This window comes from Mobula birostris, chromosome 8, assembly GCF_030028105.1.
Source record: "Mobula birostris isolate sMobBir1 chromosome 8, sMobBir1.hap1, whole genome shotgun sequence".
Classification (NCBI taxonomy): domain Eukaryota; kingdom Metazoa; phylum Chordata; class Chondrichthyes; order Myliobatiformes; family Myliobatidae; genus Mobula; species Mobula birostris.
The window spans coordinates 156705448-156827343 of record NC_092377.1 but is presented as its reverse complement, the minus strand read 5'-3'; the positions used below and the strand labels follow the sequence as shown (position 1 = coordinate 156827343).

The 121896-nt window shown below is 44.6% G+C and overlaps 1 protein-coding gene across 1 annotated transcript; it reads left to right on the top strand.

Moving 5' to 3' along the window:
* The first annotated feature begins 6111 nt into the window (after positions 1 to 6111).
* On the top strand, positions 6112 to 65324 carry LOC140202338 (dihydropyrimidinase-related protein 2). The gene is made up of 14 exons (XM_072267249.1): positions 6112 to 6369; positions 7164 to 7252; positions 7361 to 7545; positions 28701 to 28865; positions 31841 to 31902; positions 32003 to 32083; positions 36680 to 36748; positions 40277 to 40397; positions 47340 to 47496; positions 50323 to 50464; positions 56030 to 56200; positions 57309 to 57488; positions 60391 to 60556; positions 63134 to 65324. The coding sequence occupies exons 1-14, from the start codon at positions 6331 to 6333 to the stop codon at positions 63223 to 63225; spliced, it is 1719 nt and encodes a 572-aa protein (XP_072123350.1). The 5' UTR covers positions 6112 to 6330; the 3' UTR covers positions 63226 to 65324.
* Positions 65325 to 121896: the final 56572 nt, after the last annotated feature.

Below are 121896 nucleotides of genomic sequence, written 5' to 3'. Positions count from 1 at the left end.
AAGAGCTTCCGAGGAGGTTTTCAGTCAATACGTGCAATCATACACCCAGTGGCCATTTTATTAGGTACACCTGTTTATCTACTCAACAATGCAAATAGCAAACCAGCCAATCACAAGGCAGCAATTCAATGCATTAAAGCATGCAGACATGGTCAAGAGGTTCAGTCGTTGTTCAGACCAAACATCAGAATGGGGAAGATTTAACTGAAGTGACTTTGACCATGAAATAATTGTTAGTGACAGACAATTTGAGTATCTCAGAAACTGCTGATTTCCTGGGATTTTCACTCCCGCCAAACTCCAGATTTTACAGAGAATGGTGCCAAAAAAAATTAATTCAGTGAGCAGCACTTCTGTGGGTAAAATGACTTATTAATGAGAGAGGTAACTCAAATAACCACGCATTACAATAGTAGTGTGCACTTCTTGGACCTCTTGATAGCTTAGGATGGGCCAAATGGTTTTCTCCTGTACAGTGCTGTTGCAATAATTCTGCAACACGGGCTATTTAAAATTCTGATTTCGTAGCTCTGGCTTAGAGCTTTACATTCCTCTCCCATTCTGTCTAGCATTAATTCCCAATTAATTTCCTTTCATAGTGCAGGCTGCTTCACTAAATGGTTTAGTTGGCAAAGATTTTTTTTAATGGAGGGCCATTAAAGACTTTCCCTGGGCACATTAGCAGCATCCATTAGTCGTTAGGGTAATACAACATGGAATCAGGGATTCTGGCTCAATTTGTCCATGCGGACCAAAGAGCCTTTGTGAGCCAGTCCCACTTGCTTCCATTTGACCCATATCCCCCTAAACCAGGGGTTCCCAACCTGGGTCCACGGACCCCTCAGTTAATGATAGGGGTCCATGGCATAAAAAAAAGATGGGAACTCCTGTTCTAAACCTTACCTAAACGTACTTACTCAAATGTTTTTTGAACATTATAATTATACCCTCCACAGGAAACAGCCCCAGTCTATCCAGCCTCTCCTTAGAACTCAAGCAGTCCGATCCCGACAACGTCCTCGTGAATCTTTTCTACGCCACCTCTGCTCAACTATATCCACAGTATGCTAACCCAGAATTGGCTGCCTTATCCAAATGCAGTCTCAAAAAAACATCTTGTACAATTGTATCATGAAGTTCCAACTTGTGTACTTACTGAGTGCCCCGTCTGATAAAGACGAGTGTGGTATATGCTTTCTTCAACACCTTGTCTACTTGTGTTGGTGCTTTTGGGGAACTATGTGTGAGTTGTGGCCAAGGCAAGCATTTATTGACTGTCCTTGACATGCATTTTTACAGTCTCTGCAATCCTACGATGGGTCCAAATAAGCACACCACAGGGTCATCCAACATGTAAACTGGTCCTTTGGCCCAACAAATCTGTGCTAGCCATCAACTACCATTTATCCCAATGGTGTTTCAGAGCGCATTTAAAAGGACCTCAGGTTCCTAGGAGCGAACATCACAAATAGCTTGTTCTAGGTGTCAAGAAAGCTGGCCAACACCTCTTCAGGCGGCTGAAGAAATTTGGCATTTCCCCTTAGATCTCAGATTGATTTACTTATCACACGTACTTTGAAACATACAGTGGAAAGTATTGTTAATGTTAATTATCAACATAACTTAGTGATGTGCTGAGGGCAGCCCGCAAGTGCAAAAATTGACCACCATCAGTTTTTATGGAAAGAAATTAAGCATTCTTCTTAGATATCAGATTTAGATCTCACATTTGTATATGTATGTATCTATTTATTTATTTATTGAGATACAGCATGGAATAGGCCCTTCCAGTCACGCCGTCCAGCAATCCCCCAATTTAATCCTAGCCTAACCATAGGCCAATTTACAATGACCAACTGGTACATCTTTGGACTGTGAGAGGAAACCAGAGCACTCGGAGGAAACCAACGCAGTCACGGGTAGAATGTACAAAGTCCTTATAAGCACTGACAAGAGGGGCCGATAAAGATGGAACTACTCTGCTCCATCTGTAAAGGAAGAACATTAAGTTTACTTTCTTTGGATCTCTTGCCAGCTACAGCATTCTGTTGAATGTGGTTTCACTCCCAGAGGGAATGTTGTCAATCGTCAACACCACACAGTGAGCTTTCTGAGTAACACAGCCCAACAAGGATCTGATTAATGAGTCATCTTTGTTGAGACACACTGACCTAATGAATCAAGGATCAAGGATCTATTTAACTCACCATACACATTTCTATGTATTAGGAATTTGCTGTGGTGTATTGGCAGAACAAGCAAGAAAAACAATATTCAATTGAACAAAGAATAAAGAATTATATAAAAATTAAGTTAGAGGCTAAAGTACAGCTATGGAATAAAATGTGCATAATACATACACTTAGTGACCACTTTATTGGGTACACCTGTACATCTGCTCATTGATGCAAATATCAAATCGGCCAATTATGTGGCAGCCACTCAATGCATAAAAGCAAGCAGGCCTGGTCAAGAGGTTCAGTTGTTGCTCAGACCAAACATCAGAATGGGGAAGAAATGTGACCTAATTGACTCAGACTGTAAAATGATTGTTGGTGACAGATGGGGTGGTTTGAGTATCTCAGAAATTGCTGATCTCCTGAGATATTCATGGACAACAGTATTCTGAGTTTATAGATAATGGTGCAAAAAAAAAAATCCAGTGAGCAGCAGTTCTGTGGACAAAAATGCCTTGTTAATGAGAGAGGTCAGAGGAGAATGGCCAGACTGGTTCAAGCTGACAGGAAGGTGACAGTAACTGAAATAACAATGTGTTACAACAGTGGTGTGCAGAAGAGCATCTCTGAATGCACAACACATTGAACCTTAAAGTGGATGGGCTACAGCAGCAGAAGACCATGAACATACATTAAGTGGCCACTTTGTTAGGTGCAAGAGATACCTAATATATTGGTCACTGAGTGTAAATACCAGCATGACCTGTACTTGCAATGTGATAGCATTATAATAAATGGTTTAAACTGTTTGCTCGGCTAATAGATAGAGGGGTGTGGGGTGGGTGGCTAACTAGAATGGTTGATCAGATTAACTGCCTGGGGTGGAAACTTTTAAGTGAGCATGGTTTTAGTTTAGGTAACCCTACTTTGGTCTTCATAAATCAAAGTAATGAGTACAGGAGATGGGATGTCATATTGAAGTTGTATAAGACATTGGTGAGGCCTAACCTGGAGTACTGTGTGCAGTTTTAGTCACCTAACTACAGGAAAGATGTAAATAAGGTTGAAAGAGTACAGAGAAAATTTACAAGGATATTGCCAGGTCTAAACGATCTGAGTTATAGGGAAAGATTGAACAGGTTAGGACTGTTTTCCTTAGAACATAGAAATTTGAGAGGAGATTTGTTAGAGGTCTACAAAATTATGAGGCGCATAGATTGGGCAAGAAGCAAACAGGCCTTTCCCACTGAGGTTGTGTAGGACTACAACTAGAGGTCAAGGGTTAATGGTGAAAGGTGAAAAATTGAAGGGGAATATTGGGGGAAATGTCTTCATTCTGAGGGCCGTGAGGGTGTGGAACAAGTTGCCAGCATGGGTGGTGCATGTGAGCTCGATTTCAATGTTTAAGAGAAGTTTGGACAGGTACGGCACATGGATGGTAGGGGGCATGGAGGGCTACGTTACCAGTGCAGGTTGATGGGAACAGGCATTTTAAATGGTTTGGCACAGACTAGATGGTCCAAAGGGCCTATTTCTTTGCAGTACTTTTCTATGACTTTATAATTCTATATGACTCTGGTGCTTTCCAGAAGGGAATAGATGATAAGGTCCACCAATTGCTACAGGTGTCCAGATTGGCCAGATGCTGGTCAAACATTGATGTCAGGTTTGATCCCAGCCAGTGGTAGTTTGGAGTAACTCTTCCTCTACAGTACACAAGGGGGCCAGTTGTAAGATCAGCTTCTGCCCCTCTTCCAGTTACTCCTGATTTAAAGTGACCCCATGAAGAGCAGGAGCTGTCCATGGTGATACCCATTAATATTCACCACCAAAGCAGGAACGAGCACTGTTTTTAACCCTCTTTTACCCAGGGAGCCTGGGCCAAATTCCACCATCTTGGCTGGCAATATCTTTTTACATAACGACAGTGGTGGTTCAAGAGCAGCTTGCAGCCATTATCTCGAGGGCATTCACTAATGAGCAATACATTCCTGAGACACCAATTATGGCTGGTGCTGATGGAGCTTTATGCTGTCTGAAATGAATTCAGAGTCACGATCCAGAATCCCGACATAGTAGCCAAGGCCACTAAATTCAGATTTCTCCCCCATCCTGATGTCTGGTCTGAACAACAAATGAACCTCTTGACCATGTCTGCATGCTTTTATGCATTGAGTTGCCGCCACATGATTGGCTGGTTAGATACTTGCATTAATGAACATGCGTACCGGTGTACCCAATTAAGTGACCACTGAGTGTACATTTACCATGTATTAGGAACTTGTTGTGTTGGCGCGGCCTGCAAGAAAACAAAGGGCATTCAACAACTATAAACAATAAAGAATTATATAAAAATAAAGTTAGAAGTTGAAGTATCGATATGGAAATAAAATTTGCTAAAATGTATTGTCAGTGCTTGTGTGCAGCTCTGTCCCTTTAAGACTCTCTCTGAGATCTACCACTTGATTACATCTCCCATTCTATCACCTCGAGGGGGCATGGCAATTCTGTCACGGTGAGACTACCAATGTGGACCGAGGAGAAAATGGGGAAAACCTTGTTGAAAATGTGCATGATTCTTGGGAATCCCAGCTCACGGCTGCCGGGAATGGAGGGCCCTTGGGTCCAGGATCCATGATCAGGTTCACTCCTAACCTCAGCTACTATTTGTGCTGAGTTTGCTTGCTCTCCCAGTGACTACATAAGCATCCCATGTAAACAGTACAAGGGGCTCATCACCTACTTAAGGCACCCATCTGCTCTGTATTCAAAAGCTTCTAAGGGTCCTACACTGGCTTTCAAAGTTCAAAGAAAATTTTATTATCAAAGTACATATATATCACTATGTAAAACCCTGAGATTCATTTTCCTGAGGGCAGAACTATAGAATAATAACTATACAGGATCAATGAAAGATCAACCATAGTGCAGAAGACAACACACTGTGCAAATGCAAATGTAAATAAATAATGAGAACATGAGATAATGAGATATAGAGTCCTTCAAGGAAGATCATTGGTTGTAGGAACATTTCAATGATGGGGCAAGTGAGTGTTATTATTGTCTTCTACTCAAGAGCCTGATGGTTGAGGGGTAGGAACTGTCCTTGAACCTACTGGTGTGAGTCTTGAGGCTTCCTGCACTTCCTATCTGATGGCAGCAGTGAGAAGAGAGCATGGTCTGGGAGGTGGGGGTCTCTGATGATAGATGCCGCTTTTCTCTGATTGTGCTTCATATAGGTGTGCTCAATGGTTGGGAGGGCTGTACCCATGATGTACTGGGCCAAACCCTCTACCTTTTGTAGGATTTCCCATTCAAAGGCACTGGTGTGTCCACATCAGGCTGTGGTTCAGCTAAGCTTTCAGTGGTCACCTCTGGACACGGAAAACCAGAGTGGAAGCAAATCGTCTTCCATCTCTTGGAACTGCTTCAGAAGAAGGGGTGTGGTGCTGGACTAACTGTGGACACCACACCGAGTTATGGGTGCTAGGTAATGTTGGTTGCTTAGATGCCATTTGCACATAGGTCCCAAGGTTGGAGATCTGGTGAAAGAGGACCATATTGACAAGGGTTAAACAGTCAAAGGTCAGACCCTGTACTCTGCTCCCACTGTGTCTGCAGTTTTCAATTTGCCTGTCATTTAGAGTGATGCTGTCATTGTTATTTCTCTGAGAGGAAAGTCGATGTGTGCAACAGAAGGATGCAAGAAAACTACCCGGATAAAAGGAACCCCACCCTTGTCCCGTTGGGGGGCAGCGATCTGTCTGCGCCTTTGTGGGCTGGAAGATCTCGCTTCCACACAAAGCTGGGGGGGAAGCATGTACTCGGTCTCACGTCCCGGTGATTGAAACCAATCGCAGTGGCGGGGAGGCTGGGCTTGCGTTGGTGCTGGGTGCGGCAGGGCGCATGCTTGCAGCCGCAGCCTGGTCTAATTGCATTATTGCTGTTGCCTCTCCCAGCTGGAAGCGGCTCGGCATTAAAAAGGGGGAGGCTGCAGAGGGGGAAAAAAAGAAAGGAGAACTGGAATAAAGGCGTGCAATTTTAGAAATATATATCTAAGCAAAAAAAAATTGTGGAAACGTGGTGAAGCTGCGGCGACAATCGGAGCTTGCAACACAGGAAAACCTGCATTGAATTGCGAGTAATCACAGCCATGTCTTACCAAGGGAAGAAAAATATACCGCGCATCACGGTAAGGAATCGGGGGGCTTTTGTGAAATCTGTTGTCTCGCTTCCTTTTTTTTTTGTATTTTTTTTTTCCACGCTGAAACTCTTAAGTGCTTGCAGAGCCTGGGGGTGGTTTAAAGGGACGGTCCGACTCGCACAGTTTCAGCGCAGTTAATTTTTTTTTCACGTCCTGGAACCAAGGACAGCGACTGTGTAATGCTTTGAAGCGATAATGGCGGTGTCTGGAAGTTTTTTTTCCCTCCCCCCCCCCCTCCTGTCTCCCCTTCCTTACAGTTGTGAATTCATAATTGGAGAAAAATATTCCCTGGGCTCCGTTAAATCGCAAACAATCCTTCTGAGAGAAATAATTGAAAAGGTCTATTGTGCAAAATTATATATTTTGAGTCATTCTCCCGTTCTCCTCAAATGCATTGCAACAAAGGTATTGAATGGGACCTACGTATTTATATTGGAAATTTTATTTTTTAAATTAGTGCGGCTGTATTTTGAATTTTAAGAGCGCTAGATCATTTGTTATGTCTGTTGTAAATATGAAGGTGTGGAATATTCTGGATTGGGACTATATGCCAATTTTTCTGCATTGAATTCCTCTCATTCAATACAAATGCATGCTAGGCTTGAATGCTCTTAATATAATAGAAACTGGTGAACATAGGCAATTTGCTAGATCTTTTCTTAATATGGAAATATTTTGGCTTATTTTTAAGTGAATTCAAATCTGTTCCATTATTATGTCAGGGGCCAGAACCAATATTGAAATTTGTTTCAAATGGATGGTTATTAATTGATCTCTTTCAGAGTGAACGTATGCTGGTGAAGGGTGGAAAAATCGTAAATGACGACCAGTCATTCTTTGCTGACATTTATGTAGAAGATGGATTGATCAAGTAAGCTGGCTTTATTCTGCTCCAGTAGGAATTCAGTGTGATAAATCAGTCCTTTATTAGAAAATTGATTATATTTAAAAAAAAGAACTTTCTTCTTGTGTGCCTTAGGCAAATTGGTGAGAATCTGATAGTGCCTGGTGGGGTGAAAGTTGTCGATGCCCACGGAAGGATGGTTATACCAGGGGGGATTGATGTCCACACCCGCCTACAGATGCCCAGCAAAGGGATGACGGCTGCTGATGACTTTGCCCAGGGAACAAAAGCAGCCCTGGCTGGAGGCACGACCATGATTTGTAAGCTTTGATTTCTATTTTCTTCCAAAATTTGCTATTTTTAAGAAAAAGCGCGATGCCTTTAATGAGATAAGTGCACTTTGAGCAAATCTTTAAAAATCATTACCCAATTGCATTAAATAGATTAGCAAACAGCCTGGCGAGGGTAACAATGGATCAAATATGGTGTAAGTGGGAAGTGTGCACTGTGTAAATATATGGTTTGTAAAATGCACCTGTGCTCAGCTCCTGCAGATCACCACTCACTGTGCCCCGCATGATAATTGCATTCAGAAAAATAAAGTCTAGATTGACTAATGTTTCTCTTCCAGAGATTTTATATCTACATTTTAAAAATAAAGTCGTTCCTCTGTGTTGCATCCTTTCCCATCGGTCTGGAAGTTGAATGTGAGATGGGAACAATCAGTTGGAGCTGCCAGACTTCTTGATTGTATAATTTGGAGTTCAGATGATTTGGGGGAGACTTATTGGAGCTTAAGAAATTGGGAGGGGATTTCAGTATGAATGGAGCAAAACTATTTCTGTTGGTTCATGAGTCTGGGACTTGGGGATGGGACGGGTTCACCATCATTATGTGCTGTGTCGTATGACGTGGGCGATCATGGTCCCGTGAGCATGATGGTACTTGCCAATTTTTTTCTTCAGAATTGGTTTGCCATTACCTTCTGGGCATTGTCTTTACAAGATGGGTGACCCCGGCCATCTTCAGAGATTGCCTGGCGTCAGTGGATGCAGAACAAGGACTTGTGATCTGCACCAACTGTTCATACGACCATCCACCACCTGCTCCTGTGGCTTCACTTGAACCTGATCAGGGGTGGGGTGGGGGGAGGTTGCTAAGCGGGTGCTACACCTTGCCCAAGGGTGACCTGCAGGCTAGTGGAGGGAAGGAGCGCCTCACACCTCCTCTGGTAGGGAAGTATCTCCACCCCCTCCACCCAAGATCCATAGGTTAGGACCAGTCATTCTGGAATGGAATGAGAAGAACGTACACGCAGGTAGGAATTTGGAACTCCTCTCCTGCTGAAGACCGGCAACGTAACACTATCAAAGTGCCTGTGATCCAGGTTCAATTCCCACCGCTGTCTGTAAGGAATTTGCACATTCTCCCTGTCTCAGCTTGGGCTTTCTGTAGGTGCTCTGGTTTCCTCCCTCATTCCAAAGAAGTATGGGTTAGAAGGTTAATTGATCACAAGGGTGTAATTTGGTGGTGTGGGCTCACTGGTACTATGATTCCGCGCTGTATCTCTAAATAAACAAAATACTTTGCAATTGCTAATTTAGAATTTGGGACAAATTATTGTTGACCAAAGATACTTCAGTAAATCAGGAAGAGCAGGGTAGAGTTAGATTTTAAGAACAGCTTGAATAATTGAATAGTCTCCAGTTCCTAGATTCCAATCCAGCTGATGTGCAAATATAGGGAGAGTTAAGTGCACCAGATTCCTGGGAGTTCACATCATGGACGACCTCGCGTGGCCCCTCAATATCACCTCCCTGAATAAGAATGCATAACAGCGACTCCCGTTTCTTGAGGAGATTGAGGCAAACGAGCCTTTATACAAACACCCCCCCCACCCCACCTTAACTGAATTTTACAAGAGCACCATTGAGAGCATTACCTTAGTATTATCAAGGACTCCCCCCTCCCCCCCCCCCCCATTCTATTTCGTATCCTCTTTGACTTTCTACTATCAGGCAGGAGATTTGATGCGTAAAGACAAGAATGGTCAGGGACGCGAACCAGTTTCTTTCCTCAGGCCATTAGGCTTTTGAGCTTCCTGCTGCATAGCATTTGAAATGTCACTGGATGATTTGCACTGTGCCCTACAATATTTAATTCATGCACTATACTTTGTTTATCTATGAGTAATTCTTACGTGCCTAAGTTATTGTTTGTTATGTATACTACTGTGCCTTACACCCTGGTCTGAAGAATCGTTGTTTCATTTGGCAGTATACTTGTATATAGTTAAGTGACAATAAACTTGACTTAACTAAATATTGAATGGTTAGCAAACCATGTTGGATCTTGTAATCAAATGTAATCCTGACTTGTGTGTATGAATGTCACGTCTACTGGTGATAGCACTGGCGTTCAGTTCCTGAACAGGATGCTCCACAATAAAATAAGCTTAAAATACTGGAAGTGCTCAGCAGCTTGAGCCACAAATTTGGAAAAGAGAAACACTTAATGTTTCAGGTTGAAGACCCTGTGTCAAGTGGGGGAAGGGGATTCAGGATGAGGGGAGTGTGGTTTTATTTTCCTGGTTGTCAATAGAAGACACCAAATTACGCACTCTGTGCAAGAGGTTAACTTTGTGGACTGTGAGAAGGTGGAATTGATGTCAGAGACGTGCATAGCCTTGTGAGCACGGACTAGATGGGCCGAAGGACTTGCTTCTGTGCTGTAGTCTTCTATGACTCTTGAAAGAGCAGCTGATCTGAAAGTCCTGTTCAAAATGGGCTCTTTGGTATCCTCGGAATCCCTTCTCATTGAATTTACTTTATTGATGGAGGGGACATGGGAGGCTGTTGAAAAGCCTGTGTTTAGTATAAATGTCTCTGAGAAAATGGTGACTGTTCACCTTCTTCAGTTGCTGCAGTCCACTTGGTGAAGAAGATGCAGTGGTGCACATTCTTTTGGTACTTGGCACAACTGACTTATTATGCTGAACCATTTGAGTGCAGTTACAGTTCATCCACATTACTCCATGGCTGTCATGATGCATAGACTAGATGGGGAGGGAAGGCCAGAAGAACTTGGCAAGCCAGGCAGAGTCTATGGAGGGGAATAAACAGTTGATGCCTTGGGCTGAGATCCTTCAACAAGGCTTGCTCATCAGGCCCTGATGAAGCATCTTGGCCTCAAACATCGACTGTTTATTCCACTCCATGCTGAAGGGTTCCTCCAGCATTTTGTGTATATATGGGTTGTTTTGGATTTCCAGCATCTGCAGGGTCTTTTTTGTGTTTATGGGAAGGAAGGTGGTCCAAAAACCCAGCAGATTCACAGATTCACCAATCTGCCTGAGGGTTTTGGGCCACCATTAGGAGCAGGGATCTCTTCATCTCAGATTCATTCAGCTAGCTGAACTTACTCCAGCTAGTCAACGAGTTGTTTTCCTTTTTTTTTCCCAGTACAGTAGTATAATGACTAGGCGAGCATAGCCCTCGACTAACTGTGCTAGTAATCATCTGGGAGCATGGCCCCAGGTGGTAGGGTCTGTCGGAGTTGTCACTTAGGTTCAGAATCTGAGACCTGAACACTGATGAAAAGCTGAGCCAGGGAATTGGATGCAGGGATGGGAGCCGAGATTTTTTTCAAAAAAAAATGCTCAATTACTTTTTGACGCTGAGACTGTTATTGACAATAAGTAGCCTAAAGCTCACTGAATTCAGTCAAGAATTGCTTTCCCCCAATGGAATCAAAACTTTGGAAACTGGACAATATATCACCAGTGGTGTGGTGGCATCGCAGCATATTTCTTTTCCTCATTGGCTCCGAGGGTTTTGCCAGGGATAACATAGAACTCTGATGGACCGAATGGCCTTTTTTCTCATGGAAATGTGGACGCTGCAGGGTCACCTTGGCCATCTGCGGTTGGGCAGCAAGGGGCTTGAGCTAAAGATTTTGGATGGTCAGTTGGGTATGAGAGTTAGCTTCTGGTGTATGTGTCAGCTTTGACCCTAAGCCTGAGTTATCTTTCAACTAGACAGGATACTCTACAAGCAGCTGGAGGAGCGCAGCCGCTCAGGCAACACCTATGGAGAGAGATGGACATTTGATGTTTCAGGTCAAGATTCTTCATCTGGAAAAGCAGTTCAAAGAAAGGGTCATGGCCCGAAACCTCAACCGTCCGTTCCCCTCCATAGATGCTGCTTGACCTCCTGAATTCCTCTGGCTCTTTGTGTGTTGTCCCAGATCCGAGCATCTGCAGTCTGTTCTGTATCCAAGCAGTCAGGCAGTAGTTGGTTCTAATGTCTCTTGTGTTTAAGAGAGGGGAATAATAGAAGTCAATACTCCCTCTAGTTCTTGTTACAGTTGTGGAGGCCAACCATTGCTCTGAGCAGGAAGTTTTTTTTTATCATGGCCTGAAAACTGCTCGGCATTTAATATTAACATTACATAAAAGAAAACTCCAGCTGTGTGGCAACAAAGGCTATGTGCGTGGGAACATTTCAGTTATTGTGTAGCTGTGTTCCTGCATAGCTGAGAGGGAACAGTGTTGGATGTAACTGCAGGTGTGTCGCAAGGTTGGGTGAACTAGGGCTTCCCCTTTGAAGAAGGATGAGGGGTGACCTGATAGAGGTGTATGGGATAATGAAAGGCATAGATGCCAGTGCCTTTTCCCCAGAAATGGTTAATATGAAAGGGATGATTTTTAAGGTGATTGGAGGAAAGTATAGGAGGAATGTCAGTTGTGGGTTTTGTATATATGTCATGGTTAGGGAAAGGGAGAGGGGAGGAGTGGGAAGCACCAGAGAGATATTCTGTAATGATCAATAAACTAATTATTTGGAATCAAAGGACCTTGCCTGGTGTCTGCACCCATGCCACACCTTGCCCCTGGCACTCCTTCTCTGCCACCTGTCCCACACCCCTCCCAGGGCTTCCCACCCTCATCATTCCTATCATCCTTTGCTCCCGCCAGACTTTGCCCAGCGGATTATCAGCACCCAATTGCCCACCATTGAGAACATCTACCATAAACGCTGCCTGGGCAGGGCGAAAAGCATTATCAGGGATGCATCTCACCCTAACCATGGACTTTTTACTCTCCTCCCATCTGGTAGGCGCTACAGGAGCCTCCGCTCCTGCACCAGCAGGCACAGGAAGAGCTTCTTCCCTGAGGCTGTGACACTGCTGAACCTCACATCACAGCGCTAAGCAGTATTGCATCCGTATTGTACTGTCTCAGTACTTTTATATTTGTGTGCTGTAGCACTTTTTAAATTCCCAGTTATTTTGTAAATAACACTATTCTTTGCATTTCTGGTCAGATGCTAAACGCATTTCATTGGCTTTGTATCTGTACTCTGCACAATGACAATAAAGTTGAATCTAATCTAATTTACAAGTTCAATCTCTGCCTCACGTTGACAAATGCGGTACTGTGTAAGAATCTTGGGCACTTGAGCGATTATATATTTCCGCAGGACTTTTGCACAGTACTGTAGATTAGGAGCACAAGCACATAGGTGACAGAAAAATGGGGGCTGTGTGGGGTGAAGTGTCCATTTGATCTTGGCATAGGTTAAAACGTTGGCACAATGTGGGCAGAAGGGCCTGTACAGCCTCTCAACTTCTTGCAGTGGGTGACAATGTACAGCTACTTGTGCACATGGATGAACCTCAGCAACAGTAAATGCCTTTGTCAAAGAGTGGGAGAAAAGATTCTGGTCCAGAATTAATTTCAGTTAGTATGAGTAAAGATCATCCATTGGCCATTTCCAGTTGTCTGATTGGTGGGTTGCTATCAAGGGCGGGAGTACTTAGGGTGGTGGTCACCTGTGTGTTTGACTACCCTCTGGTTTGAGCCATTCCAGTGGCTTTAGAGAGTAAGCACATTGCAAGTTCCAGTTTATTGTCACTTTATTATTGAAGTATGCACGCAGAATAGAACTCTGAGATTCGTCTTCTCCAGATAGCCATGAAATACAGAAAAAACATGGAAGTCATTGAAAGAAGACATCACCCCTCCCGCACAAAAAAGATAAAGGAACAAAACTCTCAAACCCCAAACGCCACGACACCTCCCTCGTAGAAAAATTAATAGATCGCCCACCTGGAAAACGGCAGCTAGGACATCAAACCCTTAACCCCAACCCCTTACCATGCCAAAAAAACCCAGCGACAATAACATCAAATCCGCAAACCCCACTCTCTCACACAAAAAAACTGACAGGTCACCCACATGGAAAAACACTGACAAGAACATTAGCCCCTAAATGCTCAATCCATCACTCGCACAAAAACTAACATAACACTCGCTCAGAAAATTGCAACAAGAAAAAAAATCACAGAAAATATGGTCACTCAACCGTATAAATGTGTATTGCCAAATGAAACAACATTTCTCTGGACCAAGGTACACAATATAGTGCATGTAACTTGTATGCAACCTCAGATACCTCAAAGTTTGTTTGGGGAGCCATTAACCTTCTTCCCTTTGTTCCTAGTTCAACTGTCCTCTCCTATAAGATTCCTTCAGATCTTTACCCCTTCCACCTATCACCTCCCAGCTTCTTACTTCATTCCTCCCTCCCTCACCCACAACACCTTCCCCCTCATCTGGTTTCACCTATCATGTGCCAGCTCATACTCCTGCTCCTTGTCCCACCTTCTGTAAATGAAAATTATTTTGAAGTTTGTTATGTGTCCTTTCCTGGTTCAGCTCAGGATATTCGCAACAGCTCAGGATATTCGCAAACAAAGACAACACGTGCTTAAGGCCCCAGAGAAACACTTTATTAGATCTGGCACTAATGTAAGATAGAAAGGAAAAAAAAACCAAATCTCTATCGTAGTAGTAGTACAGAAATCAAAATAATTCTTACCATTCACTAAGTAAGCCGATCTGGAGGGAGCCACAGATCTGACAACCTCATATAGAGTTTGTCTCTGTCTCTGTCTCTCTCTCTCGACATACATTCCCAATCTTCACACTAACCGCTAGCCATGACTCTTCTAGCACCAAGCAGGTGCCCTTTTATGTCGCGCAAAACCCCTTACACTGGTACTTTTCCATGCATTTGGTATCTGCGTCATAACCTTGCCTTACTGTGGAAAAACATGTTTTTAGCCATTTTCCACTGATATGGCTGTAGACCTGTCCTCCCTTGACTTTCTCAAAACACTGCTGTGGACTTATTCTCTTGTACTTTGTCAAAACAATTCCTCGCAAAGGTTACAGCGCTTTGTTGTGCAGGCTTCTATTTTACCTTGGCATATACCAAGGAGGAATCACATTTAGCTTTTCCCTTAATTTATCATTGGTCCATAGACAAAAACTGCAGTAGGTACAAATCAGCTAGAGTTATTATAATATAATTAAGCAGTGGGATTATAATACGAATTCTGAATAACCAATATCCCAAAATAAACTGCATTTAAAGTACAACTAATATTATGTTTAGTTCATATCCACTATTCACCAGTCCCCAGACTTTATTTTGAATAATGCGAACCCAAAAGCAATTGATCATAGTTAAATTTCGTGGATGTGTTGGAGGCATTGTTGCACTGGAGGACGTGTTCTCTTTCCATAGCCGGTCTTTGTGTGTTCTTTTCTGTAGTTCAGACGGTGACCTCTGCTCGGCGGTGGGGGGAGGAGTCCATGCCATTGGCCAGATTAATTCCAGGGCTGTTATTTCACCTGGAAGGAAGCAAAATATCTGTTATTATCGAGTAATTCACAAAATTTGATTCATTCTTGTTTGGTGTTCAAACACACCAGATGGTCTTTCCCTTGTACTGATACCCTGTAAGTGTTACTGTCTCTGTTTTTTTTTCACAATCATCCCCCTTTGAAACCGGAAAATTTGAAATGTGCATCCATCCTTTCCCTTGCAACGTGGGAGCCCTTTCTTCAGTGTCTGTTTCCTCCTCCGGTTGTGGGGTACACTTCATCATTCTGGTTATTGGTGATTCTCGGCGTAAAGGTCTGTTATTTGGATCGTACAAGGCTTGGGATGGTATAGTCAGTCAGTGAGTTGGTGTCAGTAAACAAAGTTGTTGTTTTAAAAGTCCAAACACGAGGAAATCTGCAGGGTCTTGGCCTGAAACGTCGACTGTGCTTCTTCCTGTGGATGCTGTCTGGCCTGCTGTGTTCCACCAGCATTTTGTGTGTGTTGTTTTAAAAGTCCATTCATTCGTTCGATTATCCTTGATGCTTGGGGAGGGGAGGGTGTATTAGGGCATGTCTTATACCCAATGAATTCCTCTACTGACAGCCCAGTCTTTCATGGCTTGCCCCAAGAACTGAGGCCTGTTACCTGACTGTATTTCTTGAGGGTCCCCAGAACAACCAGTTAACTTCTGCAATCCCTTCAGCGTATGAATCTGGTCAGTTGTTCTGCAAGGAATTGCCATTAACAGCCCTGAATAGATGTCAGCCGTGGTAAGCAAATACTTGCTGCTGTGGCAAGGGTTTGATGTAATCTGTGATACAAGGGCTGGACCAGCCCTGCCCCCCCCCCCCCACCCCTTTAAGCAGTCAGCTTCTCAGGAAGTGCTCTTTTAACCTGCTGACAAATATCACATGCAGTAATAACTTCTTTCGTTGTATTGTTGTATCTACCGGTAGTCGTATACCTTGTTGTCCAGCCCACTCGATCATACCATGCACTCCCAAATTACCAGCCATGTTATGTGCTCATTGTCCCATCACACGGAATTCTGGGGTGCTGACTTGACGTATCCAAGTTAACTGGTCCACTTTATTATTGAAGGCAGTGGATAGAGAGGCGTCTTTCTGGTGAGATTCTACGTGGAAAACAGTGATCCTCATTTGTTAGGCTGCTTCCCAGATCTTTTCCCAAAGTGCCTCTGGCAACAAAGGCTTTCCCTGTTTCTACCAGCTCTGTTGTTTCCACAAGGCCATTCCATTTGCAATGGCCCCGAGAGTCTATGTGTACGTGCAGCTGACTCGTTTCATGCTGGAGTGGTGAGGTGACTGCTACCAGTTCAGCGAGCTGGCTGCCACCACCCTCTCTCTGCACCCGGGTCCGGGTTCAGCATGGCAACTGGACACCAGCTTTCCAGCAATTGGAGCTGCCTGTAAACCAGACGTGGCACTTGTCTACTTCAGACAACTATTCGTACCCTACTCCCCCAAGTAACAGGAGAGGGAGAAGGTTCAAAGGTTCATTTTATTGTCAAAGTATGCATGTACAATATAACCCTGATGTTCACCTTTTCCAGATAGCCATGAAATACAGAGAGACCATGGGAGCTGTTGAAAGAAAAGACATCAACCTCCCCCACAAAAAAAAGAAAAAGAAACAAAACTCCAAACTCCTCACCCCCTTCCTCGCACAAAAACTATCAGATCACCCACAGGGAAAACGACAGCTAGGACATCAAACCCCCAACCCCTCCCTCGCAAAAAAAGAACAGCAACAAAGCATCAAACGCCCCAACCCTCTCTCTTGCACACAAAAACACCAACATGAACATCAGACCCCAAATCCCCAATCCCTCCCTCACACAACAAACTAACATATCTCCCACCTGAAACCAAACCTCTCAACCCACCATTTGGCAACAAGAAACAGAGAAAACTGAAGGAGACCAATATAAACTACAGTGCAATTATTGTATAAATCTCAGAATTTTGAAAACATCCGTCAGCATCGAGGAGAGCAGACTTAGTCCTTCCGTGAAGTGCAGCCACCATGTTGTCAACCTGTGGCCTTCCGAACGCCACTGACCCAGCTGCCGACCTATGTCCTCCGTGGAGAGCGGCCGCTAACCTCCTCTGCATTCGCCTTGATGCTTCAGACTTCCCCGGAGGCTTCAAAATGGAGTCCGTCACGGCCCCGAGCCCCGTCTCTGGTCTTCTCCTCGAGGCAGCACGTGCTCGTGTTCCTCTCCAGGGACAGCAGAGCGTTAGATCATTCGATCAAACTCCAAACTGCACACCATAGGCTCCAACAGTTTCCACAGCACAGTCAAGACAAAAAGAACAAGCAGAAAATGTAGGAAAAGTGAAGTAAATGAAGAGATTGGCTACCTGGAAGATGTTGCCCACGGAATCGTTGTTCGCTGCTGCCACCTTGACCGCGAGGCACCGGTGTGGGGGGGGGTTCGGCAGATTTAGTACCGTTTCTGTCCACAGGCATTTGGGCTACACTTCTGTGTAATTTGCTGACTCCCTCCAAGCCCTTATTTGCCCGCTCAGCGAGGTACCACTTCCATTTCACAACAGCGGCTTGTTGCGCCCCCCCCTCCCCCCCACCCTGCTAGTGGAGCTCTCCGAGAGCACCCACGTCATAATGGAGAGGTCAGGTCTCGTGATTACCTCGCTCCCCCGTGCGGAGACCTCCATTTCATTACCACCAACGCCCAGTAGCTGCCTTTCAAAGTGCATGTATCATTCAGCTGCGTCAGACAAGGTGTGGGACCAGAATCCTCAGAATCAGAATGAGAATCAGGTTTACTATCACCGGCATGTGTCGTGAGATTTGTTAACTTAACTTTATCAATGCAATACATAATAAAGAAGGAAAAAAAAATGAAATAAAATAATAATAGTAGTAATAAATAAATCAATTACAGTTTACGTATATTGAATAGATTAAACATCGTGCAAAGAACAGAAATAATATATATTAAAAAAGTGAGGTAGTGTCCAAGGATTCAATGTCCGTTTAGGAATTGGATGGCAGGGGGGAAGAAGCTGTTCCTGAATCACTGAGTGTGTGCCTTCAGGCTTCTGTACCTCCTACCTGATGGTAACAGTGAGAAAAGGGCATGCCCTGGGTGCTGGAGGTCCTTAATAATGGACGCTGCTTTTCTGAAACACCGGTTCTTGAAGATATCCTGGGTACTTTGTAGACCAGTACCCAAGATGGAGTTGACTAAATTCACAACGCTGTGCAGCTTCTTTTGGTCCTGTGCAGTAGCGGAATGTTCACCTCATTCTGCCTTTGCCCACACTCCATACAGTGGTGTTCTGACGTATGGATACTTGTAGCTCAAAGGGCAGTCCGGGTGAACCAGGAGTGGGACCTGAGCCACTGCTTTCTTAGCAGCCTTGAAGACCTGTTGTTGCTCTGGAACCCTACTCAAAAGTTGCTTTCTTCTTAGTTACTGTATGTAAGGATCATAACAGGGTAGTTTTGTGTAGTATGTAGCTGAATAGCCCGACAAACCTTTGGGTCTCTTGCTTATTGGTGGGGGCAGTCATTCTGATGATCTGATTTTGTACTTTGTCCAAGATTGCTGAACATCCCATGACCCACAGGACGATCTGGCTCGACCCCTGTATTTTCTGTGGATTCACCACCCGCCCTTGGTCCCTCGTGTGGCTTACCAGCGTGTCCAGGGCTCAGCCACCCCTTCGTGGGTATATTTAAAGGGGAGTTGATAGATTCCTGATTGGTCAGGGCATCAAGGGGTGTGGTGAGAGGGCAGGTGTATGGGGTTGAATGGGATGCTGGATCAGCCATGATGAAATGGCGGAGCAGACTCGATGGGTTGAATGGCCTGATTCTGCTCCTATGTCTTGTGGTCTTACCCCCACCTATGTGGATTTATTGATGGAGTGGGCTACTTGTACATCAGACGGGAGAGTACGTGCATCGAGATCTCGCCCCATCAGCTCATGATAGAGGGTAGGGCCATGCACGTACCCCTGAGGCAATCTGGACAAGATGTACTGCTGACATCTCCACGTGAAGGCAGATTTGACCCGTGACTCTGGCGACAGGGGTATGGGAAAAGAACGCATTGGCCAGATCTATTAGAGTGTACCATTTCTAGTCTCCCTGTGACATCCTTTCCACTAAGGTCACTATGTCCGGGACAGCAGCAGTTAATGGAGGGACCTACTGTTGATAATCGACTGCCGTCTTCCAGCTGCTGTCTAATTTCCTCACTGGCCAGACAGGACTGTTAGAATCAGATGTTGCCTATCTGATCACACTTTGTTTTAATAACTCTGTGGTGTCTGAGAGCTCGTATGTCATCCTGATATTTGCTATCGTTTCACACAAAACATGGTGGTACAATAGGTGGAGGTGCTGTAGGAAGCTCCCACTTTACTATCCCCACTGAAACAGTTGCTTTCAAGATGCCAAATATGAACTTCCCCAGTTTAGTCTGCACTGTCTGTCCCTGGAGCGCATTCATTCCAATTATATCTTCAGATAATGCAGCTTTCAGTTCTCGGGCTTCCATCAGCGGTCGCTCCCTAGAGACCAATTGGACCATTGTTTCCCAGGCTTTTCCTGCACTTCCTCCTAAACCCTCCACTCACACCAGAGGCCCCTGGTGCTGGTCAGGATTTCCGTTTATTGCCGAATGTTTGGCAGCCGTGTCCAGGAATATATTAACCTTTTGTCTGTTCCCACCTCCCCACCACAAAGTAGTAGCTACGTAAGGCCTCGAGTCCCCCGATGGAAAGGCTTCATTTCTCTGACTGCTCGGGGACCTTAGCCCCAACCCTATGCGTGAGTTTGGTGGGGGGGTGGGGAGGTGAATGGGCCATTCTGAATCGACCCCTGTGCTCCCGGTCTCTGTCTCTGACTCTCTCTATGCTACAACCTGGGTGATGGACTCTCCTTCCAGGGGAGGGACACTAGGCACACCGTTTGTGTTACCACAATGTCATTTCCATAAGGTGTATATGGTCCCCCTGGGCATACCATCAATCCTCTCCTGATCCACCCCTGCCTTTAACAGGAGCTTGAAACATTTCCTTCTGAGTTGGACTAAGGTTACTGCTTGCATTACTTATAATGCTTCCCGTCCCTCCCTTTGACTTCAAACTCTAACTTTCCTCTCATCAAACACGAGGAATTCTGCAGATGCTGGAAATTCAAGCAACACACATCAAAGTTGCTGGTGAACGCAGCAGGCCAGGCAGCATCTCTAGGAAGAGGTACAGTCGACGTTTCGGGCTGAGACCGTTCGTCAGGACGAACTGAAAGAAGAGCTAGTAAGAGATTTGACAGTGGGAGGGGGAGATCCGAAATGACAGGAGAAGACAGGAGGGGGAGGGATGGAGCCAAGAGCTGGACGGGTGATTGGCAAAAGGGATATGAGAGGATCGTGGGACAGGAGGCCCAGGGAGAAGGAAAAGGGGGAGGGGGAGAAACCCAGAGAATGGGCAAGGTGTATAGTCAGAGGGACGGAGGGAGAAAAAGGAGAGAGAGAGAAAGAATGTGTGTATATGTAAATAAATAACGGATGGAGTACGAGGGGCAGCTGGGGCATTAGTGGAAGTTAGAGAAGTCAATGTTCATGCCATCGACTGTACCCCTTCCTAAGAGATGCTGCCTGGCCTGCTGCGTTCACCAGCAACTTTTATGTGTGTCGCTTTCCCCTCATCAACCTACCTTAATGCCTCCGTCCCCTCTAATGCCTCAGCCACAGGGTGTGCCATTTGCATCCCCAAGAGGCACACCAGCTTTCCCTTTAAATGTGAGGTCACATAGTGATCCAACCTGTTGGCCTGCCCCTGATTCAATATCTCCTCATCTGGGCTATCCCATCCCGATGTGTGTGTGTGTGTGTGTGTGTGTGTGTAACTATAGCCCGAAGCATTGCTGTTCCTTCATCTGCAGTGTGCCAAGGTGCACCTTGCTGTCCAAGGCTACTGCAGAGGGATAAATCCTTCATACTGTGCATCTGTCATTCCGCATCGGATTATTAATACCGCTTTGCGTAGAGAGAGGGAGCAAGCTATTCACCTCCTCCGTATGCACCGTGCCAGCAGCCGTATCCCACAGCAAGTTAACTGTATATCAAGACATGCTCCGCTCCTCTGCGCATGTTTGTCTTGAATGGCCCTCTTTACCTCAGCCTTCCATGCCCTAGTCTCTCTTTCCTCCTGTGTCATCTGACCACCCGTGTCCTTGTAATCTTATGACCCTGCACTGTTACCGGACGAGCTTGTACTGCCGAGTTCTCGCAAGTAATATTCTGCTCAGCTTTCGGTGCGGTGACGGCCCTGAGCATCTCCCACCGAGTATCAGTGTCCTACCAGATATCGCCGTCCCAAACGTTGGGGTCTCGCCCCTCAGCCATTACTGATTTCATTGCGATAGGATCTGGCCACTGATCACTCAGCTTCACCCTATGCTCCTGCTGTGCTGTAGGCAATTTACATGCTAGGTTGGTTTGCTAGGGTTTAGGCTTTGTCAGCTAGCTCACAGCTCAGCCTAGCTGATTCAGTTGAAGTAAGATTTAGCTGCTCTAAGATTCCAATTCTGTCATTAACAGCAGACAGCCTTTGCTCAGCAACCCTGTACATGTCAAGTACACAGCTTTCAAAGCATACAGCAAAATCCAACAGGCCATTCCCTTAGTCGCTTTCCATTTGGGAAACCCTGCCTTATCTGGCAGAGTGGCTACTGTGCCCAGGATTGTCACCTCTACTGTTCTCCAACATGAAGGAGGGACACCCTCAGACAACGTGTTGGCCACTACAGCAAAACCATGGATGGTGTCTGCCCACCCTGGGACCTTGGACTGGGTCTCATCCTCAGATGAGACTGTTGTTTGTGAAACATACCACGCGGTATGCTGAACCTTGCTCGCAGCGTCAATTGTAAATGAAAATTGTTTTAAAATTCATTACGTGTTCGTTCCTCGTTCAGCTCGGTATTTGCATATGTATATGCAAATATGTATTTGCAAGCAAAGGAGACGACACACACGTTCAAGGCCACAAGAAAACATTTTATTAGAACTGGCGCAAAGGCAATACAGAAAGAAAAACTAAATCTCTACAGTAGTAGTAGTACAGATATCAAAATAATACTTGCCATTCACTAAGCAAGCTGACCTGGAGGGAGCCACAGATCCAACAACCACACATGCAGCCTATTTTGTCCCTCGGTCCCTCTGGACGTGCGCTGACTCTGTCCCTCGGTCCCTCTGGACGTGCGCTGACTCTGTCCCTCGGTTCCTCTGGAGGTGCGCTGGCTCGGTCTCTCGGTCCCTCTGGACGTGCGCTGGCTCGGTCCCTCTGGACGTGCGCTGGCTCTGTCCCTCTGGACGTGCGCTGACTCTGTCCCTCGGTCCCTCTGGACGTGCGCTGGCTCTGTCCCTCTGGACGTGCGCTGACTCTGTCCCTCGGTCCCTCTGGACGTGCGCTGACTCTGTCCCTCGGTCCCTCTGGACGTGCGCTGACTCTGTCCCTCGGTCCCTCTGGACGTGCGCTGACTCTGTCCCTCGGTTCCTCTGGATGTGCGCTGACTCAGTCCCTTGGTCTCTCAGTCCCATTTGACGTGCGCTCTCTCTCAATGTACTCTTCTTAGCACCTGTCACCAACTGTGAGCTGGCCTAGGACAAAACTCTCTTCTTTCACCGGGCAGGCGCCCCTTTCATACCCTTCAAAACCCCTTACCCTGGTACTTTTCCTTGCATTTGGTACCTGCACAGTGACCTCATCTTCCTGTGAAAAACATGTTTTTCACTATTTTCCACTGTTATGGCTGTAGACCTGTCCTCCCTTTCTCAAAAGACTGCTGTGAACTGGTTCTCTTGTAAGTTGCCAAAACAACTCCCCTGAAAGGTCACAGCATTTTGTCTTGCAGACTTCCATTCTATTTCAGCATATACCGAGGTGGAATCATATTTAACTTTTTCCTTGCACCTTCTTATTCTGGCTTCAGCCTCTTCCCAGTCCTGACGAAAGCTCTCAGCCCGATACTGTTCAATGGAGGTGAGCTTTATTTGTCTCGTTTGCATCGAAACACAGCGAAATGTGTTATTTTGCATTAAATCAAGTCAGTAAGGATTGTGCTGGGCAGCCTGCGAGTGTCGCCATGCTTCAGGGCCAACATAGCATGCACACAGCCCACTAACTGTAAGCTGCGTGTCTTCGGAAAGTGCGAGGAAACCAGAGCACCTGGAGGAAACCCATGCAGTCATGGGGAGAATGTACAAGCTGCTTATGGAGGGTGGTGGTATTCGAGCCCTGATCATATACAGCTGGCATTGGGGTAGCTGCTGCACTACTCTCCCACCCCCTGCTCATTCCCCTCCATAGATATTGCCTAAACTGCTTTCTCCAGCATTCTGTGCATGTTCCCAAAGATTTCCAGCATCTGCAAAATCACTCATGCCTATGATTGCCTTTTGACGCAGCTTTGTTAGTTAAAAGTGGATAAATTGGCAGAATGGTTTACAAAGCCATAGTACAAGGTTCCACCTTCGACTTAAATCTAGTTTGACCAGAATCTGGAATTCAGTCACTTACTATTTCATCTTGATATCCAGTTCTGACCTTCACTACTCAGAAAAGACAGCGAGAGAGAGAGAAAGGTGGAAGAAATGAAATAATAAATCTTTAAGTGAAAGCATCTTGTAGAACAACCTGTGTATTTTCAGTCCCGAGTGATTTTCTGACCTTGAGTATCAATCCTCTCTTTGATGTAATTAATTAAGGGCAATAAATCAGAGAGGTCAAGGTTAATGCAGCTGGTAGTATTAGACAGCTGTAAACTGTTTTCATCTTGAATGGCTCTTGATTAGTGAGAGCGTCAGAGGTTCCGGGGAGAAGGCAGGAGAACGGGATTGAGGTGGATAATGGATCAGCCATGATTGGATGGCAGAGTAGATTCAATGGGCTGAGTGGCCTAATTCTGCTCCTATATCTTAAGAAAGGGTGGTGGTCATGGAAAGAAACCGTCTCCACAATTTATAAAACTGTTGGAGGAGCACTTGGGTGTACTTTGTGTGTATGGGATGTGATTAGCCAAATATTACTCACATTTTCACTTTAGGACTTTCCAATGTGTGAGTTATGACACTGAGCTTGGTTTCAGTCTTTCCCAAAGTCTGAATGTGTTCTCTCCGTGAGAGCAGTGGTTCTGGACCATTTTACACCATGAGTCCCTACCTATTAACTGAGGGGTCTGTGGACCCCAGATTGGGAACCCCTGCATGAGAGTGACCAGAGATGTCAGATGCTTCCTCTCTTGTTCGCCCTTCAGGATGGATTGGGAATCGAACCTTCATTACACTTGGTTGTACAGTTGCGCCAGAGTTAGTGCTGCTGTTTCTCAGCATTCCGGTTTGATCTGGACTTCCGGTGTGGAGTTTGAACATTCTCCCACTATGGGGTGGGTTTCCTCTTCCCCACCCCAGCTCCCACGTTCCAGGTTCCTCCCAAATCCTAAAACGTGCTGCTAATTGCCTTCTGTAAAGTTGGGATGCATAATTTTATTTATTTATTTATTGAGATACAGCTCGGAATAGGCCCTTCCGGCCCTTCCACTCCCGCCACCCAAATATCACTGACTTAATCCCGGGACAATTTACAAAAGCCAATTAGCCTACCAACGAGTAGGTCTTTGGACTTTGGGGGGGAAACTGGAGCACCCTGAGGAAACATACGCAGTCACAGGGAGGACGTACAAACTCCTTACGGGCAGTGGCAGGAATCGAACCTGGGTCACCTACACTGTAAAGCATTGTGCTAAGCACTATGCTGCTGTGCCAGCTTATACGAATCAAGGGAGTGTGTGTGTGAAAATAAAGTGCAGAGGAATAAAAGAGAGGGAAGGAGAACTGATGGGATTACTCTGCTGAGAGCTGATGTAGACCTAGTTGGGCCCCTTATCTAAGAAACGATGTGCTAACATTGAAGAGGATCCAGAGGAAGTTCACAAGAATGATCCAGAGATGGAAGGATTAATGTATGAAGGGAGTTTCATGGCATTTGGTCTGTACTCACTGGAGTTTAGAAGAATGAAGGGGATCTCATTGAAACATATTGAAAGGCCTGGATAGAGTGGACATGGAGAGGATATTTTCTCGAATGGGGAAGTCTAGGACCAGCGGTACAGTTTATGAATAGAAGGACATCCCTTTAGAACAGAGACAAGGAGGAATTTCTTTAGCCAGAGGATGAATCTGTGGAATTAATTGCCACAGTTGGCTGTAGAGGCCAAGTCGTTGGACATATTTAAATTGAAGGCTGATAGGTTTGTGCCAAAGGTTTTGGGGAGACAGTAGGCGAATGGGGTTGTGAGGGATAATAGATCAGTCATTATGGAATGTGGATCCGACTGGATAATGTGAATGGTCTAATTCTGTTCCTATGTCTTCTGGTCAATGGGTGCAATGATGTCCTTGTGGTAACTATGTTTTGCCTCCCTCAATAATGGCACTGACGGTTATATAAGTGTCTGCATAAGGGATTGTTTCCTCTTATGTTTCATGAGGCTGTCTTTGGTCAAAGAACAGGTCAACTACAACCCTTCAGTTAAAGAGCCGTCATGTTTTTTCTTTCTGTCCATCCATCCATCGCTTCCCTCCCAAAAGCCATCAGACTCCTTGCCCAGAAGGTGTGTTTTCCCATTAGACCAAAGAGAGGAGCAGAGTCAGGCCATTTGGCCCACGAAGTCTGCTCCGCCATTTCATCACGGCTGCTCCAAATTTCCTCTCAGCCCCAATCTCCTGCCATCTCCCCATTTCTCTTCATGCCCTGACCAATCAATTATCAACCTCTGCCTTAAAGACTTGGCCTCCACAGTTGCTGTGGCAAAGAATTCCACAGATTCTCCACTCTCTGGCTAAAGAAATTCCTCCTCATCTCTGCTGTAAAAGAACGCCCCTCTATTTTGAGGCTGTGTCCTCTGGTCCTAGACTCTCCTACCATAGGAAACATCCACTCTTTCAAGGCCTTTCACCATTTGATAGGTTTCAATGAGGTCACCACTCATTCTTGTGAATTCTAGTGAATACAGATCTAGAGCCATCAAATGCTCTTCATATGACAAGCCATTTAATTCCGGAATAATTTTTGTGAACCTCCTTTGAACCCTCTCCAGTTTCAGAACATCCTTTCTAAGATAAAGGGCCCCAAACTACTCACAATACTCCAAGTGAGGCCTCACCAGTGCTCTATAAAATCTCAACATTACATCCTCGCTGTTATATTCTAGTCCTCTTGAAATGAATGTGAACATTGCACTTGCCTTCCTCACCACAGACTCATCCTGCAAATTAAGCTTTAGGGAATCCTGCATAAGGGCTCCCAATTCCCTTCGCACCTCTTTTTTTTGTATTTTCTCTCCATTTAGAAAATAGGCAACCCTTTCATTTCTTCCACCAAAGTGCGTGACCATACGCTTCCTGACACTGTAATCCATCTACCATTTCTTTGCCCATTCTCCTAATCTGTTTTAAGTCCTTCTGTAGCCTCTCTACTTCCTCAAAACTACCCGTCCCTCCACCTATCTTCATATCATTTGCAAACTTTGCAACAAAGCCATCGATCCCATCAGCCAAATGATGGATATATAATGTAAAAAGAACTGGTCCTAACACAGACCCCTGTGGGACACCGCTAGTGTAAGGGGGTCTCATCTTTTATGTTACTGTGTAGGCTAATTAAAATGGCTTTTTTGTTATGTTATACTTGGGAATGCTTCTTTGTTATGTTAAATGCTGAGAAAGTTTTTTGTGCTAGCAGCTTGTTTCGGGTTAGACGGTGATAAGAAAATGTTACGAGCCAATTGGGATAGTTATTATGATTTTGGTGTATCTGGAAGATTTGTATGCGTGGGGTTTTGGGGCAGAAGGCGGGAGAGAGGGACAGAGGATGAACCAGGTGCCGTGATGTCCGCTAACGGGCTCGGATCCCGAGGAGGGCGTTCAGCGAGGAGAGGAGACTGAGACGGACTTGTGTGGAGTGTCTGGTCGACCACCGTTGTTGGTCCCAGGCAGCCGGTCGAGGTGGTTTGAGGGGTCGCAGGGTGAAGAAGAAGGTCCTTGAGCTCCAACTGTTTGTGCACGAAGAGATTGAACTTTGATAAGTGTGGTGCCTTTTATTTTCCTTTTATATTTTATTCTCTATTAATTATATAGTTCCAGTAATATCTATAAACTGTAAATCATTTAATCGTATCTGGTGTATTGTCTGTTATTTGGGCGGGGTGGGGTACCTCACACAGCATCCACACAAACTAATTACCCAGTTTGCTGGGACCGAGGGCTGTTTCCCTAGACGACAGCGAGCCGAGCGACCCTGAGGGTGGCCAGGGGGGCTACACTAGGTACCAGCAACCAATCAGACAAGGTTCCCTTTATTTCCACTTTTTGAGTCCTGCCAATCAGTCACTGCTTTTTCCGTGCTAGAATCTTTTCTGTAATACAATGGACTGGTGAGGATGCTTAACAAGCTACATGTGGCGCCTTGTCGAAGCCCTTCTGAAAATCCAAGCACACAGCATCAACTGGTTCTCCTTTGCCTATCCTGCTTGTTATTTATTCAGAGAATTCCAACATATTTGTCAGGCAAGATTTTCCCTTGAGGAAACCATGCTGACTACAGCCTATCTTAATCATGTGCCTCCAAGTACCCTGAGACCTTATCGTTAATAATCGACTCCAATATCTTCCCAACCACTGATGTCAGACTAACTGGCCCACAGTTTCCTTTCTTCTGCTTTCTCCCTGCTTGAAGAGTGGAGTGACATTTGCAATTTTCCAGTCTTCCTGAACCATTCCAGAATCTAGTGATTTTTGAAAGATCATTACTAATACCTCCGCGATCTCCTCAGCCATCTCTTTAAGAACTCTGGGGTGTATACTAACTGGTCTAGGTGAGTTATCTACCTTCAGACCTTTCAGTTTAGCAAGAACCTCTTTAGTTACGGTAACTTCACACACTTCATGAACCCTGACACCTGGAACTTACACCATACTGCTAGTGTCTTCCACAGTGAAGACTGATACCAATCTTCACCCACCATTTCCTTGTCCCCCATTATACCTCTCCAACATCGTTTTCCAGCGGTCTGATGTCTACACTTGCTTCTCTTTTACACTTTATGTATCTGAAGAAAGTTTTGGTATCCTTTATTATTATTGACTAGCTTACTTTCGTATTCCATCTTTACCTTCTTCATGACTTCTTTAGTTGCCTTCTGTTGGGTTTTAAAAACTTACCAGTCCCACTAATCTTTGCTCTATTGTATGCCCTCTCTTTGGCTCTGATGTTGGCTTTGACTTCTCTTGTTGGCTACGGTTGTGTCATCTTTCCCTTACTTCTTCCTCTTTGGGATGTATATATCCTGTGCCTTCTGAATTGCTTCCAGAAATTCCAGCCATTGCTTTAGTAACTTAGATTGAATTCTCCTCCTCTTCAATCAATTATCCCCTCATGGGGAGGTGGGTGGGTAAACATCACGGGTGCTATCAGTAGTTATTGCGCTTTCCACAATGGTGAGTCTGGAGTTGCGTTTGGACTAGGCCAAGTAAGGACAGCAGATTTCCTTCTCCAAAGGAAACATTTTAACCGCCTGTAGTTTTATTGATGTAAATCCTTGAATTGAAATCCTGAGGTGGTGTGGTAGAATTTGAAATCGTGTCACTTGGATGAGCTTTGGCTGTCAGTCCAGTGTCTTATTGTTGTGCTACTGTACTGCTCTGTCTGTGCACGGGTAACATGAGCCGTTGTTCATTTCAGTTGACCACGTGCTGGTGGAGTCTGGGGTCAGCCTGATCACAGCATTTGAGCAGTGGAGAGACTGGGCAGACAACAAGTCCTGCTGTGACTACTCGCTCCACGTCGACATCACCGAGTGGTACAAAGGTCTGCAGGAGGAGATGGAGTTCCTGGTGAAGGAACACGGTGAGTCTCTGGCCGAGGAGGAGTCTCAAGTGTCAGCGTGGAGGGGAAAACACCCTGAGGCCTGCATGCTGGGGGGTGGGGGGAGGGCTAACTTTAAGGTGTTTGGATGAAAGCATAATGGGAGTGGAATGTCAGAGTTGGGTATTTTTTATGGAGTGGTGGGTGTATGGGATGCGTTGCTGCGGGTGGTGGTAATGACAGATTAGGGACATTTAAGAGATTCTCAGATAGGCACATGAATGAAAGAAAAATGGAGGTCTATGTCTGAGGGAAGGGTTAGATTAATCTGGGAGTATAGGCACACTATCATGAGTGGAAGGGCCAGTGCAGTTCTATGTTGTATGCTAGGTTGTGCAGAGAACATCTCTGCACTGTAGTGACGTACCCTGCTTGTAAAAAAAAAGGAAGGGGTCTCCGTAATTGGGGGTGTAGGCGTCATAGAGTTGTACAGCCTGGAAACAAGTCCTTCGGTCTGATGCATCCATCCCAACCAGATTCCAACCTGAGCTGGTCTGGTTTGCTCTTGTTTGGCCTGTGTCCCTCAGCCATCCCTTTGCACAGGTCAGTGATCGGAGAATTTGGACTCGGTCACTGTGTACTCCACAGCTTCTCACTTCGCTAAGTTTTGATGCTGAGTATGAACACTTGGGCGAACGGACACATAAAGTGCTAGAACCCCACCCGGGCAGGTCAGGCTGCATCTGTATGAAGAGTTACTGCTTTAGGATGAAGACCCCTCATTAGTGCTTGAGTGGAGACTGCGATGTGCATTTCTTTGGAGTGTGCTGCGGACTGGAGCATTGCAGCATGCTTTGCAGCCAATGCAGGAATCACTGCAGGGAATGCAGCGATTAATATGCACGTGGGCAAGCTCCATTTTAAAAAAAACATGGTTGTTAATGGGGAAATGAGGAAAGTACCTTAAGCTTGGTTGAGTTGGTGACAACGTTTCTTCTGCAGGACATCATCTCCAGCAGTGTAGCATTTCCAGTACTTCATTGAAATGTGGAGCTGGCATCACTGAACTCATGGCTCTGGAAGGGGGGACTTGTATCTATAACCTGTCTGACTTGGGAGATGCAATCCCACGAGCACAGTTGATTGGCTGCCAGTGCGGAGGGCTCAACATTAAGGATTGTCCTGTGAGTTCAATTTGGAAATGGGACATTTGAGCTCCAGAGTTGAAATGCTAGGCCTTTTGGTCTATCTCATCCATGCCAATGGTGTTGTCCTTTGAGCTAGTTATAGTGGTGTTTATATATAGGAGGAGAAGAATGTAGAAACAGCATAAGCATTCTGTTTAGATGCTTAATGGCTTGGTATGGCAACTGCTCTGCATGTGACTACAGGAAATTGCAGAGAGTTGTGGACACAGCTCAGCACGTCACGGAAACCTCCGGCCCTCCCCTCCATGGTCTCTGTGTGCATGTCTCGCTGCTTCAGTAAAGCAGCCAACATAATCCAAGACCCCACCCATCCTGTACGTTCTCTCTTCTCCCCTTCCCAAAGTTCAAAGTACATTTATTATCTAAATATTTGTACTATATACAACCTTGAGATTTATCTCCTTACAGGCAGCCACAGAACAAAGAAACCCATTAAAACGAAAGACCATTATGCACTCAAAGTGCAAAAAAAAAAAGCAAATCATGCAAACAGAAAAGTAAGCAAATAGCATTAAGAAATTAAGTTCACGAAAGTGAGTTCACAGCTACGAAGCCAGTCACAGCTGATCCAGGAGCCCTTTAGTTGCAGGCCACATTCTCATTTCAGTGCATAGATGAGTAGAGCTTGCCAGGCAGGGAGCTGAACACTGGCTGGTTCCAACACCCTGACTTTTTCAATTTGGTCTGGCCAAACAGTTCCTCGCTCTTGGTCCTGACCCTACTGCTTTGAATCGCTCTCGGGCCTGGGCCTGCCTCATCGATTAAGCCCGCACCCGTTCCAGCAATGGCCAGACATTGGCTTGTTTCCCCGCTCTCGGGCGCGAGCCCTGCTGCCGCCATTCAGCCTGTCGGTGCTGCGGCACACCCATCCTGCACCTTCCAGACATCAGTTCACACCGCAAAACTGCCGGGTCGTGCAGCCGTTTCGAAAGTTTAACTCCGAATGGGAAGTTGCAGGCTATTGATGGGAGTGATCAACAGGCAGAAATGCAGAAGCCTGAAAACAGGTACCACCTGACTCAAGGACAGCTTCTATCCCGCTGTTGTCAATGGATCTTTACAACCAGATGGACTCCTGACTTCACAATCTACCTTGTTATGATCTTGCATTTTATCATTTACATGCACTTCATTTGTTTTGGTGGCTTTTGCACTTTACTCTGCATTGTTGTTGTTCTGTCTGATTTGGACCATTGCACTGTGCAGTGATTTGATCTGCATAAACAGTATGCGAGACGAACTTCTCTCTGTACCTTGGTAATGTGACCATACCAAAGGTAGATTCTTGGTATCAAGATCCCATGGTCAATGTAGATGATCGAAGGGAAGGAATACAAACACCCTGACAAGGTATGACCCAGTACCTAGAGTAAACAGTAGCAATTCAGTGTACATGCAACCTTGTATTCCTATAGAACAGGGATTTCTTTAGCCATAGGGTGGTGAATCTGTGGACTTCATTGCCAGAGATGGGTGTGGAGGCCAACTAATTGGGTACATTGAAAATGGAGGTTGATAGGTTCTTGATTATTTATTTATCTAGCAATAGATTGTGGAGTCGGCCCTTCTGGCACAATAGTAACGGAGTCAGAGGTTATGCGGAGAAGGCAAGGGAATGGGGTTGAGAGTCATGATGAAATGGTGACGTAGACTCAATGGGCTGAATGGCCTAATTCTGCTCCTACATCTTGTAGGATCACCATTCATTGGTCTATCACTGCATCTGCCAAAGATAGTCATGCAGTTTATTGACTTGACTTCAGCCATCCAACAAAATCATCTCCTACTTTTCCCACTCCTTTTCACTAGGTGTGAACTCTTTCCTTATCTACATGGCTTACAAAGAACGCTACCAGCTCTCTGATACCCAGGTGAGATCACAGCATTAATGGCGCAGCCATTCTGGAAAGCATCGTACTGCTCCTCGGGTTCGGTGGCATCTCGTAATTGGCCTCCTTTGTGTTCTCACAGATGTACGAAGCTCTGAGTGCGATCCGTGACATGGGCGCCATTGCCCAAGTTCATGCTGAAAATGGTGACATTATTGCTGAGGTACGGCAGCTGGGGCGGGACAGGGGTGGGGGGAATGTCAGTGTGCGGTTATCTGAGGTGGAAGTGAGAAACTGCCATCTCCATTTTATAGTTCACTGGATTGATCAGATGGCAGTGGGCTTACATTGAGTGGCGATTTCATCTGGTCTGTGCTGAATAAGATTCCCATCTAAGATGGTACAATATGTCTGCGTTTTGGCCCACATGCCTCCAAACCTTTCCTATCCATGGACCTGTCCAAGTGTCTTTTAAATATTCTTAATATACCTGCCTCAGCTACTTCCTTCGGCAGCTTGTTTCATATCTGGACAGCCCTCTGGGTGGAAAAATTGCCCCTCGGGTTCCTATTAAATTTATCTGCATTCACGCTAAATTTATGCCTTCTGCTCCTTGATTTCCCCACTCCGGGGGGAGAAAGGCTGTGTGCATCCACCCTGAATGTCTTGGCACAGACTAGATGGGCTGAAGGGCCGATTTCTGTGCTGTACTATTCTATCTATGTCCTGCACAATTTTATACTCCTCCGAAAAATAAATACTACTTCTCCTACGTGCCAATGGATAAAGACCCAACCTGTTCAACCTCTCTACGTAAATTGGTTCATCAAGTCCTGGCAGCATCCTTGAGAACCCCCTCTGCATGTCAAATTTCCTGTAGCTGGGTGACAAAAACTGAACACGATATTCTAAATCTGGCCAAGGTCTTGTCCAACTGCACCATAACACCCCATGTTTGACGCCTTGACTGATGAAGGCCAGTACGCCGAACGCCTTCTTCACTACCCTGTCTACCTGTGGTGCCACTTTCAGAGAACTGTGTGCTTGTACTCTTGGGTTCCTTTGTTTAGCAACACTCCCCAGAACCCTACTGTTCACTGTGAAAGTCCTACCCTCATTTGTCTCCCTAAACTATAACACATTGCACTACTTTACTTACTGCCCATTATGCTGCTGGCATTTAGTGCAGCAGTGAATGTCCTCCATCTCTGTCTGTCCATACATTCACACACAGATATAGAAGGAATGAATGTTTGTTGCTGTTTCTGTAAGTTTTTTTTTTTGACCAGTCAGGATTGTTAACCCTGAGGTGGTGGACCGCTCTTAGTCTGGCCTCTACCCTTTGACCTGTTCATGGGTGACCCTTCCAAGAATCAAAGTACAAGGCCCTGACTCCAGCCAACATAGATATCTGGGTCATTGAGGCCCATAAGCCTCCAAACCCTACGACAAGAGACAACCCTCTTGGAGGACCTTGCACTAACCTGACTTAAATTTCATTTGCCATTTTTCAGCCCACTTTCCCAGGTGATCAAGATCCTCCTCTCAGTTCTGATAGCCAAGAGATGGTTGGTGGGGAAATATGAGATGTTCATATGTGTTGGCGCGTGGCCAAGTGGTTAAGGCGTTTGTCTAGTGATATGAAGGTCGCTAGTTCGAGCCTTGGCTGAGGCAGCGTGTTGTGTCCTTGAGCAAGACACTTAACCACACATTGCTGTGCGATGACACCAGTGCCAAGCTGCATGGGTCGTAATGCCCTTCCCTTGGACAACATCGGTGGCATGGAGAGGGTAGACTTGCAGCATGGGCAACTGCTGGTCTCCCATACAACCTTGCCCAGGCCTGCGCCCTGGAAACCTTCCAAGGTGCAAATCCATGGTCTCATGAGACTAACGGATGCCTATATATGATGAGAGGATCAAAGCTAGATCCTTCAGCTATTGGACTGATTGCTACTGATTTCCAATCCACCTCCACCGCCCTGCACCTCCGATTCTCAACTGGATCTGAATTCACAGCAGGAATTGATCCATAGGTTGGCTTTAACTTGGTGAACTTCAGAGGGCACTGAACACTTCCAGGCATTTATTCTGAAGAGTTTTCACAATGTCTCTGTAGAAGATGGGTGAACTTTACATGACTGAGTAGTCAATAGGAATATGAGGGAGAGTAGGGTTAGGGGAGTCAGCACCATGAACTTGCTGTGCCAATCTGCAGAAACTAAATTGATTTGGCTTGTCTACTTTCCTTCCCGACCTTTGATTTCCTCTTAGTGTCCCAAGATTTGATCTGTCACAAAGGCATAGAACATAGAAGCAGGACCTTTAGCTCACCAAGTCTACACTATCAACCATCCATTTCCACCTGTCCAACAATAATCTTATTTTCCCCACCTTCTCATTAACTACCTCCATATTGTGCAACTCACTTGCACCTCAGAAGCAATTTTCAGTGGCAAACTAACCTTTGAAATGTGAGAGGAATCTGGAGCATCCGGTAGAAATCCACATGGTCACAGGGGGGACGTGCAACCTCTACACCAGTGGCACCTGAGGTCAGGATTGAACCTGCATCATGGGTGCTGTGATGCTGAAACCCTATTAACCTTTGCCACTGTGATGCCTTTACTGTTTATTCATCTGCCTTGAATCTATTCCACGATTGAGCTACCCCTTGCCTTCTGCTCTTGTTAGGAAGAGGATCATTCAGATCCAGGAAGCAATCTGGTGAATGGTTGTTCACTTCTCTTTTCAGAGTCTATATTCTTCATTGGGTATGGAAAACTGAACTCTTCATTGCACCCGAGGTGTGGTGTTGTGATAGTCCAATGTAATTAATCCCAAGTCAGCTCCCTTTGTACAACGCTAACATTGTACTTGTATTCCTAGTTTGTTGCTCATGAACAGTTTGTGAGGGTCTGTTTTTCAGGTGCAGTCGTGTGGGTTTCCTGAGAGTTTACGGACCTGTATTTGTCCAAGGGTGTGAAAAGTATTCTATTATGCTCCTGACTGTAGTGCCTTTGGGGTGTCAGGACATGACTTTGTCACCAGAGGGTACCCAACGTTTGACCTGCCCTTGTAGCCAGTATGTTGATGTGCTGGCTCAGTTGAGGTTAATAACGATCCCATGGACATTTATGAATGCCTCCCATTTCCATCTGATGTAGAAAGAAGGCACTTGGCCCATTAAGTCTGTGCTGTCTCAGAGAAGTCCCATCCTTCTCCCTCCTGTACTTTGTTTCCCTGTGACCTGTTGTCCCTTATGTGCCCATAAACTTCACCCAATTCTCCTGCAACTCCTCCACACTAGGGACAATTTACAACTTCCCGTCTACCTACCAGTGCATCTTTGGGATGTGGGGAAACCCATGAGGTCACGGAGAGGACCAATAATCTCGTTGCAACAACTGAGGTTGGGATCAAACACAGGGTCGCTGGTGCAGTGCAGCGGCAGCTGTGACTCTGGTGCCATCTGCTGTGTGCCAACAACAGATGTCAAGTGGGAGGCAGTTGGTGCCTGGTATGTGGCCACTTATAGATAGATACTTTATTGAACCCAAAGGAAATTACAGTGTCACAGTAGGATTACAAGCGCACAGATATAAATATTAGAAGAGAAGTAGAAAGAATAAAAAAATAAGTTACCACAAACAGCCTGACAGGAGGGGGTCACCACGTCCCTGGCTATAAGTTGACTCATTCTAGAGCCTAATGGCTGAGGATAAGAATGAACTCATTTTGGTCTCTTTGGAGCAGCGCAGTTGTCTTATCAGCCCATGTCTGAATGTAGTGTAGGTCTTTCTGCATGCAGGTATGGGCTGCTTTATTGCTGACGAGCTGTCACTGGAATTGAATATTACGCACTCATCAAATGTCATTTTCCACTCCTCCTCTCCCAGCTTCTGATCTTGTAATGGACAGAAGGGCAATGGCGAAGGAGCTCAAGATGACTGGGCCTAGGACAGTTCCTGAAAAGCTCCAGCAGGGGTGTCTTTGGAGAGAAAAGGAACAATTACAGACAAAGTTTATTTTTCACAAGTACATAGGAAGATACCGTGAAATGCGTCACTGGCATCAATGACCAGCACAGTCTGAGGATGAGCTGGGGGCAGGCCGCAAGTGTCGCCACGCTATTGGCGCCAACATAGCGTGCCCACAATTTCCTAACGCACACGTCTTTGGGAGGTGGGAGGCAACTGCAGCACCCATAGGAGAGAATGAACAAATTCCTTACAGACAGGTGGGAAATGAACCTTAACATGAGGAAATCTGCAGATGCTGGAATTTCAAGCAACACACACATCAAAGTTGCTGGTGAATGCAGCAGGCCAGGCAGCATCTCTAGGAAGAGGTACAGTCGACGTTTCGGGCCGAGACGTCCTGACGAGGGGTCTTGGCCCGAAACGTCGGCTGTACCTCTTCCTAGAGATGCTGCCTGGCCTGCTGCGTTCACTTGCAACTTTTGTGGGAAATGAACTTTGATCGGCAAGCACTGGCACTGCAAAGCCTTACACTAGCCGCTACACTACCATGTCGCCCTGTGCAGACAGCTGAGGTTTTGGGCTCAGATCGTTCATCTAGACCGGAGTTCACCAGTCAGGTGAAGGATGTTGCCCCTGAAGTGCCTAATGACCATTTCCCACTTGCCCCTCCCACCCCACCCCGGTACACACTCTCGATGCCTGACCCACTGAGTTCCTCCTGCAGCTTGCTTTCTGCCGTCAGATTTCAGTATCCGCTGTCCTTTCTTCTCCAGCAGTCCTAACAATATTGCAAGCCTTGCATTGACTGTACCTTAACCCCTGTGCTCCCTATTCCAGGAACAGCAGAGGATTCTTGCTCTGGGTATCACCGGACCCGAAGGCCATGTGCTAAGCCGACCAGAAGAGGTAAGAGTTTATATCATCGGAGAAGCATGCAGTGTTGAAATGGGCTTGTCAGTCCACTGGGTCTCGCCAACCCTCAAAGTCCCATTTACACTATTCTTAATTTAATTCCCCCACCTTTCAAGAGAATTTATTGTCATTCTTGATTACACGTGTGTAAAGGAGAACAAAATAATTGTTACGCCGGATCTGATACAGCATAAAGAAAACTATAATAAAAAAAGCACTAAATATAAAAGCAATCCTATAAAATTTAATGTACAAGTAACTTTAGAGTGTGGCCATATATATATAAAATTAGCTTATGTACGTGGATACTCTCTACTGCCTGTTAAGCCCGTTAGGGCAGCAATGAAAGTCCTCTATTTCTGGCAGTGTTCAGAACTTCCTTCGTCGTGTCTGTAGCTCAGTTTTCACTACTGTCAGTTGTGCAAGTTCCAGGTGGAGACTCAGGAATACCGTCACACTCTGATGTAGAAGGATTCTTCATTGCTGTTTCCATAACAGTTTTGTTTTACCAGTCAGGGTCGTTAGCCCTGAGCTGAACCCCTGAACCTGGAGGACCGGTGGACCACGCTTAGTCTGGCCTCTACCCTTTGACCTGTTTGGCATGGGTGACTCTACCAAGAGCCGAAGCATAAAGCCCCGACTCCAGCCAGCATAGCTCTCCAGGTCATTGAGGCATGCAAGCCTCCGAACCCATCAACATGGTTGTGGTCCTTCTGGAGGATATACATAGACGATATGTATATAAAGTGATAGCAGTTTCCACAGTTCCCTTCAGCATCTACTATTCACACGCACATTAGGGGACGATTTATATTGGCCAATATAATGTGCGAGAGAGAGTTCAGACTTTACAGAGATTGGAGGTGAGGGTTGGACTCAGTCCCTTGAGATTCACTACTGTGGATATATTACACAAAATGCTGGAAGAACTCAGCAGATCAGGCAGCATCTATGGAAATTAGTAAACAGTCAAAGTTTCGGGCTGAGGCCCTTTTTCAGGACTCTTGAGTCTCAGCCTGAAACGTCGACTGATTATTCATTTCTGTAGATGCTGCTTAACCTGCTGAGTTTCTCCAGCATTTTGTGCGTGTTGCTCTGGAAAGCACCTGCAGACTTTCTCTTGTTGTGGATATATCAGTTGTGTCACTATGTTGCCCAATTGGCTTTCTGAATTATTCATTGTATCTGAATATTATTATTCTATGTTTCCAGGTACTAGGATGATTGTACCGCCATATTCTGAATTTTCAACCCATTTGAAAGATAATTGCTATTTTCATTTGTCCTTTCAGAGTGGATAATCTTACATTTTCCCACATTGTACTTTAAAGATTCAAAGTACATTTATTATCAAAGTATGTATGTAGTGCACAGCCCTGTGATTTGTCTTCCGCAGATAGCCATGACACAAAGAAACACTAGGGTCAAACACCCAACACACACAAAAACGAGCAAATCGTGCAAATGGCAAAAAATGAGCGAATAACACACAGGATATTAAACAGCATACCGCATAGTCCTCGAAACATTCTAGGAATGTTCAGTGTAGTTCATTTCCATTCAATTTAGTGCTGTGTCGTCTGTTGACTGCACCTGATTAAAATTCTGCACAATAGCAATAAAAAAGAGCAGCAAGAAAGGCATATAACATGAATGGCAGAGACGTCTAAATAGGGGCCCAATCCACGAACCGTGCCAATCAAACCTTGCCCAAGACCTAAGGCTTTGCACCTTCCTCTGGCAGGCAGAAAGCAAGGGGGAGAGGGAGACCGGTCAAACGCAGGCAGACGGCTCTAATCACCTGCTTGCCTTCTGCTTCTGTCCTCGTTGTTGGAAATCTCGTTCAACACTTTAATCAACGAGAAATAGAGCTGATTGTGGGTTCATGCTCTGGCATTAGGCCACGCAGTCCGTTCTCTATCATGGTACATTGCCCTGGAGACAGCAAAAGTGCCAGATCACTCAGTAGGCCCAAAAACACATAACCAAAACGTATATTCATCAGTCCATCATCTTTCCCCTCACTTATCATATCCATATCCCTTTGCAGGCTGTTTAATTTCTCCTTAAATCTCGCAAGCAAAACTTTATGTGGCCTCGGTAAAGCAGCTAGCGTGTTCCGTTACCTTGCCCCACACAGCTTGGATGTTATCTCTTTATAACCCTCTCCCCTCCCCACCAAGTCGGGTGGAAGATATAAAATCCTGTGTCACCAGGTTCCAGGACAGCTTCTGTCCCACTGTTAGAAGACTGTTGGATGGTCCACTGGTACTGTAGGATGGATTCTTGACCTTGCCCACCTTAATGTCTACCTGCACTGCACTTTCTCAGTAGCTGTAACACTATACTCTGCATTCTAGTCTTGTACTACCTCAGTACACTGAGGTAGTGAAATTATCTCTATGGATGGCATGCAAAGACAAGTTTCTCCTTGTATCTATATGGCACGGTAGTGTAGTGGTTAGTGCAATGCTTCACCGTACTGGTGACCCATGATCAATTCCCGCCCACAACCTGTAAGGAGTTTGTACCTTCTTCCTGTGACTGCGTGGGTTTCCTCCGGGTGCTCAGGTTTCTACCCACAGTCCAAAGACATGCAGGTTGGTAGGTCATTGTAAGTTGTCCCATGATTAGGCTGTGATTAAACCGGGGGAATTGCTGGACAGCTCGAAGGGCTGGATGATCCTGCTTGCACTGTATCACTATAAATAAATAAAATGACAATAATAAACCAATTTACCAGTTTAATGATTATAAAGACTTGAGTCTCCAGCATTAGTTCCTGTGGTACCAGACCAGCTACTGAAAGTCAATCTGCAAGTAATCCATTGATCTTGACTGTTTGTCCACTCTCTTATCCCAGCCATTGTATTTTCTCTGACGTCAGTCTATCTGTGCAGCAATATCTAACGTGGCCTCTGATGCAATGCTTTCTGGAATTCTAAACGCACTCACTACATCTATTTGTTTCACTTTCAGTGTGGAGTCAGGTTGGGCAGGCCAGTCTAATGATGGACTGAGTGGTCTCCCTTGGTTATGGATGTTAGGACCATAAGACATTGGAGCAGAATTAGGCTATTCGGCCTAACACATCTGATCCACCTTTCCATTATTGCTGAATTGTTGTCCCTCTCAACCCATTCTCTTGACTTCTCCCCGTAACCTTTGACACACCTACTAATTAAGAAGCTATTAACCTACGCTTTAAATATACCCACTGACTTGGCCTCCAAGCTGTCTGTGACAATGAATTCCTCTGGTTAAAAAAATTCCTCCCATCCCTGTTCTAAAGGGACATCCTATTTTGAAGCTGAACCTCTGGTCCTAGACTCCTCCACTACAGGAAGCATCTTCTCCACATTCACTCTATCTAGGCCTTTCCACAATTGATAGGTTTCGACGAGATCTTCCTCCCCCCCCCCCCCCCCGCCAAACCTCCAAATTCATGGAAACTCTAGTGAGTACAGGCTCAGAAAATGGTGGCAACATGCTGTCATCAGGATGTTCTCTGTATCTCCACAGGTGGAGGCGGAAGCAGTGAATCGGGCCATCACTATTGCGAACCAAACTAACTGCCCGCTCTATGTGACCAAGGTAATGAGCAAGGCAGCAGCTGATATCATTGCCCAGGCTAGGAAGAAAGGTGAGTGGTTGAGCTAAATTCAGACCCAGTGTTTTTGAATCCCATCTTGAGAGCTTGTGAAATAGTGGTACAAATATTAAAACAGATTGATTGCAACCTTTTCTGTTTCTGACTCGGTAGACAATCTCTCCATGACCTCCTTCCTTTCCGCAACTGTGACACTGTCCCTAATTAGCAATGCCACTCCTCCACCTCTTCTACCTCCCTCCCTATCTCTTTAGAAACATTTAAACCAGGGGTTCCCAACCTTTTTGATGCCATGGACCCCTGCCATTAACTGAAGGGTCTGTGGACCCCAGATTGGGAACCCCTGATCTAAACCCTGGAACATTCAGCAGTTATGATTGTATAATTATGGTTCAAGTTTTTGTGTGACCATAGTGATGATAAGGACTAATTTTTTTTTTGAAAAGAATGAACAAATGAATGTACGCCTTGTTAATGCAGATATCCAATTGGCCAACTATGTGGCAGCAACTCAGTGCACCAAAGTATGCATTCATGGTCAAGAGGTTAAATTGTTGTTCAGACCAAACAACATGGAGAAGAAATATAATCAAAATGACTTTGACCGTGGAATGATTGTCGGTGCCAGATAGGGTGGTTTGAGTATTTCAGAAACTGCTGGTCTCCTGGGATTTTCACACACAACAGTCTCTGGCCTTTACAGAGGATGTGCAAAAAAAACAAAAAGCACCCAATAAGCGGCAGTTCTGTGGGCAGGCGGCCTTGTTTATGAGAGAGGTCAGGGGAGAATGGCCAGACTGCTTCAAGTTGACAGGAAGGCAATAGTAACTCAAATAACCATGCATTACAATAGAAGTGTGCAAAAGAGCATCTCTGAATGTGTGACGCACTGATCCTTGAAGTAGATGGGATACAGCACCAGGAGACAGAGGGATTTTTGAATTTTGGACATATACAGTTAGTGGTAACTTTGGTTACCTGTCTTCACATCTGAATATGTATTGTAGATTTAATTTGGAGTGTAGCTCTGAACAATGGGTTCCTAAAATCCGTGAATCCCAGACCACACAATGCTGATTAAAATTCATTTGGATGTCTGTGGTGTGGATGTGGATCGGGAGGTGTGAAGGTTGTATGTAGTTTCAAAGAAAGCATTGTCCATACACTGTAAATATGGAATTGTCCTTTGATGCTTGGCACATAATGAGCCCCACGTTGGGCCAGGAGACCTTTCAACTGGAATGGTCTCTATAAATGATTCCTGCTGTACCTTGTTTTGTCAAATACAGCAGTTCCTTGTATCTACTAGTGATTTTCTCTGGTGACTTCATTCACGCAACAACAAGGACCATGACCTTACCCTGAGTGACTACTTTGTTAGCTACAGGAGGTATCTAATAAAGTGGCCACTGAATGTACAGTATATGGCTGCCAAATATATAGATTTCTGAAGGGCATTCACTGACATTCCCAAGAATAGACTTTTAATAGTGCAACTAACGCTAAAGAAATTGAAAGTAAATTATTTGTCTCTGAAAATTTGTATGAGCTGCAGGATACGGAGAATACAGATACTAATTCTGAGCTCTAAGTAGCAGGAGGTGCTGCATTAAGGCTTTCTATGGAGATCTGTCTTGGGACTGTAGTTACAAATTTGCTAGTTGGTGTAATTGTTATCACGTGGATGGAAGTATAAAATTATAAAGAGATATTAATAGTTTCATTGTGAAAGAAAGAACCTTCCTGGTTCCCATGTGTCCTGGAAAAGAGACATGCAATTTCAAAGCAGCTGTTGTATCCCCTTCAGAATATTTCAAGTACTTATGACCAAGACAATACTGTTCCTCGTAATCAGAAACATCACCGGCATATGTTGTGAAATTTGTGAAATTTATAGCAGCTGTACAATGAAATACATTGTACCGAAAGAAGCTGTAGAGGGTTGTAAATCTAGTCAGCTCCATCTTGGGTACTGGCCTACAAATTACCCAGGACACCTTTAAGGAGCGGTGTCTCAGAAAGGCAGCGTCCATTATTAGGGACCTCCAGCACCCTTTTCTCACTGTTACATCGGGTAGGAGGTACAGAAGCCTGAAGGCACACACTCAGCGATTCAAGAACAGCTTCTTCCCCTCTGCCATCGGATTCCTAAATGGACATTGAACCCTTGGACACCACCTCACTTTTTAAAATATACAATATTTCTGTTTTTTTGCACGTTTTAAAAAATCTATTCAATATATGTATACTGTAATTGATTTATTATTATTTTTATTTTATTTACTATTATTATTATTTTTTCTTTTCTACATTATGTATTGCATTGAACTGCTGCTGCTAAGGTAACAAATTTCATGTCACATGCTGGCGATAGTAAACCTGATTCTGATAATAAATAGAGAGGGAAAAGTGAATGACAGATATATACATGTCTATTGAATAGTTAGGTTTAAGTAAGTATGGCAAAAAAAAGCAATAGAAACGTAGTGAGGTAGTGTTCAATGTCCATTTAGAAATCAGATGGTCGAGGGGAAGAAGCTGTTTCTGAATCCATGTGTGCCTCTGGCTTCTGTACCTCCTTCCTGATGATAACAATGAGAAGAGGGCATGTCCTGGGTGGTGGGGGTCCTTAACAATGGACACCACCTTCCTAAGGCACTGCTCTTTAAAGATGTCTTGGATACTATGGGGACCAGTACCCATCATGGAGCTGTCTAATTTTACAAGCTTCTGTAACTTTGATCTTGTGCAGTAGCCCCAGCCCCATACCAGAAGGTGATGCTGCCAATCAGAATGCTCTCTATGATACATTTGTAGTTTTCGAGTGTTTTAGTTGATAAACCAAATGACCTCAAACTCCTGAAATACCTCCAGAGCTAGAAACCATTGGTGGAAACAAGGTGCCATTCCAATATGTTGGTCTGTGGCTTCCTCTTGGGCCACAATGAGGCCACCCTCAGGGTGGAGGGGCAACACCTTATATTCCATCTGGGGAGCCTCCAACCTGATGGCATGAATATTGATTAGAGAAATCAGTATCGATATCAGAGAAATCAAACTGGAAAGAGATTCCAGTTAAACAAAAATATTCCGTCCCCCCTCCCTCTTCTATTCCTCACACTGGCCTCTTACCTCTTCTCACCTGCCTATCACCTCCCCTGGGTAGCCTCCAGAGGTCTACTCTGCTCTCCAATCAGATTCCTTCCTCTCCAGCCTTTACACTTCCTACCCACCTAGCTTCACCTATGATCTTCTAGCTATCCTCCTTCCCCTTTCCCCACCTTTTCATTCCGGCGTCTTACCTCCTCTGGTCCCGAAGAAGGGTCTCAGCCTGAAAAGTCATCTGTTCATTCATTTCTATAGATGCTGCCTGACTTGCTGAGTTCCTCCAGCATTTTGTGTGTGTTGCACTGTTCGAAAAGTACAGGTTGTTTTTATACTATTTAACTATATGATTGTGCAGAGTTATGACTGTGATTGGCCCTCATTGTTTCTATTCAGTGCTGGTATTAGGAAGTTGGAAAAACAACTCTTCAATATCCATCTTTGGCATCAAATCACTGGGCCTCGTTCCATGCAGGTTGACCTTTAATCCAGCAGGTAGTACACTCAGAACTGACAAGTTCTGGTTCAGTTCTACCTCCAGAAACTCGAGCACAGAAATCTAGACGGACTCTCCTTCTCCATTATACTACTGAGAGCATTGTTGGACAAGATTAGGTCTTGAACCAGGGGTATTTTCTGAGTTCGGTGGACTTGAAGGATCCCACCGGCCCATCTTGGATAAGATTGGGGTTGTTCTACCTATTAATCCGACTAGTATCACTGAGAACAGATCATGTGGTCATCAGTAGATTACTTCTCGTGGGAGCTTGTTGTGTATAAATTGGTGGGCTTCTTGTGCTGGAGAAAACTCTTATCTTCAGTGGGCTGTAAAGATGCCACTCTGGAGCCATGTCGACAGCTCTAGTAACAATAAACATCTAAAGGTGGCAGGAATTCAATCCCAGCAGTGTCTTGCCAGACTGGATAGAGCTGGCAGTAGTAGATAGTTGGGTTATGGAACTGAGGTGTTTGAGAGGGAGGTGATCGTGCACTGTTTCCCTTGTCTATCTTGCTTGTACTCCCCACTGAAGATTGTACATGGTGTTGGATCCTTTGCGATCCAAAGGTTCTTCAGAATTCAAGAATCAGGCGTAAAACTTATTGTTAGAGATTTTACTAAGTGCTACAATACAAAGAAGAGAACAACTACTGAAGAAAAATCAGTGTGGTTGTCGCATACTCAGACTAGATAACACAAACTCCATTGACAACAATTAACCTGTGATATAGCCAGATTCAAGTAGCATAAGAACTGCTACTGAAAACTAGAAAGATGCAGAAGCAACTGTACAGTACTGCTGGATAATTCACTGAACAATTACATGTGTATAGGTGATACTATATGTAACCCCCTCACCATGGTTCGTAACAAACTTGGCTTGTTAGTTAACTCTGCCTAACAGCAACGTGACTCAGTGTTGCATGGGTAACGGTGAGAAGGCCATCTTCAATAAGCAACACATGTCGAGGGTCGGTAGGATTTGGGTTCCGTCAAACAGGAAAGTTGGGATGTTCCGATGAGGGAGTGAAAATTGTGGTGAATGCTGCGTGAGTGCTGTCCCATGCAAAGTTACCATTTACCAGGAAATAACAGACCTCACACCAGCATAAAATTAATGTGGAATAGGGGGAAAAAAAAATAACAGGGCCCATTACAGCTGCACATGAACGATGGAGCTCATTTCTGGAGTAGTCGGGTGCTTTGCTGAACCCACGTTCTGCGTTCTCCCTTGAAGACCATCTCGAACAAACTGGCTCTTCCAGGAGTATTGGCACATCCTCCTTGGAACCATTTGTCTGCACAATGCACTTCTTATAACGTGGTCTCTCCTTCGGGTGGGATTCTGCAAGCGTCTTCCCTTGTGCTCCTCTCTGTGCCTTCTTCTCTTCCAACACCCCCCAACCATAGACCCAAAGCCAAACCACTGTCCTTCAGAAATTTGATCCTGCCCTGCTCTCTGGAATGTTCCATGGCATCCTACTGGACAGATTTTTACAGTACGTTACCAGTCAAGCCCAATTGGCTGACACAACATTCCTAGGCTAAGCAAACGGCTCCTTATTCCAACTGAAGCCAAAACACTAGTCTGTGAAGCTAAACTAACAGAACACAGTGCATATGCGGAAACGCTGCTAAAATAATGAAACTCCGCTGCCCAAGTCCAGGGAATATACACTCTGGTCCCAGCAAACCAGTGAGATTGAGTTGGCTGTCCCACCCCTTACCCTGGTTTGCGTGGATGCTGCGTAATTTGCTACACTGTTACAACTCAGTGTCAAGAAATAACAGACAGCACACTGTATACGATTAAAGGAATTATATTTATGAATGTTAACTAAAGGGTTAGTAAAGACAAGAAAGAAAAAAAATGAAAAGGGCCCATTATAATTAAACGGCCAAATGTGCACAAGTTTTACAACCTGGATAGATAGCTGCAGGAAAATTATTTACAGAGAAACAATGGGGGACAGGACTTCCAAGTTGAAAGAGTATTTATCATCACGGTATATATGAAGTTTATAACCCTGAGGTTCATCTCCCCCACAGACAGCCACGAAACAAGCACTATGGAACACATTCAAAGAAAAACATCAACTCCCTGTGCACAAAAACAAATTGTGCAAATGCCAACAGGAACATCACCCCTCCTACACGCACAAAAACAAAAAAGCAAATTGTGCTAATGGTAATTAGAAAGAGCGAAAACACATAATATAAAACACAAAATCAAAAGAGTCCATATTCTGTTCAGTTTAGTGTTCATTATCTGCAGGCCATCCTAATGTGAACTACAGTCCAATCCACAAACCACAGACCCAGAACTTCAGTATCATCCTCCAACAGCAACGAGGAGAGAGAGACCATTCGAACGCAGGGACCTTCCCTTGGGAGCTGTGAGCAAGAGTGAGAGAGAGACTGTCACAGGCAGACTCCTTCCTCCGGTATCAGCCAGCGAGAGGCTGATAGACTGTGCTGAACACTGGCTCACCTTCCACACTCACTGCGATGCTGTGATGTTTTCAATCTTCCTTGATGCTTTAGTCGGCAAGAAATGGAGTCAATCATGGGCTCGTGTCCTGTCTCTGGGCTTCTTGGCCTTGAGACTGCTCACCTCCCAGAACCTTCTCGGTGACAGCAAAGCACCAGATCGCGCAATTAGCCTGAAAACACATCATATACAGATTGTAGATCACAGGCACCAACAGTACCAGAACTACATTTGAACGAAATAGAAGATGTTAAAGAAGTGGAAGAAACAGCTTTGTGGACGGTTTGGAGGATGGTGCCGTAGGAGCATTGTTCTATGGCACCATCATCTTCCAGTCCTTTGAGTTGAATAGCCTTCTCTCTACACCTCTGTGCAATTTGAACAAAAGCTTAACTTTTATCAATTGCTTTTAAATTCACAATTGAGGAATTTTTCTCAAGGATCACCATGTACATTTACATGTATTAGGAATTTGCTGTAGTCTGTTGGTGCGACATGCAAAAAAAATTCAACATTTATAAAGTATTATATGAAAATAATTGTCTTTAGTCCAAATGAAGGGTCCAATCAATTAGTGCATTGAAAAAGTCCTGAATAATTGCCTGCTTTATTCTAATCAGGGAATCTCCCTCATGAAGCATCTGCTCCTGACATCACTGGATAGGTGAAACAGAGACTCAATGATCAGTGAAATTCTGTCCATTTAACTTGAGGTCTATCTGGATGAGCATTGGGATTGGAAAGCATAAAAGTTCATGGACCGGGTGCCAATAAATGGGGATTAATGATGGTTGACGTGGTGGGCCAAAGGTGTTTTGTGCTCTGTAACTCTGATTCAGTGATTCAAAGCCTTGATATAAGCATTGACATTTCCCAACAGGTACAGTTGTGTACGGAGAACCAATCACTGCGAGTTTAGGCACCGATGGATCCCATTATTGGAGCAAGAACTGGGCAAAGGCTGCTGCCTTCGTGACTTCCCCTCCTCTGAGCCCCGATCCGACCACCCCAGACTATTTGAACTCCTTGCTGTCCTGGTATGTTGTACTTTGAGCTTTAAACGTGTTAGGCTAACTATTTTTACAGCAGAAGTAAAGTAACCAGTTGAAACAATCTCCAATTAAGGTGTTCTAGGGGTTAAATTTTGGACTATCTTCACTCAACCATTTCTGTTGCAATGACAAATCAAAAACTGCGGTGTGGTGCTAAAATGGTTCTGTTATTGGTTGTTTTTTGGAGGGCTGGGCTATTAATATGCAGGTACTAGTTTCAATAGTTTACCCCTTTCTGCTCTACTTCCCACCCACACACCCCAACTCCACGTTGAATTTTAATTTGGGTAATTAAGTTTGGTGCATTGACTGTGGAACATAATATTTTGTTGTTAAAAAATCAATCTTGTTTATTAGTGATCCTTGTCTTGTTTGGCCTGTGTGACTCAAGAGCACAGCAATATAGCTGATTCTTCATGATTACTTTGCTCCTGAAGCCCATTAGTTGGTTACTTTGAGGGGTGGCAGCTCGCACTCCTGAGATCGTCTCCATTTGGACACTGGGTCGTCAGGTCATGGGACGATGTCCCAAGAGCTCCTGATGGAAGTTAAGACACTAAAAAAGAAAGGTATGTAGATAGGAAACCTTTATACAAAGGCTTATGGAGAAATGGTATTGATAAGGTAATATTGACAAAGGATGCACAGACTCAAATCCGGAAAGGCCAGTGTGATGAGACATTTTTCATTGATTGGACTGAGAATTTGGAATGGCATTTTGGGGGTGGATGTGGAAAGGTGCTGGGTACTCACTAAGTTCCAAGAGATTCTGCAGATCCTGGATATCCTGAGCAATGCACACAAAGTACTGGAGGAACTCAGCATCTATGGGGCAAAATAAACAGTTGAAGTTTCAGGTCAAGAGTCTTCATCAAGACTGGTGAAGGGTCTCCATCTGAAGCGTTGACGAGACCCTTCACCAGTCCTCATTGAGAGTTTCAACCTGAAACATTAACTGTTTATTCCTCTCCATAGTTGCTACCTGACTTGCTGAGTTCCTCCAGCATTCTGTGTGTGTTGACCAGTAAGGTCCCAGTTAGTACATGAATGATTTTGGAGGAGGGAATGATGCTGTCCAAGAGTAACATTGGGGGTTTGTGGAGGTTGGGTTTTGGAGTGGTGATGCATTTGCTTATTCCTCCAGCTCTTGCAGTAGAACTCGCAGACCTGTGACTGTGAATTGGTTCCTAATTCACTTTGTCACTCACTGGCTCAAGGTCAGCAAGTCTACAGGGACGCTTCCCTCTGCCCTTTCAGTTCACAACAACCCAGGCATTGCTGGACCATCTGTCCTTTCTGATAAGTTGGTCGAGCCGGTTTACTGAACTTTAAATGATTACATTGAGAGAGATTTGAGATTATTGACAGAACAATTGGTCTAGAACTCTTTCCTGAAGCCTCAGGTTAACATATAAAGTGTGTTTGTTGTCTCTGGGCCTGTCCTTGCTGTAGTTTAGAAGAATGAGGGAGGATCTCAGTGAAACCTATTGAATATTGAAAGGCTGAGATAGAATGGACGTGGAGAGGATGTTTCCGATAGTGGGGGAGTCTAGGACCAGAGGACTCAGCCTCAGAATTGAGGGATGCCCATTTAGAATGGAGATGAGGAAAAGCTTCCTTAGTCGGAGGTTGGTGAATCTATGGAATTCATTGTCACAGACTTCTGCAGGCCAAGTCATTGGGTATGTTTAAGGCGGAGGTTGATGTTTTTCATTACTCAGGGCGTTAAATATTATGGGGAGAAGGCAGAAGAATGGGGTCGAGAGAGATAATAAGTCACCTGTGATGGAGTGGTGGAGCAGATTTGATGGGCTGAATGGCCTAATTATGCTCCAATGTCTTATGGAGCCAAGGGGCACAAATCTCTGGACAGGAGTGTCATTGGGTTGTGATGAGGAGCAACTTTGGCACACAGGAGTGTGAATGTTTGCACTTTCCTAGCCTTGATCTTCTGCTGTTGAATTTACTCATGTGTGAGGTTGATGGGCTGTTGGGATCAATGGATCTGGGAATTGGTGAAGAGATGGACGAAGTATGGGATCGGCCATGCCCTTGGCGGAGCAGGTGGGATACTCAAGCTCCTGGACCTGCCCCTCCATGCCCTCAATAGAGAGTGTGCCAATTTTTCAAGGTCCAAATTTATTACCAAAGTACAAACATGTAACCATTTACTACCCTGAGGTTTCTTTTCTTGCAGGCAAATTCAATAAATCTATAATAGAATAACAACCATAATAGAATCGAAGAAGGACTGCACCAACGTGGGTATTCAACCAGTGTGCAAAAGACAACAAACTGTGCAAATACAAAAATAAAGAACAAATAATAATAAATAAGTAAGCAATAATTATAAAGGGTGGGCACGTGGCCGGGTGGTTAAGGCATTGGACTAGTGACCTGAAAGTCGTGAGTTCGAGCCCAGCCGAGGAAACGTGCTGTGTCCTTGAGCAAGGCACTTAATCACACATTGCTCTGCGACGGCACTGGTGCCAAGCTGTATGGGTCCTAATGCCCTTCCCTTGGACAACATCGGTGTCGTGGAGAGGGGAGACTTGCAGCATGGGCAACTGCTGGTCTTCCATACAACCTTGCCCAGGCCTGCGCCCTGGAGAGTGAAGACTTTCCAGGCGCAGATCCATGGCCTCACAAGACTAACGGATGCCTTTTTTTTAAATTATAAAGGACATGAGATGATGAGTTCCTGAAAATGAGTCCATAGGTTGTGGGAACATTTCAATGATGGGGCAAGTGAGTGTCAGCATGTGCAATGTGACTCCTCCCCCCACTGAGTCTTGTCACTCCTTTCTCCAGTGGCGATCTGCAGGTTACCGGCAGTGCTCACTGCACCTTCAACACCTCCCAGAAGGCTGTCGGGAAGGATGACTTCACCATGATTCCGGAAGGCACCAATGGGATCGAGGAGCGGATGTCCATCGTGTGGGACAAGGCTGTGGTGAGTGCCCAGAGGCATCACAGAACTTTGAAGTGTTGGGGAGGATCCTGAGAGAAGGTGGGGTGCGGTCATGAGGATGGCCGTCAAAGGAATGAATGCAGGAATTATAGGGATCCCTACATTGAAAGGGAGCTTCTAATGCGGACGTCAATGAGACGACTGGCAGGCTTGGAACAGCCGTGCATAGAAGGTCAGGATATTGGGGATGACTCTGGAAGGGTGAAATGCTTGTGCAAAAGCTTTTGTAGGAAAAGACACTGGGAATTGGAAGATGGAGTCAGTACTGATGTCCCAGTCAGCAGTGGGGCAGTAATGCAGTCTGAAGATGGTTATCCATAGTGCAAGTCAATTGGGTCCATACCAAAGTACATGGCTCCTGCAGTCAGTGTTCTTACCATCAACTCTCTTTGTCATTTTGGAGAACAGGGAACATTTGTTGCTAGCCAGGATGAAAAATTACAGAAGGCAAAGAACAGTAGAAGTCTCCTTATACCAAACTGCTGCCTGGTGTGGTGTCTCTCATGTGCACTGCGATAGGGAGTGGTACCTGCAGTACTGGTAGTTTCCTTGATTGAAGCCAGTATCATGTGCATTAAATTGTGCTTGCAGAAAGTAAAATGTTGGTGGTTTGAATATTAATCGATGTGGACAAGTTACATTAGTGATGGGGCAGAACATCAGTATGTTGATATTTAGAACTAGAGATCATGGGTTAAGGGTGAACGGTGAAATATTTAAGAGGAACCTGAGGGGGACCTTCTTCACTCAGACTGTGGAACGAGCTGCCAATGGAAGTGGTGGTCTGTTTGCAACATTTAAGAGAAAATTGGATAAGTATGTGGATGGAAGGGTTATGGAAAGCTATGGTCCAGGTGCAGATTGATGGGACTAATGAATCATAGTTTGGCACAGACTAGATCGGGTTCCCAACCTGGGGTCCGAGGGCCCCGTGCTTAATGGTATTGGTCCATGGCATGAAGAAGATTGGGAACCCCTGGGCTAGGTGTTTCTGTGCTGTAGTATTCCATCACTCTGTCAGTATAGACTAGTTGGTTCAATTTCCTGTTTCTGGGCTGTAATTGCTTCATGTTTGAACGTAATGCTGCCTGCAGATAGTGAATGACACAGCACTAGATTGAACTGAACTGTGCTGAATTGAATATCCTTGGACTCTTTTGATTTTGTGTTCTTATATTCTGTGTTTGTTGCCGTTTGTGTGATTTGTTTCTTTTTTTGCGCATGGAGGTGTTTGATGTTTTTCTTTGAATGGATTTCATGGGTTTCTTTGTTTCGTGGCTGTCCGAGGGGAAAACAAATCTCGGTTGTATACTGCATACATACTTTGATAATAAATGTATTTTGAATCTTTGGATTGTTGGGAATATTATGCATTGAGTCTAGTATGATTTTTCTCTGGGATATATCTGCACACAGGATCAGTGATCCTTGTGGTTACTATGATCAAAGAATTATTATATGTGAGAGAAGGCGCTCAGGTGGGAGAACCCTTTATCATGTGCATCCCTAGTGCGATACAGTGTGTATTAATTGGGCATGTTGTAAAGTGGTAGCTGTAAGGCTATGCCAGCGAACTTCTCATCATATCCACACAGATGAGTTGACAACCGCTCTCAAAACCCTGAACTTTTTAATCCGTCTGGGGTTGACTTGTTAAACCCAAGCTTCATTTAGAGCGTATTTTAGGCTAACGGTATGGGAAATATCATGTTGGCTGGTCCAGCGGCCAAGGTTCGGGATTTGGTACCTGAAATGTTGTTGTAGAATTAGCATAGCTCTACCTGATGTTCACTTTGTGACTGCTTCATACTACCATCAGGAAGGAGGTACACAATTCAGGGACAGCTTCTTCCCCTCTGCCATTTGATTTCTGAATGGATATTGAACCTATGAACACTACCTCACTACGACTTTCTATTTTAAATATGTACCGTAAAGAGAGGAGTGTCTGAGCTGAGAAACTGTGGCTGCTGAAGACAACTGTAGTGTTGCTATCAAAGGAGCTGATTTGAATTCAGATTATTGTCATGTATAGTAGAGTGCATTGAAATTCCTTGCTCTTGTGAGGCTTTCATAGTAAACATGGTAGTAGCAAATACAACAATAAATAGAGCAACAAGTACAAAACTTAACAGCAGTGTGGATATCACCATCACCATCACCACCATCACCATCATCATCACCACCATCACCATCATCACCACTACCATCACCATCACCATCATCACTACCACAACCATCACTACCACCATTATCACCAGCATCACCACCACCATCATCGTCGTCACCACCACCATCAATGTCACCATCATCACCAATATCACCATTATTATCCTCATTATGTGTCGTGTGGTATGACGTGGATGATCATGGTATTTCATTGACCATGATTGTTCTTGGCAAATTTTTCCGCAGAAGTGGTTTGCCGTTGCCTTCTTCTGGGCAGTGTCTTTACAAGATGGGTGACCCTGGCCATTATAAATACTCTTCAGTGATTGTCTGGTTGGCATCAGTGGTTGCATAACCAGGACTTGTGATATGCACCGACTGCTCATACGACCATCCACCACCTGCTCCCATGGCTTCATGTGACCTTGGTTTGAGGGGGGAGGTGTTGGAGGTGATGGTGGGCTAAGCAGGTACTACATACATTCCCAGGATCATTCAAGGGTGAGCTGCGGGCTAGTGGAGGGAAGGAGCACCTTACAACTCCACCACCCCGCCACTCAGGTGCTGAATATAGCAGTGCAGAAAGAAATGCTGAACTGACAGTTATGGCAGAGGCAGGCATTTATCCTGTTGTTACTTGTGGGTGGAGATGATTGCACAGGCTGCATATTGTATATCATTCCCAAAATCTAGTCAATAAAACCAAAATTGGGAAGTGGTGAGCAATGCAGAACCACTACTTAGTGTGTCTGATGTCAGCAAATCAGTGGTAGTTGAAATAGAGTGTAAGGTCAGACACATTGGTAGAAGGAATATAGACACAGACTATTTTCTAAATCAGGAGTGAATTCAGAAATCAGAAGAGCAGAGGGACTTTGGAGCCCTGGTGCTGAATTCCCTAAGGGTTAACTTGCAGGTTGATTCAGTAGTAAGGGAGGTAAATGCAATGTTAAAATTCAAAGTAAATTTTATTGCCAAAGTTATATATATATATATATATATATATGTCACCATATACAACCTTGAGATTCCATTTTCTTGTGGGCATACTCAGCAAATCTATAGAATGTAACTATAACAGAATCAATGTTAGCATCCATTTCAAGAGGTCTAGGATAGAAAGAGCAAAGATGTAATGCTGAGACTTAAGGCATTTTTCAGACTGCACCTAGAGTATTGTGAGCAGTTTTGGACCTCGTTTCCAAGAAAGATTGTGCTGGCATTGGAGAGGATCCAGAGAAAGTTCACAAGATTGATACTGGGAATGAAAGAGTTGATGTATGGAGAACATTTGATAGCTCTGGGTCTGTACTTGCTAGAGTGTAGACGAAGAGGGGGCCGGGGATGTCATTGAAACCTGCCGAACATTGAAAGGCCTGGATAGAATTGACATGGAGAGGATATTTCCTTTGGTCAGGGAGTCTACAACCAGAGAGCACAGTCAATAGAAGGATGTCCCTTCAGAACAGAGGTGAGGAAGAACTTCTTTACCCAGAGACCATAAGACACAGGAGCAGAATTAGGTCCTAGCTGCCATTCAATCCTGTCTGAATTATTAACCATCACAATCCCATTCTTCTGCCTTCTCCCTGCAACTTTAACACCCTTACTAATCAAGAACCTATCAACCTTCGCTTTAAATATACCCAATGACTTGGGCCTCCATAGCCATCTGTGCCAGTGAATTTCACTATCTGTCTAAAAAAAAATCCTCCTCATCTATGTTCTAAAGGAACATCCTTCTATTCTGAGGCTGAACCTGGATTCCCCACTACAGGAAACATCTTCTCCATGTCCATTCTATCTAGGTCTTTAAATATCTGAGGGGTTTCAATGAGGGCACCATCGTAGCACAGCAGTTGGCACAACACTGTTACAGCTCAGGGCATCTGAGTTAAGGGTTTGTACAATCTCTCCGTGACTGCGTGGGATTCCTCTGGGTGTTCCAGTTTCCTCCCACAGTCCAAAGAGATACCAGTTTGATTATTAGATTATGAGGACACGCAGTCCTCTTTTATTGTCATTTAGTAATGCATGCATTAAGAAATGATACAATATTCCTCCGGTGTGATATCACAGAAACACAGGACAGACCAAGACTGAAAAACTAACAAACACCACATAATTATAACATATAGTTACAACGGTGCAACAATACCATAACTTGATGAAGAACAGGCCATGGCACAGTAAAAAAAAGTTCAAAGTCTCTCAAAAGTCCCACATCTCATGCAGACGGGAGAAGGAAGAAAACTCTCCCTGCCATGCCCGACCACAGTCTGACTCTGAGTCATCCGAAAACTTAGAGCCTCCGATCAGCCCTCCGACACTGAGTACCGAGCGCCATCTCTGCCGAACGCTTCGACCCCAGCCTCGGTCACCAGTAGTAGGCAAAGCCGGGGATTTTGGGGCCTTCCCTACGGAAGATTCTCGATCGTCCAGTAACAGCGGCAGCGAACCGGCGTTTCAGAAATTTCTCCAGATGTTCCTCTGTGCTTTCACGTCTGTCACCATCAAATCAGAATTGTCCACGTCTGCTATTTAACAGAGACAATATCATTTCACCAGAGAGCTGCGTGCGCTGCGTCGCTCCGCCATCTTCTCCTCCCGCCTACAGGTCATTGTAAATTGTCCTGTGGTTAGGCTCGTGTTAGAGGTGGGTTGCTGGGCTGGAAGTGTCTGCATCTCCAACTACATCACATAAGGAGTGCAAAACTGCTTACAGTTCTCCAAGGGCAGTCTCATCGATGCTTTATAAAGCTTCAGCATTACATTTTTGCTTTTATATTCTAGTCCTCTCCAAGTGAATGGTAATGATGTATGTGACTTCCTTATCACCACCTTAGCCTGTGAACTTTAATATTGGTGAATCTGTGGAATTCATCACCACACTGGAGCTTGATCGGTTCTTGATTAGTAATGGTGTCTAAGCTTATGGGGAGAGGACAGGAGAATGGGATTGAGAAGGAAATATGATTGGATGGTGGAACAGACCTGATGGGACAAATGACTCATGTCTTATGGTCAAACCTGGGGTTGGAGGTCTGTACGATAAACTCCTGTCCCATCGTTTCGGCCCGCACTCAAAGAATGACTGGACTGTATTGATGACTTTGTGTTTTGATGTTTTTATATTTGTGTGTTGGGGGAGGAGGCATTTGATGTTTGCCTTTGAATGGGTTTGAACGGGTTCCATGGTGTTTCTTTGTTTTGAGGCTGTCTGTGGGAAGATGAATCTCAGGGTTGTATAATGCGTATGTACTTTGATAATAAATGTACTTTAAATCTTTGAATCTTGAATCTCTTGGCTCTTCATTTCCAGTGACTGAGTCTGAGCTCCTTGACTGAGATGTTTTCTGTTTTGTTTTAAATACCCAGGTCTCTGGCAAAATGGATGAAAATCAATTTGTGGCCGTGACCAGCACCAATGCAGCCAAGGTTTTTAACCTGTACCCGAGGAAGGGCCGTATCGCTGTGGGTTCGGATGCAGACCTTGTCATCTGGGACCCTGACATGGTCAAGACAATCACTGCGAAGAATCATAACCTGGTGGGTTGTCCGGGTTCTGGCTGCAGTTCATGTGACATCACATGAGCAATGGGTCATGTGGTCTGTGAGCTTCTACACAAACCATTATGTTCACTGCTCATTTATACACGTACTGTACTCAAATACTGACCAGGACTTATGCTGGAGTTGCTCCATCTCCACTGCCAAAAGAACAAAGGAAATGGAACATCACCATACAGGAACAGGCTCTTTGGCCCACATGTCTGTGCTGAGCATGATGCCAATTTAAACCATGCCTTGCCTGTACCTGGTCGAAATCCCTGAATTCGCTACCTGTTTGAGTGTCTGTCTAAAAGCCCTTCATCGTATCTGTTTCTACCATCTAGCCGAATGAGGGGAGATTTGATAGAGGTATATAAAACTATCTTTGGTACAGAGGGTAAATACAAGCAGGCTTTTTTTCAACTGAGGTTGGGTGAGACTACAACTAGAAGTCATGGGTTAAGGGTGAGAGGTGAAATGATTAAGGGGAACCAGATTTGGGAGGGTGCAGTTCTACACTCAGAGTGATCAGAGTCTGGAAGAGGCTGCCTGTGGGAGTGGTGGTGGTTTGAATTCAACATTTAAGAGAGGTGTGGGGAAGTATATGGATGTGCGGGTAGTGGAGGGTTTTGGTCCAGGCACAGGTTGATGGAACTAGGCAGGATAATAATTTGGCACAGACTAGATGGGCAGAAGGCCCTGTTCCTGTGTTGTAGTGTTCTATACCTTTATGACACTTCTCCATTCCGTGTGTTCCAGGCTATATGTGTGTGTGTGTGTGTGTGTGTAATGAACCTACCACATAAATCTGTTTTAAACTTTCCCCTTCTCCTAAAGCTGTGCCCTGTAGTGGGGGCGTGGAGAAAGACACTGACTACTTACCCTATCTGTGCCTCTCTCATTTTGTATGCTGCCCCCCCTCAGCCTCCAGAGAAAACGGTCCAAGTTTGTCCAGCCTCTCCTTATAGTTAATACTCTGTAACCGAGGCACCATTCTGGTGATTCTCTTCTGCACCCTCTCTACAGCCACCCCACTGTGTTGCTTTTACAGAGGTGATTTAAAGCTAGTGCACGTCCAGTACACTTTCTTTCTTGTTGCATCCAGGCAGTGGAGTACAATATCTTTGAAGGGATGGAGTGCCGTGGTGGCCCTTTGGTGGTGATCAGCCAAGGGAAGATAGTCCTGGAGGATGGAATAATGCATGCTTCCGAGGGCTCTGGGCGCTACATTCCCAAGAAGGCATTCCCCGACTACGTGTACAAGAGGATTAAAGCAAGGAGCAAGGTAAAGGGTTTTCTGTCGTTTATTTGTCAAGAATAGCTTTATTTGTGACATGTACATCGAAACATAGAGTGAGATGCATCGTTTGCATCAACAACCAACACGGTCCAAATGTTTACTGGGGGCAGCTGGCAAGTGTAGCCATGCTTCCGACGCCAACATAGCATGCCCGTCATTTACTAATCTTTATTAATCTGTACATTTTAGGACTGGGGGTTTCCGAATGAAAACTCCATGTGGTCATAGCTAGAATGTGCAAACTCCTTACAGACAGAGGCAAGCATGCTAGCTGCTATGCTGCCCCCAACTTTATTGGGGTGAGAATGCATGGCTGTCAGTTTCTAGCATTTTGCACGCAGTTCCACATTTCTCTCCAGACTCTGTGTTTTGCCCTGAGTGAGTGAAGTGTTGTGCTTTCCTGTCTGGAAAAGTTCCCTGTAATTGGAGACCAATCCCACATTACCCTTGGAGACAGCTGCTGTACTGATAAATAATTTATTCATTAGAACATAGAAGAGTACAGCAGAGATATAGGCATTTCAGCCCGTTGTACCTGTGTTGACCACGGTGCCAATCTAACCCATTGGCTTGCAAATATTATAAGACCATAAGACGTAGAAGCAGAATTGGGCCATTCAGCTCATCGAGCCTCTCCCGTCATTTCATCATGGCTGATTTATTGTCTCTGTCAACCCCATTCTTCTGCCTTCTCCCAACAACCTTTGGTGTTCTTACTAATCAAGAATCTGTCAACCTCAACTTTAAATATACCCAATGACTTGCCCTCCTCAGCTGTCAGTAGGAATTAATTCCACAGATTCACCATCATCTGGCGAAAGAAATTCCTCCTCATTTTTGTTCTAAAGGAATGTCATTCTTAATTTGAGGCTGTGCCCTCTGATCTTAGACTCCCTCACTATAGGATCAGTTCCCTCTCTGATCATGGTCTGATTAAATCTCTGTCATATCTACTTCTTTCACCTAAGCTGGCAGCATATTCCAGCCACCTGCCACTCTTAAAAACAAACTCCATAAATGTCTTTAAAACTTTCCCCTTTTCATCTTAAGTGAATGCCCCCTAGCATTTGACTCTTCTGCCCTGGGGGTGGGGGGGGGGGGGAGAGATGACTATGGTGGTCCACTCTATCTGTGTCTCTTATAATTTTATATCCTTTTCTCAAGTCATACCTGAGCCTTCAGTGTTTGAGAGAAATCAATCCAAGTTTGTCCTTTATAGCTAATGTTCTCTTATCCAGCCACCATTCTGGTGATTCTCTGCTGCGTCCCCTCCAAAGCCTCCACATGCTTCCTGTAATGCGACAACCAGAATTACACATACTGCTCCAAGTGCAGCCTAACCAGTTTTCTACGATTGCTGTAGCCCTGTGCTAACTATAACTTACTTTAAGATAAACCATGGTCTTTCTATCTATTCTTCACATAAAGGTTGCTTTTATTTTTGTGACTTTGATCAGCAGTTTAGTTCCAAATCCAACTGTCTAGCAGGAGACAAGGCCACTTCTCTGCTCCTTCTATGCAAATACAGTGTTGATAATCATATAAAAAAAAACGCAAACCTGCAGTTGCTGAAAATATGAAGTAAATTAAGAAAATGTTGCTGGCATTTTGCCAGCAGGTCAGGCAAGTTCAAAGTATAGTTATTATCAAAGTATATATACATGATACAATCTTGAGATTCATCCCCTAACAGGGACAAAACAAAGAAATTCAAAAGAACCCATAAAAAAATCATCAGACACCCAAAAATCAAATCATGCAAACAATAATTGCAAGTATATAGTGCACTGAACTGAAGATCACAAACACAGTTGACCCCAGACCCTTAGTTCAGTTCAGTTCAGAGCAGAGCAGCAAGCTGAACCTTGCCTCGGGCTATCACACCCTGACCTTTTCAATGTGGCTGGGCACTTAAATTTTCCAAACTTTGAGTGCAGTCGCATCAGTAAGCTCTGGGGTGTGGACCCTGCTGCCTGGATTCAGCCTGTACCTGACCTTTCCGATTCAGCCCTTCATTTAAACTGATGTCCAAACGTTGGGTTCAGTTGCTTTGATATTTCCTGGGGCCTGGGGCCTGGACCCTGCCACCTGGATTCGGCCTGTACCTGGCCACCTTTCCAATTCGGCCTGGCGTTTAGATTGGTCAAACCTGAGGCCTTGCACGCTTATGGCTGCGGCAATGTCACTAGCCAGTTGTTGACGTTCAACAACTCCATCTTAAACCAGCATATGTGGAAAGAGAAAGATAGTTAAGTTTCCAGATTTGGCAAGGGCTCTTCGACCTGAGATGTCGACTGTTTCTCTCACCACATGTGCTGTCTGACCTGCTGTGTATTCGTGCATTTTTTGTTTTTTTTTGTTACAGCAACAGATGCTCCTGAACAGTCTCTGGCAAGAAAGACTTCCATTTCTGCCCTGATTCTTATAATCTTGAGACCACAAAACATTTTAACATCTGATGGGGTCCTTCAATCCCGAAAGCACTGCAGGCAGGCACTACAAAGCAAACGACTAAATGATGGATTTTAGTGTGGATGACTGAGAGAGAACTGTTGGTCAAGGTGATGAGATTATTTTCTTGCTTTTAAAGCAACACTGTGAGCTCTTTGCACACTCCCGCGGGCCTCTACCTGCCATCCGAAAGGAGACAGGCCTGCCAGGTTGGGGACATCTGTGAAGCTTGATTTTCCTTGCTGCCAGGAGAAGCCTATATAGGAGGCTGTTTATTCAGGGCCTTACTTTATTTTGAGTCTTTGTGGGAGAAGGGGGCCACGTAGTGTTGACTGAAAGCAGTGGACAGATGTACCCATTGCCCTGATTTAGGGTGTGTGGTTTTACCCTCTCTCCCGTGAGTGAACTTTGACCCTGCATCTTTTCTTTCTTCTAGTTAACAGAACTGCGAGGTGTTCCCCGGGGTCTCTATGACGGCCCTGTCTGTGAGGTTTCAGTGACTCCTAAATCCGTCACGCCCGCTTCCTCTGCAAGGACCTCACCTGCAAAGCAGCAAGTACCCCCAGTTCGGAACCTTCACCAGTCAGGATTCAGTTTGTCTGGTAAATGTGTGTTTCCTCTTTTATTCCGTCTTGGCATTTAAAATTGTGTTTGCATTAACAAAATGTCTGACATTGGTGTTGGGAGGGGAGGGGAGGGAGGGAGGTGGGAACGTCGACTCAGACCATGAGAGGCCTGCGTCGGGCATTTTCATGCCTTACAAGGCACATATTGGAAGTCTGTGTGGGGCGCCACTCTTGGCACAGACTAGAGCAATGTGTGGTTAAGTGCCTTGCTCAAGGACACAAACACGCTGCCACAGCTGAGGCTCGAACTAGCAACCTTGAGGTAACTAGACGAACACCTTAACCACTTGGCCACAGGAAGTAGTTGGGTTCCCTTGCATTATTAATCATGGAAGGTTAGTGTGCAGGTGTTGTATTGCTTTATTATTGTCACACGTACCATGAAAGGCTTGTCTTGCGTACTGCTCATACAGATCAAGCCATCACACAGTGTATTAAGGTAGAATAAAGTGCAGGTAAACAATGAAATGTAAGATCATAAGGAGGCATGGTAGCATAAGGAGGCATGGTAGCACAACGTTTTACAGTACTAGCGACCCGGGTTCAATTCCCGCTGCTGCCTGTAAGGAGTTTGTACGTTCTCCAGGTGGGATTCCTCTGGGTGTTTTGGTTTTCTAAAGATGTGCTGGTGGGTAGGTTAATTGTCCTGTGATTAGGCTAGGGTTAAATTGGGGGTTGCTAGGCAGCACGGCTCGAAGGGCCGGAGGGGCATATTCCGTGCAGTATCTCAATAAATAAGTAAATAAATAGATATGTGAGGTGAAGAGTCAATCTTAACATGCAAAAGGTCTGTTCAAGAGTCTGATAGCAGTGGGATGGTGTTCAAGTTTAATTGTCATTCAACCATACATGGATACCTGTGAATACAGCCAATTGAAACAACAGTACTCTGGGGCCAGAGTGCAAAAACAGTCACACACAGTCCAAGGCACACATAAGATATCAGTAAAATACAGCCACCCCATTCTGCAGGGATAACATTGCCTTTGTGAGGAGGTAGCTAACGGGGAACACAGGACTTGGGGATCCTAGAGGGAAGATGGACACCAACAAAGAGAGAGCGGCTGGCTCCAACTGCAGAGCGAGAAAGCACCCGCTAGAGATCTAGGACAGGGGATCCATGGGCCCCTACCGTTAACTGAGGGGTCCGTGGAACCTAGGCTGGGAATCCCTCATCTTGAGCTTTACACCTGCAGCCCGGGACATTATGGTCAACTTGCTTTGGGGATTGGCCAGTTCACTGTAACTCAGAGGAGGTGGCATCCATCTTTAAGGACCCTCACCATCCAGGACATGTCCTCTTTTACTTCTACCATCAGGGAGGAGGTACAGGAGCCTGAAGACCTCCACTTAATGTTTTAGGAGCATACTTTTCCCCTCTGAACGGTCTATGAATCTGTGACTGCTACCTCACTGTTCTTGTTTTGCACTACTTTGTATTGTAGCACAGTAATTTTTTCTCTTGCCCTGTACTGCTAGCACAAAGCAACAAATCTCACAAAATATTTCACTGGTACTCTTGATCCTGAGGAGAGCCCTCTGTCTGGTGGTCAGCTGTAAATGTGCAGGGGATTTGACCACTGATAGATCATGCAACTTTGGCCGGGTCCAGAGAATATAACGGAAGGCTGGCCCTCCCATTCCCAATTGGCACCAACCACCAGAGGTGGCATTGAAAATCGACCCATTCCACCCTTGCACCTATACAGCAGGGAATTAGGCCATTTAGTCCACCTCAACTATTGTGTCCACCAAACTAGTCACATTTGCCTACGTTTGGCCCGTATTCCTCCAAGCCTCTCGTACTCATGCACTAATCCAAATATCATTTGAATACTGTTTTTGTACTGGTCTCAGCCACTGTAATTTTAACTCAAAAGTTCAAAGTAATTTTTTTTTTCAAAAGTACATACTGTATGCATTTCCATATACTTTCACGACATTAATTTTCTTGCAAGCATTCACAGTAGAGCAAAGAAGTTGAAAGACTCAAAGTACATTTATTATCAATGTACGCAGTATACAACCCTGAGAATCGTCTTCCCCACAGACAGCCATGAAACAAAGAAACACCATGGAACCCGTTCAAAGAAAAACATCAACCCCCACCACGTGCAAACAAAAAAAAAAACAAATCACACAAATGGCACAAAAAATTGCAAAAATCACAATATAAAATCCAAAATTGAAAGAGGCAAAAGTGTTTGTTGTCTGCGGGTTGCCCCAATCAGAATTGGCCAAATTAGCAACAAAGAAAGGAGCGGCCAGAAACCAGAACTACAACAAAATCAATAAAAAAAATCTACGCATAAACAAAGACTAACAACGACTGAAGTATAAAGAAAGACAAATTGTGTAAATACAATAAATAGGTAACTAAATGATTAATAGATACTAAGAACACGAGTTGTGGATGCCTTGTAAGTGTATCTATAGGTTGTGGAAGTCTTGGACAGTTAAGTACCTAAGAGCTGTCACCAATGTGTTAGGGTGGTGTTTGTGGGGAGGTGTCCCACTTTGTGCAGACCTAACTCGTCCTCTCCTCCCCGCCAGGTGCGCAGGTAGACGACAACCTCCCTCGCCGTACTGGCCAGCGCATCGTGATGCCTCCTGGTGGCCACGCGAACATTACAACGCTCGGATGATCGCCCCGGTCATTCACTGGTGCTGGTGAAGCTATCATCGTTCCTTCCATTTTTGTTTTTTTCCCCCCGTTTTTATTTTGGAAGAGCCTGTGACAGTTACTGTGGACAAGCAATCCTGGGTTCACGAGTACCTTTCCAGTGTTACATTAATCGACAACTTGTTGCCATGAGGGAGCTTTGTGCTCTCTCTCCTCAAATCCATTTTCTGATGTGACGAGGTGCCCCAGGGTAGCTGGCTAATTTGAGAAACAAAGCACCTTGACTGAGGGAGGTAGGAGTGAATTCCAGAGACCCTCTGTGCAATGGAAGTGTTGTTGTGGCAGACGTGAGAAACCTGAACCGGTGGGGAGGAGAGGTGATGTCGAGACCATGTGTGTGTGTGTCAGACCCCAGTCTGTTCTCAGTAGACACAGTATGGGATGCACAGTATAGCATTAGCATTTTAATTAGAAATGATTTTACTCATTGATTCATCACTTTTAAATAATACATATTTACTCACATTTTATTTAAATTTCACTAAGTGTGAAGAATATTCGTTTCCATAAAACTTGGTGCTTATTGAAAAGCAGGAGGTATAGGAACTGTAAAACTGAGATGGTGCCTGTGTATAAGTCTGGAAATTGATGTTGGTTTACATTTTCAATTTTGGCTGCTTGAACAGTGGAGGACGCTTTGAATCCCCTCTACCACCCAGCTTCAATATTCTTCCTCAGAAGACTATTGGGAACAATTTGATCATAAGCTGTGGAGTAACCATCACATGGTGAAGTATTTGCACGTGTGCACACAGCAGAAAAGTGGGGCGACTGGTCAGTGGTGACCCATGTGAGGCCTTGCCGGAAACCACAAAGATGGATCTTTAGATAATAAAGTAACACTCACAGAATGGTGAGTTTCTTGACAGGTCAGGCAGTATCTATGGGAACGTTGACGTTTTGGGTCGGGACGCTTCACCAAACCTGATGAAGGGTTTCAACTTGATAGGTTCTTGATTGGTCAGGAATACGGGGAGAAGGCAGGAGTTTGGGGCTGAGAGAGAAAAAGGATCAGTCATGATAAAATGGTGGAGCCAAATGGTCTAATTCTGCTCCTATATCTTACGATCATGATGATGAGACTGTATAAGGGATTCCCAACCTGGGGTCTACAGACCTCCTTGCTTAATGATATTGGTCCATGGCATAAAAAAAAAGGTTGGGGACCACTTCTCCTCACCAATCCTGATGAAGGGTCTCGGCCTGAAACATCAACTCTTTATTTCTTTCCATAGATGCTGTCTGACATACTGAGGTCCTTGAGCATTTTGTGTGTGTTACTCTGGATTTCCAGCATCTGCAGTATCTCTTGTGTTCATCTTTAGATAATAGGATATTCCACGTAACAAGCTTACACCTTCAGTCAGTTTTTATCCAGAAGAAGTGGGAGGAAATTTCTCCTCCCTTGTGTGTGATGAGTGCAGGTTTTAGCGATATGATCCGTTGTGAACTCTGCCTTAAGAAAGTCTGTCCCTTTAGGACCAGGTTTCAAAGCAAGAGTTATAAGAAGGTGTAACAATATTGTGTGTGTGCGATGCATGCTGTATAGAGAGAGAGAAAGAAGAGTTTCTACCCCGAGGTATCTTCCTAGCTCCCTGTGGTTTGTGCTGACCCCTTTCCTAGTGTGCTGCCTTACTTTGATCTCCAGCCGATGGGACTTCACTGCTGTCTTCCTCTCTGGGTGCTTTGGTCCACCTTGGCCAACTTTCAATGTGATTTTTTTTCAGACCGCCAGCTAACAGCATGTCCATTGATAGCTAGTTTGAGTTTATCACCGAATAAGCCTCCTGCTACCTGGGCAGTTTTGTAGGTTAATTGACCGCAGTGACTTGATGCTCTGAAATTCATGGCAATTATGAAATGTAGTCTTGATGGATTTTTACATACAAGCCCTGTATTGCATTTTCCTGAAGAGGTGGGAACCAATGTGCGTAGTTGCATCACCGTTGGAAGGGTTAAGGATAATGCCCTTGTCTGTTTTGTCCCCTCGTACACTGTTGTGTTGAATGAAGTTGTGATTTGTTCCTCGAGAGAAGGCTGAAGACGAATAAAGTTTTACTGACCTGAACTCACAATAAAACAAATTGCTGTTTGACCGTCTAAGTGTGGTGGTGTTTGATGCTGGATTCTGGAGGTGTGCCTGACCAGTGCTTTTGGGGTAGGCAGCGTGCAAGACATGCATGTCAGGCTCGTCCTGAATCTTCAAGTTCAAGTTTATTGTCAATCATCCATATGCATGTAGATTCAAAGATTTAAAGATCGAAAGTACATTTATTATCAAAGTATTTATGCAGTATACAATTGAGATTCGTCTTCCAACAGACAACCACAAAATAAAGAAAACCCGGGAACCCATTCAAAGTAAAGCATCAGCTAAACGAAATAGTCCTCTGGGGCCAGGGTGCAAAACACAGTACTTGCTTATAGTCACATTTAGTACATAGAGTAACAATAAAGCACAATGCAGTTAATACAAAATAATATTAGCACAATTCCCTAAGTAGCATAGCCTGAAGATTGACGGTGCATAGGATGTTGTCCTGGAGCCATGTTTCTGTAAGAGCAAGGATGGAACAGTTCCTCATCTCACTCTGGGTCAGTTGCAGAGGAAGGTAATCCAGTTCAGATTCCAGGGAATGAACTTGGGAGAGCTGGCATTTTAACCTAGCATAGATTTCAGTGTTTTTGCTGCTCTTCTGTTTCCTGTCAGGGTCTTGTGGTGGTTAGCACAACGCTTTACAGTACGAATAACCCGGGCTCAATTCCTTCCGCTGCCTGAAAGGAGTTTGTACATTCTCCCCGTGACCATGTGGGTTTCCTCTGGATGCTCCAGTTTCCTCCCACGGTCCAAAGACATACAGGTTCATTAGTTACTTGGTCATCTGTAAATCGTCCCATGATTAGGCTAGGATTGGATTGGCAGGCAGCGTGGCTGAAAGGACCAGAAGGGCATATTCTGTGCTGAATCTCAATTTAAAAAAAAGTCAAAAACGTGAAAGAAAAACATTTGCAGTATTTCATAAACATGAGAAATTCTGCAGATGCTAAAAATCAAAAACAACGCATGCAAAATTCTGGAGGAACTTAGCAGGTCAGGGAGCATCTGTAGAAATGAATAAACAGTCACCGATTTGAGCTGAGACTCTCTCTTCAGGACTGAAAAGGAAGAGGGAAGATGCCAGAATAAAAAGGTGGGGGGAGGGGAAGGAAGATAGCTGAAGGTGATAGGTGAAGCTATAAGACCTCAAGATATAGGAGCAGAAGTAGGCCATTCGGCCCATCAAGTCTGCTCCGCCATTCAATCATGGGCTGATCCAATTCTTGCAGTCATCCCCGCTGCCCTGCCTTCTCCCCACACCCTTTGATGCCCTGGCTAATCATGAACTTATCTATCTCTGCCTTAAATGCACCCAGTGACTTGGCCTTCACAGCCCTCAAGGCAACAAATTCCACAGATTTACCACCCTCTGACTGAAGTAATCTCTCCGCATCTAAATGGATGTCCTTCAGTCCTGAAGTCATGCCCTCTTGTCCAAGACTTCCCTACCATGGGAAATAACTTTGCCATATCTAATCTGTTCAGGCCTTTTAACATTTGAAATGTTTATGAGATTCCTCCTCATTCTCCTGAACTCCAGGGAATGGAGCCCAGGAGCTGCCAGTGTTCGTCATTCCTAGAATCATTCTTGTGAATCTTCTCTGAACCCTCTCCAATGTCAGTATATCCTTTCTAAAATAAGGGGCCCAAAATGCACACAATACTCCAAGCGTGGTCTCACGAGTGCCTTACAGAGCCTCAACATCACATCCCTGCTCCAATACTCTATACCTCTAGAAATGAATGCCAACATTGCATTCGCTTTCTTCACCACCAATTCAACTTAGAGTTTAACCTTTAGGGTATCCTGCACAAGGACTCTTAAGTTCCTTTGCATCTCTGCATTTTGAATTCTCTCCCCATCTAAATAATAGTCTGCCTGTTTATTTCTTCCACTAAAGTGCATGACCATACACTTTCCAACATTGTATTTCATTTGCAACTTCTTTGCCCATTCCCTAAACTATCTAAGTCTCTCTGCAGGCCTTCTTTTTCCTCCACACTACCTGCTCCTCCACCTATCGGCAAGCTCAGCCACAAATACATTAATCCCATAGTCCAAATCATTGATATACATTGTAAAAAGCAGCGGTCCCACCACCGACCCCTGTGGAACTCTACTGATAACCAGCAGCCATCCAGAATAGGATCCCTTTATTGCCACTCCCTGTTTTCTGCCAATCAGCCAATCTTCTACCTGTGTTTATAACTCCCCTGTAATTCCATGGGCTCTTATCTTGCTAAGCATCCTTGTGTGCGGCACCTTGTCAAAGGCCTTCTGAAAATCCAAGTACACCATGTCTACTGCATTTCCTTCATCTATCCTGCTTGTAATTTCCTCAAAAGATTGCAGTAGGTTAATCAGGCAGGATTTTCCTTTCAGTAAACCATGCTGGCTTTGGCCTATCTTGTTATGTGCCTCCAGGTACTCCGTAATCTCATTCCTAATAATCGATTCCAACAACTTCCCAACCACTGATGTCAGGCTAACAGGTCTATAGTTTCCTTTCTGCTGCCTCCCACCTTTCCTAAATAGTGGAGCAACATTTGCAATTTTCCATTCATCCGGTACAATGCCAGGATCTATCGGTTCTTGAAAGATCATTGTTAATGCCTCCGCAATCTCTCCAGCTACTTCCTTCAGAACTCGAGGGTGCATTACAGCAGGTCCAAAGAGATTTATCCACCCTCAGACCATTAAGCTTCCTGAGCACATTCTTAGTCGTAATTTTCACTGCACATACTTCCCTGACATTCTTGAATGTCCGGTAAACTGCAGATGTCTTCCACTGTGAAGACTGATGCAAAATATGAATTCAGTTCCTCTGCCATCTCTGTGTCTCTCATTACAATATCTTCAGCATCATTTTCTATTAGTCCTATATCTACCCGCAACGCTGTTTAACCCTTTACATACTTAAAAAGCTTTTTTTTAGATTATGAGGACACGCAGTCCTCTTTTATTGTCATTTAGTAATGCATGCATTAAGGAATGATACAATGTTCCTCCAGTGTGATATCACAGAAACACAAGACAGATCAAGACTGAAAAACTGATAAAAACCACATAATTATAACATATAGTTACAACAGTGCAAAGCAATAACTTAATTTGATAAAGAACAGACCATGGGCACGGTAAAAAAAAAGTCTCAAAGTCTCTCGAAAGTCCCATCATCTCACGCAGATGGTAGAAGGAAGAAAATTCTCCCTGCCATGAACCTCCAGTGCCGCAAACTTGCCAATGCAGCACCCTGGAAGCACCCGACCACAGCTGACTCTTGAGTCCGTCCAAAAACTTTGAGCCTCCGACCAGCTCTCTGACACCGAGCACCGAGCACCATCTTTGCCGAGCGCTTCAACCCCGGTCCCGGCAACAGGCAAAGCCGAGGATTTGGGGCCTTCCCCTCTGGAGATTCTCCATCGTACAGTAGCAGTGGCAGCAAAGCGGGCATTTCAGAAGTTTCTCCAGATGTTCCTCTGTGCTTCTCACGTCTGTCTCCATCAAATCAGAATTGTGCACGGTTCCCTACTTAACAAATACAGATATCATTCCGGAGCGGCTGCACTCGCTGCATCGCACTGCTATCTTCTCCTCCCCTCCAGCTTTTAGTATCTTCTTTGATATTAGTTGCCAGCTTCCTTTCATAATTCGTCTTTTCCTACCAAAATGACCTTCTTAGTTTCCTTCTGCAAGTTTTTAAAAGCTTCCCAATCCTCTATCTTCCCACTAGCTTTAGCTTCCTTGTACGCCCTCTCTTTTGCTTTTACTTTGGCTCTGACTTCACTTGTCAGCCATGGTAGCATCCTCCTTTCTTTTGAAAATTTCTTCCTATCTGGAATATATCTATCTTGCACTTCCCTCATTTTTTTTTGCAGAAACTCCAACCATTGTTGCTCTGCTGTCCTTCCTGCTAGTGTCCCTTTTTCAGTCAACCTTGGCCAGTTCCCCTCTCATGCCATTGTAATTTCCTTTATTCCACTGAAATACTGACACATTGGAATTTAGTTTCTCCCTCTCAAGTTTCAAAGTGAACTCGATCATATTGTGATCACTGTTCCCCAAATGGTTCCTTAACCTGAAGCTCTCTTATCACCTCTGGTTCATTGCACAACACCCAATCCAGCACAGCCGATCCCCTAGTGGGCTCAACAACAAGCTGTTCTAAAAAGCCATCCCTTAGACATGCTACAAATTCTCTCTCTTGAGGTCCAGTACTGGCCCGGTTTTCCCCATCCACTTTCATGTTAAAATCCCCAATGATTACCATGACATTGCCTTTCTGACATACCTTTTCTATCTCCTGCTGTAATTTGTAATCCAGCTAAATAGGAAAGCTAAAGGGCTGGAAAGAAAGCATCTGATGGGAGAGTGGACTATAGGAGAAACTGATGGAGGGGACTCAGAGGGACATGATAGGCAGATGAGAAGAGTTAAGAGGCCTGAGTGGGGAATAGGAGGGGGAGGAAAGATTTTTTTTACCAGAAGGAGAAACCTATATTCATGCCGTCAGGTTGACAGCTATCCAGACAGAATATAAGATATTGCTGCTTCACCCTGACAGTGGCCTCATCCTGGCACAAGAGGAGGCCTTGGACTGACATGTTAGAATGGGAATGGGAATTAAAATACTTGGTCGCGAGGAGTTCCGCATTCAGCGGATGGAGCGAAGGTGCTCGATGAAGCGGTCCCCCAATTTGCATCGTTTGTCTGCTTACCGTGCCTCTGTTTTTTTCTTGTGGTTCAGTCCATAGTCACACCTCAGCCATACACGAAAAGTTGGAGGAACTCCGCAGGTCAGTACCATCTGTGGTGGGGAATAAACAATTGACTTTTTGGGCCAAGACCCTTTATCAGGACTGAAAAGGAAGGAGGCAGAAGCCAATAAGAAGGTGGGGCTTGGGAAAGGAGTGCAAGCTGGCAGAGGGAGGAGGGTGATGTGACAATTGGAAGGGGTGATAGGCTGAAGAAGGAGGAACCTGATTGCAGAGGAGAGTGGACCATGGGAGAAAGGGATGGAGGAGGGGAACCAGAGGGAGGTGATGGGCAGATCATGAGGGGGAGGAGAAAAGGGGTGAGAGGGTAAAGGGGTGTTTGGAGGAAGACAGAGGGGAGAGATAACCAGAAGTTAGAGAAATTTATGTCCGTGCCATCGGGTTGGAGATTACCAGCTCCTCCAATGTGCATTTAAGCTCAAACTGATCCCGGATGTCATTAGTCTCTGGGTCACCACCAGACCATTTCTGTCCCCACTTGTACTGGGGGAGTTCATTTATATTTGCCTTCTGTTGGAGTAATTCAAAAATCAAAGTTGGAGCTGGTCCGTTAACAGCAAGGAGATTTATTTCAGAGCTCCTGAAGAATGACCCACAATGCTTTCCGGTCTGTTTTACCCTACGCAGAGTTTTGGCACACACGTCACCGTTACAGTGCTTAGCACACATGGTCAATGTACCTTAAACATACTGTAATCAGGAGCCTAATTTCTAGCTGCTGTGTCCTGTTTGTTCAGCAGTTATAATCCACAAGTTCTCAACAGTATGTTTATTGCAAAACAAGAGCATCATGTTGAGCTTTGCTTGGGCAAATTTACCTAACTCTTAATCTGCCTTCCTAACTCTATTAACTTGCCTAACTAACTATATTTGCCTAGCTAACTGTAAATCTGCCCAACTCTATTAACCTACCTACATAACTCTTTACCTGCCTAACTAACTCTATTAAGCTGCCTACCCAACTCTGTTTACCTGCCTAACTCTTTTAACCTAACTCTTAATCTATGAATTTACCTGTTAATCTCCATTATTCCATTAACCTACCTAACTCTTAACTCTGTTAACTAAGTAATTCCATTAACGTACCCAACTCTTGACCTGCCTAATTCTATTAACCTATCTAACTACAAACTTGCCTAACTAATTTTATTAACCGAACTCTACATGTCTAACTAATCTTATTAACCTAACACTACAAAGCTGCCCAATTATTCATCTTACCGTTCTGAACCTGCATGATTCAATTTTTCCCTTATCTGCCCCTCCAACAACTTTCTTCAAAGGTCTGTCAACCTTGTGGAAAGCCCCCCTAATGATTAAACTTACCAATACTTCTTTCAGTTGGATAATGTCCTGTTCTGGCTGGGGTTCTTGGGCCATGTGAGGGAGGATGGAACGTCAAACAGCACAGAACAGGAACTGGCCCTTTGACCCACAATTCTGTGCCAACCACACTGCTGTTTGATCCTGATATTTTTGTGATCCAAAGGAGAGGTCCCTTGGAAGTCAGGAATGTGGGATAAAGCTTACTATCGATAATTTATTAGGTGTTACAAGTGCGGAAAAGGACCAAGAAAGAGGAGCCGAGAGAACAAGGAAAAGACAAAGGAAAAAGTCATGGTTGTTCCGTACTCGGATCAGAGATAACAACTTTCCAGTGACAGCAATTAACCCATAAGTAGTCAGATTCAAGTAGTTCGACTGATGCCAAAAACTAACAAGTTTGTAGAAAGATTCAGAAGCAATTCTACCATAATTACTGGAAAACTCACAAAACAATTACAAGTATATAGCTGATTATGTAAAAATACAAGCAAGCATAGGTGAGTTAACTGCAAGAAAACTAACAACTCCACACTCCAATCCAACACTGCCAAGTCAAACTAATCCTGTCTGTCTACACATGATCCATTTCCCTCAATTCCCTGTGTGGGCCTGTCTAAATGCCACTATCCACCACTACCTCTGGCAGCACTTCCAGGCACCTACCACTCTGTTAAACAAGAACACACGCCCTGCACATCTTCTTTGAACTTACCCCTCTTGCCTTAAAACTACGTTCTCTCTTATTTCATTTGGATGTTTTATCACTGGAGTTGCTGAATTGTTTCTTCTGTAATCTCATAAATAACTTTGCTTCTCAAACCCTTCTCATTTCACAAGGGCCATCTTTGGTTCGTTTGCTCACATGCTCCTGTTTCTGTCTTAAGGAGAGAATTGGACAATATTTAAAAAAAAAATCCAACAAAAACACTTCAGATTCTGGAATTCTGACCTGAAACATTAACCGCTCTTTCCGCTGAAGATGTGTGATCTGCTGAGCATTAGCAATACTTTATCATGTTGTTTCACTTTAACTTTGCTTCTCTTTGCGGCCTGCAGTCAATGAACAACACAGCGCTAAGTTGAACTGAGCAGAACTGTACTGAACATTTCTAGACTGTTTCAAGGATTCTGTGGTTTGATGTTTAATATTCAGTGTGTTATTCGCTCATAAGACCATAAGATATAAGAGCAGAATTAGGCCACTTGGCTCATTGAGTCTGCTCTGCCATTTCATCATGGCTGATCTATTTTCCTCTCAACTGCGACTTCCTGCTTGCTCCCCGTATCCCCTGATTCCCTGACTAGTCAAGAATCTATCAACCTCTGCCTTAAGTATACCCAATGACTTGGACTCCACAGCCATCACTTTTTACTGTTTGCATGATTTGTTCTTTTTTTCTTGCATGTTGGGTGTTTGATGTTTTCTTTGAACAGGTTCCACGATGTTTCTTTGTTTTGTGGCTGTCTGGGGGAAGATGAATCTCAGGGTTGTATACTGCGTACCTCCCTTGATGATAAATGCATTTTGGATCTTTGAACCCTTACTTTGGAGACTGCCCTCAGCTGCTCAGGTCTTTGTCTCTTCCCCAACCCTGGGCTCATCTACTGAGTCACAGTGTCTTACAGCATGGAAACAGATCATTTGGCCTGCTGAGTCTATACTAGCCATCAAGCAATGCTCTTACACTTGGCATAGAGTGGACAGCCAGTGCCATTTTCCCCATGGGCAAAGTTAAACTGAGTGGGGGAAATTTAGGAGCATGGACTAGATGCACCAACGGGCCTGTTTCTGTGCTGAAGTTTTCTATGACTCTATGTCAGTGGTACGAATTTTTACACAAAGAATGGCGGTTGTTTGGAATGCACTGCTGGGGATGGTAGTGGAGGCTGGTACTTTAGGGACATTTAAGCGACTCTTCGATAAGCACGCAGTTGTAAGGAAAATGGAGGCTTATGGGCTGTGTAGAAGAGAAGGTTTAGATTGATTGTGGAGTAGGTTTATAGAGGTCAGCATAACATCATGGGCTGAAGGGCCAGTCCCTGTACTGTCCTGTGTAATCACATTTACATTTTTCCGCATTTCCGTCAACTTGCCCCAGATTCCACCACTCTCCCGCACACTTGGGGCAAGCAGCAGTGGCTAATTGACCAACACAGATGTCTTTGGGGACTGGGGCACCCACAGGAAACTCAGCAAGGTATTAGATTAGATTAAATTAGATTAGATTATGAGGACACGCAGTCCTCTTTTATTGTCATTTAGTAATGCATGCATTAAGAAATGATACAATATTCCTCCGGTGTGATATCACAGAAACACAGGACAGACCAAGACTGAAAAAATAACAAAAACCACATAATTATAACACATAGTTACAACAGTGCAAGCAATACCATAACTTGATGAAGAACAGGCCATGAGCCCAGTAAAAAAAGTTCAAAGTCTCTCGGAAGTCCCACATTTCACGCAGACGGGAGAAAGAAGAAAACTCTTCCTGCCATACCTGACCACAGTCCGACTCTGAGTCGTCCGAAAACTTCGAGCCTCCGACCAGCCCTCCGACACCGAGCACCAAGCACCATCTCTGCCGAACGCTTCGAACCCAGCCTCGGTCACCAGCAGCAGGCAAAGCCGGGGATTTTGGGGCCTTCCCTCTGGAGATTCTCGATCGCACAGTAGCAGCGGCAGCGAACCGGGCATTTCAGAAATTTCTCCAGATGTTCCTCTGTGCCTTCTCACGTCTGTCTCCATCAAATCAGAATTGTGCACGGCATCCTACTTACAAATACGATATCATTTCACCGGAGAGCTGCGCGTGCTGCGTTGTGCCGCCATCTTCTCCTCCCGCCTATGAAGAATGGGTATGAAGAACATAAGACAAAAGCCTCTCCAAAGCCTCTGCATCCTGTCATGGCGCAACCGGAAATGAATGCAATACTCCAGATATGGCCTAACCAGAGCTTAGCAGGCTGTGTCATTTCTTTCTTGGACTCAACACCTTGACGAATCAAGGCAAGCATGCGATACATGTTCTTCTACTGACAGGTCAACCAGTAGGAGAAGCAACGGCAATTTAAAAAAGTGGGGTCTGGGTAAGAGAATGAAATTTTGTAACTTCCTGGACACAGGCTCCAGCTACTGGATGAGTGCATCATTCTAGAGCAGGGTTTCCCAACCCGGAGTCCACAGACCCTTGCTTAATGGTATTGGTCCATGGTATAAGGAAGGTTGGGAACCCCTTCTCTAGAGGGAGTGACCACTTGGATGAGCATTTTGAGTAGCGGATTCATCCTGAGTAGTGGATTCCACCCAGTCCATCACGGGTAAAGCCCTCCCATTGGGCACACCTATATGAATCACTGTTGTAGGAAAGCAGCATCCATTATCAAAGGTCCCCACCATCCAGGTCATGCTCTCTTCTTGTTGCTGCCGTCAGGTAAAAGGTACAAGAGCTTCAGGACTCGCACCACCAGGTTCAAGAAGAGTTACTACCCCTCAACCATCAGCCTCTTGAATAAAAGGGGATAACCACACTCACTTGTCTCATCATTGAAATACTCCCAGAAACAATGATTTCACTTTTAAGGGCTCTTTATCTCATCTAATGTCCTCATTACTTATATCTGCATTTGCACAGTTTGTTGTCTTCTGCACGCTGGTTGACCTCTCACTGATCCTGTTATAGTTACTATTCTGTAGATTTGCTGAGTATGCCCACAGGACAATGGATCTCAGAGTTGAATACGGTGACATGTATGGACCTTGATAGTAAAGTTTACTTTGAACTTTGAGGTCAAAGTGCAGGCTTTGGTGGGCATTGGTGTTCATGACTGAGGTGGATCATGTCAAGGTAGAGTGTAATTTCTCTGCTTTAATATTTTATTCAAAGTGGGTGGCCATAAAAGTAATGGAGGCTAGGGTGGTGGTATCCTCCTCTTGCAGGATGTGGGATATCCGATGTTCCTGCAGGAAGTGTGTCCAGATGCAGCTCCTGTCAGACTGTTCAAAGCAGATGGAGTTACAATGGACTCCCTGTGGAACACCCGTAATTCAAAGCTTTGTTCCTTGAGAGAAGGCCGAAAACGGATAAGTTTTACTGATCTGAACTCACAATAGAACAAATTGCCGTTTGGTGGTGTTTGACGCCGGATTCTGGAGGTGTGCCTGACCAGTGCTTTTGGGGTAGGCAGCGTGCAAGACATGCATGTCAGGCTCGTCCTGAATCTTCAAGTTCAAGTTTATTGCCAGTCATTCCAAATGCATGTAGATTCAAAGATTTAAAGATTGAAAGTACATTTATTATCAAAGTACGTATGCAGTGTACAGCCCTGAGATTCGTCTTTCCCCAGACAGACACAAAACAAAGAAACACCATGGAACCTGGTTAAGAAAAACAGCAAACCCCTAATGTGCAAAAAAAAACAAATCGTGCAAAAGGCAAAAAAAGAGTGCAAAACACAGAATATAAAACAGCAAACCACGAAGTCAACGAAACAGTCCAGGAACGTTCAGTTCAGCTCAGCCTAGCACTGTGGTGATCAGTAAATGTAGGTTGCAGAGCCAGCTCACCCTGATTAAAATCACATAAAATAGTAACAGAAAGGGAGCAACCAGAAACATGAACTACATTGTCCACTCCACAAATCACCTCGATTAAGCCCGAATGCAGAGAATGACAGAAAAGAAAGCGAGGAGATGGGCGACTGCATGATAGGACAGAACGATAGTATAGGAAGCCTATTCAATGGCATTACCGTCACTGTCAGGAATGGTCGTAGAGGCAGATACTTAAGGACAATGAAGAGACTATTAGGTAGGCATATGGGTGAAAGAAACATGGAGGTCTATGTAGGTGGGGAGGGTTAGATTGATCTTGGAGTGGACTAATAGGTCAGCACAACATTGTGGGCAAGTAGGGCTGTACTGTTCTATGTTCTGTACAGGACATGATCGTCCACTCGTTAACAGGCACCACGACCACAGTCTTTCACATGCACTGCCAGTGATGCACAGTAGCGACAGTTTCTACCACCTACAGGATGCACTGCAGCCACTTTTTTGGAAAGCTTAGACAGCACCCTCCAAACCCACAACCTCTACAGGCGAGGGCAACAGCAAGAAAAAAACTGGGATGCCACCACCCTCCAAACTGACTTGGAACTGTGTTTCTGTTCCTTCGCTGTTGTTGGGCCAAAATCCTGGAATCTCAGCCCTAACATCATTGTGGGTGTACCCACATCTCAAGGACTGCAGCGGTTCAAGAGGGCAGTTCACCACCAACTTCTCAAAGGCAACAAAGGGTGGGTAATTAAATGCTGGCTCAGACTGCGGAACCCACATTCATCACATGAATTAAAGAAAGCATTATGGCTGCATTGTGTACCACCCACAAATTGCAGTGCAGTTATCCATTCAGGCCACTCCAAAAGCACCACCTAATCCCATGACCTCAGTCACCAAAAAGTGCAGGGAAAATCTATCACCGGTATGAAGATCATGGAAAGGCACAGCAGGCTGGAGGGGCTGAATGGACTCTGGCCTTGAAAAGATAGAGAGAGAGATAGAGAGATAGAGAGAGAGATAGAGAGAGAGAGAACGAACGAGAACGCCTGGAGCTACAAGTTTTTTTTTTAAAAGTGAGTCGTATCAGACATTCAGCCATTCTTGTCTGGCACGTGGTGTCAGGATTAACCGGGTCATGTTATGAACGTTCTTGACTCGACCCTTGTTTGACACTGAGCCCGGCACAGATGGAAAGTGTGCTCGGGGGTGGCCTAACCGGGATTCAAACTTGGGAACCTTCGCTCCGGCGTCCGGCGCTGATCTCACTGCGCCACCAGCTGGCCAGCTACAAGATCAATCCCGTGTATAGATGTGATTACCATATGGAGAGGTTAGAAAGGTTTGACTCCCAATGTTGGATTCTGGAACAGATTAACTTGGATGAGTTTAATTGAGCAATGAACAAAGGTGCTCCTCCAAGAAGATTACAACCTTCTCGTAGGGTTTGGAGGGTTGCATGCCTCAATATCCCAGAGAGCTATGTTGGCTGGAGTCAGGGCTTTATGCTTTGGCTCTTGGTATGCCAAACAGGTCAAAGGGCAGAGGCCAGACTAAGAGTGGTCCACCGATCCTCTAGGTTCGGGGGTTCAGCTCAGGGCTAACAACCCTGACTGGTAAAACAAAATCGTTACAGAAACAGCAATGAAGAGTCCATCTACATCCGAGTGTGATGGTATTCCTGAGTCTCCACGCAGGGCAAGCATGACTGCCAGTCGTGAAAATTGAGAGGAAGCTAATGACATGATGAAGGGAGCCCTAGTGGTCGCAGAGATGGAGGACCTTCATTGTTGTCCTAAACACCAGCAGTGTAATGGCCAGTAAGTAAGTTAGTGTACATAAAGGCACTGAAGGAACTTAGCAAGTCAGGCAGCATTGACGAAGGAAAGTGGGCAGTCAATACTTCTGGTTGAGACTCCTCATCTGGACTGAGATTGAGATTAGCTTTATTTGTCACATGTACATTGAAACACAGTAAAATGCGTCGTTTACATCAATGACTAACTCAGTCCGAGCATCGTCCTGGGGCTGCCCACAAGTGTCACCATGCTTCCAGCACCAACGTAACATACCCACAACTCTCTCACCTTAAGTCTTTGGAATGTCGGAGGAAACCAGAGCACTCGGAGGAAACCCAAACGGTGCAAACTCCTTACAGGTAGTGGTGGAAATCAAACCCCAATTAGTGATAGCAGTAAAGCATTATACTAACCCACTACAGTATTGTGTCACTCTCAACTTGCACCCAACCTTGCCTCATTTCTGGTCTCAGCCTGAAACGTCGACTGTCCATTTCCCTCCATAGAAGCCGTCTGACATGCTGAGTTCCTTCAGCATGTTGTGTGTGTTGCCCCAGATTCCGGTATCTGCAGTCTCTCACATCTCCAAGAATCTGATGGAACCTTGTACCTGGAATGATGAACAATGGCATGTTACCTGCAAAGCACGGGCCAGGCCCAGAAGAAAGGAAATCCAAATGTTAATGTTCGATTGAAACAGGCACAAAGGTATAATTGTTCATGATAACTTGTATGTGAAATCGAAAGTTGGTAATTCTGACCAGTTAATAGAAATCTCATTCAGACGTTACATACACAAAATGCTGGAGGAACTCTGCAGATCAGGGAGCATCTGTGGCAATGAATAAACACTTGTTGTTTCGGGCCAAGACTCTTCTTCAGGACTGAAAAGGAAGGTGAAAGACCCCGGAATAAAAATGTGGGAGAAGGCAAAGGAGGATAGCTAGAAGGTGATAGGTGAAGTCCAGCGGACGGGAAAGGCAAAGGGCTTGAGAAGAGGGAGGCTGATAGGAGAAGAGAGTGAACCATAGGAGAAAGGGAAGGTGGAGGTGCACCAGGGGAGGGTGATAGGCAGGTGAGAAGAGGTAAAAGGTCACAGTGGGGAATAGAGGAAGAGGAGAGGGGAAACTTTATGTTTTACTGGAAAGAAAATCTAAAAAAAAATGAGAATTCGATATTCATGCCATCAGGTTGAAGGCTACCCTGGGAGAATAGATAGATAGATATACTTTATTGATCCCGAGGGAAATTGGGTTTCGTTACAGCTGCACCAACCAAGAATAGAGCATAAATATAGCAATACAAAAACCACAAACAATCAAACAACAAAATGCATATTATGCCAGATGGAAATAAGTCCAGGACCAGTCTATTGGCTCAGGGTGTCTGACCCTCCACGGGAGGAGCTGCAAAGTTCGATGGCCACAGGCAGGAACAACCTCCCGTGCAGCCCAGTGTTGTATCTTGGTGGAATATGGCCGGGGTCCAACCACAAAAAGTTTAATATCCAGTCTACAAACACGTTCCTCGATCGTAATATGACCAGAATTGCACAATCTGTTGTTAACCAGAACAGTAAGCCCCCAACTCCTTTACGCTTACCGCTCTCAGTGCACTTCCGGTCAGCCCAAATGGTCTGGAAGCCATCCATGGAAAAGTTTTGATCGGCTATGTCCTCGTGCAGCCCCGTTCCAGTAAAACACATAACACTGCACTCCTGAAATGTTCTCTGACGCCTGGCTAGTGTCGTGAAATCGTCCATTTTATTACCCATCGAACTCCTCTTCTCCATAAGTCTCTGTTGTCTTGACTCGGTCCTCTTTCCTCCCTTTGTGATCCCCCTTTCCATCCTCTGTGTGTTTTCCTCCAGATTTCCGCAGGGGTGTCCGCCGCTCTGCTCGCTAAACCGGCCGGCATAAGCTCAGTCAGCTGGTCCCTGGAATAAACAATGCGACCCTGAGGCCATGGACTGACATGTTGGAATAGGAGTGAGAATTGGAATTAACAAATTTGGCCACTGAGAAGTTCTGCTTGTGTTGGATGAAGAAGAGGTGCTCGACAAAGTGGTCCCCCAATTTATAATGGGTCTCACAGATGTAGAGGAGGCTGCATAGGGAGCACCGGACACAATAGACGGCCCCAGCAGATTCACCTGGAAGGACAGTTTGCTGCCCCGAATGGAGATACGGAGGTTTTTTTTTTGCTGACTTTCCAGTGCCTATTTCCTTACTTCTGCTTATTCTTATGAAAACTGAGCTTCCTCTCCGATCGCCAGCTGTGATTACAGCCCTGGGCCGGTTATATAGTATGGAAACATGCTCTCAGTCTATTGTATCCATCCCCCAAACCATCAGGCACCGTTACATCAATCCCATTCTCTCCTTGTATCCCCATTAGCCACCCCCGCCCTTCTAACCTATATACTAGGGATAATTCAGCATGTCTCCGGGATGCGGGGGGAAACGGGTACTTTAGGGGAGAATGCACATGGTCAGAGGGAGAATATACAAATGCCACACAGAGAGTAACAGAACTCGGGCTATAGGGGCTGTGAGGCAGCAGTGCTCACTTCCACATACTGAAATGTCAACTGGACACCATATCCAGAGGCTGCAGTGGGGTTGCCAGAACGCTTTCTGCTTCTGCCTGTTGCATTGACACATAGAAAACACCAGAGGGCAGCATTGCCCACGAGCAGAGTTGGCCTGACTCTCCCAATGAAGTCTAAGTCGATTTCATTCACATAGGCACAGGTGCAAAGAATGAACTCACTCGCAGCAGCGTGGCATGCGGAGAGAATCGAATAAGCAGTATTCACGAAAGCACCAAAAGCATCCAGGATTGTGGAAGGGTGATGATACAATACAAATGTTTGTGGAAAATTCTATCATTGTCATCATCATTATATGTTGCTTCGTATGATGTGGGCGATCATCGTCTTTCATCTGTCTTTAAACTGCAAGGGGTTATTGTCCGTGAGAAAGACCCCTTCATATTGTTGTTCTTATTCTTTTCTTGATCCATAACCATGATTGTTCTTGGCAAATTTTTCTGCAGAAGTGGTTTGCCATTGCCTTCTTCTGGCTGGGCGGTGTCTTTATAAGATGGGTGACCCCAGCCATTATCAATACTCTTCAGAGATCGTCTGCCTGGCACCAGTGGTCGCATAACCAGGAATTGTGATATGCGCCAGCATCCACCACCCTGTCCCGTGGCTTCACGTGACTCTGGCCGGAGGAGGGGGCTAAGCAGGTGCTACACCTTGCAGGCTAGCAGAGGGAAGGAGCACCTTTTTCCTCCTTTGGCAGAGACGTATCTCCATCCTGCCACCCAAAATTGCATCAGGCTTTGCCTCCAATGTTTGCTGAAGGAGGAGAGGCATAAGTAACGACAGGAATGAGTATGGAATGCTTGAAGGGTGGGGGAGAGTGTGAGAATATGGTACTGTATTTGCACTACTTACTTAATTTAGTGATTTAATATATACATATACTTCTGTAATTCACAGCTTTTTTCTCTCTATTATCGTGTGTTGTACTGTACTGCTGCTGCAAAGTTAACAAATTTCACAACATATGCTGGTGATATTAAATCTGATTCAGTTCGGTGTTCTCTCGAACATCCCAGAGGTGTGCAGGTTCAGAGATTAATTAGCTGCTCTACATTGTTCCTGATGAAGGGAAGAATCCGGAGGAGTTGATCGGAATGTAGGAAGAACAAAATTAATTAATGTGGGATTCTTGCGCAGATCTGGTGGGTTGGAAGACCTGTTTCTGTACTGTGTGACTTTTTATCTACACCTCAGCACTTACAATATCTTAAATAGATGTGGCCTGTGCCACAGATATGCAATAAATTTCTGTAATCTGCCTTCCTCACAACATGTAGAGGAGACAGGGAGTACAGAGTCATGGAGTTATAGAAAAGTACAGCACAAAACATGCCCTTTAGCCAAAACTATTTAAACAGCCTTCTCCCATCAACCTGCACTGGGACAGTAGCCCTCCATACCCCTACCATCGACGTACCTATCCAAACTTCTCCTAAATGTTGAAATCGAGCTCGCGTGCACCACTTGTGCTGGCAGCTCGTTCCACACTGTCATGGCCCTCTGAGTCAAGAAGTTTCCCCTCAAGTTCCCCTTAAACTTTTTACCTTTCACCCTTGACCCATGACCTCTGGTTGTAGTCTCACCCAACCCCAGTGGAAAAAGCTTGCTTGCATTTTCCCTATCTATACCCCTCATAATTTTGTATACCTCAATCAAATCACCTCTCGATCTTCTATGTTCCAAGGAATAAATTCCTAACCTATTTAATCTTTCTTTATAACTCAGGTCCTCCAGACCCGATAACATCCTTGTAAATTTTCTCTGTACTCTTTCAACCTTATTTACATCTTTCCTGTAGATAGGTGAACAAAACTGCATGCAATACTCCAAATTAAGCCTCACCAATGTCTTATACACCTTCAACATAATATCCCATCTCACATTCTTTTTCTCTCTCTCCCTTTTCTCCTTCTGTCCCTCTCACTATACCCCTTACCCATCCTCTAGGCTTCCCCCCCCCTTGTCTTTCTCTCCAGACCTCCTGTCCCATGACCCTCTCATATCCCTTTTGCCAATCACCTGTCCAGCTCTTGGTTCCATCCCTCCCCCTCCTGTCTTCTCCTGTCATTTTGGATCTCCCCCTCCCCCTCCCACTTTCAAATCTCTTACTAGCTCTTCTTTCAGTTAGTCCTGATGAAGGGTCTCGGCCGGAAACGTCGACTGTACCTCTTCCTAGAGATGCTGCCTGGCCTGCTGCATTCACCAGCAACTTTTATGTGTGTTGCTTGAAATTCCAGCATCTGCAGATTTCCTCATGTCCTGTACTCAGTATTTTGATTTACGAAGGCCAGTACTTTTTTTGCAGCGTAGAAATGTCTAATACCAGAAGGCTTGCATTGTAGATGAGAGGGGGTAGGTTCAAAGAGGATGTGAGGGGTAAGTTTTTTACTCAGAAAGTGGTGGATGCCTAGAATGCACTGCTTGGTATGGTGGTAGAGGCTTTTAAGAGACGTTTAGATAGGCACATGAATATGAGGAAGATGGAGGGATATGGACATGGTGTAAATCGGAGGGATTAGTTTTGGGGTTTTCTTAATGAACTTTTTAGTTGGTTAGGCCAGGGGTCCCCGACCTTTTTTGCACTGCGGACCGCTTTAATATTGACAATATTCTTGCGGACCGGGGGGGGGGGGGGGGGGGGGGTAGGGTTGCCAACGAACAAGAGTAGCAATCAAATGCGTTGTTTACCCAAAAGACTACAATGACCATAAAGCCTTGCGCGGGCACCAATGCGCATGCGCGTCGTGACCTGCCGATTCCTCTCCCTCAACCCCCCCAAGCAAATCCTTTTTGGCTATTCTGTTCGTGGGGGGGGGGGGGTGTTAATCACTACCGGAATATAGGTGATAAGTGGGCAATACACTCAATTTTGTTTCTAAAAAGGTTTATCTAACGAATTTAACATTAAACACAGAGCGCATATTTTCCTCGCATGGATATAATGATAAGTCAATTATCAGGGAAGCTTGAAGTGTTGAACGAACTTCCAGTAGAAGTGGCAGAAGCAGGTTCGATATGATCATTTAAAGAAAAATTGGATAGGTATATGGACAGGAAAGGAATGGAATGGAGGGTTATGGGCTGAGTGCAGGTCGGCGGGACTAGGTGAGGGTAGCGTTCGGCACGGACAGAAGGGGAGAGATGGCCTGTTTCTGTGCTGTAATTGTTATATGGTTATATAGGTCACTTATAAGTCAATAGCATCATAACATTTTAAGTAATGTTTGGATATTAAACGCACAGCACATATTTTCCCCGTATGAATATATAAAATCATTGCAACACACCAATATCGCTGAACCAGTGGGAGCCCTGGGCTTGTTTCCCTGCAACAACACCGTCCTATCGAGGGGTGAGGGGAGACAGCGATACTCGAAGGAGGTTCCTGATGTCCAGTCTATTCCGCAGTTTAGTTTTCGTTGCATGCATTGCAGAAAACTCCGCAGAAAACTGTTGGAAATGGAAGCAACGTTTTCAGTGCTTTCCTGACTGTCTCAGGATATTTAGCCTTGACTTTGATCCAAAATGCCGACAGAGATGTTATGTCAAACATACTTTTCAGCCCGTCGTCATTTGCAAGCTCGAAAAGTTGATCGCCTTCCCGCCCTGTCACGGATGACGCGCGGGTCATGACCTCGCATGCGCAATGGCTGATCAGTGGCCGTGACAGGGAATGAGGAACGGTGCAGCTGACCAAATCATATCGCTTCCTCGCGGCCCGGTAGCGCATGCTCTGCGGCCCGGTGGTTGGGGACCGCTGGGTTAGGCACAACATGTTGGGCCGAAGGGCCTGTTCATGTGCTGTACTGTTCTATGTTCTAATTCTATCTGTGATATGTCTTAAACCCACATTCTTCATTGCTATGCTTTGAGAGACACAGAAGGTTCTGCGGAAGCTGGAAATCTTGAGCAACACACACACACACACACACACACACACACACATATTATTGGAGAAACTCAGAAGGTTTGGGAGGAAATAAATAGGTCTTGGCCTGAAACATTGTCTGTTTATTTTCCTCCATGGATGCTGCCTGAGCAGCCGAATTCCTCCAGCGTTTTGCTTTAGGTTGCTTCGCCCTCACTCAAAGAGACTGACGGCTGAAGGTTGCAGCCATTTTGAAAATGGAGTCATTGGGCCCCCACTGGTAGCCAGTGTAATTCAGTGCAGACTGTGGCTTGCTCCTTGAGCTAGCGTGGTTTGTATTCATCAGTCTCATCGTGGTTCTGCCAGCAAAACCACAGGAGAGGCATCTTCAGCCTTTGACAACTATCGAGAGCAAGACTGTGGAAATGAACTGAGAAGAAAAAGAGGAATTGTTCCTTTATGAAGATAGTCATACTGGATTAAGGATGGAATCAATGCTCAAGAAAGCCATTTATTTCCCCATGTTCTCCCATCAGAGTAATCCCTTGCATGTTTAGTATAATAAAAAAAATTATCCTTCCTACACTAATGCCTTTTACATGCCTTTCAGCAGCTTTCATCTATTTAAAATTACATGTATCTGTTCTCAAACTAATAAAATCACTAAACCCTTCGTGACATTGAACACGTTTGATAAGCTCTGAGCAACCTCTCCGTTGTTAGCTGTGTTCAGTCGCAATCTCTCTTGCTTCTGCATTGGAGTGTTTTGTGGTTGATGCAACAGTCAAATTGCCCGGCACGACACTGGCACCAGAGCCACTGGCGTCAGGAACATTCTGTGTACACAGAAAGGTGTTGGAAAACGGTCAGCAATATCGTGAAGGACCCCGACCACCCAGCTCAAGGACTGTCTGTCCCACTGCCATCAGGAAGGAAGCAATGTCACTTCCATGCCTGGACCAGCGGACTTTCCCCAAGTAGTAAGGCTGATCAACACCTCCACCCACTAACCCACCCACCCACCACTACTTTATCATTTCCTGTCAGAGTCACCTTACGTACAGACACCAGCCTCACTAAGTGGACGTAAAATCAATTGATGTATATAACCTATCTTACGTTTTCTCATTACTCTCTACTGCCCGTTACGCCATTGACGTTTAGGGCAGCAATGAAGGACCTCCATCTCTGGCAGTGTTCAGGGCTTCCTTCATTGTGTCAATAGCCCGATTTTCACTACCGACATTCATGTGAGTCCCGGGTGGAGACTCAGGCATATCATCGCACTCAGGTGTCGAAGGATTCTTCAGTGCTGTTTCCATAACAATTTTGCTTTACCCATCAGGGATGTCAGCCTTGAGTTCAACGCTCGAACCTGAAGGACCGGTGGACCACTCTTAGTCTATCTTCTAACCTTTGACCTGTTTGGCATGGGTGACCCTACCAGGAGCCAAAGCATAAAGCCCTGACTCCGGGCGACGTAGCTGTCTGGGTCATTGAGTCATGCAAACCTCCAAACCCAATAATAAGGTTGTGGTCCTTTTGGAGGATATTTACATTTATTGCTTTTTTAAAATTATTGAGTTCTTTATCTTAATTATGTTTTATTTTGTGCTGCATCAGACCCGGAGCAACAATTACTTTGTTCTCCTGTACTGAAAATGACATTAAACATTTCTGAATTTTGAATCTTGAATCATGAATCTTATTATGTCCTCAGGAAGATCACACAAGAAGGAAGTGTAAAATATTTAGATCCTTGTGTGACCCATCAGTAATATTCCCTCAGTTTTTCTTTCTCAGCAGATGACAGCTGGCCATTTCCATCATTCTCATTTTGAACTCAAAGTTCTGCAACAGTTTTCAGTCAGTAGTAAAGGAGGTGGATGAAATTCAGAACATAAAGGCAAGGATATGCTGCTGAGGTGTTATAAGACCGCTTTGGGAATATTGGGAGCAATTTTGTGCCCTGTATCTAAAGAAGTGAGTGGCAGAGTGGAGATACATCTCTAGCAGAGGAGGTGTAAGGTAATCCTTCCCTCCGCTAACCTACAGACCAGGTGTAGCACCTTCTTAGCCCCCTGATCAGAGTCACGTGAAGCAATGGGAGCAGGTGGTGGATGGTCGTATAAACAACTGGTGCGTATCACAAATCCTAGTTATGCGACCACTGACGCCAGATGGACAATCTCTGAAGTGTATTGGGGCAACCCGTCTTGTAAAGTCACTGCCCAGAAGAAGGCAGTGGCAAACCATTTCTGTAGAAAGATTTGCCAAGGACAATCATGGTCATGGATAAGACCTTGACACTCACATCATATGACATGGCACGTAATGATGATGATCTAAGGATGTACTAGACCTGGAGATGGTCCAGAGAAGGTTCACAAGAATTATTCCAGGAATGAAAAGAAGAAATGCAAAGAGTAATTGACGTCTCCGAGCCTGTACTCAGTGGAGTTCAGAAAGAGGAAGGGAGATCTCATTGAAACCTACTGAGCCCTGGAAGTCCTAGACAGAGTGATGCGGAGAGGATGTTTGCATTAGTAGTAGAGCCTCAGTTCAGAAGGCACAGCCTCCGGATAAAGCAACATCCCCTTTAATACTGAGATGAAGAGGAATTTCTTCAGCCAGCGAGTAGTGAATCTGTGGAATTCGTTGCTACAGAGGGTTGCGGAGGCCAAGTCCACAGGATGGGATTATTTAAAGCCAAGATTGATAGGTTCTTGACTGGTAAGGGAGTTAAGGGTTACGTGGGCAAGATAGGATAATGGGCCGAACAGACTCAATGGAAAATTGGCTTAATCCGGCTCCTATATCTTATGGTTCATAGCATATTCTTTGTTAGTTCTCCTATATTTTGTTATGACATAAAAGGAGGTCATTCAGCCTATAAGTCTTGTACTGGCTTTTAAACCCATCCCCATACTTGGTTCTCTGTAGCCTTTTCTCTCTCACATCTCCAGAATTTCCCTCTCATTCATCTGTCACTCACCTACACTAAGGGTAACGTATAGCAGTTAATTTACCTCCTTCTCTCATCATCAGTCTATCACCCAGATGGTTCCATAGAGATAGGGATCAACTATCAACCCTGGTCTCACCCTATCAGTGGCATTTCCTTTGTCCTATCCATCCCTCTCCAAATCTAACTACTTTTCTCACTATCCCAGTTCTGATGGGGTTTGTCTTGGACTTTTGCAATGTTAACTCTGTTTTTCCTCTCTCGTCAGCTGCTGCCTGTCCTGCTGAGTGTTTCCAGCATTTTCAGTTTTCCAACATCAAAACACTTCAAATTTCATTCACATGCTTAGCAGGAGACGTTGATGGAAGGTAAATTCTAGTCTTCTTTGAAACACCGTAATACAATTTCTTTACCACCAGAGGGCAGATGGAGCTTTAGCTTGATATTTTCTCCAAGAAGGTGGCACCTTATATACCACAGTACTCCCTTGGAACTGGGCCGGACTAATTCCAAAGAACATAATTGTCCACTGTACTGTTAGGGGCCTAAAGTCCCTAAGGAATTTCTTTCCTTAAGTAGCATTCCTGAATTAGATGGGTTTTTTAGAGCATACCAATAGCTTTCATGGAATCATAGAGAAAATCCACCGTGGATTAACACAGCCCAAATGGTCCATGCAGACCACAGTATCCTCTCATTTGCCCACATTCAACCCATAACCTTTGCAAGCTCCTTCCCCTCCATGTACCCATCCAAATCCCTCTTTAAAGTTGCAATTACACCTGCCTCAACCTGTTGTTAGCATTAATAATTGTCACCTCATCCACAATTCCCTGTCCTATAGTTGGATTCGAACTTGAATCTGCCAAATCATGTATAGCAGGTGAGAGTTCAAATCCAGCTAGGGAACTAGGGATGAGTTCAAAAGTCAGAATTATTAATGCTGAGATTATTAACTTTGTTTTATTAAAATGAATCTTGGGGTTGTACTCTATATGGTCACACACACACAGACACACACACACATATATATATATATATATAAATTTATAGATACTAAATTTACTTTGACCTTTGAAATACAAAACATATAAAAATTTAAAAAATTCCATTTAAGCCAGAGTGACACTGCACATAACGAATAAAAAATTATTTTTTTTGTACTTGCACATTGGTTGTTTGTCAATCTTGGTTAGTGTGTAGTTTTTCATTGATTCTACTGTATTTCTTTGCTTTACTGTGTATGCCTGCAAGATAATGAATCTCAGGGTTGTATACAGTGACATATGTGTACCTTGATAATAAATTTACTTTGAACGCTTGAATTTTGAGCCAGAGGATAATGGGGAGTTAGTGTACAGCAGCCAACAAGGCAGGTCGGGTGTTTGGAACCTGTAGAAAAACCATTGCTTCAGGTCATGATTGAGAGATAAAATGATGGTGAATTCATGAGGGGATTTCCCCGGCACTTGTTCAAACTATTGCTGTGAGTTCCACTACGCCCACAGGTCCAATTGGGAAAGGCGATGCCCACTACGTGACAACATTTCCTCATTGGCAGTGCTGCCAGTGGAAATGGGTGCCACTTTTTGATGCTGAGATACATCCTAGGATGGGATGGGACACATTATCAGTGATGTAAGCTGGAGTCATCGGGTGTCTCGGGCCTTTCGACATCAGACACTGTCGCCTGGGCAACCCAGCCAGGCTTGATCAGGTCCCGGCTTGTGTCCCAGCAGCACTGGTCCACAGGTCCACGACTCACACCTCTTGATCTATAGCCATCTGCAGGTTTGCTCAGCAGCCTCTGTGACGGTCCTGATAGACCATCTCTTTGCAGCCCCTGTCATTCCAAGGAAAGAGTAGGTTCTGCTGAGCGATCAGCCAGCAGAACCTCTACACACCACCTCCATAGGCTTGCATAGTGCCCTCCACCCTTACCTCTGGTACTGCTTAAGTTAAATACCACATCAACATCCACTGCATCTACTCTCATGATGAGGCTTTTCATTCTAGAATTAAGGAGATGTCCTCCTTTTTCAAAGAAAGGGGCTTCTCTTCCTCCACCATCAATATTGCCCTCAACCGCATCTCTTCCATTTCATGCACATCTGCTCTCGAGCCCATCTTCCCGGCATGCTACCCAGGATAGGGTTCTTCTTGTCCTCTCCTACCACCCCACTAGCCCCTGCATCCAGCACATAATTCTTTGCAACTTCTGCCATCTCCAACAGGATCCCACCACCAAGCACATCTTTCCCTCCCTCCCCACTTTCTGCTTTCTGCAGGGATCGCCCCCTACGTGACTCTGTTGCCCGTTCTTCCCTCCCCACGGATCTCTCTCCTGGCACTTATCCTCGCAAGCAGAACAAGTGCTACACCTGCCCCTACACCTCCTCTCTCACTACCGTTCAGGGCCCTAAATAGTCCTTCCAGGTGAGACAACACTTCATCTGTGAGTCTGTTGAACATAGAACACAGAATAGTACAGCACATTACAGGCCCTTTGGCCCACAATGTTGTGCCATCCCTCAAAACCTGCCTCCCATATAACCCCCCCAATATATATGTTGAGGGCATATACTGTGTCAGATGCTCCTGGTGTGGCCTCCTGTATGTCAGTGAGACCCAACGTAGATAGGGGGACCGCTTCGCCGAGCACCTACGCTCCCATCCGCCAGTAAAAGCAGGATCTCACAGTGGCCACCCAGTTTAATTCCTCTACCCATTCCCATTCCAGCATGTGTATCCATAGCCTTCTCCACTGTCATGATGAGGCCACACTCAGGTTGGAGGAACAACACCTTATATTCCGTTTGGGTAGCCTCCATGAACAACAATTCTCGAACTTCTGATAATGCCCCCCACCACTCTCACTCTCCTTCACCATTTCCCATCCTCTTTTCCCTCTCTCGCCTTATCTCCTTGCCCACCCATTGCCTCCCTCTGGTGCTCCTCCCCCCTTTTCTTTCTTCCATGGCCTTCGGTCTCTTTCACCAACCAACTTCCCAGCTCTTTGCTTCATCCCTCCCCCTCCAGGTTTCACCGATCACCTGGCATTTCTCTCTCACCTCTCCACTCCTTTCAAATCTACCCCTCAGACTTTTTTCCCCTCCAGTCCTGCTGAAGGGTCTCAGCCCGAAACGTCGATTGTTTACTTTTTTCCATAGGTGCTGCCTGACCTGCTGAGTTCCTCCAGCATTTTGTGTGTATTGAACATATATTCTATATTTTGTTGATTCAGTTCATGAACCACTAACCCAGTGAACTCAGGAGAAATTTAATTAAAAAACAGAAATTTAATTTAAAACATTTTCACCCAAGTAGAAAAATAAAATTCCAAGTTATTAAAAACTGGGATTAAGCCTCCTTCTGTAATGATATACATTGCTATATCAATCACCATGTAGGAAAAGGGTGGGCAATGTTTGCTATTAAATCAGAATCAGGTTTATTATCACTGGCATACCATGAAGTTTGTTGTTTCACTGCAGCAGTACAGTGCAAGGCTTAAAAATGACGATCGGTCATAAAATAAATAAATAATGCAAAAGATTCATAGTGAAGTCGTTTTCATGGGTTCTTGGACCAATCAGAAAACTATCGGTAGAGGGCAAGAAGGTGTTCCTGAAACATTGAGTGTGGGTCTTCCCACTCCTGTATTTTGCATTACCTAGTTATAATTTTTTAAATTTCTTACTGCAACTTACAGTAATATTTTTAACCACTGCTGCCAAACAACAAACTTCAGGACATACACTCAGTGGCCACTTTATTAGGTCCATCAGTACACCTGCTCATTAATGCAAATATCTAATCAGCCAATCATGTGGCAACAACCCAATGCATAAAAACATGCAGGCATGGACAAAAGGTTCAGTTGTTGTTCCGACCAAATATCTGCATTTCTTCCCCAGTCAAGTACCAGAATGGGGAAGAAATGTGATCTAATTGACTCAGACTGTAGGACAATTGTTGGTGCCAGGCAGGGTCGTTTGAGTGTCTCAGAAACTGCTGGTTTCCCGGGATTTTCACGCACGACAGTCTCTAGTTTACAAAAAAAGGTGTGAAAAACGAAAAAGCAGATGATGAGTGGCAGTTCAGTGGGTGGAACACCTTACTATGACAGAAGAAAATAGACAATAGGTGCAGGAGTAGGCCATTTGGCCCTTCGAGCCAGCACCGCCATTCACTGTGATCATGGCTGATCATCCACAATCAGTATCCAGTTCCTGCCTTATCCCCATAACCTTTGATTCCGCTATCTTTAAGAGCTCTATCCATCTCTTTCTTGAATGCATCCAGAGACTTGGCCTCCACTACCTTCTGGGGCAGAGCATTCCACATATCCACCACTCTCTGGGTGAAAGACGAGAGAGGAACGGCCAGACTGGTTCAAGCTGACAGGAAGGTGACAATAACTCAAATAACCAGAAGTTACAACAGTGATGTGCAGAAGACCATCTCTGATCACACAGCATATCGAACCGTGAAGTGGACGGGCTACCGCTGCAGAAGACCATGAATGTGCACTCGGGGGGGGGGGGGGGCACTTTATTAGGTACAGGAATGTACAGTAATTAGTTTTAATGTATTGCACACTGCTGCTGCCACGAAACCAATTGCATGGCACATGTAAATGATAATACACCTGACTTTGATTTTGATTCTCCACTTAGCATGCATGAAGTTTTTGGAGCCCCGTCTGCTTAATAACCTGCATTCTCACCTTGTTTCAATCACCTGGATTATTGAAATCAATCACCAATAGACAATTGCTGACTCGTTAATTAAGAAGCTACTATCGAAATCTTCACCATTGACCTTGAAAACTGGCTATTAAGCTAGTCATCACATTTTATTTCTTGGCAGATGCTGGGAATTAATTTTTTTGTTGCAGCAGATGTTGGATAAGTTCCAGGACATGATGGTATCCTGGTAATCATCAGGGAAAGCAGATCTGCAAGCTGTCAGGGCCGTGGTTCGTAAGTGCAAGTTCTTTACATAGAGTGCATGGAACACCCTGCTAGTGGTGGTGGTAGAGGCAAATGAAATAGGGGCATTTAAGCAACTCGTAAATAGGCACTATGCCTCTGTACACTAGCCTCTGTAGCATCCAGGACATTTTCAAGGAGCGATGTCTCAAAAAGGTAGCATCCATCATTATGAACCCCCATCACCAAGGACGTGCCCTCTTCTCATTGCTACCATCAGGAAGGAGGTACAGGAGCCTGAAGCCACACATTCAGCAATACAGACACAGTTTCTTTCTCTCTGCCATCAGAATTCTGAATGGACATTGAGCCCAGGAGCACTACCTCGCTACTTAGTTTGCAGTACTTATTTAATGCAACTATTTTACATTAGATTAGATTAGATTGTCAGTCCTCTTTTATTGTCATTTAGAAATGCTTACATGCATTACAAAATGATACAATGTTTCTCCGCAGTGATATCACAGAAAACAGGACAAACCAAAGACTAACACTGACAGAACCACATAATTATAACATATAGTTACAGCAGTGCAAAGCAATACCATAATTTGATGAAGAACAAACCATGGGCACAGTAAAAAAAAAGTCTCAAAGTCCCCGAGTTGATCGACTCCCGAGTCCCCGATAGCAGGCGGCAAAAGGGAGAAACTCCCTGCCATAAACCTCCAGGCACCGCCACCTTGCCGATACCTTGGAAGCAGCTGACCACAGCCGACCCTGGGTCCATCCGTCCAAAAACTCCGAGCTTCTGACCAGCCTCTCCGATACAGCCTCCCGAGCGCCTTCAACCTCTCCCCGGCTGCTGAAACACACAAAGCTGGGGATTTCGGGGCCTTCAGCTCCGGAGATTCTGGTTACCACACAGTAGAAGCGGCAGCGAAGCGGGCATTTCAGAAGTTTTCCAGATGTTCCGCTGTGCTCTCACTTCTGTCTCCATCAAATCAGGATTGTGCACGGTCCCCTACTTGCCAGATAACAGATATTTATCACCGAAGTGGCTGCGCGTGCTGTCGTTGCGCCGCCATCTTCTCCCCCCCCCCCCGGGAGGACTTTTACTACATTTACTGTAATTCACAGTTTTATTATTATGTATTGCATTGAACTGCTGCACAGAGATGGCAAATTTCACAACATAAGCCAGTGATACTAAACCTGATTCTGATAGGCATCTGGATGACAGTAAAACAGAGGACTATGTGGGAAGGAGGTGTAAGGTTGATCTTAGAGTAGCATAGAAGGGTGGCACAATATAATGGGCCGAAGGGCCTGTACTGTGCTGTTGTGTTCTATGTTCTCTGTACAACTGCTTCTCCATGTTGGATAGTAACAAAGCTGCAAAGGTTAGCGCCACTACATCACAGCTCCAGTGAGCCAGGTTCAATCCCCACTTTGAGTGTTATCCACGTGGAGTTTCCTTGTGGCTCTGATCCGGTATCCTCCCACATTTCAACGATGTGCTGATTGCCAAGTTAACTGGCCGCTGTAAATTGTGCCCTCCCCCCCCATAATTGGATGCTTGTGGATATGTGGGAGAGAATAGGTCACAGGACAGTGAATAAGGTGATGGGTTTCTTCTGTGAGCTAGCGTAGAGTCGTTGACCTATATGGCCTCACGATATCATAAGCAAATATGAATGAAGCAGCATTGCATTCATTATAGCTGCGGGACAAATCAACCGAAAGCCTGTTATAATAGAGTCATAGAAAAGTACAGCACATAAACAGACCCTTTGGCCCATCTAGTCCATACCCAACCATTTAAACTCTCTCCTTCCATTGATCTGCACTGGGACCATAGCCCTCCATACCCCTACCATCCATGAGCCTATCCTAATGTCTCTTACACACCTGTGCAGGAAGCTCATTCCACACTCTCCAAGTGAGGTAGTTTCCCTCCATGTTCCCCTTAAAATTTTCACTTTTCACCCTTAACCCACGGCCTCTGGTTGTAGTCCCACCAAACCTCAGTGGAAAAAGCCTGCTTGCATTTACCCTTTCTATACCCCTCATAATTTTGTATACCTCTATCAAATATCCTCTCAATCTTCTAGTTTCCAAGGAGTAAATAAATCAGCAATAAATATCGAGAATGTGAGATAAAGAGTCCTTGAAAGTGAGGCCATTGGTTGTGGAACCATTTCAGTGATGGGGTGAGTGAAATTACCTCTTCTGGTTCAAGAGCCTGATGGTTGAGGGGTAGTAACTGTTTCTGAACCTGATGCCACGGACCCTAGGGCTCCTGTACCTTTTTCCTGATGGCAGCAGTGAGAAAAGAGCATGTCCTGGGTGGTGGGGGTCCCTGACAATGGATGCTGCTCTCCTGTGACAGAGTTTCATGTAGATGAGCTCAATGATGGACAGGGCTTTACCCGTGATGGACTGAGCCATATCCACTACTTTTTGTAGGAGTTTTTGTTCATGGTGTTTTCATACCAGGCTGTGATGCAGCCAGTCAATATACTCTCCACCACACATCTATAGAAGTTTGTCAAAATTTTATATTTCATGCTGAATCTTCCCAAACTTCTAAGGAAGTAGAGGCGCTGCACGCTTTCTTTGTAATTGCACTTACATGCTGGGCCCAGGACAGGCCTTCTGATAACACTGTGGAATTTAAAGTTGCTGACCCTCTCCACCTCTGATCCCCTGATGAGGACTGGTTCAAAGACCTCCAGTTTCTTCCTCTTGAAGTCAATAATCAGCTCCTTGATCTTAAGTGAGAGGTTGTTGTTGTGGTACCACTCAGCCAAACTTTCAGTCTCCCTCCTGCCGTACCTGTGGATTCGTCACCACCTTTTACTTGGACAGTGACAGTGGTGTCATCAACAAACTTCAAAATGACGTCGGAAGTGTGCTTAGCCTCACAGTCCAAAGCGATTTATGTCATGGAATTTGTTGTTTTGTGATAACATAATGCAATACATAAAACCTACTGTAAGTAACAATTAGAATTACATGTAACACTCAGCTATATTGGCTCATATTTATCTAGGGGAAACGCTGTCCACTGCCCACCTTGTCTCCCGGTTGTGTCGGCTGCTGTACAAATGCCACTGAATTCAGCTTCAAACATCACTCATCAGCCAGCACCGCTGTACGTTTTACCAATTACACTTTATCGATATTACTAGGTCTATGAGATTAATAGCAGTTCAATACAGAAAAGGAATGGAAAAGGTGCCAGACTTATCAAAGTTCAATTTCTTCATGCACGTGTTGGAGCTCGGAGACCTCTTCGGGACCACTCTGACCCCGTCGACTCGCAGCTCAGGCCCACCCGGAGTGATCAACCTGACTTTCCCGCACGTCCGTCGTCCTCCCGGTCTCTCCTCCAACTCCCCGCCAAAAGCCCCTGGTTTCCAGCCATATGAGACAGCATATCACCCCGAGAAAGAATAACATGAACACCCATTGGTTCATTTGCGATGTTATCTGTTATAACCCCAGCAAAGTGCTAGCTAGAGACTTTCTCAGCATTTTACATAACAGAGAAGCCATTTTAATTAACATACGCAGTAACATAAAAGAAGAAACCCTTTACATACATAAAGAAGCGGTGCAGAAGAGAGCAAAGATGAGGTAGTGTTCATGAGTTTATGGCCCGTTTAGAAATCTGATGGTGGAGGGGACTAATCTGTTCCTAAAACACTGAATATCTGTCTTTAGACTCTTGTACCTCCTCTGTGATGGTAGCAATGAGAAGAGGGCATGTCCTGGGAGGTGAAGTTCCTTAATAATGGATTCCACCTTCTTGAGGCATCTCTTTTGAAGATGTCCTGGATGCTGGAAAGGCTAGTGCCCATGGTAGAGTTGGCTGAGTTTACAAACCCTTTGCAGATTTTTCCTATCCTCTGCATCGACGTCCCCACTACCCCCACACCAGACAGTGATACAACCAGTCAGAATGCTCCCCACGGTACATCTGTAGAAATTTGCGAGACTCTTTGTTGACATATTAAATCTTCCCGAGCTCCTAATGGAATACGACCACTGGCTATATTTCCTGTCTGCTGTGAGAGGGACTGCATTTGACATCTTGTGCTAAGCAGCACGTAGTCTGACCTCTAAGTACTGGGGGTGAATGCGTGCTGTAACTGTCACAGTGTGGATGCCGCCCGAGCTGTATGGTGGACGTTCACAGACCATCAGAGTCTGGACAGGTAAAGGCTTGGGATGGTGAACCCGTCTCTGTACTGGTGCAGGAAGGCTGGCAGGTTCCGACTGAAAGAGGCCAACAGTTAGAGTGGACAGATATATGGTTAGACAGTTCTGCCCTGAAGTGTGTACATCAGCAGCGGAGGGCTGATTCAGACTCACTTATAACATGTACATTGGAACATACAGTTTCAACACAACGAAGAATGTGTTGTGTGCAACCAGCAAGTATATTTTTTCTGTGAATGCCTGCAAGAAAATGATTATCAGGGTTGTATATGGTGACATATATGTACTTTGCTAAAAAATTTACGTCGGGTTTTGAACTTTTCTTAAAATCAGAAGCAGTTCATTCAGGTTAGCTGTTGCCTATGCACAAGGTTGTAGAGTTATAGAACGTCCTACGTAAATTAATGGTTTTAGGATCAGCTTTTTCCCCTTCACCATCAGATTTCTGAATGGACAATGAACTAACCCATGAACACTGCCCTACTACCCCACTATTTTTGCTATACATATAAAATAGTTAAATTAAGTAGTGCAGAAATAAAAATAAAAATGGTAGTGAGGTGATCATTCCAAATCATACTAGCGATCATTCCAAATCATACCGGTGATCATTCCAAATCATACTGGTGATCATTCCAAATCATACCAGCGATCATTCCAAATCATACCGGTGATCATTCCAGATCATACTGGTGATCATTCCAAATCATACCAGCGATCATTCCAAATCATACCAGTGATCATTCCAAATCATACCGGTGATCATTCCAAATCATACTGGCAATCATTCCAAATCATATCGGTACTCATCCCAAATCATACTGGCGATCGTTCCAAATTATACCAGCGATCATTCCAAATTATACCAGCGATCATTCCAAATCATACTGGCGATCATTCCAAATTATACCAGTGATAGCCAGAGCTATTGAATAAATAAAATCAGCAATTGCAGGGTAGTGGTCCCAGAGGAGTAGGAGAATTTGTTTCTCCGATTCTTATATCATTAAGTTTTTGTTAGCATCACTCAAACATTAGAATAGAGTCTGGCCAGAAGTCCCTTTCCCAGAAAAACCTTGTCCATTTAAGTTGCAAACTAAATATAGCTTCACACTTTTCTTAAAGCTTGTTTTTGTCAGGATCAGACACCACATTTTCCCCCCAAGTTAATACCCACTGTCAATTATATCCTGACCTCCGGAATACAGTGAGATTTTCTGACAGAGTTGACAACTAAGTAATTTTAGTAACATGTCTTAGATGATATTTAAATGAAAATTGACCACTCGAAGACTTGCTGCAGGGGCAAGTTAATTGTACTTTATTGATGTATCAAGCATACTGCTGTGTGCAAAGCTTTAAAACTAGATTCTTTTCAGCTTTTCAGTTTTTATTTTTAGATTCTCTCGATCTTGTCCTTCAACATTTTATTCTATGTTTTCTGGTACACTTAATAATGTATGTTCCTTTTAATTATGAATTCTTTTTAATTATGAGCCTCTATATATACACACACACACACACACACACACACACACACACAGACATATATGGCATTCAAATTAGATTGTTGGAGCCTGTTGGTCTGGTTTGAGTATCTCAAACTGCTGGTCTCCTGGGATTTTCATGCACAATAGCCTCTACAGTTTACAGAGAAATAAGTAACGCCCACTGGGAGGCTGTTCTGTGGACGAAAATGTCTTGTTAATGAGAGTGGTCAGAAGAGAATGGCCAGACTGGTTCAAGCTGACAGGAAGGTGACAGTAAACTCAAATAACCATGCATTGCAACAGTGGTGTGCAGAAGAGCATCTCTGAATGCTCAATACGTTGAGCTTTGAAGTGGATGGGCTGCAGCAGCAGAAGACTAGGAACACACACTCAGTGACCACTTTATTTGATACAGGAGATAATATGCCTTTTACATCCTTTTTTGTTCTCTGTCTGTTTGCCTCAGTCTGTGCCAAGAACTTTTTTCTGGTTCCGCTACTCGATATTAGCCTCACTATTTCCTTCTCAGCCATCCCTTTCCCCCCGTCCCTCTCTCCTCCTCGCCTGCTTCCTAACCAACCCAGGCTCTGCGTGATTACAAAGGTCACTCTTCCGAGTTATTCAGTGATTCCTTGTATAGACTCAGGCAGCAACTTCACTGGGGTTTCAGAAGTGACTCATCACCACTTTCTTAAGGCTAATTTGGCACAGAACAGTAGATGTTGACCTTGATAATGAAAAAAGCCCACACCCGAAACATTGACTGTACTTTTTTTCTGTGGATGCTGCCTGGCCTGCTGAGATCCTCCAGCATTTTTCCACATGTCGCCTGGGTTTCCAGCATCTGCAGACTTTCACTTGTTTATGATTCTGTGACTGATGTCTAGATTGGTAACTAAACCCAACTTTGGAGTCATTCCCAAGAGGGAGGAGGTTATTACAGTTCTGAGGGTCAGGGATTTTCTGCTCAAAAGCATTGGTGTTCCCATACCAGGCCATAATGCAGCCAGTCAGCACACATCTATAGAAGTTTGTCAAGACTTTCAATGTCATTCCGAAGCTTCGCAGACTCCTGAGGATGTACAGGCGCCGTTGTAGTTTCTTTGCAATAATATTTATATGATGGGACCAGAACAGGTCCTCTGGGATAGTGACACACAGGAATTTAAAGTTACTGACCATCTTCACCTCTGATCCTTCGATGATGACCGGCTCATGGACTTCTGGTTTCCCTCTCCTGAAGTCTACAATCAGTTTCTTGCTCTTATTGACATTGAGTGAGAGGGTTTTGTTCTTACGCACTCAACCAGCTTTGCCTGGCTTTTCATTGGATACATAGACTGGTCCATGTTGCAAGCCTTCACTGGTATCACACCCCAAATCTTTCTGTGCTACATTGGTGACTGCGTTGGTGCTGACTCACCACCCTGTGAAAAAATAATTTTGTTTCATCATTAAACAGATGACCCTGTGCTTAAATAGAGACCCCTAGTTCTAGACTGGCTTACAGATGGAAACACACTAGCACATACACTCGGTAGCTCCATTTTAATTTTATTTCCCATCCCTATTCTGACATGTCAGTCCAGGAACTCCTCTACAGTCACAATGAATCGAACTTTATTTCTTACATTCTTCACATACATGAAGAGTAAAAATCTTTATGTTACGTCTCCATCTAAATGTACAATGTGCAATCATAGTAATTTATAATAATTTATAATAAATAGAACAGTCAATGTAATATAGAGTACACTCAGATCAGCGTGAGTTAATCAGTCTGATTTCCAGGTGGAAGAAGCTGTCCCGGAGCCTGTTGGTCCTGGCTTTTATGCTGCAGTACTGCTACCTGGATGGTAGCAGCTGGAATAGATTGTGGTTTGGGATGACTTGCATCCCCAATGATCCTACAGTCCCTTTTTACACATCTGCCTTGAAAATGTCCTGAATCATGGGAAGTTCACAACTACAGATGTTCTGGACTGTCCACACCACTCTCTGCAGAATCCTGTGATCAAGGGAGGTACAGTTCCCATACCAGGCAGTGATGCAGCCAGTCAGGATGCTCTCAATTGGGCCCCTGTAGAAAGTTCTTAGGATTTGGGGGCCTTTACCAAACTTCCTCAACTGTCTGAGGTGAAAGAGGTGCTGTTGTGCCTTTTTCATCACACAGCCGGTGTGTACAGACCATGTGAGGTCCTCGGTGATGTGGATGCCGAGGAACTTGAAGCTGTTTATCCTCTCAACCCCAGATCCATTGATGTCAATAGGGGTTAGCCCATCTCCATTCCTCCTGTAGTCCACAACCAGCTCCTTTGTTTTTGCGACATTGAGGGAGAGGTTGTTTTCTTGACACCACTGTGTCAGAGAGATGACATCTTCCCTGTAGGCCACCTCATTCTTGTTTGAGATAAGGCCAATCAATGTAGTGTCATCGGCAAATTTAATTAGCAGATTGGAGTTGTGGATGGCGATACAGTCATGGGTGTACAGGGAGTAAAGTAGGAGACTTAGTACACAGCCCTGAGGGGCTCCTGTATTGAGAGTCAGAGGGGTGGAGGTGAGGGAGCCCACTCTTACCACCTGCTGGCGATCTGACAGGAAGTCCAGGATCCAGCTGCACAAGACAGGGTCAAGGCCGATCCAGCTGCACAAGACAGGGTCAAGGCCGAGGTCTCTGACCTTCTTGTTGAGCCTGGATGGAACCATGGTGTTGAATGCTGAACTGTAGTCCAAGAACAGCATTCTCACATAAGCATCCTTCTTCTCTAGATGTGTCAGGACGGTATGTAGATGGAATGAGGCCACTCTCTGGTTGGAGGAGCAACACCTCAGATTCCATTAGGGTGGACTCCAACCTGATGGGCATTAGCATCTATTTTTCCATCTTCTGGTAACTTATCCCCCTTTCACTTTCTCTTCTTTTTCCAATCCCCATTCTGCTACCCTTCTTACCTCTTCTCTTCTCCTCACCTGCACATCTCCTCCCTCTGGCACCCCTCCTCCTTCCCTTTTTCCCAAGGTGCACCCTCCAATCAGATTCCTTCACCTCCAGCCCTTTACCTCTTCCACCTGTCACCTCCTAGCTTCTCACCTCATCCCATCCTTTCCCACCCACCCACCACCTCCCTCTTCACCTAGTTTCACCTATCACCTGCCAGCTTCTACTCCCTCCATTCCCCCACCTTCTAATTCTGGCTCCCTCCCTCTTTCTTTCCAGTCCTGATGAAGGGTCACAGCCTAATACATCGATTGTTTATTCCACTTTGAAGATGTTGTCTGACCTGAAGAACCCAATGCTGTGCACTCTGCCCACACACGATTGCACAGCCCACGGACTCAGATACAGATTTTATTTATCACAGGTACATTGAAGCATACAGTGAAATGCGTCGTTTTTGTTAAGAGCCAACACAACCTCAGGATGCGCTGGGGGAAGCCTGCCAGGGTCGCCACACATTCCAGCGCCAACGCAGCACACCCACAGAATGCAACAAGCAACAAGACAACAGCAAAACAAGCCCCTTTCTTTTCCCCTCACACACCCATTCACACGGATAGTCTTCCAATGCCAGGCCAGATCTTCAATCTCCAGGCTTCGTCCATCGGTCTTTGACTTCCAGACTTCTGATCAACCTTCGGGCTCCGGTCTTCAGTATTGACTCCCAGACTAGTCAACATCAGGGCTCTGAACTCCAGCCTCAAACTCCAGAGTGATGGATTCTTGTGCCTTCAGCTCACATGGCTTCTGGGTGCAGAGCAGAGGCCTGGAATGACCGGTCAGGTTAAGGGTGCAATCGCACTGGTGAATGTGCGGAGGAGGTTTGCCTGGATGCAATGTTTTAGTTATGAGGGGAATTTGGAGGGGCTGGATTTGCCTTCCCTGCAATGGAGGAAGCTGAATGAGGACATTAGGGCCATAGATAGGGTGGAGAGGGTCCAAATTATACCCATATCAGAGGTATCTAAAACCGGAGACAATAGCTTTAAGATGAGGAGTAAGAGGGCTGGATCTGAGGAAGAAAGTTTTCACCGAGGAGATGGTTGCAGTCTGAAATATACATTCTGCGAAGATGGTGGCGGGAGGCACTTTAAACATTATCTGAATGGCATTGTAGGTATGGACCAAGAGCTGGTAAACAGGACTATAGGCATCTGTTAGTCTCATGAAACCATGGATTTGCGCCTTGGAAGGTTTCCAGGGCGCAGGCCTGGGCAAGGTTATATGGAAGACCGGCAGTTGCCCATGCTGCAAGTCTCCCCTCTCCACGCCACCGATGTTGTCCAAGGGAAGGGCATTAGGACCCATACAGTTTGGCACCGGTGTTGTTGCAGAGCAATGTGTGGTTAAGTGCCTTGCTCAAGGACACAACACGTTGCCTCAGCCAAGGCTCGAACTGGCAACCTTCAGATCACTAGACGAACGCCTTAACCACTTGGCCAAACAGGATTACTATAGATAAATATCTAGTGGATGAATCAAAATTGGGTTTAGTATCACTGGAATGTGTTGTGAAATTGGCTGTCTTTGTTTCAGCAGTACAATGCAATACATAATTATAGAAAAATTACAGTAAGCATGTGTAATCTCCCCGGTTCTGTAGGCTGTGTAAGTCTGGGGAAGACAATCTCTGGCCCCACCAAACATGTGAGGTTGAGGTGCAAAACCTCCTGTTTGTGTGGGTGCTGTGTGATGTGTTACCCTGTTTCAAATCAGTACCACGAAATAACAGACAGGAGACCATATCCAATTAAATGATTTAGCTTTATAATTCTTAATTTGACTAAAGGGTTAGTAAAGTTAAGCAAAAAGAAAAGGGCCCATTTTAATGAAACAGTCTAATGTGCACACTGTTGGAGATCAATGTTTCGATTCCGTTGGTCCTCCATTGATTTCCCCGGGCTTCGTCGGCTCCTGGCCCCACTCCAAGTCCACTCTGTCCGGGTCCCTATGACCTCTCCTTTCTGGCATTTTCTCTCTTCATCTTCTGCCGAACAAAAGACCCAGATCACCTCGGTCTCAGGCACACAACAAGAAATAAAACACTCCCTTCATTGGCCGGCGCACATTCCAAAGCCCCTATTATCTCTAGCCATAACCCAAACACTGCTGCTGCAGAAAAATCATTACAGTAGCATCTCTTCTACAGAAAGACCATTACATTAGCAGTGAAACCTTTCCCAGGGTGTTTATATATATATGTATATATACTTACTGTAATTTTTCTTTATACATATATATATTTAAATATATGTAAGTTAAATTAAATGACTAAATAAATGCTGCCTGGCCTGCTGAGCTCCTCCAGCATGTTGTGTGTATTACTTGGATTTCCAGTATCTGCAGATTTTCTCTTGTAAATAAATAATTTAATCTCTTTCTCAAGGGCAATCTGTCACAGAACAGTAGATGTTGGCCTTAATCAAGAAAAAGCCCATAAATGAACAAAAGAATAATATCTAGATTGCTAAATAAAACCAACTTTGCAATAACCCCCAGGAGGGAGGAGGTTATTATGGTTTTGAGGGTCAGGGAATCTGCTAGTTTTGTTGGAGTGTCTCCTTCACTTACATTTACTTCTCATGAGTTTCAAAGTTCTGTTGTTTCTATCATTTATTCTATGGGGTTCCTTGTTTCATGGATGTCTGTGAAGAGTAAGAATTTCAGGTTGTATACTGAATACATTCAGTGATATTAAAGTGAACCAGTTGATTTAAATCAATCTGTTTCCTTGTACGAAGCGAGTGTTTCTTTTGGCCAGTGCTTGGTTGTTGAAGGAATTATCTCTCAGGATTTTATCTATATTGTTTAACCTTTGCTGCTTTGAACAGCTTCATCATACTCATGGGCAGTATGATCTTGCCCACCACCCTACTGAGAAAACGTGCCTATTGAGAAGGGAACAATGTACCGATGACCATACTGTAGATTCAGGGTTATCAACAAGCATATGGGCCTGGGGAAATGGCACAAAGGAACACTGTCTCACTGCTCCAGTGGCATGGGTTCAATCCTGACCTTGGGAGCTGTCTGTATGGAGCCTGTGACTCTGTGGGTTTCCACAGGCCTCCAGTTTCCTCCCTGTTCCTTCAGGTTGGTATAGTCGGGGGTGGTGGTTGGTATAAGCTCCCATTCCCTATTAAGCTTCCAATGGCATGCACCTCAAATAGCCTCTGACAACCAACTCCTGCTCCTGACCTCCAGTTGTGGCTTGGCTACTAAGCCCGGCAGAACCATTCCTACTGACAGGAGAAGGGGCAAAAATGGCTTACTTGCGACTTAAAACCAGTCGCTTTGGGCAGATGGGGCTCGTCAGCTGCTCATCTCGGCAAAGAAAAACTCTGATCTCAAACCTCCACTGCCTTGTGTCTATACCCACTCATGAGGGAGGCTTCGGAAGTAAACCCCGAGGAATAATCTGGAGCTCAACGCTAACTGGCAACTCCTGTGACGCCGCTGGTGTCAAACTGTGTTGGTCTCCACAGCATCACAGGCACATGGTGTCAGATGGGCCTCATTCACAAAAAAACATACACTGCATTAGAATTGTACACGAAAGAACCCAATTAAAACAAAAAGAATGAATAAAGCTCACTGCAGTGCAAAGTGTTCAAAGAGGTCATAGCATTGCTAGAATGACGGAGTGATTAGGATTGTGCAGGCTGGTTCAAGAGGCCAGATGGTTGAAGGGTAGTACAAATTTCAAATATAGTAATGTGAATCAAAATGACATGGGGAAAATGAGCAAGTTCCTTACAAACAGTGGAGGTATTGAACCTGAGTCACTGGTGCTGTAATAATGTTACACCAACCGCTACGCTACTGTGCCGCACCTTTAAATCCCTCAGCAACTTTGAATTCCTCTGTGTTACCATCTCAGAGAATCTGCCCTGGGTCCAGCATGTAAGCACCGTTATGGAAAACGCACAACAGTGCTTTTACTTTCTTAGAAGTTTGCAAAGATTCGGCATGTCATATAAAATTTGACCAACTTCTATAGCTGCGTAGTGCAGAGTATATTGAATGGTTGTAGTACAACCTGGTGTGGGAACATTCATGCCCTTAATTGGAAAATCCTACAAAAAGTAGTGGATACATTGCAGTCCATCACAGGTAAAGACCACCCCCCTCTGAGCACATCCAAATGGAGCGTTGTCGCAGGAAAGAAGCATCATCAAAGACTCCCATCATCCAGGCCATGCTCTCCTCTCACTGCTGCCATCAGGAAGAAGGTACAGGAGCCTCAGAACTCTCAGAAACAGTTACTACCCCTCAATCATCAGGCTCTTGAACAAGAGGGGACAACTTCACTCAACTTCACTTGCCCCATCAATGAACTGTTCTCACAATCTATTGAATCACTTTCAAAGACTCTTTGTCTCATGTTTTTGAAAGCACTGCACAACAAATTTTTTTTTAAAGTGTTGCTGCCCCATAGATCTCTTTTGTTTATGATAGACCATTTGAAGCTGAACACAAATATAATTTCAAACTACTTGCATCACGTGGGAATTTGGAGAAACAAGAAATTAACTTTTATTGAATATAATGTGTTTAATTGCATAATGGTGCTCATGCTTTGCAATTGTTCAATTAAGCTAAAAATGTTGTGTTGATGGTTTTCATTTGTACTCCGTGTCTGAGGCTTGTCGCTGAAGTTCACAACAATAATCAACCAGCTTTGATGGATTCCAGTTGTCTTGATATTATTTCTTCATGACTACAATGTCCTAGTGAAACCTGTCACCCATGTTCATCACTGACAGCACCAAGGTTTGTTGGGAAGAAATCTAAATGCGAATGCAGAAAATAAATCTTTGGCGACATATTGCACTTCATGGTTTTGTATGTTTGAAGAACGTTGTCAACCAGCTACACATATTTTGGTGCTCTGTAGTTGCCAAGAAAACTTTCAACAAGATCCTTGAATTTTCTCCGGCTCCACTAGAAGTTCTTCTAGTTGCTTGTCATCGATGACCAGTTTGATTTGTGGACCAACAAAAAACGCTTCCTTAACCTTGGCATCACTTATTCTGGGAAACATCTGTCTCAAGTATCGAAATCCTCCATGGAAATTTATAGCCTTTCTAAAACCTGTCCTGCTACGCAGTATACACACTGCCTAAGCATGCCCAGGCATGCCTGGACAAGATAGAAAACATTTCAGCTTACATTGTGGGCAACATTTTGTTCTGAAGTGAAATAACAAACGAGAAAATCGGCAGATGCTGGAAATCTGAGCAACACACGCAAAATGCTGGAGAAACTCAGCAGGCCGGACAACGTCTATGGAAAATAGTACAGTAGATGTTTCAGGCCGCAACTCTTCGGCAGGATGGAAATAACAAATATAGGCTATTTCAAAAAGTGGTGCATGATAGGGAATTTCTTGGTGATTTTCATGATCAGCAGCCCAAAATCCATAAGATAGACCCAAAGTATTCAGGAAGCAAAATCTTTGTTGTTCAGTGTATTTATTGCTTACTTATTTATTATTATTGTTTTCTTTTTGTATTTGCATAATTTGTTGTATGTTTCACATTGATTGTCCATCCTGTTGGGTGCAATGTTTCATTGGTTCTATCGTGTTTCTTGTATTTACTGTGAATGTCTGCAATGAAGACCATAAGACATAAGAACAGAATTAGGCCATTTGGCCCATCGAGTCTGCTCCACCATTTCATCATGGCTGATCCAATTTTCCTGTCAGGTCCAGTCTCCTGCCTTCTTCCCATGTCCTTTCATACCCTGACTAATCAAGAATTTATCAACCTCTGCCTTAAATATACATAAAGACTTAGCCTACACAGCTGCCTGTGGCAAAGAATTCCAAAGATTCTCCTCTCTTTGCAAGAAGATCCTCCTCATCGCCGCCCTCTATTCTGAGGCAATGTCCTCTGGTCTTAGACTCTTCAACCATAGGAAACATCCTCTCTACATCCACTCTGTCAAGGCCTTTCACTGTATGATAGGTTTCAATGAGGACATTCCTCATTTTGCTGAATTTTAGTGAATACAGGCCCAGATCCATCAAACGCTCTTCATATGACAAGCCATTCAGTCCTGGAATCATTTTCGTAAACATCCTTTGAACTCACTCCAGTTTCAACTCATCCTTTCTAAGAGAAGGGGCCCAAAGCTGTTCATAATACTTCAAGTGAGGCCTCACCAGAGCTTCAACATTACATCCTTGCTTTCATACTCTCGTCCTCTTGAAATGAATACTAACATCATATTTACCTTCCTCACGACAGACTCAACCTACAATTCCTTTGCATTTCAGTTTTATGTACTTTTTCTCCGTTTAGAAAGTCATCAACCCTTTCATTGTATCTACTAAAATGCATGACTATATACTCCCTGGCACTGAATTCCAGCTGCCATTTCTTTGCCCATGCTCCTAATCTGTCTAAGTCCTACTTCCTCAAAGCTACCTGCCCCTCCACCTATCTTCATATTGTCCCCAAAATTTGCAACAAAGCCATCAATTCCGTCATCCAAATCATTGACATATAATGTAAAAAGAATTGGTCCTAACACAGAATACCACGAGTTACTGGCAGCCAACCAGGAAAAACACCCTTTATTCCCACTCTTTGTCCCTGCCAATCAACCACTGTTTTATCCATGCCTGAATCTTTCTTGTAATACCATGAGCTCAGAGCTTGTCAAGCAGCCTCATGTGTGGCACCTTGTCATAGGCCTTCTGAAAATCCAAGTACACAACATTAACTAATTCTTTGTCTATCCTGATTGTTATTTCTTCAAAGAATTTCAACAGATTTGTCAGGCAAGATTTTCCCTTAAGGAAACCAAGCCGACCAAGGCCTATTTTGTCATGTGCCTCCAAGTACCCTGAGACCTCATCCTTAATAAGCAATTCCAACATCTTCTCAATCACCGAAGTCAGACTGACTGGCCTGTAGTTTCCTTTCTTCTATCTCTTTCCCTCTTGAAGAGTGGAGTGAAATTTTCAATTTTCCTGTCTTCCAGAATGACTCCAGAATCTAGTGATTCTTGAAAGATCATTACTAATGCCTCCATAATTTCTTCAGCCACCACTTCCAGAACCTTAGGGTCTGCACCATCTGGTCCACTGTCAGACCTTTCAGTTTTCCAAGTACCTTCTCTCTAGTAATAGTAACATCACACAATTCATGACCCCTGACACCAGGAACTTCCACAGTGAAGACTGATGCAAAATACTTAGTCAGTTTCCTTGTGCTCCATTATTACTTTTCCAGTGGTTCGATATCCTCTCTCGTCTCTCTTTTACACATTATTTATCTCAAGAAACTTTTGGTATCCTCTTTAATATTATTGGCTAGCTTACTATCGTATTCCATCCTTAACTTCTTAATGACTTTTTTCGTTGCTTCCTGTTGGATTTTCAAAGCTTCCCAATCCTCTACCTTCCCACTAATTTTTACTCTATTATCTGTCCTAACTTTGGACTTTATGCTGGCTTTGAATTCTCTTGTTAGCCACTGTTGTGTCATCTTTCCTTTAGAATACTTCTTCCTCTTTGGGATGTATATATCTCTGCCTTCTGAATTGCTTCCAGAAATTCCAGGCATTGCTGCTCTGCTGTCGTCCCTGCCAGCATTCTTTTTCAATCAATTCTGGCCAACTCCTCTCTCCTGCCTCTGTAATTCCCCCTACTCCACGTAATAATGATACATCTGGCTTTAGCTTCTCCTTCTCAAATTTCAGGGTGAGATTGATCACATTATGATCTCTTCCCCCACAAGGGTTCTTTTACCTTAAGCTTTCTAATCAATTCTGGTTCATTGCACAACACCCAGTCCAGAATAGCCAATCCCCTAGTGGATCACTAAAATGAATTTTAGGATTGTATATGGTGATATATATGTACTCCAATAATAAAGAAGACAAAAATACACTCCAAGCAACTCCGTGAAAAGGTTATTGAAAAGCACAAGTCAGGTATGTGGGTGACTCTGAAGTCAGCTGGATGAAACCAAAATTTAGCCTTTTGGCCATCAGACTAAACACGATATATGGCGTAAGCCAAACACCGCACATCATCAAAAACACACCATCCTTACTGTGAAGCATGGTGGTGGCTGCATCATGCTGTGGGGATGCTTCACTGCAGCAGGCCCTGGAAGACTTTTGAAGGTAGAAGGTAAAATGAATGCAGCAAAATACAGGGAAATTCTGGAGGAAAACCTGACACAGTCTGCAAGAGAGCTGTGACTTGGGAGAAGATTTGTTTTCCAGCAAGACAGTGACCCCAAGCATGATGCCAAAGCTACACAGGAAAAGCTTAAAACAACAAAATTGATGTCCTGGAATGGCCAAGTCAGAGTCCAGACTGCAATCCAATTGAGAATTTGTGGCTGGACTTGAAAAGTGTTGTTCATTCATGATCACTATGTAATCTGACAGAGCTTGAACAGTTTTGTAATGAAGAATGGGGAAAAATTACAGTGTCCAGATGTGCAAAGCTGATAGAGACCTATCCACACAGACTCAAGGCGGTAATTGCTGCCAAAAGTGCATCTATTAAATACTGACCTGAGGAGGGTGAGTAATCATGGAATCAGTTATTTATTGTTTAATAATTGTAATATATTTAGACCAATTTGTAGAAATTTGTTTTCATTTTGACAGGAGTCTTTTCTGCTTATCAGTGTCAAAAAAGCCAAATTCAATCCACTGTTATTCAATGTTATAAAACAATAAAATATGAGGATCTCCAAAGGGGACAAATACTTTTTATAGGCACTGTAGGTTTACAATGGCCATGAGCACTCCTCATTATAGATGTGGAAAGCAATGCATTCGGCACTAAGACCAGGAACAGCGTACAGCCGCACCAACCTGGACTGGAATTGTGAGTGTTGATAAGCAGTTTGTATTTAGTTTATTTGAAGTAGTATTTAAGAAGTAGGTGTACAGCAGATGCTGTCTTGTTGGCTCTTCACACAACCCTGGAACATCTGGACAGCAAAGGTGCACACATTAGGATGCTCTTTATTGATTACAGCTCAGCATTTAACACTAACTTCTCCTCAAAACTAATTGGTAAACTCCAAGACCTGGGCCTCAATATCCCCTCGTACAATTGGACCCTGAATTTCCTCACTTGTTGACCCCAGTCAGTTCGGTTTGGAAAAAAAAATCTCCACAATCTCCATCAGCACAGGAGCACCACAGGGATGTGTACTTAGCCCCCTGCTTCACTCATGTTACAGCTTTGACTGTGTGGCTAAGTACAGCTCCAACACCATATACAAGTTTGGTGATGACACCACTGTTGTGGGCTGTATCAAAGCTGGTGATAACTCAGCATACGTGAGGGAGATTGAAAATTTGGCTGAGTGGTGTACTTTATACTTCATTGTCGCCAAACAATTGATACTAGAGTGTACAATCATCACAGCGATATTTGATTCTGCGCTTCGCTTTCCCTGGAGTACAACTTGATAGTAAATATTAAAAATTTAAATTATAAATCATAAGTAGAAAATAGAAAAGGGAAAGTAAGGTAGTGCAAAAAATATCGAGAGGCAGGTCCGGATATTTGGAGGGTATGGCCCAGATCCGGGTCAGGATCCGTTCAGCAGTCTTATCACAGTTGGAAAGAAGCTGTTCCCAAATCTGGCCGTATGAGTCTTCAAGATCCTGAGCCTTCTCCCGGAGGGAAGAGGGACGAAAAGTGTGTTGGCTGGGTGGTTCGTGTCCTTGATTATCCTGACAGCACTGCTCCGACAACGTGCCGTGTAAAGTGAGTCCAAGGACGGTTCACGAACTTCTGCAGTTTCTTCTGGTCTTGGACAGGACAACTTCCATACCAGGTAATAACAACAACCTCTCACTTAATGTCAGTAAGACCAAGGAACTGATTATAGACTTCATGAGAGAGAAACCAGAGGTGCATGAGCCAGTAATCATTGGAGGATCAGAGATGGAGAGGGTCAGTAACTTTATATTCCTGGGTGCCACCATCTCAGAGGATCTGTCCTGGACCCATCGTATAAGTATAATTGTGAAGAAGGCATGACAATGCTTCTACATCCTCAGCAGTCTGTGGAGATTCGGCATGTCATCAAAAACCTTGGCAAACTTTGATAGATGTGTGGTGGAAAGTGCGGTGACTAGCTGCATTACGGCCTGGTGTGGGAACTCCAAAGCCATTGAGCGCATAATCCTACAAAAGATAATGAATTTGGTGGAGTACCTCACGTCTAAAATCCTCCCAACCATTGAGCACATCTACATGAAACGTTGCTGTAAAGCAGCATCCATCATCAGAGTTCCTCACCACCCAGGCCATGCTCTGTTCTCGCTTCTGCCAGCAGGTTGAGTGTAGAAGAACCTCAAGACTCACACCACCAGGTTCAAAACAGTTACTACCCCTCAACCATGAGGCTCTTGAACAAAAGGGAATATCTATGCTCATTTAAGGACTCTTATCCTGTTATTTCATGCTCATTATTTATTGCTAATTATTTATATCTGCACTTGCATAGTTTGTTGTCCGTTGATCCTGTTTCCAGGTTACTATTCTATAGATTTGCTATGTATGCTTGCAGAAAGAATCTCAGTGTTGTATGTGGAGACATGTATATACTTCGAAAATAAGTTTTACTTTGAACTTTTAAAATTATTTGTATTAATTATCAACTTATGAAGTTATTTTTGATTTTTAAAACAATATGTTGCTTCCCCACATGGTGAGCACTGAGCTTGTGATCTTGTTCTACTACAGTGTCATATGAGTTAAGAGTTTTTTTTTAATTAAAATGTGTGTGGGTATTAATGTGGTGTGGGGTTTAAACTAATTTGGCAGTGGTATGGGAACCAGGGATGGGGAGATGGGGCTGAGGAAGGGGCAGTTGATATGCAAGTTGACTGCGAGGAAGGACAGACAGATGATTGGGCAAAATTGCAGTCAGTGGGATGAGTTGGAGTGTAACATTAGGCCAAAATCAAAAAGAGTGATGACTTTAGGACTGAAGGTATTGTATTTGAATGCTAACAGTATACAGAATGAGGTAGATAATCTTGTAGCGCAGTTAGAGATTGGCAGGAGCAACGTTGTGGGCATCATTGAGTCATGGCTCAAAGAAGATCATAGTTGAGAGCTTGACATCCAAGAATACACCTTGTATTGAAAGAACAGGCAGGTAGACAGAGGGGGTGGGGTGGCTCTGTTGGTAAGAAGACGAAATCAAACCTTTAGAAAGGGATGAGACAGAGGTGATACAGAATCCTTGTGTGTAAAGTTAAGAAACTGCAAGGGTAAAAAGACCCTGATGGGAGTTATATACAGGCCTCCAAATAGTACATAGGATGTGGAATGAAAATAACAAGGGGAGACAGAAAAGGCATATAAAAAGGGCAATGTTGTGATAATAATGAGGGATTTTAATGTGCAGGTAGATTGAGAAAATTAGGTTGGTGCTGGATCCCAAGAGAGAGAATTAGTAGAATGCCTATGAGATAGATTTTTAGAGCAGATTGTGGTTGAGTCCATTGGGGAAAGGCAGTACTGGATTAGGTGTTCCAGATTTGATTAGAGAGTTTAAGGTAAAGGAACTCTTAGGATGCAGTAATCTTAATTTGAGACAATTCACCCTGCAGTTTGAGAGGGACAAGATAAAGTCAGATGTATTGGTATTTCTTTATTTATTCATTTTCGGGATGTGGGTGTCGCCAGTTAAACCAGCGTTTATTGCCCGTCCCTAGTTGCCCTTGAGAAGGTGGTGATGAGCTGTTTTCTTGAACTGCTGCGGTCCCTGAGGTGCAGGACACCCACAGTGCTGTTAGGGAGGGAATTCCATGATTTTGACCCAGTGACAATGAAGGAGCGGCAATATGTTCCCAAGCCAGGAAGCTGAGTGACTGGGAGAGGAATTTCCAAGTGGTGGTGTTCCACAGCAGGTATCTGCTGTTCTAGTCCCTCTAGAGGTAGTGGTCGTGGGCCTGGAAGGTGCTGCCTTAGGAACTTCAGTGTGTTGTTGCAGTGCATCTTGTAGATAGTACACACTGCTGCAACTGTCCGTCGACGGTGGAGGGACTGGATGCTTGTGGAAGGGGTACCAATCAAGTGAGCTGCTTTGTACTGGATGGTGTCAAGATTCTTGAGTGTTGATGGAGCTGCACTCACCCAGGCGAGTGGCCAGTGTTCCATTACACTCCTGACCTGAGCCTTGTGGGTGGTGGACAGGCTTTGGGGAGTCAGGAGGTGAGTTACACACTACAAGATTCCTAGCCTTTGACCTGCTCTAGCAGCCACGGTGTTTATATGGCCAGACCAGTTCAGTTTCCTGTCTATGGTAACCTACAGGATGTTGATAGTAGGGGATTCAGTGACGGTTATCCCACTGAATCTCAAGGGACGATGGTTAGAGCCTCTCTTGTTGGAGATGGTCATTGCCTGGCACCTGCGTGTTTCGAATGTTACTTGCCACTTGTCAGCCCAATCCTGGATATGGTCCAGGTCCTGCTGCATTTGGGTATGAACCGTTTCACTATCTGAGAAGTCACGAGTGGTGCAGAACATTGTGCAGTCATCTGCTAACATACCCACTTCTGACCTTATGATGGCAGGAAGGTCATTGATGAAGCAGCTGAAGATGGCGGGTCCTGGGGCACTTCCCTGAGGAACTCCTGCAGTGATGTCCTGAGGATGAGATGATTGACCTCCAGCCATCACAACCATCTTCCTTTATGATTCCAACCAGTGGAGCGTTTTCCCCCTAATTCCCATTGACCCCATTTTAGCTAGGGCACCTTGATGCCATACTCAGTCAAATGTTGCCTCGATGTCAGGGTTATCAATCACACCTCACCTCTGGTATTTAGCACTTTGGTCCATGTTTGTACCAAGGAGGTGATGAGGTCAGGAGCTGAGTGGCCTTGATGGAACCCAAACTGGGCATCCGTAAGCAGGTTATTGCCAAGTAGGTGCTGTGTGATAACACTGTTGATGACCCTGTCCATGACTTTGCTGATGGGTGAGTGTAGGTTGATAGGGTGGTAACTGGCTGGGTTGGACCTGTCCTGTTTCTTGTGTACAGGACATACCTGGGCAATTTTCCACATTGCCGGGAAGATGCCGATGTTGTAGCTGTACTGGACAAGCTCGACTAGTGGCACGATAAGTTCTAGAGCATAAGTCTTCAGGACTATTGCTGGGATTTTATCTGGGCCCATGGCCTTTGCAGTATCCAGTGCTTTCAGCCGTTTCTTGAGATCACATGAAGTGAATTGGATTGGCTGCATACTGGCATCTGGGATGCTGGGAACTTCCGGAGGAGGCTGAGCTGGATCATCTACTCGGCACTTCTGACTGAAGATTGTTGCAAGTGCTTCAGCGTTATCTCTTGCACAGGTGTGCTGGGCTCCTCTATCATGGAAGATGCGGACATTTGTGGAGCTGCCTCCTCCTGTGAGGAGTTTGATTGTCCACCACCATTCACGGCTGGATGTGGCAGGACCACAGAGCTTAGATATAAGACCATAAGACAAAGGAGCAGAAGTCGGCCATTCGGCCCATCGAGTCTGCTCCGCCATTTTATCATGAGCTGATCCATTTTATCCTATTTAGTCCCACTGCCCCGCCTTCTCACCATAACCTTTGATGCCCTGGCTACTCAGATACCTATCAATCTCTGCCTTAAAGACACCCAATGACTTGGCCTCCACTGCTGCCCGTGGCAACAAATTCCATAGATTCACCACCCTCTGGCTAAAAAAATTTTTTCGCATTTCTGTTCTGAAAGGGCGCCCTTCAATCCTGAAGTCATGCCCTCTCGTACTAGACTCCCCCATCATGGGAAACAACTTTGCCACATCCACTCTGTCCAATGCCTTTCAACATTCGAAATGTTTCTATGAGGTCTCCCCTCATTCTTCTAAACTCCAAGGAATACAGTCCAAAAGCGGACAAACGTTCCTCATATGTTAACCCTCTCATTCCCGGAATCATTCTAGTGAATCTTCTCCAACATCAGCACATCCTTTCTTAAATAAGGAGACCAAAACTGCCCACAGTACTCCAAGTGAGGTCTCACCAGCGCCTTATAGAGCCTCAACATCACATCCCTGCTCCTATACTCTATTCCCCTAGAAATGAATGCCAACATTGCATTCGCCTTCTTCACTACCGACTCAACCTGGAGGTTAACTTTAAGGGAATCCTGTACGAGGACTCCCAAGTCCCGTTGCATCTCAGAACTTTGAATTCTTTCCCCATTTAAATAATAGTCTGCCCGTTTATTTTTTCTGCCAAGGTGCATAACCATACACTTTCCAACATTGTACTTCATTTGCCACTTCTCTGCCCATTCTTCCAATCTATCCAAGTCTCTCTGCAGACTCTCTGTTTGCTCAGCACTACCGGCCCCTCCACCTATCTTCGTATCATCAGCAAACTTAGCCACAAAGCCCTCTATTCCATAATCCAAATCGTTGATGTACAATGTAAAAAGAAGCGGCCCCAACACTGATCCCCGTGGAACACCACTGGTAACCGGCAGCCAACCAGAATAGGATCCCTTTATTCCCACTCTCTGTTTCCTGCCAATGAGCCAACGCTCTATCCACATATGTAACTTTCCTGTAATTCCATGGGCTCTTATCTTGTTAAGCAGCCTCATGTGTGGCACCTTGTCAAAGGCCTTCTGAAAATTCAAATATACAACATCCACTGCATCTCCCTTGTCTAACCTACTGGTAATTTCCTAAAAAAATTGTAATAGGTTTGTCAGGCAGGATTTTCCTTTAAGGAATCCATGCTGAGTTCTGCCTATCTTGTCATATGCCTCCAGGTACTCTGTAACCTCATCCTTGACAATCGACTCCAACAACTTCCCAACCACCGACGTCAAGCTAACAGGTCTATAATTTCCTTTTTGCTTTCTTGCCCCCTTCTTAAATAGTGGAGTGACATTTGCAATCGTCCAGTCCTCCGGAACCGTGCCAGAATCTATCGACTTTTGAAAGATCATCGCTAATGCCTCCGCAATCTCCACAGCTACTTCCTTCAGAACACGAGGGTGCATTCCATCTGGTCCAGGAGATTTATCGACCTTTAGCCTATTCAGCTTCCTGAGTACTTTCTCTGTCATAACTGTGACTGCGCACACTCCTCTTCCCTGCCACCCTTGAGTGTCCGGTATCCTGCTGTCTTCCTCAGTGAAGACTGATGCAAAATACTTGTTCAGTTCCTCTGCCATCTCCTTATCTCCCATTACAATTTCTCCAGTATCATTTTCTATCGGTCCTATATCTAGTCTTACCTGTCTTTTACTCTTTATATACTTGAAAAAGCTTTTAGTATCCTCTTCGATATTATTTGCTAGTTTCCCTGCATAGTTAATCTTTTCTCTCTTAATGACCTTCTTGGTTTCCTTTTGTAAGGTTTTAAAGACTTCCCAATCCTCTGTCTTCCCACTAATTTTTGCTTCCTTGTATGCCCTCTCCTTAGCTTTAAGTTTGGCTTTGACTTCTCTTATCAACCACGGTTGCATCCTTTTTCCACGCGAAAATTTCTTCTTTTTTGGAATATACCTGTCTTGCACATTCCTCATTTCTCGCATAAACTCCAGCCACTGCTGCTCTGCCGTCTTTCCCGCCAGTGTCTCTTTCCAGTCAACTTTGGCCAGTTCCTCTGTCGTGCCACTGTAGTTTCCTTTACTCCACTGAAACACCGACACATCAGATTTCGGCTTCTCTTTTTCTAATTTCACAGTGAACTCAATCATGTTATGATCACTGCCTCCTAAGGGTTCCTTCACCTCAATCTCTCCAATCACCTCCGGTTCATTACACAATACCCAATCCAGTACAGCCGATCCCCTAGTGGGCTCAACAACAAGCTGTTCTAAAAAGCCATCTCGCAGACGTTCTACAAATTCTCTCTCATGAGATCCAGTGCCGACCTGATTTTTCCAATCTACTCGCATGTTAAAATCCCCCACAATTATCATAACACTGCCCTTCTGACAAGCCTTTTCTATTTCCAGTTGTAATTTGTAGTCCACATCCCTGCAGCTGTTTGGAGGCCTATAAATAACTGCCATCAAGGTCCTTTTACCCCTGCTATTCCTTAGCTCAACCCATAAAGATTCTGCACCTTCCAATCCTATATCACCTCTTTCTAATGATTTAATATCATTTCTTACCAATAAAGCCACGCCTCCCCATCTGCCTACCTTCCTATCCTTCCGATACACCGTGTATCCTTGGACGTTCAGCTCCCAGAGACTTGCATCCTTTAGCCAGGTCTCAGTGATGGCCACAATATCATACCTGCCAATCTATAGCTGTACAACAAGATCATCCACCTTATTCCTTATGCTGCGTGCATTTAAGTACAACACCTTAAGACCAGTATTTGATACTTTTTGCTTTGATTGCACTGCAACTTTATTGCACTGCAACTCATCCCAATGGCTACACATTTGCCCCATCACCTGCCTGTCTTTCCTGACATCTTTACTGCTCACTATCTTAGATTTATTTCCATTATATAATCCATTGGTTGTGGGAACACTTAGCTCTCTCTATTACTTGATGCTGATGGTGGAGTGAAGGGAATTATAGAGGCTTGAGAGAGTAGCTGGCCAAAGATGATTGGAAGGTGCCATTAACAGGGGTGATGGCAAGACAACAATGGCTGGAGTTTCTGGAGGCAATTTGGAAAGTGTATGATAGATATATCACAAAGATAAAGAGGTATTCTAAAGGGACGATGAGACATCCATGGCTGACAAGGGAAGTCAAAGACAGCATAAAAGCAATAGAGAGGACATATAGTATAACAAAAATTAGTGGGAAGCTTTTAAAAACCATCAGGGGGCAACTAAGAAAGCTATAAGGAAAGAAAAGATGAAAAATGAAGGTTTGCTCGCCAATAGTATAACAGGATACCATATGATTTTTCAGATACTTCAAAAGAGTGGTGAGAGTGGATATCGGACCATTGGAAAATGGTGCTGGAGAGGTAGTAATGGGGGACAACCTCAATAAGTAGTTTAAGTTAATCTTCACTGTGGCAGACACTAGCAGTTTGCCAGAAATTCGAGAGTATCAGGGCCAGTACATGCTGGGGAAGTTGAAAGGTTTGAAGGTAAAAAAGTCACCTGGGTCAGATGGACTACACCCCAGGGTTCTGAAAGAGACACCTAAAGAGATTGTGGAGGCACTAGTAATAATCTTTCAAGAATCACTAGATTCTGGAGTAGTTCTGGAAGACTGGAAAATTGCAAATCTTGCTCAATCTTTACGAAGGAAGGGAAGCAGGAGATAGGGAATTATTTGCTAGTAGTTGGGAAAATGTTGGAGTCCATTATTAAGGATGATGTTTTGGGGTACTTAGAGGCACATGATAAAATAGGCCAAAGTCAGCATGGTTTCCTTAATCTGTTGGAATTCTTCGAGCAAGTATCAGGCAGGATAGACAAAGAAGAGTCAGTGAATGTTCTGTACTTGGATTTTCAGAAGAACTTTGACAAGGTGCCGCACGTGAGGCTGCTTAACAAAATAAGAGCCAATGTTATTACACGAAAGATACTAGCATGAAAGAAGATTGGCAGACTGGAAGGAGGCAAAGAGTGGGAATAAAGGGGGGGGGGTTTTCTGGGATGGCTGCCAGAGACAAGTGGCATTCCACAGGGGTCACTGCCAATAATTTGGATGATGGGATTGGCAGTTTTGTGGCCAAGTTTACAAACGATATGAAGATGGGCAGAGGGGCAGATAGCATTGAGGAAGCAGGGAGTCTGCAGAAAGACTTAGGACAGATTGGGAGAATGAGCAAAGAAATGGCAGATGGAATAAAGTGTAGGGAAGTGTATGGCCATGCACTTTGGTAGAAGTAATAAAGGCATGAATGCTGACATTTCATTTGCCTTCCTTACCACCAACTCATAGGGATAAAATTCAAAATCAGAGGTGTAAAGGGACTTGGTAGTTCTCGTGCAGGATTTCCTGAAGGTTAACTTGCAGGCTGAGTTGGTGGTAAGGAAGGCAAATGCAATGCAAGCATTCATTTTGAGTGGACTGGAGTACAAGAGCAAGGATGTAATGCTAAAGCTTTATAAGGCATTGGTCAGACCTCACCTGGAGTATTGTGAGCAGTTTTGGGCCCTTTGTCAAAGAAAAGATGTGCTAGCCTTGGAGAAGATTCAAAAGATGTTTACGAGAATTAGCCTGGGAATGAAAGAGTTAATGTATGAGGAGTGTTTGATGGTTGTGGGCCTGTACTCGCTGGAGTATAGAAGAGTGAGGAGGGTTCTCATTGAAACCTGTTGAGTATTGAAAGGTCTGGATAGAATGGATATGGGGAGTTGTTTCCTTTCTGAGTGAGTCCAGGACCAGAAGGCACAGCTTCAGAATGGAGGGAAGTCTATTTAGAACAGAGGTGAGGAGGGATTTCCTTAGTCAGGGCGTCAATATTTACAGGGAGAAGGCAAGTGAATAGGATTGAGAGGGATAATACATCGTCCATGTTTGAATGGCAGAACAGACTGGATGGGCCGAATGGACTATTCTGCTCCTACAACAGCTTCCATCATTGTTTCACTTATTGGCATATGGTGCAGAATAGGCCCTTCCGGCCTTCGAGGCTCACCACCCAGCAATCCACTAGTTTAACCCTGACCTAATCACAGGATAATTTACAATAACCAATTAACCTACCAACCGCTACATCTTTGGCCTGTGGGAGGAAACCAGAGCACTCAGAGGAAACCCACATGGTCCCGGGGAGAACGTACAAACTCCTTACAGGCAGCGGCAGAAACTTGGGAGTCATGTGAAGCAGGAAGTAACAAGAGAGACCGTAGGGTCCTGACTTAATAATGAGGGCCACAATAACAAACTTTACAGCTCTATTAGATCTGTGGGGCTGTAATTGGTTAGTGCAGCCTTCAGATAACCTGGTGGGGTAGTGTGGGTGAGCACATAGGCTGTGACCCGGACCTTTAGCATTCCTCTCTGTGATCAACTTCTCTGTTCCACTGACAGCATGTTTGCCTCTGATTCTCAAATTTGTGCTTTCTCTGCAGTCTGGGAGTGACGGAAAAGTGGTAAAATTGGAAGCTCCTTGCTCGCTTGAAGCAAATAAGGAAAAGATGAAATTCCTCTCATGCCTCTCATCACATTCTGAAGTGCTTCACGATCGAGTGAGTGCTTTCTGAATGGTAATTGTAATTGTGTGCACCATAGGGATCATATGACGGAAAGTTCCCACAAGCAGCTACATTATAACGATCAACTCATCTGTTTTTTGTTAATTATGTTGGTAGGGCTCCGAGGAATGTCCCTTCCCTTCGAAACAGTGTCTGAGAATCTTCTATATTTGTCATAGTTCAAAGTTCAAAGTAAACTCATTATCAAAGTACTATATATATGTCACCATATACTACATTGAAATACATTTTCTTGCGGGCATTTACACAAAATAAAGAAATGTAATAGAATTTGTGAAAAAAAACTATACTTAAACAAAGACTGACAAACAATCAAAGTACAAAAGAAAGGAAATTGTACAAGTAAAAATAAGTAAGTGAATAAGTAATATTGAGGACATGAGCTGTTGAAAGTGAGCCTATAGGTTGTGGAATCAATTCAGAGGCAAGGAGAGTGAAGTTATCCACAATGGTTCAGGAGCCTGATGGTTGGAGGGTAATAGCTATTCCTGAACCTGGTGTTGCGGGACCCAAGGCTCCTGTATCTGCTTCCCAATGGTAGCAGCAAGAAGAGAGCAGGCCTGGATGGTGGGGGTCTTTGACGATGGATGCTGCTTTCATTTGGCAGTGCTGCATGTAAGTGTACACAACGGGTGGGGAGGGCTTTGCCTGTGATGGACCCGGCTGTTTCCACAGCTGTCTCTAGACTTTTCCATTCCTGGACATTGGTGTTTCTAGACCAGGTGCTGATGCAACCAGTCAGAATCCTCTCCTCCGGACATCTATAGAAGTTTGTTGAAGTTTTAGATGAGCTGCTGAATCTACGCAAACTTCCAAGAAAGTAGATTCGCTTCTTTGTGATTGCACTTCAGATTAAGCCTTAGATCGGGGGTGGCCAACCTTCTACATTCCATACATCAATTTTTTCACACACGAGTTCTATATTAACATATTTTTACAAGAATTGTAGGGGTACAAGAGTGGTATGGTGCATCTGAACTTGTGCGTGAAAAAACTGACACATGGAGTGTAAAAGGTTGGCCACCCCTGCCTTAGATTAATACCTTGTCCAAAGGACATCTCCTCCAACATTCCACCACACCCTCGTCATTGAACTCAAGTGTTAACAAAGACCTTTGTGCTTAAGTCTCCAATTCAGACCTTCTAATTCAGAAGCAAGTATGCTGTCCACTAAGCTACAACATTGGATATTTTCATTCAACATCCAATTTATTGAGAGAGAATTACTGAACTGAAATACTCATAACCTTGTTGACAGGGTCAACTTCCTGAGCTCCAACTCCCAAATACTTTTATAATTTATGCCTTTGAAATGTAATGAAAATACAGAGTAAGTACCACAGAGACACACGAGATTCTGCAGATGCTGGAAGTCTTGAGGAACACACAAAATGCTGGAGGAACTCAACTTGTCAGGCAGCATCTACGGAGGGAAATGGACAGTGGACGTTTTGGGCTGAGACCCTTCCATCAGGACTGGACAGGAAGGGGAAGAAGACAGAAGAAGAAAGTGGTGGGGTTAAGAAGAAGGGAAAGAGTACAAGCTGGCAGGTGATCTGTCATGTTTCTCCAGCATTTTGTGTTTGCTGCTACAGAATAACTATGCTTTTTATACAAAATGCTGCTTACTACTTGATCTAGCCTTAAGGCTGATTTGTACTTGTGCGTTAACTCGACGCCGTAGGTACGGCATTGCCACAGACCCTACACTGAGCTTACGCGGATCCCTACGCCATAGCCTGACATGCTCCCGAAATGTAACTACGCGTCGCAGCAACGCAGACCAC

What these genes read in the sequence shown, in the direction of transcription:
- LOC140202338 (XM_072267249.1), top strand. Translation starts at nt 6,331, where the DNA reads ATGTCTTACCAAGGGAAGAAAAATATACCGCGCATCACG. An exon ending in AAAATATACCGCGCATCACG is followed by an intron (nt 6,370 to 7,163) that starts GTAAGGAATCGG and finishes GATCTCTTTCAG; the next exon opens with AGTGAACGTATGCTGGTGAA. An exon ending in TGCCCAGGCTAGGAAGAAAG is followed by an intron (nt 40,398 to 47,339) that starts GTGAGTGGTTGA and finishes ATTTCCCAACAG; the next exon opens with GTACAGTTGTGTACGGAGAA.